At 50.4% G+C, this 142,968-nt stretch overlaps 6 protein-coding genes across 8 annotated transcripts in view; 1 reads left to right on the top strand and 5 right to left on the bottom strand.

Moving 5' to 3' along the window:
- LOC119093573 (zinc metalloproteinase nas-13) overlaps positions 1-13,625 on the bottom strand; it is a 14,729-nt gene extending 1,104 nt beyond the window's left edge. Inside the window, exons 1-6 of the mRNA XM_037216542.1 lie at positions 13,523-13,625; positions 11,742-11,983; positions 6,490-6,652; positions 5,175-5,316; positions 1,029-1,112; positions 599-741 (exon numbers count right to left, since the gene is read on the bottom strand). Of these exons, the coding sequence (XP_037072437.1) occupies positions 599-741; positions 1,029-1,112; positions 5,175-5,316; positions 6,490-6,652; positions 11,742-11,946 (737 nt within the window). The 5' untranslated portion in view covers positions 11,947-11,983; positions 13,523-13,625. The remainder of the gene's footprint in view (positions 1-598; positions 742-1,028; positions 1,113-5,174; positions 5,317-6,489; positions 6,653-11,741; positions 11,984-13,522) is intronic.
- A 21,258-nt stretch (positions 13,626-34,883) lies between these two features.
- Positions 34,884-59,970, top strand: Fen1 (Flap structure-specific endonuclease 1). 3 transcript variants are annotated; one of them, XM_037216027.1, is made up of 9 exons: positions 34,884-34,983; positions 36,237-36,329; positions 51,383-51,485; positions 52,226-52,392; positions 53,280-53,389; positions 55,878-56,081; positions 56,616-56,834; positions 58,545-58,727; positions 59,422-59,970. In XM_037216027.1, the coding sequence occupies exons 2-9, from the start codon at positions 36,248-36,250 to the stop codon at positions 59,497-59,499; spliced, it is 1,146 nt and encodes a 381-aa protein (XP_037071922.1). In that variant the 5' UTR covers positions 34,884-34,983; positions 36,237-36,247; the 3' UTR covers positions 59,500-59,970. The 3 variants fall into 3 exon arrangements, with proteins under 3 accessions (XP_037071922.1, XP_037071921.1, XP_037071923.1); XM_037216026.1 differs by having other exon boundaries at positions 34,884-34,990; XM_037216028.1 differs by lacking the exon at positions 34,884-34,983 and adding an exon at positions 50,792-50,850 and having other exon boundaries at positions 36,272-36,329.
- On the bottom strand, positions 39,223-40,686 carry LOC119093125 (uncharacterized). Its single transcript, XM_037216029.1, has 2 exons — positions 40,584-40,686; positions 39,223-40,233 (listed from the first exon to the last, which is right to left on the bottom strand). The coding sequence occupies exon 2, from the start codon at positions 40,221-40,223 to the stop codon at positions 39,663-39,665; it is 561 nt and encodes a 186-aa protein (XP_037071924.1). The 5' UTR covers positions 40,224-40,233; positions 40,584-40,686; the 3' UTR covers positions 39,223-39,662.
- Positions 59,971-60,123: 153 nt separating the features above from the next.
- Positions 60,124-68,160, bottom strand: LOC119093342 (uncharacterized). The gene is made up of 9 exons (XM_037216290.1): positions 68,137-68,160; positions 67,891-67,953; positions 63,759-64,038; positions 63,567-63,673; positions 63,057-63,228; positions 62,614-62,804; positions 61,349-61,518; positions 60,588-60,931; positions 60,124-60,383 (listed from the first exon to the last, which is right to left on the bottom strand). Exons 1-9 carry the CDS (start codon positions 68,158-68,160, stop codon positions 60,124-60,126), a joined length of 1,611 nt encoding a protein of 536 aa, XP_037072185.1.
- A 16,819-nt stretch (positions 68,161-84,979) lies between these two features.
- Positions 84,980-86,421, bottom strand: LOC119093341 (DNA-directed RNA polymerase II subunit RPB1-like). The gene is made up of 2 exons (XM_037216289.1): positions 86,191-86,421; positions 84,980-85,807 (listed from the first exon to the last, which is right to left on the bottom strand). The coding sequence occupies exons 1-2, from the start codon at positions 86,419-86,421 to the stop codon at positions 84,980-84,982; spliced, it is 1,059 nt and encodes a 352-aa protein (XP_037072184.1).
- Positions 86,422-96,750: 10,329 nt separating this feature from the next.
- On the bottom strand, positions 96,751-104,311 carry LOC119093844 (pro-resilin). The gene is made up of 5 exons (XM_037216857.1): positions 104,244-104,311; positions 102,594-102,809; positions 99,047-99,360; positions 98,094-98,280; positions 96,751-97,382 (listed from the first exon to the last, which is right to left on the bottom strand). The coding sequence occupies exons 1-5, from the start codon at positions 104,256-104,258 to the stop codon at positions 97,305-97,307; spliced, it is 810 nt and encodes a 269-aa protein (XP_037072752.1). The 5' UTR covers positions 104,259-104,311; the 3' UTR covers positions 96,751-97,304.
- Positions 104,312-142,968: the final 38,657 nt, after the last annotated feature.

Here is a 142,968-nt window from a genome sequence, read left to right as displayed (position 1 = left end):
GCTACAATGTATAAAAACCTAAAACGTGGTGCTTGCCGGAAACTTCCTGTTGCATCAGCGGTGTGGCTAAGCTATGCTATCACACTTCCTTCAATAACATATGCATTGGTCCAGCACCTAGCTGGTCCGTACGGCCGGGAGACCAGCCTCCTAACAGCGCACTACAAACCGGCCCTTTCGACAGAGCCTTGTCAACGTCGCCGCTCGATGCATGGTGACTCACGCGGCGAGACCTGACGCCCCAACTTCTTGACGGGCTCTGTCACGCGCCACGCGTTACGGAGGTAGATTGGAAGCCTGCGAGCGAGCGAGCCTGATTCCGGTAGAAGTGTCAAAGGACATTGTTGAATTGTTGAATAGCAATCTCTTGTGCAACCGTGGCGAGAGCAGAACAGGCATTTTTACAAACGCACTGTTCCGTATCCGACCATGAGCAGATCATCGCCGCCAAGAAAAATAACAGGCGTGTTTCGAGATTAAAGAATGAAATTTGATTCAGCACATGCTAACAGTTCGGAACGGGTAGTGATGCTAGATTCGTCATTTATGCGAGGCAAGCGACGGCACCAGCTTACTTGCTCGCAACGCGCTTACTTACGTGAGGTCCATTCGATCGACTATGTGATGTTGGCTATGGTTGAACCTTTTGAAGCTCTGCTCCTGCCCGTGAGCCACGTTGGTGAAGTTGATACTGATCCAGCTGTCTCTGTCAGGTCGGTTGTGCTCATGCCAAAGGCCGAGCTGAAACAACGACACGCTAACGTTAGTCGATGCGGTGAAGGACCGACAGGGACGGGGAGATGGAGGGAGGTAGAGAGGAAGGGAGAGAGGAAGGGAGGGCGGGGGGGGGGAGGAAGGGAGATAGGGAAGGAGGAAGGGAAGGGAGGGAGGGGAGGGAGAGAGAAACACAGAGAGATAGGTGGCGAGATGGCAGTAGGTGAGAGTGAAAAGATAAAGAGGATATGACCGTTAGCGAGAGAGCAGCGGGGGCGAAAAGATAAAGAGGATATGACCGTTAGCTAGCTCACCGTGTGGGCCAACAGATGCAGCAGGATGCCCTTGTTGAAGCAGCCGTCGCCCAGCATGATGATCTGGGAGTCGCCGACGCCCCTCTGTAATGTCAAAGTCCGCATAAGGGCAGAACATCAGCACGGATCTCCTGACTCACATCTGTCCATTAAGGCGATGATCGTCGGTCATTACGTTCAAAACACCAGAAGTGTACGCTCCAAGATGTGACAAAGCAGGGTTTGTGTGCCACAGCTGGCTCCCCCACCCGCGGTCAACGACAACCGACGCCACGGCACTCACTCTTGAGTACATCCCAGTCACCAGTCATTTGCCGCTCGGGCCCGCGACACGCCCTCCTCTCCGGACGGAAGCACTCACCGCCGCTGCTCTCGTGAAACGTCTGCGCGTGAGCCCCAAGGCAGGGCCCATGCCGCGGAAGTTTGTCATGAGCCCTAGTATCGCCGGGTGGGCGCCGCGGCCACGTCCAGTTCGGTGCTCCCTTCTCTGGGGCACGGCACTGCGCGGGAGGGGCGTTCGCAGCGTCGCTCTGTTCGCACTCGGACGGTGCGCAGTACGTGTGCGGCGCACATATTTGGCACGCTGCCCGAGCCGCTTGCCTCTCACAAGGTCGGCTATCGCATTGCTCATCAATTGGCCGTTCTGTGCGCCCGCACCAGCCAGCGCTGACGCGGTGGCCTCGGCTCCAACGCGAGAAGACAGTGGCGAATGTCACGGGCGCGTTGAGGTTATGTTGGTGAGCAAAGGAGTCGGTCGCCAGCAGAGCGACGACCCCGCGCTAGGTCTGCCAAACATCGACCCTGCTCTAGGTCTGCCAGGCACCGACCCTGCTCTAGGTATGCCAGGCATCGACCCTGCTCTAGGTTTGCCAGGCACCGACCCTGTGCTAGGTGTGACGGGCACCGACCCTGTGCCAGGTCTGCCAGGCACCGACCGTGCGCTAGGTCTGCCAGGCATCGATCCTGCTCTAGGTCTGCCAGACATCGACCGTGCGCTAGGTCTGCCGGGCAATGAACCTGCGCCATGTCTGCGGGACATCGCCATATGTTGTTATGTTGATCTATCATTCTGTGGTTTGGACAGCAAAACCAGACGGCTCCTGCCGTGGCCTGGCGCTGAAAGAACTTTTACTGCACGATGTTCTTTACCTCCAGTGCGCAATCGAACACCACTGGTACGCGGTTGCGCTGATTCCACACTGTTGACACATCATTTTTTTTTATTCAGGCGGTGTCATGAGTTGTTCGCAAGACAATCGGACATAGCTATATTGCTCCCGCGTGGGCGCAAAAGAAACACGCTAAAGTAATGAAAATGCACTTTACTTGTGATAAACGAAAAACCCGAGGTTTGTCGCGAAATCTCACACCTTCTAAGAAGACAATAGCTAAGTGAAAGCATGACGCTTGGTGTCGCACAGCTAATGACGTCATATCGTCAATCTGCAGTGAAACAGAACACGAAATCACGTTATCCTACGTCGGCTTGTGCTAGCAGAACTTTAACAATAACTGTTACGGCAACGGCTATGTTTGATACCCGCATCTCAGCCTTATCTAACACTGATCTTACGAACATGGACCTCAGCTTCCCTATTGAAGAATGGAAAAACTGCCGCAGCATTTTTGTACCCACTAAACGAGTAGACATTCCTGCCGTAGGAACAGCTATTGACTGTCCCCATGTGATTGCAATCGTATATCCATTGCTTAGCACTTAGCCGTATCAGAAATCAACTGCGCGGCACGCTGCAATATCACTGTCTTCAACAGACGCCTGTATGACATGAAATAACACTGCCTTAATAGCACCGCCAGCATCGATACAGCATCGATTTGGTGGCCGCTGATGGGCTGAGACAACGCAGACTGTAATCCATTTGGGGGAGTACGACCGCTGGAGGCCATGCCCAACATCATTATGCCACCAGGTCCAGCGAGCAGCATTGCTGCGTTGTCGGCGTAACAATAAACGACTATTTTCAGTAATTTCCAACGTGCTTAGTTACAACTGAATATCAAACTGCAGAACATACCAGGACACGAGGCTGCCGTATGGATCAGATCGCGCCCAGGTTTACGATGTTCCCGAACACCGGGTCAGCCTGACGCGCTCGGTTATGACAAGTTTCGCACATTAATACTTGTGGTACAACCCAAAATTTTACACTCAGGTGTGGACGGAAGCAAGCTAAAGATGATTGAAAACGGCAGTGAATTTTAGTCTCTTTAAATTTGAGTCTCTCTCTCTCTCTCTCTCTCTCTCTCTCTCTCTATCTCTCTCTCTCTCTCTCTCTCCCTCTCCTCTCTCCCTCTCTCTTCTCTCCTCGACCCCCCCTCTCTTCTCTCTATCTCTCTTCCTCTCTCTTTTCTCTCTCTTCTCTCTCTCTCTCTTCTCTCTCTCTCCTCTCTCCTATCTCTCTCTCCTCTCTCTCTCTCTCTCTCTCTTCTCTATATATCTCTCTCTCTCTCTCTCTCTCTCTCTCTCTCTCCTCTTCTCTATCTCTCTCTCTACTCTCTCTCTCTCTCTCTCTCTCTCTCTCTCTCTCTCTCTTCTTCTCTCTCTCTTCTCTCTCTCTCTCTCCTCCCTCCTTGTCCCTCACCTCCCTCCCTCCTCCCTCCCTCCCTCCCTCCCTACCTCCCCCCCTCTATCTCTCTTTCTTGCGCTCTAGCTCTCGCTCTCGCTCTCTCTCTCTCTTGCCATCTCTTGCTCTCTCTTGATTTATCTTGCTCTCTCCTGCTCTCTCTCTTGCTCTCTTTTGCTTTCTCTTGCTCTCTCTCGCTATCTTGCTCTCTCTCATGTGTATATGTTTATATACATATATAACTAGATTTGCTTTCCTCGACCGCCAAAAACACGACCAACGACTTCGATAGCGAGGGGAGCTGAATGCGTGACAAAATTCGAACCAGTGGCGGGCAGTACTAGGGGGGGGGGAGGGGGGCATCCAATACGCAGCTATCCTCGAAGCCTTGTTCCCTTACGAAAATCACGTGTGCGTTTCGAGCCCTACCTCAACCATCATCAAACTTGTTGTCATTCCTATGGCATGGTTTAAGCCTTGCGCGCCAAGTGCTGCCTGGTGGGCGCCTTTCGCCGCTTTTAAGTGAATTGCAATGTAATTCGTAAGTAGCCTCACATCACACTCACACCCACACTAAGTTTTTCTGGATAGCATACCCACCCCTACAGGAGGGAGAGCGGTGGGGGATGATGAGACGCCACCCTCCATATTTTCTAAGATACCAGTCCGGCATATTGTGCAGTCGTGCTCCAATTTTTGGTAGCTTCTGGGGCATCCATTGTGCGTGTGCTGATACCAAATACATGTCCCTAACATTCCTGCTTTTGTGGTAGCGATGTCTTTTACAAGTACTGCAAGACGATCCACGGCTGGAGGGGACGGCGGGCGGCAAACGATTTCATGTGCCGTCCGCGAAGGTCTGGCACTGTGGGTTTTGCATTGTAAGCCCTACATTATAAGTAAAGGCTCGAAACGGATAAAGCTACCATATCTTTGCACTCAGACTTTGTACTTGTATTTCAGAAAACATTTGGGGGGGGGGGGGTCGCGTCAGCCTTTGTAATTAAACATGAAACACCCCTCTTTATGTTCTCGATGTTTTCTACGCTGCATGGTTTCGTACACATGTGCATAAAGTGCTGAAATAATTTGATTTTCAGGAACATATTACCTTAGATTTTGTCTAGTGGGTTCAGTTCACAACATGAGGCCTTTTACCAATTACCGGATCTCGTTGAAGACAATTCACTGTTCTTTTTTGCGAGACTCTTCCTTAGTTAGTTTGCAAACGGCACGAGGTTCCCCCTCCTCCTATCAATCCGCGTAATGAAAACCGGTGAATCAGGATTAGGGAGAAAACTGTTGAAAAAGCTGGATTGGAAAAAAACTGAAAGCTGTTCAACCATTCTTTGTATTTATTTTGCGCACGCTGGTGTAAAAAGCTCCAATTCAGATCATGAAAAAATCAGCTGATACAAAAGAATCGCGTATTTTGTTATCAACATCCGTTCGTTTGTAGAAATTCGATCAGCAAACCCAAATGCGTGCGAAACAATCGGTACGAGAATCCAACCTTTGTGCCGGCGCGGGCTCGTAGAGCAGTCATTCCTCGTTACCGTACCCGGTAGCCGACGTGTGAGAAGCAGCCGGCGTGCGGTCTGAAGAGCAGCTGCACGGCCCAGGCGGTGTGCGCGGGCGCTGGCTCCCACCGCACGCACGTCCTCTGGTTAAACTCGCTCATCGCCGATTGGAGCACCTCGCACCTGCCGCAAACCGACGACACTGTTCTGTTATCAACTGGAGTCGGAATCCGAGCCCGAGTCGGACTGGTGTTTCGACTCGAACGCCATGCTGTTGGAATGATTCGAGATGTGATTGGACGGGTTGTCATGCGACGTGATCGCCCAAGGACAGGCGTTCGAGCTGTTAGCACTAGGATAGGTCATTGCCACTGTTGACTTTCGGCCGCTGTAGGCAGTGCATTTTTGGAATTCCACTCTTTTATGACAAGTCAATATGAATCAGAAAATGACGCTGAATCTCAGTCGATCGACACCCGAGGCGAGCCATGCTGTCACAAACAAATGTTCCCTCACACAAACACGTTTCTGGTGCTGTTTCTTCGGTGAACAAATGGACAAATACTGTATCTGTGGAAGGGTCAGAATTAGTCGGAGAGGGTAATATGCCTCCGACCTGGGTTAGCCAGTTTGAAATGTACTTTGCAGAGCTGTTGGCAGCTATTTCTTACCTAAGCAACGACCCTATCTGACCGTGGAGCGTCTTCTCTGCCCTGTTGAACTTTCTCTCTAGCGGCTGTATTCTGTCAGCCCCAGTAAATGTCTTCCCCCGGACCCCGGACTTTCCCTCTCTGACCTGCCGACAATCTACTTCCGTTCAGTTGACCTGAAGTAACCAGCACCTCTTTTTCCGGGTGGCCATTCTATTGATGACCTGCGAACTGCATCGGCGCTGGGTGCGCGGCGATCCGCCACCGCGCCTCTCTGAACCGATGGACTGAGAGGCAGCCTGGCTCTGAATCAGTGGCTGTCCTCTCCTCGACTCCTTCCTCTCTTAGATGATGACAGACGTCGCCGAAAAAGCGGCCATCCTCCTATTATTTCGTGATTGCTGAGACCCTCTGATCTAACAGTCAATAACCATCATTTAGGCACGGCCCGATGACCTTCTCCTGACAGATCGGATGACCGTTTTCTGTCAGGTCGGATAATGGCCCCGCGCGGTCTGATCGCCGCGTCATCTCTGACCCAGTTACCGTTCCTCCCCCTGAACTCATGATCCTCTCCACCCTCACGGTCATCCTCTGCCTGGCCTGATAATCGTCCCTCACCTATCTGATTCCCGTCCTTCGCTGGCCTGACGACATCTCCCCTCGACCTGAAGATCCTCACTGACCATTATCACCTTTCGCTGACCTGGCAGACGAGGGACAGCCGATGGCTTCGTCAGGCCGGTAGGGGACGCGACCCTGGGGCCAGAGCAGGCGCCGGTCCCTGGTCGCGCTCAGCTGGCCGAGGTCACCGGTGTCCAGCTCCAGCATGTCGCCCTCGGTGATGTTCTCGCCACCGCGGAACAGCTCTGCAGCACACACGCCCCGCTGCAGAGCCCTGGCACGAACCGGTGTTGCAGGCGGGCTGAGTGAGGGCGATGTGTTCGGAACCCCGTCAGGTGAAAGGGTCAAATATTCCCCTCGAGGCATTTCTAGGGGCGCAGAAAACCTATGCATGAGGTGCCGCGAAATTTGTCCTAGTTGATGTTATATTCTGCTCACGTCTCTCATTAGAAAAAAAAGCGGACCCTACCACTGCCAAGTCCCGCAAGATCAGTGAACTAAGAAGTCATCTGCTGGCCGACAGAATAATTTGACGGTAAACCATTTGTTGCTATTCAATGAAAATAACTGGTGCTTTTGGGCATAAAATCAGTACCGTGTGGCAGCATACCAGGATGCAGTTCACTTCTCATAGGTTGTTGACTTTCCAAGTTCAAATGATGTCACTGAACTACGGTTACCTCGTTCGAACCGGGAGGCTATGCCACCGACTTTTAATAGCGGGGACGAGGTCGTAAAACAACCATGACACGTGATTTAAAAAAGAAATGAGCACTTAAACATGTAATAGGCAATTGGCCTTCTTCTAAAAGACCATTGCTATGCGAATTCCTTTTGTGCCTTACGTCGCATCACCTAATGGCATTGGGGCGCCGGAACCGGGAAGCTGGTTTCTGGACTGCATCATGGACTTCCTTTGTTTCTTATGGACTTCAAAACAAAACGCATATTAAGTTGCATGCCTCCACGCGTAGTACAGGTTTTTAACCCGTACCGGACTGGTGCGGGTGTGAGTCATACGTGAACCCTTGAAGATCTTCCAGCTCTCCGTGAATCTGATATGAGACAATGCCCGTGAAATCTTCAGTGCGATTTGCCCAGACATGAAGCCAACACTTTCATCACAGGGCCAAATGTCAACTTTTCTCTGGAATCCTGTGAGATTGGGCCACATCCTCCGAAATCGCCCCGTACCAAGTGCACACATCTTGGCTCAGGGGACCAGTTCGCCATTAGCCCCATACTTGGCTACGTCCCTGTATCTTGTTTATTTGTTGTTGTTTTTTTGTATATGGTAGGTGATGTGAAATTATCTTATTTCAGAACACAATTACTTTTTGTTTATTCATGTACCTAAAAACATCATTTCGCATTAGGGTCATTATATTCAACTGCGAAAATCTCATTTGTAATATGTTTCGGGAATGGAAATATGCAACCATTTTGCGAATTTGTGTCATTGGCGATGATGTTTCAACGACTCAGTCACTCAGCGGCAATACTCCAAAGTTGATTCTTGCCAGTAACGCCAGCGACTGGCGGTATGCTCGCTGAAAGCTATTCCGCTAGAAGTATTAAGGCCATGAAACATTTCAATTTAAAAAAGTAAATGCAGGTATCTAGCAAGACGGGATACGTATACGATATTCAGCAATTCTGTCCACACCTTAACAAGGTGTGGGGGTAATGAAAGTTAGACTATGACTTCAGATTAACCTCCTCAGTGCATTGAAATGCTTGGAAATCGAACTTTTCCTCCATGTGGAAATCGAACGCGCAAAAGTTGCACGAGTTTCGCGCCACTCCCCTTCAATGTATTTTGGGACAAATCACAGAACCACGAAAGGGAACGGATTCCCCCCTCCCCTCCCCCGGACCGATCCGGGACCAGACACTATTTTGATTTCGAGTGGAAAATGAATCACACCAAAACTGTTGGAAATGCAATTGTTCAAAGATACAATAATGCTGTATTTGAGTATCGACAGGATAACAAAATTCCCAAAAATGGTCCTTTAAATTCTTCGAGTGCGGTAATGTGTAAAAAGGATTATATAATGACGCTGTCACGGGACACCTACGTACAAAATGCTTCGATGCGAGCAATACACGTAGCCATATTAACGTAGCCATAAACGTAGCCATATAAAGTACGTCATCTGCAGGGCTGAGCCACTTTGAGTTCCAAACTTACTACAAAAACATGGCGGTGGACGTGGTGATGGCACGTGATGGTCATTGAAGTGGAGTGTACGAAGAGAGCAGTCATGCCTGAGGTATTAAGGATTTGGCATTGTTGCACGCATAGCACGGTTAAATTTTATGTCCCTTCTTCCCATAAATTAGTGGAACATCCATTAGTAATAATTAAGAACGCACAATCATGGAATCATATGCATAAGTGTAACAACCAAAAGTTGTCAGACACTCGGTGATGCTTCTAATCTGACGTAAAAATTTTGCACGGATGCGGGGAAAACATGGAATGTGTTCGGCCAACATAAGGAAACACCACCGGGCAACCTTTTGGATGTTGTAGTAGCACTGTGCTAATATTTGTAGCCGTGCAATCCCGCCGATAAGAGCGGAGCTATATCGTGCTAAAAGTTGGGGAGGGGAGCCCTTTAGCAAAAACCAGTGTAAGGAAAAAAGGCTGATAAAGAAATAAGAAGGTATCCTGCAAGAGCGCTACCGGGATAGAGGGAACCATCCCCTACTATTCGTTAATGAAGGGCCGCCTCTCGTCCCCTCTCCACACGCCCCCATCGGCGCCGCCCCTGCTTGAACCTGAGTCAGTGCTAGACTCAGTTTTGTGCGTGCCTTATTTAGAACACTGTCCTGCGGCGTGGATAAAAGCGCAGTCTCTATCACGAAAACTCAAACCTTTTAACTGCGTTTTTCTAAACGTCGTGGTTCAACTGAGTTCAGAGGGTGCCGGACGGCCTCAAGGGATTAAACTGAACATCATTGGATTCATCAGTCACCAAGCTATCCGCTGTGTTTTGTTCCGGGTCTGTAGCCCAATTGAGGACCGAATAGTCAGGTTGAATACTAACTCAACAAGAACAGTGAATGTGGCTGCAATCTCACGAAATTACTCACCAAAAACAAAGTAGCATAATTTGTGTAACAAAATGGGGAAATATTTATTCCAAAGACGACGTTCGTTTCAAACAGGTGGGAAAAGAAAGCCATGCCGTTCTTCTCGCACAAGCAGAATTCGATAAGGATCTAATTTGGTACCAAATCTGACGCATGATAAATAGAATAAGCGGGCGCGAGGCCATGGTTTGTTGTCAGGGCTGTCCAAATATCCGTTTATGTCTACTCCAGGGAAGTTTTTATTTAATCAGTATGACACTCTTTGCTGTTGTCGTTTGCGAAATTTACTCGCTTGGTCCCACGCGACCATTTACGCAAACGTTAAATGACACATTGCCACATGATTGCTCAACAAAAGGCTGCCAGAGTAACATTTACCGGCTACATGGATATACTTAATGAAAAACGATGGATTGTGTCTCTTGTCAGTCCTATTGCCCTGCATTTTAGAAAAGGGTGACTGCGGAATACGGCGGAACCAAATCTGGTGCCAGTGGAATAAATGCCAGCAAGACAGGGGCTACCGCCACTTTTTCAGATTTCTGTTCCCTGACCTTGGTGGATGAACGTTTTATTGGATAGGTGGATGAACGCGTCGGTTACATTCTAGGCCTTCCGGTCCATCTATTGGGAAAAAGTATTGCGTAAGCAGTAAACGTCTGGAAAACAAGGATCACGTCAACAAGGAGAAGCCGCATCCTCTTACGTAGTAAGCTAGGCAATGATTTCGCGATGGTTTCAGTCCGCTTCAATGATGAGAGCCTTGTTGGAACTTAGGTCAGATTGACGAAGGCATGCCCTGGATGAACAGTGCCCTACCACTCATGTCCACGGAGCTTGGTTTGACGCGAACAGCTACATTGTGTGGTCCTTTTCACCCTTTTGGCAGGGAAATGGTGATATGTGGGCTCTCTCGACTTCTTGAACACCAGTCCACCACGTGAGCGCCCGGCCTCCCACCCGCTGGACCGTCATCCCAGAACCTAGACGGAACACTCTTCAAAGCGCGCGGAAGGATTGCTGCTTTTTGGAATATTCTGAACCCCAGTATGATTGTTACCGATGAATTGGTATTGACTATATCTGTGGCGGGGATGCCGAAAGACCAGCTATGTGTATCGAACAAACGACCTTTGAGATGGGGTCTCACATCATTAAGCACCATTGCTTCAAGTTATACCCTGCTGGTAAAGCAGAGTGCTCCACGATGGTCATAGCAGAAGCCCAATCCTCGAATATTCTGCGACAGTCATAAAAAATGCAGTAGGAGGCCACGCGGCACGCTGCGCGTACAAAACTGTCATAGCTGGTCGACGATAATGAATTCCATACCTTGATCTGATTAACAGGGACTGCAGGTCACAGTACAAGAATACAACGAAGCTGCCGTTTCACAAAGCCAAACTCAAGTAAGAACTCAACGTTATTCGTCGACACGACACAAATTAAAAGATAGGAAAACTTGTTCCATCTGTTCGTTAGCCTGGTCTAACACATCGCCCTTCATGCCCTTGTACAGCCTACGGTAGCCCAGCTGTTCGTTAGCCTGGTCCAAGACCCTTGTCCTCCTCCAATGCCCCTTGTGCAGTCCACGGTCTCCCAGCTGTTTGTTAGTCTGGTCCAAGACGCCGCCCTCCAATGCCCCTATACAGCCCACGGTGGCCCGCAAATCATAACGCACACGAGCGCTATCAGGAGACCATGTCAGGAGATCCTGGTTCGGAAGAGGGCTGAGAACCCAGTTCTGGGGAAGCGATACATTGTCTTCGTTGTTAGCGACTTGGACTTCCAAAAGGTGGTCAGGTTTTATTCCTTGCTGGAGCTATCGCTGCTGGACGCAAGTGGGACCATTGTAGTCGCTGGCACTTTTAAAATCGACGCGCTACGACAATTTCCGTGTAACTTTAATGGTTTCATTAAAGCCCCGGCAGAGCTCAATCTGTTTGGGTATTCCGGTCAGTCATACGAGTCTACGAAGCAGCGCCATGAATGAACTGTAATGCCGTCATGCTGTGCTGATATCCACGCTCCACCAAACGTCTTGGGCGATGAGCTGTCGCTCAAACCAGCTGCCCGGTCGCCAGAGAGAGTCCGTGTGCGGTCGAGAGGCAGGAACCTAAGACTTCAGCACTGTGATGCTAGACACATGGCGTAGACCACAAGCTTCGCGTCCGAAAACATTCCGTGATACATCCCTGAGAGTCCTTTATCGCAGCCGACAAACGATCTTACTAGACCCGTCGGGGTTGAAGAGGATGTTCCTTCTCAGGGCGCGGTGCAGAAAGATGGCGCCGACGCAGGCAGCCGCCAGCGCCAATACCAGCGCTAGCACCAACAGCAGCAGGCAGAGGCGGCAGGAGCGTGTGCGGGGGGCGGCCGAGCGGGCCGGGCCCGTGCCCTCCTCGGCAGCAGCCACCTCATACCGGCCACGGGTCATCAGGGCTCACCACAGTCGTTGCGTTCGGGAGCAGCACCTGCGCATGGAGACGCACCCGGTCATAGGGGAAAACCTAGGCACGGAAACACACCTGGACATGGGGAAAACCTGGACGCCGAGACACGCCTGGATATGGGAAAACCTGGACATGGAGTAGGATCTGTCCAAGGGGATGTTTTGAAATCAGGGAAAACCTGCACACGGGGACGCGCGTGAACATGGGAAACCTAGACATAAAAACGCACATGAACCTAAATGAAACCCATCCACAGGAACGGGTGTCGACATCCTGTGACAGACAGGCATGAGAAGGCACACAAATTTATGGGGCACGGTCACGAGGGCATGGCACGGGCACGGGCAAGAGGGCATGGCGCGACATATAGATATGGAGTGGGGCACGGACGGAGTAACACACAGAGGCAAGGGCCAGGGTAGCGCAGCACGACATCTACCGGCTGCATGGGGCAAATAACCGAAGCTTTCCGGGTCGAGAAATCCCCAAGCATGCGGTTAGGGAGGGATCTCACACGACTCGCATTCATGAGCATGTAAAAAGCCTTCGGATCACTCGGCTGGTAGCCAACATGTGCCAACTGGCATCGTGTTGCCAAGATGAACGAAATGCAGATAATGTAGCAAGCAACAGAACTACCGAGGCGTCCAAGATTGGGAGAGTAAAAAGCGTCCAATCCGTACGTAATGCCATCTCTGTTGCTATTTTGAGTGGGTTGGTCATGTTTAAGCTTGGATGCTTTTCCCGCATCGTAAGCAGTTTGTCGCGTTGCACCCTAAAGCTGACGCGAAACAAATTTCGTTCTCAGGTAAAGTATCGGCGTCCAACGGCCACGTCAGCTTTTCGTTCCAGCGAGCCGACGCTAGATGCGAGCTGCCAGCCTGCTCGCCTCCCCAGGGACCCCTGACACACCAGATTCGACGGTGCCAGCGTCGCCCGGCCGCTGCAAACCGCGTGGGACAGCACCAGCTGGCTAATACAAACACGCCTGTCATTGGCCGTTCTTTGCACGGCGGTGTGACGGTGATCCGGGGCGGCAGCTGCGAGGGGGCTAGGTGTGCCAATGGGAGGGGGGCTCCACGCTGTGAGGCTTTTACGAGGGCCTGCAGCGTACCTGTGTGATTTGGTTCGTGCTTAATAAATGTTTGCTGATGCGATGTTGGTGACCGTAATGTACACTAGGTTTATGCAACGTTGGACGACAACTTTGGGGATGCAAACGAATTTTGGCCCCTTTTCCATTCAACGCATTAGGCCCGCGGCTAGTATTTTGCGATGCTTATATATATAAATTAATCTGGTCACACAGACTGCGCGAGCGGTTGTAATGGCAGAAAATCACTAATATGAACTTTCCAAGGTCCCGCGTCGTTTGGAATTCGTTGAAGCTCTTGCAAATTTATCAGAAGAACCAAATCATCTAGCCTTTTGCCGGGAACAGATAGCGCAATACGGATTTTGAACGGACAAAGCAATGGTAACGGGGTCAAGCGACCCACTTAAATTTTCCGTTACGTCAAATGCTCGGCCAGAACTCCCGTTGTCTCTCCCGGTCCTCACCTTTCAGCGCGGCCGTTCGACCGGCGAGCCTTCCACCTGATCGTGTCACGCAGTCGTCCCCGACAAACAGCGCCCACCGGGGCGCACTGCCTCGCGCCTGGAGTTGGAGTGCTGCACGTGACGTGACCCCGCCCCCCCCCCCCCCCAGCCGAGCGTCGCTACGCCAGTACCGTTGGAGTCACGCCAACGACCAGTGGCGTATTTACAGTCGGTGCATCGAGGTCGCTCAGCCAAGGTCAGGCTCCTGAGCCGAGCTCACTAAGCCAAGTTCATAACTTTCGGCGCACGTTCCAGCGTTGCGACCCAACGACACATACGGCGTGCCCGCTGGCCGATTCCTGAACTCGCCCCTGCCAATAGAGCTCGCCGTGCTGCCAGGCCGCGGGCGCCAGGTCGGCGCTGCAGCACCACGGGCACGACAATGCATTATAGTGCCTTCCTCGAGTGTCTCGTTGCTGCAGAAGCGGGCGGAGCGCGTGCAGTGGACCGATGCTCGGGCCAGGAGCCTAAAACAGTGCTGCAAATCATTGAAAGTTTGAATGGATTCCTGTAAGCACGCGTGTCGTAAGGGAGTCAGTTTCGGAAACGTGGTCTTCGTGACCGCTTTGTGAATCGGCCTGGAATGAAAGGAGATTTATTTCCGGTGTATTGCCTACACGCGCGATTCCAAAGGGTGCGAGTAAGCAGTTCCACTTTTTGATACTAACCACTGAACCACACACCAGAACAGAAATATTCATGCAAACAAACAAACAAACAAACAAACAAACAAACAAACATGAACCATACAACCAGAACTACTACAGAAAGTCGGAACAAAGCCTCCGTGCCTTTCTGAAATGGGCGCAAATTTGCTTTTCTTGTGTAATGCCCAGAGAAGGTAATACATCAGAGAAGGAGTTCTTTGTAATCTTTCCAGAAATCTCGCTAAGTAACCCAACCAGCACTTAGCTGGCGCTGAGGGTGGCAAAGTGGGTTTACCAGGCAAAGCCTAACCTAGCCAAACTTATGACATCGTTCAGGTAGCTCTGCGGTGATGCACGATCCCAACAAAACCCAATCAGATCAAGATACAACACAGCCGCTACTTTAAAGACTACGTGTATGGGAATACAGCCCTCTGTGGGCTCCAGCTGGACTGGTCTGACCAAGGCAAGCGTGCATGCGTGAGTAGTTATGGCGTGTAGTGTGGTATCCGGTGGAAAATGTGTCGCGATTTTGAATGCACTTGACGGTGTCTAATGACAAGCAACCATGTCAGTTTTCATTTTGCTTGATAGCACGTGCCCTGGAGTTATATCTTATTTGTTCCAGATTAACTTAGAACAATGGCACTGCTCAGTACGGAGCAAAAGGTAAAGGAGCGAATTTGTCAAGTTGTATTCGTCAGCGATATCCAATGTCACAACACAAAAGCGATTAAGCTTTCACCTCAAAAGCAAACACACAGCTTAAGAGGTGCAGGGTTGACAGGGCGGCCATGATGGTAGAAGTCCCCCCCCCCCAAAAAAAAAACTGGATATGGCCCACTGGATTTCAAGGGGGGCATTTTCTCTTCCTTTTGTTTTATCTTTACCTTTTTAACTGAAACTTAAGTCAAAAGCTAGCGTCCTCGCGCCTCCGACCCCGTCACCCTGTGCCATCTGCACCAGTCGACGCCGTTTAGTAGTACGGAAACTGGAATCTCGGCCATAGCTGTCCCTGATCCTAAGGCTGCAAACGTGCAGACTCAATAACTTTTATGCAAGTTGCTCAACTATCCAAGCCTGCAAAATGATGAACTTTCTCAGGCAAACTTGGCTTAGTTTTTCATCTCTGGTTTCATCCTTTGATTCACTCTCTTGAACGCTAATGAGATCCCTCACCTTTTTCCGACCAATAGGCTAATGTGTAGAGTACTATGGGCATATTATCATCCCAGTGCGGGGTGCCACTCTGGTGACACGGGGGCTCTCATAAGGATGCATCATGAACAGGTCCCCTCCCCAACGCTTTACCGTGCTTCACCGTGCCGCATGGTCGAGTAGCGCAACTGTTGCGCGATCTGTGTACGCATAAGACCTGTGGTCCTGATGGACTAAGCGCATAAATCTTGCAAATGTACGCCGATGAACTGTCTGCACCGATTCAGGTGATATGCCAACTATCCTTTAGATCTGGAATCTTTTCCGCAGTATGGAAACAGGCTTATGTGATTCCGGTGCGCACAAAAAATGTTTCAAAAAGTTCCCTGATAATTATCGACCTGTCTCTCTGCTGCCAATTTGCTCAAATATCTTAGAAAAGGTCGCTTGTGCTTGCCTGTTACCTGTGCGCCTGCCAGCTCTACAATCATCTGAACACGGTTTCCTTTCAAAACGATCCTGCATCACCAACCTCCCTTGCATTCTTGGGCACTGCTGGACCTCAGTCGCCCGAGGTAAACACACTGACGCCATTTACACATATTTTTTCTCAGCGCTCACCAACGCCAACCATGTGCTTCTGTTGCACAAGCTTCGGCACTCTTCCGGAGTTACTGGTGTCGCGTACGACTGGCCTGAGTCGTACCTGATCAATCGCAGGCGGCGAGCCGTCGGCAGTATCTTATGACCACTGCTGTTCGCATGTTTCCCGGCGGGCCTACCCAGTCGCATGGCAAGCGAGTGCATTATGTATGCCGGTGGTGTAAAACTCTACGCTGCATTGAAGGCAGTGTACACTGCGTCACCCTCCAGTTGGACTTGGATCGCCTCTGCGACTGGTCTCTAACATGAGGACTGAGCCTCAACCTAGTTAAGTGCAAATTTGTTCCCTTCGCACTCCGTGCCTCTCCTGTTATTCATCAGTACACAATATACGGGCACTACCTGTAAAGGTTTGATGAGATCCGTGACCTCGGCGTTCTATTGGACGCAAAGCTCACTTTTGCATCACATGTTGACGCTTCTCTCGCCAAAGCTAAAAGATTGCTTGGAATGATCGCACGCAGCATGCAAATGTGGAGGCGCCCGCGCCGAGTGCGTTTCAACCAAACAGCCTTGCTGTGCGCGTTCACCGCTCATGTGAGATCGGCCATGGAGTATGACAGTGTTATCTAGGGCGGGGCTGCCATCACACACCTTGCTCGATTCGGGTGACTCCAGCACAGGTTCCTAATGTGGCTGCCTGCAAACACCCGGGATAAGTGCCCTTTTCTGTAATATGAGAGTCTTCTCTCACATGTCCTCATGCCGTCAATCGAAGCACGTTTCGCCCAGTCCGATCTACTATTCATGCACAGCATATTTCACCATCGGGTGAACTGTGCACAACTGACCACACTATTTCGACTGGCAGCACCAGTAAGACGTTCGCGCCATGCTGGTCCCATTTACGTGCCGTTTGAAAGAGTAGAAACAAGACTCCCTGTGCGCATGCCCGTCACCTGCAATCGCCTTATTCAGGATATTCCAACAGCTATCTTTTTTCATCCGCTGTTATTCCGTTCCCATGCACGCAAGTTTGAGAGTAGCGTGGGCACGTTCACCTAGTCTATCTGCTCGCCAAAGGACTTAGTAACTATGCAAGCAAAATACACGTGTGTATTTATTGTTTTTAGCTTACTGACTGCATCCGTAACTGATCACCTATTGAGCCTGTGCATGGCTTATGGGAAATAAGAAACAAACAAAAAACATGGAGTCCCTCTAATCCAGACAGCTGGCTCCTGATCCAGCAGAGCGATTACTGACGAAAAAGATCCTCTGTTGTCGCAGCGGCTCAATAATTGTCACGGAAACTCTTCTTCAGCTTAACGGACCCTCGGCTAAAATGGAGTGGAGGCCACCGTTGGGTACTAGGACCCCTGACTGGTCGTTAGCTCTCATAACTTCTTTTATTGTTGGGAGGATTTAACCAGCGCGAGAGGCCCTCCGACACTCGGGGTTCCTTTCCTTTCCGTGTTCAGCAAACGTTCCCCTGGTCGCATCGTGATCCTTCCTGACACAGATTCCCTGGTGTTCACTGTCGGCCCCTGACCGACACAGGGGCCCTCATTGTTTTAGGGGCCCCGAGCAATGAAAATGAGTTGTCCCGGGTCGGCAAATGGGTCCCAAGGCTCAAACCAACACGGAACCGACTGCTCGGTGTAGTGGTTTCTGGCCGGAATAGAGGTCGACATGGTCCCAGCAGGTTCCCAATCGGTGCTACAGGTCTGTATTGCCCAGGGAGTCTCCAGTTGGTGCAAGAGGCCCTCTGACTGACGTTTAAGGTTCCGACCGTAAGGGCCGGGGTCATTTATGTGATCTAAAGGGAGCCTTTCGAGCTCTTCGATGTTCTAATCAGGCCTCCGATCGGCGTTCCTGAGGATCCTTTAAGCCCACCCATACACTGTCCTGGCCGATTCGGGGCCCTTTGCCGACACTGGGCCACATTTAAGACACTGTAGACCTCTGACGGACACAGGAGCTGCTGGCCGACACAGGGGGCCTCTCATTGATTCAGGGGCCCCAATCACCGCACAGTGCGACCCCAGATTTTCCTGCTTGGGAAATGGAGCCACACACGTAGACTTACACTGAACCAACCGGTCGGTGTCGGTGGTGCCTGGCCGGCGTAGAGGCCCTTGTCGACTCAGGGGGGGGGGGGGGGACAGTGGACGCAAAAGGTCCTCTGACTGGATTTGAGAGTTCAGCCCAGCGCGCCAGGTACCTTGCCGCGACCTCCGGTCAGCCTTTCAGGCCATTAAACCGGGTCCCTTATTGCCGGTGCCGAGGGGCTTCCTAGCCCCCTCGAACACGGCTCCGGGCCATGTCGCCCCCTTTGCCAACGCGTGACCCCAACAAGATAATGAGGACCTTTAATAGACACCGAGTACCCCTGGCCGTCTCGGGGGTCTTTCACTGACTCAGGGGCCCCGACCAACGTAAATCGGGGGCCGCGGCCCTGCCCTTACTTGGGGAATAGGCTCTCAGGGCCAGACCAGCATGGAGCCGATCATTCGACCGTCGGTAGATCGTGCCTGGCCCCATCGACTCAGGGGCCCCTAATGGGAGCAAAGGACACTCTGGCGGGCACTTGAGGGGCCTGTCCTGCGGCCGGGGCCCATTAATACGCTCTCCGGCCAACCCTTTGGGACCTTCGGGCCTCAAATTAGGCCGTTATTAGTAGGTCCTGAGGTGCCTGACCCGGGCACCTCAGGGCATCTTCAGGCCCGTCGGGACCTAAGGGGAGAGTAGGGGTCACGTACTCCCTGTGCCCTCTACCAGCTCCACTGGTTGTGCGAAAATGATGGTGCACTTGCAGGAGATGTTTCTGAGAGATAAGTCTGCGCTTAACCGAAATTCAGGACGAGATGAGAGGATACGGTAAAAGAGAACAGCAAAGAACATCAAGAAAGTGGGGTCTGTTATCTCTAAGGACCCATCAAAATCCATCCAAAAGATGACCAAGGAAGTTGGCACCCGTTGCACAAGCGTACAGTAGGTTCTAAAAAATAACATCAGGGCATCCCAATATAAAGAAATCAGCTACCAAAAGCTGACAGAACCCGATGAATAGCTGTGGATGATATTTACCACAGTAAATTTAATAAATTTTAAATAAATTTTAGTAAATTTGTATGTGTAGTTGTAAAAATGTGTTTCATGAAGCAGAAACCTACAAACAACAACTACAAATTACAAACCTACAAAACCACACACAAAAATTGATAAATCTCTCGAGAATTTCTACAACCGTACCTTGGTATGTTTCATAAAGGCCAGCTGATTTTCCAGCCGTGGTGCATTTGTAAGATTAAAAGTACAAATTACAACTACAAATCAACGATGGCCTACCCCGTTGTAGAATAGGTGATCGTTAGCTTAAGGCAATGCCACTAGCGAAAATGGATTGTGAACGCAAAGCTCGTAGAAGAAGGAGGCTGGCAAGAATCCCCAGGGGCAAAATAAACAACTACTCCGAGGAAGTGGAAGGACAAACAAGCTCGCAGAACGCAATGCTCAGATGAAGTAACCCAGTGATGGTGTGGATGGATTTGATAATCTCTAACTCCGCGTATGGCCCGTGCAACCAAGCGTGCAGCAAATTTATTCCTTTGCACTATTACCCATCACTATACATGACCTTGGCAGGCGCACCGACCCGATCGAAATCCTGCGTTGCCTTGTGCTCGCGCGTTTCAGGGGTGGGAGGGCACTGGTACGAAGGTGGTTATTTTCGGTGAGTAGGCCTACTGGCATGCAAGTCACTGCCGGGATGAAATGGATGTACAAATAGGTTATGAAATGTCTTAATTTTAAGTGTAGTTTCTACTCATGCAAGTGAAAACAGGCATGCCATCCTATCGAACTGCGGGCATGCGGCGCCATTCACGTTGACGCCAACCAGGGACAGCTATCGCCGGGTGTGAACGATGCATGAATCCCATGTCTGTAAGTGGAATATAGGTGTCTATCATGGTAACAGAACACTAGTATTATGCTGGCGCAATGAATCACCGTTTCGCTGTTGGCCATGACGGTGCCAATATGCTGTTTGTTTACTTCTGCTTAAAACTTTAAGACGCACGGTGAATACAGTGACAAATGTACTTGATTGCTGGTATTAGGGAACCTAATGTTCTGCTCCTTGACAAAATACATTTATTTTGTTTTTGTTTGCAAACCGCAGTATTTACGATTGTCCATAGCATAATCTGTTTTCGTGCGCTCGTCGGACATTGGCAACATCAGCTGGCGGATGAAACACTGGACGGGGGGGGGGGGGGGGGCATCGTTGGATTTCCCATTGGTGGAATCCCGCGCGACTCAGCACAGGGCATTGACGTCACTGGTGCCCTGTGTCATAGGCCCCGTCGCTGCTGTCTCGATCGTGGTGGCGTGGCGGAAACGTAGGGTAGATGCAGCATTCAAAGCGATTGGAGGCAAGGAAATTACTAAAGCTTTGATTGGAAGTAGCAAGCAAAGTCGTACTGGTTCGGTTAGTGTTTCTTTTATCCTGCAAGCAGGGGCGTCAGCTTTTCTAAATCATTGCGGATGACCTAGGACCTAGGTGAAATGCATATTTTGTGATAGGGTGAGCCATTTCCCGTCCTCCGCCCCCCCCCCTCCCCCTCCCCCAACAAATTATTCATCGGCATTACGCCCTTGTGAGGAACTATGAAAAAACCGCGGTATTTATGAATAAACCTCGCTCTAAATACATTTCTCGCCGGCTCTTAGGCCGCTCGATTTTGATGTACGGCAGTTTTTCAAGTTGATGGCACGGAGTAGTCCTTTATCTTAGTAGAACGGTCACCAACCGCAGGTCATGTATGAAGAAGATCCCTGTGATATTTATATTTTCCTGAGATTTTGTAACATTGGGGTCAAAAAATTTGCGAAGGGGGGCAACCAAATAAGGTAGACGGGTGTCAAACGAGGGCCCTCACAAACTCACAACGGGGACAAACCGACTCCTGCCTACAAGATCATAGTCTTCAAACCCTGCTGTCGCTGCAGTTTGATTGTTTTGGGGAAGCACAGTCAAGGGACGCTCCATTCTGCCCACAGGTCTTCCTATTTACCACAGCGCTCTTAAAAGGAAATTTAAAATTGTGATGCGTTATAGCTGCGGCCTGCCCCCACCCTCTTAAGAAAATATTGATTGTGCCCCTGCTGTTGGTATGAACTAATGGCAAGTACGCGCGGAAGCTAGGTAAGCACAGATGAAAAAGAGCCACTGTGTTTTATCATGGGGCCACAGTGCCAGACAAGGGATCCTGTGTCAGAAAGGGAATCCGAGTCGGCAGCGAGCCCGTTTGCCAGAAAGGGACAATGACGGGACCTGGAATGTCAGCGGGCCTCTTGCATTGTTGGGTCCCCCGACAATAAAGGGGGATAGGAAATAGGGTAATAACAGGGCCCGCATTGATTGACGCAATTTAATGGTTATGTGTCGGATAGTGGGCTCATTAATCAACAAACGACCTTGCTCCGTTTTGTCCAGGGGCCTGATTTTATCAGAAGTGATCCCGGTGTCATTTAGTAGATCCCCTGTACCTGCAATAAATTATTGTGCGTCACTGAAATCCTCTACTCCGAGTCGCACTAACTGCTCCCGTCGGAGGACGGCCGGAGTCATAAAGTGGACCAGTGTTTCCTCAGAGGGCTTCTGAATCGATCATGAGGCCCGGCGCCCCTGCCACCAGAATGTCGCACCATAAGTATTCTGTGGCCCCCAGTGTTTCACTGACGACGCCGCCTAAACGAAACAAGTATGTGGTGTCAGTGCCCATTCCATGGCCCCTTCATGAACACGCCCGTCGGAAGAAGTGGATAAAAACAGAAGCGAAAGAAACGGAAAATTTGAGGTGCGCTCAAAACTTAAGGAATTTAACTAGGGGCCTTCCATAGAGCCCCGTGTCACTCGTGCTCCACCAGGATTCTGAGTGCGACCCTGAGCACGTGCACATGGGTGACACAGAAACCGACACCGGAAGGAGCGGGGACAGCGAGAACGGCGAGCCCGACTGCGTGAGCCTGACTGTGTATTGACGCCAACGTCCCGCTCAGTATGGGCGATGTAATTCAGGTTAGGTTTACCGAATTTACGCTGAACTAATCGTTTGATAACGCAACCTATTTTTAGGGGCGGAAGAAAGAAAGGGTGGCTTTCCCAGCAAATTTGGCATGCAATGCAGCTGTAACCAACGGAAACGCAAATATCCAGATCGTAATATGCATCGTGCGGGGTTGCGCGCTGCTCTCGCTGTGGCAAGATTCCAGTGACGTCACGTCAGCGTTGGGCGTATGGGGTGCTAAAAAACGGTCAGGCGTACTTTTTTACGTCCTTGGCAAGGCGGGTGATTGGCGTTGAGAAATTACACACGGCGCAGAATTTTACAACTAGAATTCTACAACCTTCGCTACCTTTATGAAACAGTTGGAAATTGTTGTTTGTACATTCTAAATTACAACTTACAAATACAAACTATTTGTATCAACTCTTTGTGAGAAAGGCCACTGGTTGAGAATAAAGACTGGAGCCGATCATGTTTTTGGGAGCGTGTATATCGACTCATGAGTCGATATACTTAAAACGGCCTTCCTGTGTAGATCACGTCAGATCCGAGTTGATTTACACACAACTGCGGTACTGTGTAAATCGAGTCAGATCTATGACGTCACTTTTGCGCGTGAGCACTCGCCTGCGTTTGCGGCCGTGCCCGCGCCGGCGCGCGGCTTTGAATGCCGGGCGTGTTGAGGGGTGGGTGTGGGTAGGTGCGATGCACCAGCCACGAGGTTTGAAGGTATGTTCTTATTGTGCGTGCAGGAAGGTATGTGCATACCGAATTGAGTCACAGATCAAATTTAGTAATTTCTTTAAATAGGTAGCCAGAGACGAGGTGTAGGTCAAAATCAGGGTGCTTTCAACCAGGGACGACGCAGCAGTGGCGTAGGGGCTGTCCCCGCCCCCCCCCCCCCCCTTCTTGCCGGCAGGCAGGTAGATGGCAGCAGTTCCAAATAAGGATTCTCTTAAACTTTGAAGACCCCTTTTTTGGATTGAAAGTATGCTGTTCTTGGTGACAAAGCCCTTTCATGTGCCAGGAGGCCATGTTGTATGGTACCAATGCCCCTTGTTGCAAAATTAGAAAGCCCAGTGTTTTTAACTGTCAACATCTATTTACCTGGATATTATGCTCATAACAGTTTGGTAAAGGAGCATATGCCTGCAATTTCCCTTCCCCTCAACTTCCAAGACAACATTGTTCAGGAGGCCCCCTGTGAGACAGCACCATTTTGCTTAAGAGGCCCCTTGAAAATCCTTCCCCAAACTCAAAATCCATGGTGCCAACTCCTCTGTCAGCATCAGCTGGCTGGGCTGATTTTCCATCACATGTTTCTACTCTGTATTTAGGCAATTCATTAGAATTAACATATATGTTGTACTCACATGTTTTGTTATAAATGGGAGCAGCTTCAATCAGCTGATTGAATGTTGCAGTGCCTAAGTATAGGATAAATGGTAATCTTCAGCTGATTCTGTCAATGCCTGTCTTCTGGCTTGAAAAGGAAAAAAGGCAAGACTGGGTAGGTGTTCAAATCAAAATCTGTGGATTTTGTTTAAATGCTAGAAATAATTTTACATCAGGTAGTATTAATTCAAGACAAGATTTGACAAATATGTATACACTCCTAGCACAATTGCCTGAAAGCTATAACATAACAGCTGGAAACGATTAAGTGTTTTTCCAACTCTAGCATTGACAAGCAGGTATCTTGTGAGCAAGGTATGCAATTGTGACAAACTGCAAGTGACCAAAAACAGCTATTTATCAATTTTCCAAACTTCAAGCAAACAGAAGCTGTGTTTGAAAAGCAAATTTGGATCTGGTGAGGCAAGAAAAGATGTTACTGGAGAGCTTAGCTTCATCAAGATGTATTCAATAAACATGATTGGTTGCTCCTGAACTGTTCACATACTCTTTGCATGTATGTTAACTTATTTAAAAGCAGAGTTGGGATCACATATATATATATATATATATATATATATATATATATATATATATATATATATATATGGTACCCTGATGATCTGACCGTCGAGCGTGCTCCTTTTGCAGGTTAATTTACCAGTGGTGCTCCTCCGTTGACCCGGCGAGATGTAGGCGCTCCTCTGCACCATCTTATAATGCCTTCGCGGGTAACGAAAAACCGCGGTTGTCCTAAAGGCAGTGTCACCACATCCGTGGGATCAGCAAAGAAATCAGGTAAGTTTGCTTGATGTGAATTGATACGACCTTTCGTCGACAACTGTTAGTAAAACCACATCTCGAACAGTAGTGAGTCGGCAAATATGACAGGCTCACGTGCGGTGCGTTTCCGGTCATGACTAACGCGTATCGATCAATAACACACGGAACGGCGTAAAACTAGTTCATAATGTGTCCGCTCAGTTCGTACTCAGTATGTTGCTCAGCTCAGTTGATGTATGTTTTTATTAACTTGCTCTTTTTTCAGAGTACTGAACAGCAGTGGTGGATGGTGGGAGCGCCGGATTACACCATTCACGTGCTCGGCTTTAAACCCGTCATCAGCATGCACGGCGTGATCACGGCGTTCCACGAATTGGACATAACTTCGCTCATCAGAAATGCCTTGACTTTTCCCGAGTACGTGTAGAGCTCTTAGGCTTGTTCTATTGTAGAGAACATGCTCGATATCTAGATTCGTTTGCACGTTATGATGCGAATAGCTAGTTCGCCAAGACACACCTTCATGTACATATATGAGTATTTCAAGCCCATCCAGAGACTCTGGAAGACTGTAAGCGTTTCCAACTAACCGTGTTGATTGGTTCCAAACTGGATAAGCGTTGTGAAATAGCTGCGCTCACCAAGCAGTGGTTGCCTACGTCCAACCTGTTGCGTCCCTGGACGTGCCCGCATTATCTCACTAGTCGAGAAGAACGTTGTGCGAGCTTAGATCCGTCGTGTGCCTGAACTAAGTAGATGAAGTGAACTAAGTAGCCTCGTCAAATGTCTTTGATGCGTTCATTGTCGACAGTTCTACATATGCGAGAACTGACTGGGTAATTATATATTTGTCCCATGCGAAGAAGACGCATACAAATGTATGTACACTTTTGTTTTGTGTCAGTTTAACCAGTGACCCCTAAGGAGAATGTGCTTTTAAAAGTACCGACTTGAGAGGATTGTTTTGGCTACTTATTCAGTATGTCGTGTCGCTGTTATATAATTACTTAGTGCATTCAACACTTCAGCCATGGTTGTTACTAATGATGTTTTTTTGACACTGGTTGTGCTCGCACGCTTTGAATCTAGTCAAGAAGAACGTTGATGATTGTGCCTAGTGGTATATTTCCATGCATCTCAGCACTCAGGGTGCGCCTTTGTTAGTGTACGGGATTTATTGGCATGTGAGGAAGTCTTCCTGACATAGTGAGGCATGTCTGGCCGCTCCAGTGCGGTAAAAGACCTGCGCTATTGGGACATGGTTGCTTCTTCTCATGGCATGCATCTGTCATAAGCTCGTACGGCTGCCTGCCCAGAACTGTATGTCGTGTACCTTCCAAGGCTGTGGTTATCCCGGAGAGGTCATTGACCTCAATACTTCAATACATTTAAAGTTGACCAACTCTGCGGAAGTGACTATTGCGCGTTGTGAAAATCCCACGTATCCACAAGTACGTCTGATGAAGCCCAACAAGTGCCTTGTGAGTTTCATCGGTATGCGTAAGACCACTGGCAGCTCCAGTGACACCTCTCATTGCGAATGCGTGGCTGGGTCATGTTCACGCTCATTTTAATCACAATTTTTTCCGACAGCTGGGTTGATTGACTCGATACAATTACAACAGTATTGTGGGTGCAATATTAAAACAACGGCGTGGCTAGATTCGCACGTAATCAATCGTCCCTTCGTTCTCACAACTTGGCAAACAATAAATTATGTATCCAAATTTAAGCCGTCAGAATGCCACGAGGCGGCAACAAGCGATGATTGCACAACAGGGCAGTCTATCGCCCAGACTGGCGCCAAGCACATTGTAGGCGTAAGAGGTTGTGGTCGGCGGCAGAGGGATGAGGCCACGTAAATACGAAAAGACCCGCGTGCTGTCAGCAGGTGAGGGCTGGCAGACCCAGGGCGCCCACCGCTGCCGCGCGGGTGACACGCTGGCGTAAAACTGTACGCGTGGTGAACAGGGACCGAATCTCCAAAATAACCCATGAGTCATTAAGGGCCCTGAACACAGCGGGGCTGCCACGGCGGGGGGGGGGGGGGGTGACTAGGTCACTGCGCCAGTCCAGCGCTTGAACAATCGCCGCCATTGGATCTTGCTGAAGAGCATCGGTGGCGATCTTGGCCCCACGGTTAATCACCCCTTGCACTCTATTTAGGTGACGCGCTGCAACCACACCCCAGACCGAGAGGCAGTACAGAAGATGAGAGGATGAGACTGGATGATAGATTTACGAACCTCGGGCGACGAATTTATTGATTGTGGATTGATTGTGGTGGAATTTGTTCATTGTGATTCGTCGCAAACAGCCAATATTGTTGGTTGTGGCGGATTTTATGCAAGCGGAAAAAGATGGGGCTGCGCATTTTAACATAGGATTTGAGCATCTCCCAAGAAAATGTACCTGCAATAGGACCCCCCCCCCCCCCCCCCAGCACTGGGCGACGAAGGGCTTAAATGGCGTCCCGCACTGTCCAGGTGAAAAGATAAGGTTTCATTTCAGCATTGTGGAGTGGCGGGAAGAAGAGCTCTTTTGGTTGGTTTCATTTTAAGGGAGTTAGATGTGAGGCAGGAATTAATCACTTGAATGGTTTCCTCCTGTCGTGATTTCAAAACGGATGGTTGGTCTGGATGAGTAGAGTCTAGCAGTTGGGTGTGGTCGGCACAGGATACTAGATATTCGTGAAGGAGGTAAGATATAGATTGATTGGTAAAAGTACTGAAGAGGATAGAGTCAACCAAGGATCACTGAGTGGCATCGTGCATCGACAGAAGAGAAAGATTCCGCTTCTCACCATCTACCTTCGACCAGCAAGGTAGCTCCCAAACCAATTCGGATCAATACAATATCACTGCAGCTTTATCAGAACGACGCCACGGTCGATACAATTAAAGGCACGGCTGATGTTTACGAAAGTGACGGCCACGATGTGCTTAACCCTTATCTGAGTACAGCTCACTCAACGGCATCGTCCAGGGCGTTTTCAGTTGAGTGACAAGATCTGCACGCGTACTGTAACGCAGCTAAAAGATCATGGGTACCGAGGTTGGACGACAGCCGCGTGCACACAACTTGTTCATGTGTCTTTGACAAAACAGGCAAAGTTGATGTGCGTACGAAAATGCTAGCGATTTCACGAAAGACATATTTGTGAAGAGCAGGAGGTAAAAAATAGAAGAACGAAGGGAATATTTGCCGCATTTCATTATTGGCGGTACTCTCATTAAGTACCGCCAATGTCTGTCTTTCACCGTGAGGTTCTTTCGGCACAGACGTCTGCAAGTGTCCTACACCTAAAAAACGTTTCCCATAACGTAACAAAAAGGTGAAGTTTTTGGTTTTAAGTTAGCCCCAAGTTGAGCGACTTCAAATTTACCAACGAGAGACTGGTCTGGATGTCAAACACACCCATATTGGTACCACGTGTGAATCAGTTCGGTAGCCTCAGTTGGGTTACTTCACAGTACTAGGTTCAGTTAAGGTACCAAATTGTACTTAGAATGTAGGTTGCATAGGCATGAACGTAGGTACAACCCAAGTTTGGGTTTGCCGATTTCGGTTCCTTTCTATTGAGTGAGGACTTAACGAAGTCTTCCATGCGTTTCTCTATTTTACCTACCGCATTATTTGAAGGTCAATCATTGCGATTTTCCAGCGCAGGGGAACGCCAATTGAATTAAGTCTGTTTTTCCAAAGATGACTTCAAACAGTCTCATAAAAATGTAAGGGCTAGGTTTATGCATTTCTTAGCACTGCGTTTTGAACGTTCGGTGCTATTGCAGGTGCTAAGTACAAGACCCTACGTTCACCGGAAATTACCTAACTTGACCTCTGAAATCGAGGATACACTTTCCGCATAGAAACTCTGGGCGAGAATGCATTACTGCATGAGCAGATGTAATCACAGCATTGAATTAGGCTTCTAAGATTTGAAGTACGTATTCTAAATACTGTTACATAAATTGTGTCACTAATAAATTCTGACAGAACGTTTAACATCCCCAGACGAATAAGGGTTAGCCGAGGTGGAAAAATTGCTGACCCCATTTCCATCTACACTCAACGTGCATGGGCTCATGAATATATCTGCAGGCTCAGAACAAAAATTTGGCAAAGCTCTGAGGTCTACTATCCCTTTGGATAGAACCAGCTTAACAATGTAAGAGGAATAACACCGGTGCGTTATTTTGTATGTCATCTAGCATCACCTCCCTTCTGTTAATTATTGCCTACAATAAAATACAGACAGCAAATTCCTTTCCAGTACCTTTCATGGCTTCTTGCCCTATTGAAGAAAGTTAGAAATGCATAAAGCACGCACAAAATCATGCCGGTGGAAATCCATCGGCCAAAGCTGACGAATTTGTGTGTATGAGAGGGGGGGGGGGAGGTTTCACCACCAAGGAACCCCTTTGGGAGCCCTCCGCACCCCTCACCCGTTACCAGAACTGGATAAAAGCCGCACACCGCAAACCACCGTGTGACAAGCATGCGATGCAGCATGGCGCGCCTTGTTAGCAATATGGCATGTTCGGCATCTACCTTTCCTGATACATACGTACATGCCCAAACGCACGTATACCATATATACGTATATATATGTATATATATATACATATATATATATATATGTATATATATATATATATATATATATATATATATATATTCGTATCTCTGGACAGTAGATTCTCGATAAAATACGCAGATGTGTAGGTTCAGTGACGCAAAAACGAAATATGCATGGGAAACTGCATATTTTCAGCCTTCTTGCGTTTTTTTTATTGCTGAAATCACACCTTTCCCTTATTCGGCAAGTCATAGATCAGTTCGCCAGTTCGCTACGTTGAATACGCTCTGTCTCCTGTGCAAATCACATCACGATGTAATTCACAAGTGTGTATATCCATCATGAGTGCATCTACACGGAACACCTTCTCTGCTTAAATCCACTCGCGAGTGGAATTACATAGAATGGCGCTTCTGTGTATATCACGTCTTGAGTGCATCTACACAGAAAACCTTCTCTGCTTAAATCCACTCGCGAGTGGAATTACACAGAATGGCGTTCATGTGTATATCACGTCATGAGTGAATCCACACAGAACACCTCATCTGCTTAAATCCACTCCGGAGGGTATGTACACAGAACGGCGCTCCCGTGTAAACCCACTCAGATCTGAGTCGATGTAGCCCTGAAGCCACACTTGTGTAGATCTACTCACAAGTGGATGTACACAACAGTGCGTTTATGTGTAGATCAACTCAGATCTGAGTCGATGTTCACAGGAGTGGCATTGTGTGTAAATCCACTTCGTAATGGATTTAAGCGGAGGAACCGTTCTGTGTAGATGTACTCATGAGTCGATTTACAAGCGTCTTATGTTTTTTTCTGTACCGCATCTGGTCCAGCGATGAGTACCTCGGAGTTGCCAGACACCGTGATGGGTGGTCATGATTAATGAGGAGCGGTACGTCAACGTACTGGAGCGCCACCCAGAGCAACATCACGAGGGTGGCCATTTGGTTCAGCATGACGGGCGCCCATGTATACGTCAGAATGGGCCTGACCTGACTGGAGAACTCCTTCAGAGAGCGCATCAGTCCAAATTCAGGCAATTCGTGGCTTGCTCACTACGCGGATCTGAATTCCATATGTTTGTCTGTGCGAGTGGCCAGTTCGTGCGAGATCACATCTGAAAAGTCCGAAGCTTGTCTGGTCGGGCCGCCGAAAGCACACAATTTCCTGTTGCTGACGTGCAGAATCGCCTGGCTTGCGGCATCTTCCGTAGAAGCTCGTAGCTGGCAACCACCCTTCTTGATTATTAAGCAAAAATTAAAGATATTTGGCTTAAAAAACATATCGGTGATGTTTTATTCCACACATCGAGGGACACCTCGCCTTTTCAGATGCAAGCTGCTCGCATGCTGGGTGAACACCGGAACGCGGCGTCACATCAGGAAACGAACGCGGGAACGCAGTATAACTGTCAAAGTAGGAAGAAGTGTCAATAACTGATTTCCTGGGTAAACATGCAATCTCCCCCAAATGACAGCGTGATTCGCCAACGCGGAGGCGTCGAGGGCTGATCGATGCGGCTGATATAGCAGGTGAGAGATCTTTGGTTTGCCTGACTTCGGCAACTGTCAAGCAACCGGCTGCTACTTAGAAGATGGCAGCAAGGATGCATAAAAAATGCCCGAAAGTCCCAGAGAACACTTTTTGATGATCTCTTTCCAAAATCAAGTTCGCCATCTGCTAGAAAGGATAGGTAATCGACCATGGTGCCACCATGATCTGGAAAGGATAGGTTATCGACCATGCCGTATCGATAAGTGACAATTTTTCGGCGAATTGGGCCATAGGCTCGGAGCATGCGGCTGTCTACAAACTTTTTTTGTCGGTTTTGGTCGTATTTGGTGACCTTTGACCTGATTCGAGGTCACCAATGTCTGGTTAGGATAGGCATCGACCAAACAGCATCGAATGATGATGGTCTGGTGTCGATCGGTCCAATGGATGTGGGGCATGTGGCTTAAACTGGTTTTGTCGGTTCCTTAGTTCCTCTCGAGGGGAAATTTCGAAGAAGCTTTTATGAAGATTTCCATTGAAAAAACTTTAATGCTGGAACTATTACTCTTGACATGAAAATATGCTAATTTACAGATTTTACGGGAATTTGTGGTCAATATGGGCCATCAATCTGATTCTGAAATTCTGGGTTGCCTGGGCCGGGGCCATATTTTAGTATGTTCACTGCAGAAACAGATGCCTAGCTAATGACTCCGATCATGCTCCCATCTCGTAGAATTTTGCCTCCCCAGTGGAAATCACGCCAAGCCGCATGCAACATTGTAGGAAACTGGGTAGAGTATTTGCGCAATGGTATCGATAAGACGAGTAGACTGAGTTGTGCCTCAGTGGAACACAGAAGTAGATTGAGTTGTGTGTCAGTGGAAAACAACAGAAGTTATGCAATATAGCATATAAAATAACAACCAGGACATGTGCTCATCTCAAAATCATTTCGTGGATTCTGGGCGAACAAAGCGATTCATCTTCACTTCTAATGAGCATGTCCCTTGATGTGTGTGTCCAAATGTCCCTTGAGTCTGGTCCACAACTTTCTGAGACGTTCCCAATGAATACAATCAACCTGATGTCTCACAGCGTGCCCACCACGCAGCCCCCCCCCCCCCCCCCCCCACATCACGTCCGCCTGGGCGCGCAGCCGGAGCCCTGACAAAGGGCCGCAGGTGGTGTACTGGTACACAGCGGGCCGCTGATAATGAAAGGGCCTCCCCAAAGATCGTCGGATTAAGCCCACTTGTTGACCAAGGTATTCTTTCTTTGACGTATTTTGTTCATTTTTACCTTCAGTAACTGAAAATGTCAAAATCTACTTCGAAATCGATGTTATCTGACTTTTATAGCCAATAAGCTAAATAAATCATGCCATAGGCGAATGCATGTAATTAATCGTCGGCGCTCTTCATTTTGCAATGTTTCTGTTGTCTCTCTCTAAACCGATTGAGCTCAGAAGCTTTGTCATAGATCTGGGTTTTACAAAGATATCGAGGACCCCGCGATTGTAGATTGTAGATCGAAATGGCTCAACAATTTGTATTACCATTGCGAAGCCATGTTTGTCTGGAGATATTGGACATTTAGTCAGATTCGATGCGTGATGCAACTTATACAACGTAGTTTTGAACATGCACGTTCGCAAATCTTAGGAGCAGTGTTTATGCTTGCAAAATCTTAGCAACAAAACACTCGACGCCAAGCTCTGCAGTCTCAATGGGCCGCGCAGTGTTGCTTCCGCGGCTAAGACTATGCCGTGGCCGATGGTCGGACGAAAATGATGACGTATCTGAAAGAAATGCATCCAATCGTTGTATAACATCAAACCGTACATTTATAAAGCAGTCCGGGCGTACCATTCACCGGTGTCATTTTTAGATTCGTGGTAAGGTCCGATTGGACTTTGCAGAACAGCGAAGTGGTGTTAAAATCTGGTGGTGGAACTGGAAAAGTAACCGGAAAATCTCTATTTTTCGTGTTGCTGTAACTGTTTATCTGTTCGTGAGAAAACCACAAAGACATAAAAATGATATGTTCAGTCTTATCTTTGCACGGTAGCAATTAAGTATGGAAGACATCCAGAATGCTTTTTCACAACAGTCGTTCTCTGCCCACGGCGCCTGCCGTCTAGTATTACTTGCAGTAGCCAAGCTGTTCGGTTTTACGGAAAGCAACCCAGGCCAACCCTGTTCTCGCTGTGAAGATTGTGAGCAAGCAGGCATAAACACTGTTATGTAACTTGTTTAGCTAGCCGATTCTGCAAAAACGTGAACGTTGCCAGGCAAACGAGGAATGGTCATGCTCATTTTTTAACTCCTTTGGACTGACCGTATTCAACACAAAAAAGACTCTTACTTTTTCCAGGAGAGAGGCCACTTTTAGTAGAACACTAGGGGGCACATCATCGTTCCCGATCAAGGGTTGACTGGTCATTCCGTCCCACTGCGGGGTACCTTCCGGTTGTCATTCTGGCGATACGGGGGCGGGATCCCCTGGTCGATCCGGAGGCCCTGAGCCGGTTACGCCATAAAACATTGGTTTCCTCCCTGACGCAGGAGGCCTTTTGATCCCCGCAGTTGGCCCCGGATGGACGCAGAAACCCCCATCGCCGCAGCAAGATCTCTGATCGCCGCAGATAATCCAATAATCGGCACATAGACTCCAGTTCTGATTGACTGGCTGATACTGGAATTGGGTTGGAGAGCCAGCCGTTCGGTACTGAGGGCCCTGACTGGCACAGTGCCTTTTTGTTGCCTGAATGTGAACACTCATCGTAAGTTCTCGCTTCCTTTCATTGTCAGAAGGCCCCGACCAGCCCAAGAGGTCCTTTGTCATTCGGGTTCCCGTTCCCGTCCCCGGCGAGCGAATGTTCCCCTGACCGACTCGCGGCCCCTGGCTGGCACCGAGCACTCTGTTAGACACTGTAGGCTCCTGACTGATGCAGGAGCCTCGCATTCTTTCAGGGGCCCAGAACTGTCAAGCTTACGGTCCGGGCCTTGTCCCTGCTTGAGATATGACAAACAAATGCTCAAACCGGCACGGGACCGACTGTTCGGTGTTGGTGATCTCTGGCAGAAACAAAGGAACACTCTGTCTCAGGGGTCCCCGAACGGTGCCCGCTATTTAACATTGAGACCACGACCCCACGGGTAGGGTAATGTGACCTACAGCCAGCCGTTCGGGCTCTTCGGCCTTCCAGTCGGGTCTCTCATCAATGATCTTGAGGGACCTTGCGATTCCTCTTCGGGCCCCTCAACCCCTCCCCTAGCTGACTAGGGGCCACTTGCCGCCACAGGATACTGGTATGCACTGTGGCCCCTGGGAAATGGATCCCAACGGCTCAGACAGACATGGGACCCGACTGTTTAGATCCGTATCGAGTAGTGCAAGAGTAGTGCAAGTGCACCTCTGTAAGGGTAAGTGTAAGTGCAACAGAGGATACAGGGGCCCCGACCAGTGTAAATCACTGGCCCGGCTTTGCAGTTGATTGGGATGTAGGCCCTCAGGCCCCTACCGACAAGGAGCCAACTGTGCGATCCTGGAGTGTTTGACCGACTTATAGGCCTACATCGACTCAGGGATCTTCGATCGGCGCAAAGGGTCTTCTGACCATCATTTGAGGGTCCGTCCCGCAGGCAGAGGCCCCTGAATAAGACAACGATCAGCCCTTCGTACCTTCGACCCTCCAATCGGGCCCTTGATCGTCGGACCCAGTGGTCCTCCAGGCTCTTCGAGCCTCCTCGAACACAGCCTTTGGCCTACTCGGGGCCCCTTGCCCTCTCAGTGCACCCATTAGGCGCTGTGGGGCCCTGGTAGACACTGGGCCCCCAATTGATATAAGTCGCTGACTCCGGTTTTGTCCCTGGTAGGGAAATGAGCCCTCAAGCCCATGCAGCCACGTAGGCGACTGTGCGCTACTGGTGGTGTCAGACCGACATATAGGCCCTTATCGACTCAGGGGCCCCTGATCAGCACGCAGGGACCTCTGGCTGGCAGTGGATTGCCTGACTCTGCGGGCTGGAACCGCTGGATACAACCTCCGGCCGGTCTTTCGGGCCCTTCAAGCCCTTAAATGGGGCCTTTTATCGTAAGTCCCAGGGGCCCCTTGGGCCTCTCGGAATAGAATAGGGAGGGGGACGTGGTCCCTGTGCCCGCTGCCTGTGTTACTGCGTCCGCCACTCGGCCGCCTCCAAGCCCGCCCCGGTCAGCTTGCCGCTCCATCAAGTGCAGATTACCGCTCACTGTGCCATCTATATGCTATGCATACAACTGGAACTTGCAACAGTCCGTCTCAGTATTTCCAACAAACTTTGGTGCACGCGGTGTTTGATTGCCCTGGTTGTTAGCGCCCCGCCTGTACCCACGCTGGGCACCGTGGGGCACCGTTGCCATGCATAAAAACAAGGATAAAAAGCTTCCACACACTCGTAAAACTTTTAAAATATTTCTGCATGATTTTAAAATTACTTCAGGAATTGGCATTAATCTCATAATTTGTTACCAAATTGGCGCCAAATTCTAGGGCGTTCTTTGCGCAACTAGTGCGATCTTGGCGACACCACACTGTCACGCAAGACTTCTGACCAGCTGGGATCATCGCTGCACTGTTTCCGACTTGTTTGCTAGTTATTCGGAGAAATATTATAAGAAGCTCACACTCACCAGGTCCGAGGTAGTTTCTGCCTGCAGTTCCCCTACTGGGGGGGGGGGGGGGGGGGGACCAGTGCCCCGTTTGTTGTCCCAATTCTTGGAAGCTCCCCGTCTTTTGCATTGCCGCCCCCCCCCTCCAATTTCAACTGATGGAGGTGCCGTCCGAGCACGACAATGCATGGCAGTATTCATTAACTTGGTATTTCTGGGGGGTTTATGGGCTGCGCACCTGAAGGATATGCAGTGCCTGCTCAGCATAAGTCAAGACAGTCAAACTGCCATAAGGTGCATTGGTGCATGCTTGGCTTCACTGGTAAGCCTGCCAATGAAGCCTACAATTGAAAGGAAAAATAAATTGGTGAAACAAAAAATGTTTTGGATGCACAAAATGAAAATGAGCTATAGCTGCATGGTGTAGTAAGGGCTTAGTTTTACAAATTAGTTGCAGTGCTGATTCAGTGTCTGGGGCTTTACAGAGCTCTGAAGCGCATAGCTTAACTACCACAACAGCAGTTCCCTGTGCAGTGCTGCACAGTGAACCATGGTGCAACTTGCTCCTGAAATATGCTAACATTCTTGGTCTGTCCCAGATTTTGCCTGCTATATCTAATCAGAAAAAGTGAGCCAGTCTGCTGGCAGCCAGCTAGTCCTTCAAAATGTCTGGTCCACTCAGATGGAGATTTATGCCACCGTTTGTTTGCCCAACTTTCAACTTAATTCTATATACTCTTATAACTCACATGGCTCAGAGGTCTATGGTTGCATGCATCTTCAAATGTTAGCTTGATGAGGTAGGTTATCAAAGCTTTAGAAAATTTGACCAAGCATTGTACAAATCACTATTCTGTTCCTTGCATTGACTTGCTCCTAATTTTCCCAGCAAGGCTGTTAGGCAGAAGATGAAAAATTGTAGACTGGTGGTTAAATATTTTATATTTATGCTAATGGCCCTGGATTTAAGCATCCCCAGATGTGGTGGTATCTCTTGGAGGCATGTTGTGCCTATTTCCCTCCCCCTCCCCTTTCATGGTGGTGCCTGCACTAGCAATGATTATAGGGAATTCCAGACATGTCACATGTAGCTGGAATGCTGATTCTGCTGATTTGTTTGTAAGATACAAAAGCTTGGTCAACAAAGTGAAAAAGTAAAAGATAGTAAGCATTGTGGAATATGCTTGTAATGATGCAGTTTTTTGTGTTGACAGTGTTCTTCTCATCTCAGAGTGGTTATGGTTAAACATATACTTCATTTTACCCTTTGTTCTCAGACTTTTCCACAATGGGGATTCTTGGACTTTCAAAGCTTATTGCTGACATTGCACCATCAGCCATCAAAGAAAATGAAATGAAGAACTTCTTTGGTAAGTACATTCAAACTCCACCCATATCACATAAAACATTTCACACATTCTCACCTTGGGTACATGGTTGGCCATATGGTTGCTACTTTGAACAAATCCTTAGGAGTATATGTGTGCACTATGCATGCTCAACTGTGTGTCAGGACCAATAATCTCATCCTGGCAAATCATGCAGTGCAGCCTACATGACAGCAGGTTCTGCTGTATCATCATGACCTCATCAGAGAGCCTCCTGCTCAGCTGCTATCACAGCAGTGCACAGGATGGTGGGATTCCTGCACACTCACATTAATGGGTCTCCTATTCAAGAAGACCACAGGTATGGTTTGCATAATACCTTTGGAACATGGTGTGCCAAGTGTTCTGTGCATTGATTATATTGATTGTTCGGTGCAATGATACTGGCCATTTGAGACATTCAAGGGCAGGTTTCAATGGGTACTTGCCACCAGGTGGTGTAATCGTCCTGTCCAGTCTAGGTTTATTCCAGTGTCTAGTCCAGTCCAGTCTGCAGTTCATTCCAGTCTCCCATTCAGTCCAATCTCAAGTCTAGTCTGGTCTTCAGTCTAGTCTAAGGGCATCAGCCTTCCAACATCAGTCATTGACCACCAGTATGGAACTCTGAATTTCTCCTAGTGGTGGCGCTGCTGCGCGCGAATTACAAACGAAGGTGACGCCACCATCTGCGTTTTGACTACGGCTGCGGTCCAAGTGGCCGATCGATTGTCTCGTACCGCGTGTTTGGTCCGACGGTTTTACCCTTTAAAGGCTGCTCATGGTGACCGTTCGTGACATGAGACATTCTGACGTTTGTGTTTGTGCGTTTCTCAGTGGGATTCAGGGAAACCTTTGAGTGATGGTTTCACATCGAACATCAGTGTTAATGCGGGCCCAGCCAACGTGCATCGGGTGGCATCGCGTCACTCTTGCCCAGCCTTCTTGGTGGGCGTGGTATGGAGATGGCCTGTCAAACGGTCTGCGCCCCGAGCGTCGAGCCGAACTGTGGTGAATGTTCCGCCAGTGTAGCGTGGGTGTCACCGGTGGGTGACATGGTGAGATTTTCGGGGTGCGTCCCTGCATTCCGCCGTTTTGTTGGCGTTCTGTATATTATCAGTGTTATGATAACGGATCTTTCATGATAGGAACTTACCCGCATATTTGGCTGGGCTTTCAATATTCATGTTGGAAGCTGGGTACATTATCGGACGTGGATTCGGCCGGTAAACCAGCATTCGTCGGTTTCTGTGGACTCGACGGAATGGACTCGTGATGCCTGATGTCTACATATGGCCCTTTCCAATTAATGTGTCAGTTTGTGTGGTATTTTATTTAATTTTTTATTTTATTTTATGTAATTCGTATAATTTATATAACATTGTTATTTCTATACATATTATTCAAGATTTTAAGTTATTACTTTATTTTACTTTATTGTTATCTAGTCAATTTTCAGTCGAATACATGCTAACATTTTTTTCATTGGCTTGCAGACGGTATGTCCAAAAACGAGAAATACGAGCACTAAATACGTGTCTAGACGTTTATAAATACGTTTGCATTCTAGCTTCACCTCGCGCGGGTGCAATACGGGCAGCTATGCTCTACGTGGTTAGCGGCATTGCTGTAACATTGTTCCTACGCTTCCACGAATGCTCTGCGGTTCCAATTCTCGTCACAGAATGTGTGATGTGGACAGGGGTGTTACTTTTTCAAATGGATGGGGGGGGGGGGAGTTAGCCTGTGAGGCCAACCCAGCCTTCCCCCTCCCCCCGAAAACTGATTTCTTCCCCGGTTTCGGCGACTTTCATCTGCGTCATCGATGTAGAGGATGCTTTTAATAGACCAGCGGCACGGTTAACTAGGTTTTCTTTCGCACGATTCCCCCTGCCGATTATAAAATCCTGCGCGCGCCCTTGTTTAACATCACGTACATCAAGTTCACAAAATTGATAAAGCGCTGAAATGATTTGTTGCGTACTTTGTACTTTTTGTGTAACTCCCGTTTATAGTTGACATACTGTGCAAAAAAGGGAATGCGGCCAACCAGATCGAACTTAAACTTTCTAGCTAAATAAACTATTGATAAACTTCTAATAAATGTACTAATTAATAAGTAAACTAACTGATAAACTATAATTAAATAGTATAAAATAAAAAGTACTAAAAGTAAGTAGTACTAATATAAACTAAACAATGAACTATTGCAGTGCACATTTTTATCACATTCCGTCTTCGTTTTGTGAAAAGCTGCAGTAATTGGGGGCTGGCCTAATATATAAGTGAGTTGGAATAGCAATAACATATAAGGATACGGGATACTATGCAGTACAAAATTAGCATGAAGCTAACAGTGATGCATTCAGGTAGGTACCTGGTACCTGGCATTTCAGGGAAATTTTTTGTATTTCATTGGCTCAATAGTCCCTTTTTGCCGATATTCGTTGGGGCTCAGAGGAGCTTTGGGGTGTTCAAGGCAACATCGGCGGGGGGGGGGGGGGAGTGCTCGAACCCCTTTTGGCGCCCCTGGATAGGGATGAACCGAAATTCGCTATCTGTTAATTTTTCAACAAGAGGTTGTTTTCATAGGTAAGACAGTAGTAATAGCCTTACTTCTCGGAGAAAAAACCAGGAGAGTGGAGATACGGTTCACTTCTGCTATTTTTTCGACAAAGGCATGTTGCCGAAATATTAACCCAGCTATGTCTCCATTCTCCCGGTTTTTCGCCGAGGAATGAGGCTATTACTACTGCATTATGTCTGTGAATAATGTTCCTTGCTAATGCGCGAATAACTTACGTAAGCTGCTGTTCTCTTAGGGGTGTGACTAATTGCTTTCAAGTCCGCTTCTCTGCATCGTGTGACTGTGCGCCGCAGACTCGGAATGAACGCTGTATTGTCGGATCATGCTCGATGCCATGAACAGATGTGCACCCAACGTGATGTTGTATTCCTCGAGTATATCACAGCATAGTTCATGCATGACCGCTTGAACAGGCGAGTAATTGAACAGGTCGTGAGAACGTCTACCTCCCAGCTGAACACATTTGAACATGAGCCCCAGTCGCGGCTGCAGTCCCCGACTGATCATTCAACTTGCTGAGTCCTGAGGTCTGGCAAGTCCATCACTGGTCAGCCACAGCGGATGGGCCGCTTCAGTGGTCGGCGGTCCCATTCGGCGCTCCGCTGAGTCCGATGCACCGAGATTCGATGGTCCACCCTAGCCTCTAGCGCGCCACCGGCTCTATTCGTCGCGCCGCGCCCCAGCACGCCGGTGGAGGCGCGTGCCTGGCTAGCACGGCCGTCTGGTCCGCGTCTCGTGCGCCGCCCGGGCTCTCATGCCTCGCGGATGACATTGTAAGAGCCCACCTTCCGGGGGTGGTCGGCGGCGCGGAGGCGGCGGTAGTGCACCACCACCGCCGCGTACGCATACCAGACGAACACGAGCACGATGATGCCGACAGGCAGCGCCGGCTTCAGCACGCGCCAGCTGAACGCCACTGTGTCGGGCGGATGCACGGCCGGCGCCACCACATTGACGAGGTGCGCCATGCCGCCCAGCCAGGCGGCGCTCAGCAGTGTTTGGAAGACGCCGTACCAGGCCAGCCAAGCCAGCACCAGCTCCCAGCGGGCGCGCCGCGCGCCCACCACCAGCAGTGCGCAGGCCAGCACGTTCAGCATGCACACAAGGCACGCGCCCAGCACGGCCGGCAGTAGGATGGCGTCCAGCTCGGGCCCCATCTGGCCCGTGCCTTGCGTCACACCCAAGAAGATGAAGCCGGCGACGATGGCGGCCGCGTTGACGGCCAGGTAGAGCGCGCCCACGCCGAGCGCGGCAGTGCGCTCCGGCAGGCACAGGCACCACCGGCTGACGGGCGGCGGCGGACGGCGGTCCATGGCGGGCGGCCTGCAGCAGCGGACGCACAGGTCAGCCGAGCGGTCGGCGCCGGCTCCATGTGGGCCAGGCATCGGCGGGGGCTGTTTTGGTCACTGGTTTGTTTACGACCCTCATCTGAGCACTTAACTTGTATCGGACAGCCGGACGTTACGCCACGCTGTGACGCGTCGCGCAGTTTCCAGAAAGTATCGCCGCGAATGATCGATTGCCGGCATGCGAAAACGGATACAATGCGGAACTCCTGTCTGGCACATCGGGCATACGTCCGACCTATCGCCTCGCTCATGCCAATAACGCTTAATACCCTAATCATGGCCTAAATATTCCGTCACTGTGCTCCGGCCGTCTGCTGCACCCACCTTCAGTCAGTCCTCTGAGTCGGATCCCGTCTCGGGAGCGGCAACGATGTAGCCTCGGCGGTCGACGGTAGCGATGTGAGCGCTCGGCGTCGACGGAAGCGGCGGTCTCGCGCGATTACGGGCCGGATGCGGGCGGCGCGCGTTATATAGGGGCGGGCGGCGCGGCGCTGACGACACCCGGCCGCGCCGGCCGGCCGGCTGACTCACCGGCCGCCCTCCTGTCTGCGGTGCGGGGGGGGGGGGGGCCGTGAAGCTGGCCGGCCTTTGCCCGCGCCGTTGTCGGACGTCGCTGTCGGCACGGAGCGACGCCCGGAGCGGCACGCGCCGTCTGGCGTCGCTCCTTGGCGCCTGCAGAGCATGACAGCAGTCTGGTGGCGCTCACCCTCCGCGACGGCGTTGGGAAGTGGCCCGGATGAGAAGAGTGGGATCGGGAATGCCGTCAGGGAACCCGTACGGGATTGGCCTCGGAGGAAATAGCAGTGATGCACATGTTAGGCGCCGACGGATGATCCTTGCGCCGGACGCGCTTCACGGAAAATGATGGAGGAGGTGGATGTACTCTAAGTTTATCCTAGGACGCGCTCCACCTCCATAATTCCGATACGCCATAGGCGTTTCTATTTCTATTCTACCGTGATAGGTGTTTCTATTCTACCATGATTGGCGTTGTCGAAGTTCAAGGAGCTTGTTCAGGCGTCTTCTCTGCACCAGTGCAGTGGTGGCGTGCCTCTTGTCGCGAAGAATGATTTCATCTATGCAAATTCGCGTCAAAGATCACTGGCAAGAAGCTTTCGAACCTTCGCCAGAAAAGTTATTGCGTGGTGTGTAATATAATATATTTTCCAATTTTCTGAGCTGTACTTGCGTATCTTCATTTTTCAGTTGTTGATATATATTCATGTGCACATTGAGACATGCACGGATTTAACAAAGCAAAGGGCCACATGCTCCTGGTGTCTGCCTCGCCTTAATACGCCTTGTGCGGAACAAAAACAGTGTGGCTAATTGTATTTCATAAATGTTTCATTGTTCCCATGAGTCACGGCACCACAGTCGTGAGGACATGAAGGGGGGGGGGGGGGGGGCTGATGGGCCACAACCAACTCACTTCTCAATGAAGGTTGACATTAACATCATGGTGATGTATAGAAAGAATGGACGTTAGAGAAGATATGGCCCTCCCAGTTTTGAGACACTCCCACGCCCCTGATGGTGACGCTTCACTATGGTGCAATACTTTAAAATACAACAACGTCCTTGAAAACAGTGTGTCAATCTTTGATCGTCACGAGCTGAGCCGTAGCGCCACTGTTTGTTGTGGTAGGTCATTGTTTTGGCGTGGACACAGTCTGCAGGACCGTCATTGGGAAAGGAGCTGCAGTATAGGGCGCGGCTCTTCAAACCTAAAATCGTATCCGATCGCTGAAGCGGCAGGGTCGGCCAGGTTATGTAATTTCGAGGTATGAACCAATGCGCTGCGCTGACGTGGAATATGGAAATAGGGAGCTAACTGGGTGGGCCGTTTTAGAGTCGTGAGTTGTCACTCTGTCATAGTCTTCAGCAGCGTGTGATTGACGCCGTTGACATCTGCTCTCCGGAAGTTTGGCTCCCGCTCCCGCTCCTGGGAGCGGGATGCTTGTCGGAGTTTCTGGGCGCCAATCACACCGAGAGGAAGCACAAATGCTTGATGCTCTTTTTGCTTGTGAACTCGGGGAAATATTGCCTTCGTTCCGGACCGTTGCAGTTAGGCACAGCGTGAGGTTTTCGTTTGCGGTTCCTGCTTGTCTTACGAAACCTGTGGTCAGGTATGAGATCGAGACCTATTGTGTGCACGTGTGAGGTCGAGGCCTGTGTATAGGTGTGAGATCGAAGCCTACTGTACATAGTTACCTTGAGCTTCAACACGTTCACACTTGTCAGTCTTGAATGGCAAGAGCAGTGGTTCGCGGAATTTCAATATGAAACAATCCGGCAGCAACTGGCAGCATTTCGCAGGGCTCGTGGATTGCGTGGCGGAAGACGTTGCGGAGCGTGTTTCACGGGTGTCGCTTGCCGGCCACGGACATTTATGCCGTCGGCGTCGCCACTATGATCCGGTAGATTACACAGCATCGTGCCTATCGGCCGGCCATCTTCTATCGGCCCAGAGCCAATGGCTGCAACAGATATGTTACGTGTCAAATATTAAAGTAATGTTTACTTTGTATCATGCTTCATTTACCAACAATAGTGCGGTAGCGATACCAGCAATAGTAATGCACGAATCCAGGTTCATTACTATTAATTTAAACAGGCGTTTGTTGAAGGCGGACATTTATGCCATCGGTGTCGACACCTCGATCCATTGGGTTATTCAGCACCATTCTGATAGACCGATAGATCCGCCGTCTTCTATCGGTCCTGAGCGAAGAGCTGCAACGTGACGAATACACGCTACATGTTTCGTGGCATGTTTTGTGGCAAATATTTGAAGAAATGCGTACGTAAGCTATGTCCGGGTACCTCACCAGCATGCCGTATCCTAAATGTATAAATGCCATGTGAGCCCGATACACGGTCAGGTACGCTCCATTTCAGATATTTCTGCCCGTCGCTCTGGCTCTTACATTACGCGATCAACAATTATGTTTCCATTTTCAACTGGTGGGTCATGGTATAGTGTTGGTGACCGTAAGACAGCAGGGCCTCCAGACATTTCATCTCCCTCCCCGGCCCGGAATCCACCTGTCACCTCAGCTTGTCGGCGCCGCCGCCGAGTGTACGCCGCTTGTTGGTAGGTGCCGGGTGGCGCGATCGTGCGGCCACATTTGTGGCGCACCTCCCCGTGCGGTGGGTGTGCGGCGTCCGACGAATGGAGCACAGCTGACCCGCCCACGCTACCGGTATTGTGCGGCCCGGCGCGCCACGGGCGCCAGCTGTAAAACCAATCGGGGTCTCCGGGCCGGGCTGCCCCGTTGCATCAGCGAAACCTTCCAAGGGGGGGGGGGGGCGACGGTGCATTACCCTGATGTCATTGCGAGCCGTCGCGGCTGCTGCAACGGCCGCACTGGACTGAAGTACGATATTGGCGGGGGGGGGGGGGGGGGGGGAGGCGACCAGCAACGAACGATCTAGAAACGTGGCGGACGTCGCTCGTCGGCTGCGGAGCTGGGAAAGGCCTCCCAGGCTCGCAGGCCTTTGAACAGGCCTAGGAGCGACGGAGAAAGAACACGGGTGCGCGGACAGAGCTGAGCCAGCAGAGAGCTAAAGCGGCAGGGAGCCGGGGTTGACTCTGATCAGGCCTCGGAGGGATGGGGAAAGAACGCGGATGCGCGGACAGAGCTAAAGCGGCAGAGAGCCGGGGTTGACTCTGATCAGGCCTCGGAGGGATGGGGAAAGAACGCGGGTGCGCGGACAGAGCTAAAGCGACAGAGAGCCGGGGTTGACTCCAATCAGGCCTCGGAGGGATGGGTAAAGAACGCGGGTGCGCGAACGGAACTGAAACGCTAGGGAATTGTGGGACTGGAGCCGTGGCTGATGTGCCGTCCTGCGCCCGCAGCACGGTTGCCGAGCGACTTGAGACATGTGTTGTGTTGATGCTTGTGTCACGACACCTGACCGCGCGCCTGAAGAGCGCGAGCCGGGCCCCTCGTTGCGGTTGCGGCGTCTAGTCGTCTCAGTGGCAAGGTCGTGTCGACAGGCTCGGGCTGCGGGTGCCGTGCCCGCGGTCCACCTTGATAGCAATGCTGCCTGGGGATGGGCGTCATCCGGCGCGCCCCTGAATGCTGTGACCCGGCGGAGGTTCGTGTGGTTTGGCTGCGCGTCGCTTCGCCACTTCGTGCCGCTTCGTGCTTCGAGCCGCGTCGTGGTTCACAGTCAGAGCAGTTTGGCCAGGAGACATCTTTTGAATCGCATGTCTATCGTGATCAAGTTGTTTCATTTTACTATTTGTTGCGTAAGCCTATAACTTCGTTAGTCGAACCACCACAAGCAAGCTGCTGTTGGTTCATGGAAGTGATCTGTTTCTTACGCCGATGATGTAAAAAAGTATAACTGCGTGTCCTTCACGCCGTGGTGTGTTGTGCTCGTTTTGCGTCCGGAAATGGCTTGAGCCAAGGTATTGACTTGAATGCCATGATTTAAACGACCCATTTATCAGCATGGTGCACCAGCTCGTAGCTGTCCCGGTTGGATGAGCAAAACTGTTGGAGAGGACCCGTTGGATTAATTTTTTCTGACTGATTTCATAATGCTGACTTGGTTCACAAAAGCATATTGAGTGTGATGGAATAAAAGCTGATATTTTTAGGCGCCTAATTTTTTAATGACGTTTAGTTGACTTCCGTTGCATTGATTTATCAGCAACAACACTGACGGCATTACCAACTTGTACAGATCACTTATAAATTGCCTATAAAATCATAATGTAACTATTAGTGCGCGCGTCACGTACGTGCTTCACCACAACGGGTCACACCATGCGATGAGCGCAGAAGCACAACACCAGGGCTCTTAGGCATCGCCGTCGGCTGCAGAGGGCTGCGCACCGCTTGTCTGGTACACATGGCGTCGCGTCCACGCTATCGCCGGCGACCAAACAATGACCTGTCGCCGGTGACGAGCTGCCATCGGACCGGCGCGCCGTCGTTGTTGCGTCTGGGCCGTGACGGCGACGACGGACAGCGTGCTGTCTACCGAAGTGGTGGCGCGCGGGTCGTACGTGCAACGCGCCGTCGTCCGGGAACAGATGTCGCTGGGAAGATCCACACGCGGGGGTTGGTTGCCCGCTCGCTGGTATCAAGTTTAGGCGCTGCGGGTGCTGTCGGTGAACCCCACGGCTCGCCCCCAGAACAGTGCAGCCCGTGCCCGCTGGGCCGGGGGAGGGGGGGGGGGGGGGTCGCGCCTTGGACACAGCCGGCAACGGGCTCACGCAACTGCTGGGTTGGCGAACTGACGCAACGGGCGCAGGGCGGGCGTCCACCTGCCGCGCCCCGCCACGCCTGGCCTCGGGCGCTGTCTCCCCGCCGCCGCCGTCTCGCTGACGCAAGCCTCCGGTACCGTCCAGGCGGCCGGGCGGCTGGAGTGGGTGGCTTGCGTGCTGGGCCGGCTTCCGGTGCCATGTGGAACTGGCGCCGGGGTCTGAGACGCGCTCGTGACCCCGGCTAGAGGCGGCGGCTTGTCTCGGGTTTGGGCAGTGGACAGCGACGCCAGCGGTTGGGAGAGGGCCACATGAAGGCCATTGTGGGCAAGTAATGGCTTTTGAACGAATTAATTCAAGGCTGAACTTTTCCTGACGGCGTAATGAATAGGAAGGGCTCGAAATATGGTGAAGCGGGTTTCGTCTTGTACAATGTTAAGCCGTGAAAGTGACGTGTGTTGGAACGTTTTTACCGTTTGGTTCGTCACACCTTGAACGAAGTGCACCTGTACTTCATAGATCATCTTGCAAACCACAAAAAATGACACCTTTGGCAGTCGTCAGGATTTTGGTACCAGCCTGTGTACGGTAAGTGCATGTCAGACGGGTGAGCCTAAGTTGTCATCGTGCATCTGGAAAGGCGTTATACCCCTCATCCTCCACTAGATTTGCATGCGCGTTTAGAGAGCCGTGATGTAATCGTTTAGGGGAATGTATACGCTGCATCATGCCGATGCGTAATGGTCACCAATGACAGATCTAAAGGTTCCACGTTTCCTCGGTACGACGAGCCTCCGCCGGCCCCGTGACGTCACCCTGCCAGGTGATGACGTCATTCTGATGTAACGTGATGACGTGTTCATAGCCGCGGGGACCGCATTCCAGCCTTCCCGGGACCGTTCATCTGGTGGCTGCGGCTATCATCAGCGCAGCCGGTATGTTCTTTGTTAGGGGGCGGGTTATAACGGCTGAATTGACGGTTTCAAAGTTTGCTGTGCAAGTACCACTCATCCGACTTGCGTCAGTCTCTGGGACCACCTGTCCTGGCGGTTCCTGTAATGAAATCCTGTTTGCTCTACTTAGCAGTCCCCCCGTAACTGCGATACGGCACGTTGGAACTGCGCCGGTCCATGATCGCGACGTTGTGGTCATGGGCTCCTCGTTCTCCGCAATCGCACCGTTGTAGGAGTTGCTGAATCAGCAGCGCTGAGAACGTCCGTCGTGGGGTCTTTCAGGCTTGTTGCTACGTGGGTGGAAGCGGGCAGCTGCGGTTGAAAGTTGCACTTCATCGGCGCTAAGGTTGTGGTGGTCGCCCTGGTGGAGCCGCTATTTTGCGGTCGTGAAGGCGAGAGGTCCGGTTTGAAGCTGATCTCGAATGTTTCTGTGGGTGGTAATGACTGCCTGTGACAGACGGGTGGCAGGTGATCTTGTTGGGCTCGTGGAATAAGGCTAGGAGCTCCACATGACAAGCTTACATAAGCTTCGTGGAGTTCGAGCATATTTAGTCTTGATTAGAGTGATGGGGCAGGTGCACCCCAAAGACGTGACCGACCGCGATCCGATTTTTCCTCAGGCTTAGGTGTTCTTGTGTTCAGAGGGAAAGTCGACAATAAAGATGTAGCAAGCCGGCTGTAATATTTGATATCCCGGCTGTGGGTGGTTGGGAGTATGGGGAATATCTGGTCAGTCGAGGAGCAGAATTTGACCTAGTGCGGGGTGTTCTCACCCGTCCTTAACTTGTTATGGAGTGCTGGTCTTGGCTCTATGGTGGCTCATTGCCTCAGCATACCCACTTCGATGGTGAGGTTTGGGCTCGTCATTAAAATGGGTGTCATCAAAATGGGTATGGATTTCGCCCTGGGTGTGGCGATTTCGGCAGCATGAGCAACCCCAAGTAGTTTTGTTCCGTACTCGCTCTCTTGCCCCTTATAGGAATGGATTGGTTAAGTGATTCTTTGATAATGCCTAAGATTGGGTGTTGGTCTGCGCGTATGACTGGCAGCCTGTGGCTTCTAGCACTGGAACTGAGGACGTGTCGCTGGCAGACTCTTCCTATATCCTCCTGTCAACGTGTTGACTTGGAATGCCAAGGGTGGAGATAAAACCATTGTTTGCTGACACTGGGCTCTCGAACGCGACGAACACGAGAGAGCAGCCACCTGTTTGGTGCAGACGGATGGTGAGGACGGCGACACTGACCTCTCGGCAAGCGGGCAGGGTTGTCAGGGGTCCTGCTGAACACATCCGGGAGCCACAAATTCCAACCAATGTCAAAATCATTCCCAGATTTCCCCCCTTGTTCTCAAAGAGACCTTCTGGTCACGTGTGTACAATGAAGGAAAATATTTTGGTGTGGTGGGTCCTCCGGCCTTTTTAGTCGAGACATTTTCTTGGGCAGGCGGTGCTTCTTGTGTTTTCATTGGTCCTCCTGTGCATCTAATGAGGGACCTCCTTTGGATCATTTGAGGCCTGCTGTCGACCAGTAGGACCTGGTAGTCATCCGGGGCCTCCTATAGGACAGACGTTGTCTCCTGCATGCTTTGAGTACGGTGATTTGCGATGTAGTTTTCTGACGCTGTTCTCTGTGGCCTCCTGTTGGCATGGTTATGTCCTGAAATCCTCAGGGAGGTATCCTTGCCACCTCCCTTTCGCGCCCCATTCCCAGGTGTACATTCACAAGGCTTTGCGAATCCTCAGGTTTTATTTATATTTCTTTCCCTTGCCATCCCTTGTTATCTGTTTTGCCTTCGTCGATGCTTCCTCTGCCATCCCATTGGCTGTTTGCTTCTGATTCCGCGTGGCTGCCTGCAGCCCGGCGGCCTGCAGCCGTCGTTCCTGGAAATGTCCCTTTGTTGCCCTGCCGTTTCCGATTTCCGAGCGCGGCCAGTGACTCACGGCTTCTAACGGCGGCGCGTGACTGCCGCCCGGCCTCCGCCCGGCCGCCGCCCGCCTGATAGGAACGGACGCCACGTACGAGGTCCGCCGTCCTCCACGTGGGAAGCCCGCCGTCCTTCACGTGGGAGGCCCGTCGTCCTTCACGTGGGAGACCAGCCGTCCTCCTGTGTCCTCCAGGCCTGCCGCCCTGCATGTGCGAGGCCCGCGGTCCTCAACGTGCGAGGCCCGCCGGACCCCACGTGTGCGCCGAGCTGAGCCTCTTGACCGACCGTAGGCTATCTGTGATGTGTGACAGCGTTCAAAATGCGCCTTTGTAAGGCATCAACAGCAGTCAAGTTTGTCATTGCTGCCGCATGGGCAGGCCCCAAGTGAAGTGAAGGCGGCATACCTTGATTGGGAGTTCCCAACTTTTGGCGAGGTGTTGTCATAGCCATGTCAATGGACCACGTCTGTGTTGGGCGCTGTAAGGTTGTGCAATTGATTCCACCACGACCTTCTCGCCGGGTTAGCCAACATTAACTGTTATAAGTATGTCACATTGTGTGAAAAGCGAGGTTTTTATCACGCACCATTGACACGCGCTCGGGTTTGGGTTCAAACTGCCCCGAAGGTTTTTCCAGAATAGCTTCCGAACGGTGCTGCGTAGCCGCGCCAAATTTTGCATGGCTGTCGACAATTGAATAGCGGATCGTTTGGTGTCAAAAACTTAGATATACCTTGTAAATGTGCTGACCTACGACAGGTAAAATTCAGGCCATGGTTTCAGTGAAGGCGATTTCTAGAGAATCGCCCAGCCTGATGCAACAACGGAGTGTCAGACGAAGCCATGCATCTGTGAGATGCTTTCTTAAGCAACACAGCAGTTGAATGAGTAAATTACATCGACCTAACTTCAGGTATGAAGGTCAGACCAAGGTCAGAACCAACCCGGTTTATTGCCTAAGGGCTTGCTGTACGAGATAGTTTCTTCTGCTCATGTCGAATTTGTTGATAGGAGGAACCGCATTCTACATCTTTCATGGACTTCGTATAGGTCAGAATAGGTCATTGTCCTAAAATGACCCAGGTCAACGTTTTGTTTTTAGGAACATACTGCCTGGCGTAGTATTTGTCGCTTACTCAAATGCAAAACTCAGAGAAGGCTTGTATGATTTTGGTCATCATGACCTTCGAAAGGTCAAACAAGGCCACTGACCTTAAGTGAACATGTTACTTTTTGCTTAGAAACAGTTACGTAGGCTCTGCGGGTACTTTGGAGACCAACCTGGAATTTGACCTTGTTTGACGTTATTTAACACAAACGTCATTACCTGGGAACCTCAACCTTTGACCTTCGTAAGGTCACGTGCATGTCAACACACCCTGTGAATCTGGTGTCTCTAGCTTTCTTAGTTCCCGAGATTGCATGGGGGTCAAATTGACCCCCACCGAGCGAATAGTATCTAGCCCGCCACCTGGTTAAATTTCGCGTTCTTCTAGAATATCACAGCATATGTAGTGGTTCTACTGCGTGATCAGTATACCGTAAAACAAGAGGCGCGTTGGAAATTGGTTGTGATGGAAGATCCGAAATACCTTATGTGCACGACGGTGTCTCAGAAACATACTATCGTGTTGTATGCCTGGCCACATCAGCGACCCGTCCGATATACTCATGTGTGCCCGGTCCGCACCTCAGCGACCCATCCGGTATGTTCATATATGCCTGGTCTGCACGTCAGCGACCCGTGCGGTACACTCACCTGTGATGGAGACCATGCGGTGCTCCCAAACAGGGCGCATGGGGCGCGTCCGTTGTGTCGGCCCGCGACATCGGCTTCCAGCGCGACAGACGGTCGAGGGCCGGTACTGGATCGCATCGGGGCAGCTGTCGGAGGCGGGCCACCGTCGGAGCGGACGTCGAAAGCAGGGCGTGCCGGGCGGCGTCGGCGTCGGTGCAACAAACACGCGTCGTCATGGCGCCCGTTTGCATCAGCTGGCCCTGACTGGTACTCGTGACTTGAAACAGGGCTTTGTGGCCCCGCCAGCGGCGAGGCGGCAGCGCATGTTTGCAGGGCATTCGTTCTTTTGAGGGGCATGTGTTCGCACTGTCGACGGACTCGGGGCGGATTTTTACAACAACCGTGAAGGCAAAGCCCCTCGTATTCGGCCGTCGCGTGTGAGGCTTGGTAATACATCCGGCATGTGGGGTTGGCGCCGGGCGCGGGCCTCGGGAAAGGTGACACAGATGGACGCTTCGTGCATTGACTTGCGATGGCCGAACTGATGCAATAGGCCGATGACATGCAGGTGTGGAGCTGTGGGTTTGGTAAACATACGGTGCGCTTACGGCGCGCGCACGTTAGGCGTGCTGGCCGCAGCTTAGCTCGATCAACAAGTAGTGTGTTTAACGCGCGGATCAGACTTCCCCTTTCAGATGGGTACGTCATGTGAACGATCGCGATCTTTCACTGTTGCATTGGTATTACTCGCCTGGTGAGTTCTCCTCTTTTGGTCATTATTTCGGCATATTTTAGTTTGCTTGATCTCACCAGTGGTGAGTTTTGTGAACCGTTTGCTATTCGCGTATTGAGTATTGGATGTCTTGTAATGCTGTCCTTGCAGTCTTCTCTCCATTTGGTGGATGATGTTTCGACCGAGACATGCAGTTTATGTAGCTTATATATCAGTGCTGAATCATTACTGCTGGCGCTGTTTTGTGCAGACATCCCGTTGTTTTTTTTCTGTCTTTGTCTGTTGCAATATCCATTTTCATCGTGCAGTCTGGGTTACACCGCAGCGCGCCAACTGACCGGCCAGCGTCCGCCTTTACATACTCCCCGTGGATCCCGACTGTGTGTACTCCGTACATAGTCGTGTATCCGCTATGTGGTGCTGGCCCTGTGTTTTGTTATAAGTTCGCCTATGGGAGGTTTCCCCAGGACATTTCGGCCGCTGTTCCTACGCCGTCATCCCGCATGTGACGCCGGTCCGTCTCCCGCGTGTGACGCCCACCCGTCTCGCGCAGGCAGGAAGGTGGCCGTTGACGCCAGCATGTGCATGTACCAGTTCCTGGTGGCCGTTCGACAAGAAGGCGCTAACCTGACCTCGGCCGACGGCGAGACCACCAGGTGAGCCGCCCCTCTCACCCACCCCGTCTTCGCCTTTCTTTCGCGGACGGATTTCGCTCGTTGCTTTCGCTTTCAGCGTGACTGAGGTGTAATCGGGGGAGTGAACCGTTTCTACAAAACGTGTTGCTGGATTGGGGCGTAGTAAGCCAGGTTAAAGACGTGCGAAAGGCTGAATTACTTGCGAAATTATCTGTATAAATGGATAGTTGAATTGAACTCTGCAGATATTATTATCATGGATGCTGATCCTGCATAATGCGCATGCCTTTCAGTCATACGTTTTTCTCGGTTCCTCGCATGGTCTTTGGCGATGAACGGGGCGGCGGAGTGCGCGCTCCGAGAAGGGCCGTTGCGTTTTTGCCGGTGGCCGGCAGTGGTGTGACCCGTCTACGCCGGGTTCTGGGTGCCATGACACGGCAGTTTGGGCCCGGGGCCACCTGTGGCGGCGCCGCGCCGCTCCCCTGTACACCACACACACACACTTGTCGCCCACACGTTGTTCAACTCGGCCCACGTGGGTGCTTTTTACGTGCCCGCCCAAGGTCACCACCTTTCGGCACTTTATTCTAATTTTGGATCCGGTTCTGTGTCGTATTTCTGGTATCGTCTTGCATTGGAGTTCACAAGTGATACGTTACGGGTCGGTGTTCAGGTGTTGGATCCCAGTCTACTCCCGGTCGCACACGGTGCCGCCGTGCGGCCGGCCCTCCCACCGATTCGTCGTGCGTCCGGTGTTTCAGCCACCTGATGGGCATGTTCTACCGCACCATCCGCATGGTGGACAACGGCATCAAGCCGGTGTACGTGTTCGACGGCAAGCCGCCCGAGATGAAGGGTGGAGAGCTGGCCAAGCGGGCAGAGCGGCGCGAGACGGCGCAGAAGGCGCTCTCCCAGGCCGAGGAGCAGGGTGAGCATCCACTGGGCATGGCAATGGAGGCGTGCGAGGCCGAGACGGTCGAGAACGCTCTCTCGCAAACTGAGGAAGTGGTTGGATGCGTATGAAGCGCGGGAGAGTTGTGGCAGGGCGCAACTGGAAGGTCGGAGGAGGTAAGTGGCAGGGCGCAACTGGAACGGTATCGGTGAGGGGGCTAGCCATAGGTGCCACCGGACATAAAGCGGGGAGGTTTGGGTGAGTGTTGTTTTTGGGGCGCAAAGTGGCCATGCGGTCGGTGCACCATACAACACCAATAAACATAAAAACAACCGAGAGAGAATGATGAAGATGACGTTTTTCGGGTTGTAGGTGACGACGTGAGGGCATATATGTAGGGTGGATGCCTGTAGGAAGGGTGGGAGTGCGGATAGCGGACGGGGAGTGTATCAATCAGTGGCGCTCCGTTGGGATCGTAAGCAGTGAGGACTTTCGCTGGCTGGGCCGGTGTGCGGTGTGCTGCAATGGATAGCGAGATAACGAATGTTTAAATCGGAGACAAATGTGCAGGGTGAGGTAATCGAAAAGCTGCGTCTGCGTTCACCGCGGTACGTCACAGCCGACAGAAGAGACTACGTGCGCATCCCACTTTGTTTTGAACAACTCGAGAATATGGTGCGGTTTCTTGTTGTTTTTTTTTTGGGGGGGGGGGGGGTTCTACTCTTAAGAGTTTGACAGCCTGCGAAGCAAACCGAGACGCGCGCCCAATATGTGAATAGATAGTTTGGCGCGCGATGTTCCCCCCCCCCCCTGACACACACATTTGCCGTCGCTCTGGCGCCGCGTCTTCAGCTGCCGTGCGGAGGATTCACCACCGTTTGCCTATCGCCGGATCACTTTATTCCCCGGCTCTCTGCCCGCAGGGAACCAGCAGGACATCGACAAATTCAGCAGGAGGCTCGTCAAGGTCACCAAAATGCACGTAGACGAGTGCAAACAGCTGCTGAAGCTGATGGGTATTCCATACGTGGAGGTAAATGTACATCAGTTTTTAGATGCGCGTATGAGGGATGTAGATTTCAACTTCAGTCAGGAAGTAAATGGACATTGGTTTTTAGATCGACCTATGATCAACGTGGCTTACGAGGTCAGTCTAGCTGTTGCGCCATATTGCCGGCCTAAACTGGCGATTAGCCCAGCAATGCATGTCTGTCTGATTGGAAATGTTCCATGCCCCAATATCAAGTGTTCACAAGTACAGTGGGGTAGTGGTGGTCGAAAATCGTGACCGACATTTTTTTAATCCGAGGGGGACGCAGTCCTTTTCCCTGTTGTCGGTTTGACTTGCGCTTCTCGTCAAGCCAAGGGTGTTGAACTGCAGCGTGAATGCTGTGACGTTAAGTGGAGCCAGCGTGATCCTGCGCCCACCAACCCGCGTGGTTAGCAGTGAACCTACATGGTCAACGCTTCGCACACGTGATGTACGGCTCCACTACTCACGGCTCCACACTCAGGCTGGTGCATTGGCCTGCTCGTAGTCCACAGCACAGCAGTGACTGTTCGGTTCGTTCGGTAGATACGCCAGCACATTTGCAAATGAGTCGCACCTAGGATCGTCATTACTCTTATATGACTCGAGTATGTACAGACGGGCCTCCCCACGAGTCCTTTAGCATATAAATGTCATAACTGAGCGCGGGAGCTTTTGAATCACATCATGGCCAAAAGGTAGCTGACGGCTTGATAGGCGTAGGGTCATTAGACGTCATTTCAACAAGCCTCAGCGCCCGTTAGCGCTCATCCACGGCGCGCTAGAGCCCGTTCGGCTCGTGTTCATGTTCGCTCCAGTGAGCTGAGCGCGATAGTTTGCCCCCGCCGTCGGTCGTCACTTCCAGACGGGTAAGACTCCGTCAGTGAGCTGGCGGAGTCTCGGCTCGGTCGGAGCCGAAGCCGAGCTCGGCCCAGCGTCGCGTGAGCCGCGGCCGGCGGAGCACCGCATGCGGCACCTAGGGTGGCGTCGCCGGCACCTCAGTCCGGCGGCATTGCCGTCCGTGGCCGACGGCGGCCGCCTCCGGGCCGGTCCGGGGCGGAGTGACGGCGCGGTCGGTCTCCTCTGCTGCGGCGCGTCTGGCAGCAGCAGCGCCGCATGGCGTCAGTCGGCGGGAACGGCCTAGCCTCGGGCGGGCCGTCCGCTCTGCAGTGATGCGCGGTCGGTGGCCCCTGTGACCTCGCGACGGCTGTGGTTAAAATCGATCCCCAGGCGCAGGCTAATCGCCGATAGGGATTTCTGCATCGGTTGTCTGTGAGAGATAGACGAGGTTTTCGAGTGCAGTTCCACAGCAATAGGGGTGTCGCAATAGGTAGAAAGTATCTGATATATCCGAAGTGGAAGTGGCACATCGGGGTCAGACATTGTGGAATTTCACTGCTGTACAAATATGGTGACCCTCAACTCAGTCCACTTCCGCAATACTTGTAAGCAATTACGCTGCTAGACGCTCTGTCGTTGGCGATCACGTATTCCGTGGCGTGCAGACGAACGCAGAGTCACGACTCTAAACGGGAATACGGCGCAGCAAATGTGTTATCGTTCTTGGAGAACGACCAATGGTATTATTTTCAAACGAGCTAGAGCACAAGTCCAGGGCATTATGCATGGTGCGAAGCGCATCACCTGGCAGGTTCACGTGTCAGGTTGTGGTCGTTTGACAGCTCTGAGTCGAGTGCGGGACCATCGAAGGCGAATTTGCGGGCGCCACCACACCTCGCTGGCTTCTGCTCGGAGGGGCGGGGCTACGAGTGCTGGCGCGGGCTGTGGGGATGGCGGTCGGGCGAGTGTGTTCTGAAGCCAGCGGCATTGCTCTTTTGACCCGGGCTTTGTTCTCCAGAATGCCAGTCGGCCCGGGCTTTGTGCTACAGAAGGCCAGTTGGCCCGGGCTTTGTGCTACAGGCCAGTTGGCCCGGGCTTTGTGTTCTAGAAGGCCAGTTGACACGGGCTTTGTGCTACAGAAGGCCAGTTGGCCCGGGCTTTGTTCTCCAGAATGCCAGTTGGCCCGGGCTTTGCGCTACAGAAGGCCAGTTGGCCCGGGCTTTGCGCTACAGAAGGCCAGTTGGCCCGGGCTTTGTTCTCCAGAATGCCAGTTGGCCCGGGCTTTGCGCTACAGAAGGCCAGTTGGCCCGGGCTTTGTGCTACAGAAGGCCAGTTGGCCCGGGCCTTGTGCTACAGGCCAGTTGGCCCGGGCTTTGTGTTCTAGAAGGTCAGTTGACACGGGCTTTGTGCTACAGAAGGCCGGTTGACCCGGGCTTTGTGCTGTAAAAGGCCAGTTGCGAGTCCCGGCCATCTTCTTCCATTCCGGGCTGAAGGGGTCGCATAAGCTGTGTTCTTCGACGAGCTGGTCGTTGTCGCGTGTGTTACTGTTGTGTCGATCACGTGACATCGCCGTGCGGACGGAGAGCTGTGGACGTGACGCCTTGCAGGCGCCCCTCCGACGTCTCACTGCGGTGTCACTGTGCTCGCGCAGGCGCCATGCGAGGCGGAGGCACAGTGCGCGGCGCTGGTGAAGGCAGGTCGCGTGTACGCCACGGCCACCGAGGACATGGACGCGCTCACGTTCGGCTCCAGCGTGCTGCTGCGTCACATGACCTTCAGTGAGGCGCGCAAGATGCCCATCAAGGAGTTCCACCTGGCCGGCGTGCTGGAAGAGTCGGGCCTCAGCCAGGACGAGGTCGGACATGGGGACTCGTGACGAGTTGACGGACGAGTGACGCCGGCCTGTTGCGAGAATAATCCCGTGTGAACGTGCCATTGCCGACATTGAAGTATATCGTAGTATGTTACTGTTTATCATATCTTAAGTATGTTAAAGTATAATGAAGTCTTAAAGTCATTGAAGTTATTGTGTTCGTTTCTATACCATCGGGCATTGTGTTTTCTTGATGTGATGTAAAAGTGGGTTAAACCACGTTGACGCTTGCGTGACATGAATTGTCGCAAAAGCTGCAAAAATCTGCAGCAGAACTCATCATCGCAGTCATCGAATGACACCATTGCAATGGCTAATGTCTTTGATCTCGGAACGCTCCACGATGCTGCCATAGTACCTGCGGCAGCTGTTTCCGCGTGGGAACTTATCAGCGACACAATAGCGTAATCTTCCGCACGTGCGGCCTGATCTCCTTTTGTGCGAGCGTCGCTCGGGCATCATCGTCACTGTGACGTCACCCGTCGCGCATGACGTCACCCTCCGTTTGGGATCCAGTTCATCGACCTGTGCATCCTGATGGGCTGCGACTACTGCGACTCGATCCGCGGCGTCGGTCCGAAGCGGGCGATCGAGCTGATGCAGAAGCACCGCTCCATCGAGGCGATCCTGCAGCACCTGGACCGGGCCAAGTATGGCGTGCCCGAGGACTGGCCGTTCGCCGAGGCGCGCCGGCTCTTCCTGCAGCCAGACGTGGCCGACTGCGCCCAACTGGAGGTGAGCGGCGGCGCAGCTGCAGGCGTGGCAGGCGCCGCTGGTGGGAGGATGGGCGAGAGTAGGCGCAGGACGGGGCCGGAGCGAGCGGGCACCATGTCACCATGAGGTACGGGAGGCGCCGCCGGTGGGAGAATGGTGCGAGGGTAGGCGCAGGACGGGGCCGGGGCGCAGACGCCATGTCACCATGAGATACGAGAGGCGCCGCCTGTGGGAGGATGGTGCGAGGGTAGGCGCGGGACGGGGCCGGGGCTCAGGCGCCATGTCACCATGAGATACGGGAGGCGCCGCCGGTGGGAGGATGGTGCGAGGGTAGGCGCGGGACGGGGCCGGGGCGCAGGCGCCATGTCACCATCAGGTGACATGACGCCTGTGTGCCTCCGTGCGATGTAGCGAAAGGGGCGGAACAAATTAAAGCATTAAAGGAGAAAAACATGCACCTTGTCACGTCGAGCCAGCTAGGTGCATCGGCTGTGTGAAAATGGCGCAGCCTGTGCTATAGTGAAAAGTCGTTTGGGTATATTTTGGAAAGAATATTTGTAAAGTATAGTACGGAGATGTGAGTGGAGAATGTCGAACCTGAATCGGCTCTCGGTATTCACTTTCATCTCCACTTCTTCACACATTGTGACTTGACACGAGGTGTTATGTCTCATACTTTGAGGACAAAATTAGCGACTCCTGTTGGCGCGGGACCTTGGGATGACCTGACTTCAGCTGTTGGGGGGATGGCATGTGGGGCAAGGTCAGCGGTGGATGGATGAGTTGCAAAGTGCGTTCGTTGAATACGAGACAATCAAGCGCGGTTCGTGGACTGTAAGTTTACGTGTAGGAAGTCGCCCAGCGTCGGGTCATCCTGTCTATCCGCTGTACTGCGCCGCGCCGAGGCGTCTATCGTGACGCTGCGGCACGTGATCGGTTGCCGTTCAAACGCTGATTGTCGAGCAGAATCATGTTCTGTTTGGGTGGTTGGATTATGTTCTGGTGTGAGATGTCGTCAGAGAATGCAACATACACATGCTGACTGCTGCAATCTCGATGCCACGGTTGACTGAAACAGATACTGTGTGATCAGTGAGGCCAGCATGGCTTGTTTATGTGCAATGCTACAGCCGGTATGTTTGCAAGCAGATCAGCGCGGCTGTCGCCCAGCAGGTTTTTGTTTCATTCTCGGTCATGGTCAGAGTCCAGTGATGTTCGCAGCCTATTGGTGTGGGACCTCAGGATGTTCCTATAGGCAGCTCTGAACTTGCATTGGTCTCGAGACGGCTTGGATGTGCTCGTTTACTCGCCGAGTGCTTACCATCCGTAGCATTCCTGTGTATGGTGCTCACCGGCATTCCGCCGTAACATGTTTGTATTTAGCCGCTGGTTAGCTCCCTGCCCGCCGACTGTCGCCTTAGAAACACTGGTGCGCGTCTCTTGCTTTATCGCACTTGCAACGCTGCCGTGAAATATTTATGTTTTTCGTTCCTGACCTTCGTCTTTTCTGAGATCACGCCGTGTTGTTGCTTACTGAGGTGCCCTCCCCCTGCCCCCCCCCCCCCCGTGTCCATAATCGGTCCGTACTCAGACCACGGGGAAAGGTTCTCGGCCGGCCGGTCCTCTCGCTTGCTCGGGCGTCCCGTGGCCTTGGTCTGAGCTCTGGCCCGGTGTGTCGCTCTCTGCCGCTGTCCGGCGGTGCGGCCTCTGACTGTCTGGCGTTGTCGGCAGCTGAGATGGGTGGAGCCGGATGAGGACGCCCTGGTGGCCTTCATGTGCTCTGACAAGGGCTTCAGCGAGGAGCGCATCCGTAACGGCGCCAAGAAGTTGGCCAAGGCGCGCAACACCACCACACAGGGCCGACTGGACTCGTTCTTCAAGGTGCTGCCCAGCCCCGGCGCCGGCAAACGCAAGGTGAGCGCACGGCGGCGGCACGTGCTGCGGGCCACGTGGAAGGGAGGAGCCGGCGTGGGAGACGGTTATGTGGAAGGGAGGGGCTGGCGTGGGAGACGGTTACGTGGAAGGGAGGGGCCGGCGTGGGAGACGGTTATGTGGAAGGAGGGGCCGGCGCGGGAGACGGTTATGTGGAGGGGATGGGCTGGCGTGGGAGACGGTTACGTGGAAGGGAGGGGCCTGCGTGGGGGACGGTCATGTAGAAAGGAGGGGTCGGCGTGGGAGACGGTCGCGTGGAACAGAGGGGTCGGCGCGGGAGACGGTTATGTGGAAGGAGGGGCCGGCGTGGGAGACGGTTATGTGGAAGGAGGGGCCGGCGTGGGAGACGGTTATGTGGAGGAGGGGCCGGCGTCTACAGCCGTCTGTGCGGCCTGTGTAGGAGCCACACTGGGACAGCTGACAGTTCTGTGCTGTTTGATGCAATGGTCTTGGTGTGTGTGCTCAGGTCGTCCTGAGTTTTTTTCACATAGGAGCCTGCGTGATGAGAGGTATGAATGGATGAGAGCGCTTACATGCAAGATGTTTCTGTTAGCTGACGCGGAGCATGTCGCTAACGTCCGAGCATTGTCGCGCCGGTGTCGTTAGTTCTCCTCTTGCACGTGCATTGTGTCCTCTCGCGTCTGTCCTTAACGGCACCTGCTTGGTGCGTCCCCAGGCCGACGACAAGAAGTCTGCATCGAACAAAAAGGCGAAGGCCAGTGGTGGTGGTGGAAAATTCAGGAGAGGGAAGTAACTATGCGTACCATCTTTTGACGGCTGAGGGGTATCATTTTGTATGCTTGGTCACGTTTTCATCGGCGGGACGCCAGCTTCCCTCTCATTTTGTAACATCGGCATTGCTAATATCGTATCGGGTATGTGTCTCGGTGGTGGTGGCCTGCGTGCCCGCCCAATGGCATCTCGGTCAGAAGACGCCATCTCACGAACACCAATCAGGCGGGCATCGATTAGGCCGCCCGGCCAGGGCTGGCCTTGTTCGTGTGTTTGCTCTCGAAGGGGGTCTGTTGCTGTTAGCATAGATGGGCTCCCCGTTACGGTCAACAAACTCTGCCGTGCCAGCCGTACGACCCTGCTTTATGACAGTGCTGACCTCGGCTGTTTTAGTGTAACCCATTGGCCTCTTCGGTCCCCGAACCTTACGATTGCGATTGTCCATTGTATTTTTCAGTGTATTGATGCAATATACTCGCCGTGGACACAGTAACATGGGCGTGTGTGTGCGATTCGGCCGAAATATGAAGGTGATCTCGGACTCAGCTTCTGCTACCTCACAAGCAAGCGGTACCGACCGCTGCACACCCGGCACTGACGGAGGTGCTCTATCAACCGGAGCCACTTACAAACACGGGCCACGCGCTCAGCTGGCACGCGGGACCGGGAGCGCCCTGGGCCGCCTCTCGGCGTTCTGGAACAGCGGGAGGAAGCGCTGGATCCAGTGCACGCTCTGGATGTAGCCGGCGTTGGCCGGGCCGGGCCAGCGCAGTGACGGTGGCGCCGACGTCGTGCTGGTCGTCGTCTTCATCAGCTCCAGCGGGGGCACCGCAGATGAAGGCACCGGCTCCTCTACGGCTAGAGTGCGCCGCCCGAGAACGGTCCGCGCCTGCGGGTGGCGCCGCCCTGGCGGCGGTGGCCGGAGTCTGGTGCTAGGGTGCGCTGCGATCGGCGCTGCCCACGCTCCCGCCAGCGACCTGCCGTGATGCGCTCTGTGGGCGCCGCCCCTGTTGAGCGCCTCTGCCCGTGTCGCCTTCCTCCTGCTGGGGCGGAATGGGAGGACCCCTTTGTGTGACCTTCCCTGACCGGTCCCTCGGAGCTCGTCCCCACCTGGTTGCGGTTCGGCGTGCAGGCGTGTCGGTCGTCGCCGCTCCTCCCATGGTGTGACGCCTCGCCGCGCGGGTCCGCCCTCGCCAGTCTCGGCCAGGAGGTGATCCTTTGAGGGAGGGGGTTCCTGGACCGCCTTCCCCTCGCGGCGGTCGCTGAGGATCCGGCCGCGACGCCGGAGGATCTGGCGCCTCTCCGTAACGCTGAAGCCGCCGCCGGCTGGCCGGTTGACCGGGCGGAGGGTCGGGGCGTAGGCGCGGGTCTGGCGAGGCCCGATCCGCCGCCCGAACATCAGGTCCAGGTGAGCGACCTCCGCGGGGCGGAGCGTGTTCACAAAGGGCCGGCCCCTGGCGGCGGAGACGCGCGGTCGACGCGGCGCAGCCTGCGACACTGCCGACAGGTCTGGCTTCGACGTCGCCAGCGCTGGCGCCGGCGTCACCGGCACTGGCGGTGGCCTGGCTGTGGGGGGTCTGCGTCGGCGCGCAGGTGACGCTGGCCGCGCTGCCGGCACCAACAGTCTTCGACTGGAGAAGCGGCTGGGTCGTGGCGTCAGCGGGGATGACGGAGCGCGCGTAGGCGCTGTTGGTGACGTCACGCGTGGGGCGGTGACGTCACCGTGTGATTTAACCCCGGTTCGCGCCTTATTTCTCGCCCTCCCGCGAGCGTGAGGGGCTTGCGTCGCCGGGGTGGAGGTGGGCGCAGAGCTGCGGGACGGGACCAGCGGCAGGCCTGGTCCAGTGGCTCCTCCAGCTCCACGTGCGGACTGCGCGGCCCGCTCCGGCGAGGAAGCGCTCTCCGAGCCCGCGCCGTCCACCGCGCTCACACCGGCAGACCCGCCCGTGGCGAACAGGCTCATATACTCGGCGAATTCTGGCCGGTACGTGGTGACCTCATCCTCTGGGGGGCGCGTGGTGAAGTCGGGCCGGGTCGTGGTCTGGCGAGAGGCGGCGGGCGGCCCGCCCCGGCTGGTGGGGCGCCGCGGCCGGGCCGTGCCGGCCGTGCTGAAGACGCGGCCCGGTGCTCTAGAAGAGACGCGCAGGGCGTGCCGTCGGGTGCCGGCCCTGAAGCGTGCGCCGAGACCGCGGGGTACCGAGAGGCGACTGCGAGATGGCGCCTGTGCTGTGGTGGAAGGGGCATCTGTGAGCGCTGTGCCCGGTTGAGATGGGTCGGCTGTCGTCCCTGACGTCCTCGTGGTGTGGAGGAGCAGGAGAGCCCTCTTACCTTTCACACCCCGGGCTGCGAACGGGTCGTGGTCAGCACGCTTGGTTTCGGTTAGATTTTGAACAGCTTCAGGTGGCTTATGCTCAGTGGAATGTTTTGTAACCTTTCGCGCAGGTGGAATGTTTGTCCCTTTAGCAGCTTTGAACCTTTTTCCGCCTCGTGTCTGTTCCGCGCCATTCACTGGTGTGCTTTCGTGGGTTGTCCCAGAGTGCTCCAATGGAACTCGTGTCTGGTAATCCTTGCATCCATCCAATCGGTCAGTACTAACGGTGGCGTTTTCCCCGATCTTTGTTGCATTACTTCCATGGTGATCACAATATCGGCTTCTGCTTTCATTCAGCAGTTTCTGATGACTTTCCTGACGTTTCTGAAGATGGTTATGCCCATTTCCAGTGATCGTTTCAACTTCCCTAAACCTTTTTCGCTCATTTGACTCGTTGCCCTTCTCGTCCAAAGTTGAACGCTCCGCGGGAGGTTCAGTCTGTCTTTCTGCGAATCTCGTTGAGAACATGGAAGATGATAGGGTATAGGGCGTTGTTGTAAACGCACCGACAATCCTAACACCGTTGTCCACATTATTGTCTGAACTTCGTGTAGCCGAGGTGGTTCCATCTCCTGGAATAATCACAAATTGCCTCGCCTCAGCCTCATCCCCCGCCTTCTGCGACAGCCTGCCCAGCGCATCTTCCCCTTGATCCCCTCGTCGAAGTCCTACCGCTTCACCCGCCAACGTCCCCGTCAGCACGCCGTCGACATCGAGCCCCTCGACCCCCCAGCGTTGGATGTCGTTCGGTCGGGGTCGACCCACCACGACCCTGTCCCCGATTTGGTTCTGCCCCGCGGGCGTCACGTGACGAAACACGGCCGCCGGCAGCGTCGGTAGGTAAGTAAACGGTCTGACAGTGGTGGCCGAGTCGAGGCCAGAGTTCAGGTGAGGTGGTCTTGCCCCGCTGATAGCGGATCCGTCACGCAGCGGGCCGACGGAGACCATGGATGTTCCTGGCGACGGGGGAGAGGTCGGAGGAGACGGCGATGAGGAAGCGCGGTTCGGGTCCCTCTCGGACAGACGACGTGAGTCCCATACTACATCCGTGTGGCCGTTCTCAACATTGCCAGCATCGATGTCTGTTTCGACGTCCTCCAAGTCGAGCATCGTATGCGGCGTAGCTGCGGCAGGTGGTGGTGATGTTGCAGCAAGATCTGGCGTGTCCCTGACGTGCTGCGCACCGAGGGGAGCGCCAGGTGCGGTACCTGGGTACTCTTCGCTCGACAGGACGGTCGCGGCTCGCTCCCCCGCAGGACGCTCAAGCTGTGACGTCATATCTTCCCAGCGTCCGGGCACACGCCGACCGTCACCTGGTCCGTACACATAGTCCGGCGTAGGTGTCGCCACCCGCGCCCCGCCGGTCCACGGCGTCTGGTCCTGCGGTCCGGTCCGGGCCAGGTGGTCCAGCCGCCAGCGGTCCGGTACCTTCCAGCCCCAGCCTCCGGGCGCGCCTTCCGCGGCTCCGTCTGGGATCGGGCGGGCAGGCCCCGCGCCTCCAGCGTAGTCGTAAGGGGCGCCCGCGAGGCCAGTGTACCGAGGCGGCGGACCCCGCGGAGGGCCCGGAGGAACCCTGAGCTGTGGCGATTGCTCTCTCCCAGACTCGCTGGCAGATGCCGGCTCGAGGAGTGCTGGCCAGGGCGGCGACGGATGACGCTCCGACACCGGCCGCTCCCCCAGCCAGCGGCCTGGACCCACTCGGAAGGACCACAACGCGCCCTGCGGACCTCGCTGGTCGGGAGGAAGAGGCAGAGCTCCGTCTCTCGGCGGCACGCCTGGTTGCTCGGGGACGAGCCCAGGGGTGTACCCGGGTGGGCGGTGTGGCCTGGGGGTGACGCGCGTGGACGGCTCACCGCCAGTGTAGCGCGTTCGGAGGCCGAAATCGGGCCGCTCTGCTGGGCCGCCCAGACCTGGGCCCTGACGTGTGAAACCGGGCCCCTGGCTGGAGCCGTCAGCGGAGCCAGGACCCTGGTACCCGCGCGGCCGCTCCGCCGGCCTGGCCGGCTGGGGGCGTACAGACCGTTGGCGGGACTCCCCCGCCGGCCGGTCCGGCCGCGGACGCCGGGGCACGGCCGGTGTGTCAGGGGGAAGGGTAAGGAAGGCCGGTCCGAGCACGGCAGGGCCCGCTGAGGTCACGTAGTGCACGTCCGCCACGTACCCAGACACCGGGTCCGCGTAGTAGTCGACTACCTGGAAGGGGCACGGCGAAGATGAGCGAGTCATCAACCTTCACTGCAGGCACAAAGAGGGGCTGTTGTGATCGCAAAAAAAATGTGTTTAGTGCAGGGGCGGTGGCTTAGGGGAGCAGTTGCCCCCCCCCCCCCATTCTGGGTAACATGTAAAATTAATCCTATAGTGGTAGATGGAAAGAGCGAGATAAAATTAGTGGTTGCCCGTCCCCTCCCCTATTTCCATCGATGTTGCGCCACCATTGGATACCTGAGCTTTGTTTGCTCAAAACGCCGTACGCAGCACACAAATCGAGATAGTATTCATGGCAGTGGTTTGCTGGTGAATTAGAGTGGTAGCAACAGTGTATGCAATGAAAAATGTCCATCTAAAACCACACGCGATGCGTTGCAACATCCTTCCCACTTCTGAAAAATGCGGTGTATCTACATGGGACCAGTAACTTCGATACTTGGATACTTGGATACTTACTTGAACTTTTCCATTGGGTAGGGCGACCTGATAAGATCCCCGCGTTATATCTCCGTCCTTTTCTTCCCGATGGCCGTATTCGTTTCCGGCGCCATCTAGTGATCCCCATGAGAAGGCGTAGTTGTAAGGTCCGTTGCCTGACTGCAATGAATTAAACACGACCAAACGCGAGTTGTATGAGTGGACGATGCTCACTTCCCAGGATAAAATGGGTGGCTGTGGCGGTTTCTTCGTGCATATAGATTGCACATATCGGCTGACTGTATTTACATTCAAAATGTTACCCATAAAACACTGGAAGCATGACAGCAGCACAGGCATGGAGGGGGGAGAGACGGGACCACGTGCCCCTGCTCCCTTTAATCCCGAGGGGCTCGAGGGGCCTCTCAGTATCGACAGTTAAGGATCTGAAGAGCTGGCTGGAGGTCGTATTATGGGTCCCAGCCCTGCCTACCTGGCCTTTAAATGCCAGTTATAGGGCCGTTTGCGGCGGTTGAGGGTTCCCTCAGTCAATGAGGGCCTCTATGTCGGTCAGACAACGTTAGAACCGAACATTCGGCTTCGTGTCGGTCCGGGCCTGAGGGCACATTTCCCAAGCGGGGGCCCGCGGTTTACATTGGTAGGAGTCCCCTGACTTGATGAGGGCCTCTGTGTCGGCCAGGGGTCAACATTGCCTAGCAAGGGGTCATGTGTAAGCAATGGGCCCCGAGTCGGTCAGAGTCAGTGTTCGGGTGGGATGAATAGGGACAGGTGAGCCCTTCGAGACCAATGAGAAGAGCTCGATTGGAAGGTAGAAGGGCCCGAAGGAATGGCTGTAGGTCGCATTATGGATCACGGCCCTACGGGCCATGACCTCAAATGTCAGTCAGCAGTCCTCTCGCACCGACTGAGAACCCCTGGGACAATGCGGGCCCCTATTTCGGCCAGAGACCACCAAATGGTCGGCTCCATGTTGGCCTGAGCCCTTAGGGCCAATTTCCCAAGCAGGGACGAGGCTAATGCACGCGATTTGCATTGAGTGGGGCTCCCGCAACAATGAGTGTCCCTGTGTCAGTCAGAGGTGCATAGTGTCTAACAGGGGGTTCTGTATCGGCAAGGGTCCCGACTCGGCCAGGTGAACTTTTGCTGCACATTGACACGGGCTGGACCCCAAATTCCAGAAGGCCTCTTGCACTGATCGAGGTCCTCGCACAATGAAAGAAGATGTGAGTGCTTGTGAGGAGTCCACAATGAGGCAATAGAAAGGTCCTGTGTCAGGGCTTCCAGTACGGAACGGGGCCCTTCGCCCTATTTCAGCTAAGGGTCCATCGCACCGACATGGAATATATGTGCCAATTATTGGGCTCCATGCGGCTATAAGGAATCTGTTTGCATCAATGAGAGCTCCTGCATCAATCTGAGGCCCACTGACCAGGTCAGCGAGCCTCCAGAGTCACCCCTTGTCGCCAGAATGATAGCCGTGAAGCATCCCGTGTTGGGACAGAAAAGCCCCTGAGCCCATGGCCGGGATCGGTAATGTGCCCCTAGTATTCTATCCACGTGGATCCTTGGCTGGGTGGATCGCTATGTTGGATCGAAATGAGATGAAAAATGAAGAAAAGGCAAGCCCATGTTTGCCTGAGAACTTCAATCCCTCTCCTGAATCGACTTGTGAAACAAATTACATGAAGAACCATTTAGCATTTGCCCTCGCAATCATAGGAGCAGAAACAACTATGGTTGACATTACAGTTTTCGTAAGAACCGACTGGCGTTGGCTGTTGCAGATGGCACCAGGTGGCGGCTGCCGGTAGCGCGAGAACGACCGTCGCTAAATGATGCTTCCGAAAATCTGTCGAGCTGAATTCGTACCGTTCAAAGATTAAATGGAGCAAATATTTCACCTGTATAATTCTGAGGGTCCCCTCGGAACAGATTATCAGTTACAGCAACGCGGAAAATAGAGATTCAATCTATAGGTACTCTTTTAGTTCCACCACCAGATTCCAGCACCAGTCTGTGGTGCGGTGAATGCTACTCCGATCCCATTGTCAATCCAAAAATCGCACGGGCAAAGCATACACGAGAGCTGCCTTCGTAACGTGAAAACTGACGACATAAAGCGTTCAAAAGTACTCGTGCCGTGTCGTAATTTTCATCCACGCGTTGGCCACCACCCAGTGTTAGCCTTAAAGGTAGCAAAGCGCGGCCTACGGAGACTGCAACGTCTATTTTTAAAGTTTTTGTTTCTAAGACTTGCGAGCGCGCATGCCGAAAACTATGTTAAATAAGTGTTCAATTATTGATTCTGGCTGAAGGTTGAACATTCCAAGACGAATATGGGCTACCTTTGTTAATCGAAATGTGTGACCCAATGTCGATCACCATTTTACGTTTACGAGGCCCCAATATCTCTGCGAGACTTAAAAGTGTTATCTCGGTGTAGGACGACTCCACTGAACCATTGTAAAATGAAAAGAGCCGGAGGTTTATTCCATGCAGTCATTTCATGCCCTATTTCCTCAGTTTGTTGACTTCAAAATGCAACCAGAATTGCATGTCTAACCAGATGTATATCTGACAAATATGCAAACTTTTGATCCGTCACATCATTATTGCCTTACATGGCTGTGAAGTGCACCTGTCGTGATCAGAGCTACATTCGGAGGCAGAAAGCTTACTTGCTTTTTGATCGTGATTCGTTTCTCTCAGAAAGATAAGAGACAGGTAAGATAGTCCAATGTCGTATTATTAACTACTTTCATGAGCAGTATCAGAAGGGCACATAAATTACTAATCGCGCAGTTATCTGCGGTAAAAAAAAAAATACTGGTACGTATGCAACTCAGTTACAGCGAAATCCAAATGTGAAGGGTGCTGTAAAAGATGACTAGGTGAGGTCAGTATGATGAACTGGATATCGCCTTCCTGCTGCAGTAAGGCCCACTCCTCCCGTCATCTTGTTCGTAAACACGCATGAGACACCTAACGTACTGGCAGGCTTGTTGGCCGCACCCCCTGCTAAGTGAAAACGCAGTAGTGCTTAAGCGGTATCCACATATTCGATTTTGCTTTGATCAATAATTCCTTTCCAAAAGGTATTTAATTCGGCTGAATGGCTTCGAAGAGTTCAATTTCATTTTAATTTGGTTCCACTGTGGATCATTTTGACGATCGTATTATGTGATATATCCTTATGCCCTCCGAGGGGTGTCGCTGGATCGTACTGTTTCTGGCCTCCACTGAATATGGCATCAGAGCCTACCATCTTAACTAGAACCTCGACTGATAGCAGTTAGATTACGGTTAGCGAGTGACACGAACACAGCTACGCCTTCCATCACCCAACCTGACCGGCAACGCTGCCCGCGCGGCGCCTCCGCCTACACCGCTGTCACTCACCTGGTGTCCGAGACCTGGTTCCCGGGCGTGAAGCAGCCCCCACACAGCCGCGAGCAGCACCGCCTGAAACATAGCGCACACAGCTCTGAGGCGGCGCCCGGCCCGCTCCTCAGGGACGCCTCATTCACCTGACAGCGGCGCGTCAGGCGGTCGGCCAGGCGGCGCGTGGCGTGCCGCGCCGCACTGCGCCGCACCAGCGGAGCCAGCGGACTCCAGCCCGACGCCTCGGCGCCCAGCACCACTCACGTGCGCCCAGCGTCCACCTGCCATGCCGGCGCTGCCTCTCCACGGCGACCCGGCGTCGCATTGACGGGCGCTCGGCCGACGCCGCCTCGTCGCCCGACTGGCGAGAAATCGGCGCGGGCCGCCGGCGCCTTGACCCGGCGTCCGCTGAGAACCGGCGTTTCCCGCACCGCGGAGAAACGGCGCGGCCCGCGAGCGCGCGCGCGCCGCTGCAGCGGCGAATTGGGCGGCGCGCGCCCCGCGGCGATTCGGCTAGCGGCGGTGCGGCCCGCCGGGCGCTGTTTCTCAACGCTGTTTAATCGATGTCGCCGGCCTCTGCAATGACTGGCGGGAGCCGTGAGCGCGGTGTTAGTCAGGGGGTCGGGCTCCGCGCGGTCCGGCCGGGCAATCCCAGGCATTTGCGGTCTGTATCCCGTGGGATATTTGCTACAGGAATGCTCGCGGGGTGGGTATTGACGCTTTTGAGTGTGGTTCTCGCCTCGGTGTCCCCGCAGTTGGAAGCACTCAGGGACAGCAGCACGAATTTCGAGTTGGGGGACGGGATTTCAGTCGTTGATTGTTGCCCGCAGATCCTGTTGGGGACAGGACCAGGACAGGACTCCTGGACAGAATGAGATCTCCTCGCAGCGGCCTCCGGGGCAGCCCTATATTCAAAGGACCCCGAAGGCACGTGTTCCCCGATCACGCCGTTAAAACACCAATATCCATATAAAGAAATATCGGCAATTCAAGATTCAGAATGAGAGTTTTCACACAAATATAGGTGTCTTCTTGATCCAGCGAAGGGCCTCCCAATCCGAAAACAAGGCGTTCTTTGCTAAAAAAAGGTATTTCTGACACAGAGAGGGGTTTCCTAATTCAGAACAAGATCCTTCCAATTCAAAAACGGGGCCACCAAATCCAGCAAAGGGCCTGGTTTTCCTGAGACAGGGAATTATGATCCTGAAATATGGCTATCTGATATGCAGGCCCGTAGCTAGGCGGTTGTACGAGGTGCCCGCGCATCGCCTAGGATGTGGGATCCTACTTGGTCAGGATTCATGCAAACCCTGTACTTATAGGGGACTTGACAACTTTTTTGGTACATTTCACGTATTATTGGATCACACGCGCCCGAATTGATCGGCGATACCAGTTTTCTCGAACTCCTTTTGATTAGCTCAGCATTTCGATTTCAAGTAGTCACTCATTCGGGAGAAATCTCATAAAACTCCCTCCTCACCACTATGAATGTAATGCATTGAATTTGCCCTGCTTTTTCCCACGTGTGTGTTCTGTAATGTTTGCATCACACTTAGTTCTCAATTTTTGGGTGTAAGAAATGCCACGAAAGCTTGAAACACTCTTTCGACACAAATATATGCAAGCATAAGGCTAATTCCCGCGAGCTCCACGTAACATTTGACTTTGTTTGGTTTTTTTATTTCTCCCTATGACGTCTGCCACAGTAGCTTTTTTCGAAGCGCGCGCTGGCTTTGGAAAGCGGAGTATCACATGGCCTACAGTGATGCACTGGGTTCAAACTTCCACCGATTTGCTTTTCGGCAACTAGTCCTGGCGCTCAATGTGGCAATCACAGACGTCCACTTGTACTGGCATCATTCACACCAGTCGAGGTAGCACTTTTCTGTTCGCAGGTCCGCAATGTGCGGGTTTAAACAGCTAAAAGGTGGTATCTTTAACCCATAACAACTGGCAACGGTTCTCAGCAATTTCTGCCGTCGTCGTGACGACGCCGGTCGCGACAACCGCAGTTGTCGCGAACTCGGGATACACTCCGGGGCCACCAAGAAAGGGAAAGGGTAGGGCTGCTACAAAGCGTTGACAGAATTTGGACTAGAGAATAACTGAAACATATGCCCTTGTTATGTTTTGGCAGTGCTGCAGTCGCATTGCCCGGTACTATTATCATACGTAAATGGTCGTGGGTTCCGCAAGGGTCCGTTCTTTTAATATGCCTTCAAGGTGGGACAGTCCATGTAAGGTGTAGGATTTCATAACGATTGAATGGACCCCTCCCTTCTGTTGAGATCTTTGACAATCGTAACGGAAACATGTTTGAGTCAGCACTTGGCTGATATCAAGTTTGCTACCGTCTGCAAACTCTGTACCATTTGTCACGCTTGCGTTTTGAGGGATTATCTATTTTTTGTGCTAACAGGGGCTCCTTTTCATCTTAAGATGCTTTCAATTTTCCCTGAGGACCAGGGGATTTTGAGGCGGCTACATGTAAAGCGACAACAATAGAATGTTTTGCACACGCGCGTTAGTTACGATCGACATTTTCTTGCCATTTACAGTGTTAGTTGGTGTTCGGTTATGCTGTAAAGGGGAAGTCATAGGAATGAAACGTCGTTCGGCGTGGTGTCATTTTCAACGCCTGGCTGCGACTTCGACTTCGCGCAATGTTTGAATTATGGGCCTGGCTTAAAATCCGACCTCTCCCGCCTGCGCCTCTTTAAGCTTTGGCCTCATAAATTTTGCACTGCTGCCTTCGGCTTCGCTGTGTCATAAGTGTTGTCCACCCCATCATAACCATTCCGTAAAACCCTGATGATTTTGTGTCTCTTAAAAGTTCAGCAGATGCAAAAATGTTTTGTTTCACCAAGCTGCAGCTGAAAATGCCGAACACCAGATTCGGTTTCGTCACCGGCCTCATTAAACTGATGGGTCGGCATGGGCTTTACACTTCTCACGTTCAAAGCTGCTGACACTTTCGTTCCGCTCAAGTTTGAAGCCATTAGCTTCGGTTTAGAATTCACGTGTTACAGCAGGAGAGCATTGGCTGAGATGGTTGTTCATTAGGGTTTTACATTTCGAATGAAGTAGAAACATTAAGCGATGCGGTGACTTCTAATGTTATTCTCTTTTGGTGACCCCATCGGTGCCAAAATGGACAAATTAAAAGAATGGTAGGGTGAACATCGAGTTAAAGATTTCATCCTTATTCGCGAAAAATTTCGCTTCAGTTGTACAAGATCGCTTCCGAATACGCGACCATTGCTGGAATGAGTGTAAATGCCTGTACAGACGTTATTCAGCTTTCATTCTAATACATCTTACTCCTTATATTTCCTAGCTGGTTGAGCTAAGCTAGATGAAATACTGATTTCTACAAATTTTCCAAAACTATTAGATGGAAGTACACATGAAAAGCGAAGATGCCGGCACTAGGTTTCTTTATCGCCAATTTATTTCTAAACTATGTAACGTTTGTCGTCCATGCGTAGCAAGGAATTCCCTTTTTACAAGCTCAGGTCAAACCAGATCACAGTAGGTCACGTGATGTTTTTGCGTATAACCACTCACTTTTCAGCTTATCACAGACAATAATTGATCGCAACGGAGGCATGCGACTTTGTATCTTACTTCAAATTGGACCTGGTTTCATTTGCAGGTATTTCTCCGGGGCAGTTTGTTGCCGAACATGGAACAAAATGGATGAAATATTTGTAGTGTTATGACAGCATCTGACCACGATACATAAGTGTGCGCGTAAACAGGCCAGATAATGTTTCCTCTGTTGACGGAACAGATTACGAAGTTTCCACGGCATGTCAAGGTGAAAGCTAACAAATCATACAGAAGGGAAGGAATCGGTCAAGTAAAATGCATTCTTATGCGTTCCTTGCTGTTATTTTCTACATGGCAAAATGCATTAAAAACCGATCACTTTCTGGCAGACAGTTCTGAAAACGGGACTGCAACAATAGGAAACGTCATGGGTTTGATAAACCCGTGAGCACCGATACGGGGTGGGTGACCGTTACGGCTTGTTCAAGTCTTAAAAAGCCACGAGTATGGACACAAGTATGGGCAAAAAATTTACGAAATGCTATTTAGATGCCTCAAGTAAATATTACACGATCTTACTGCTTGCGTTTCTCTTCATCATAATTAACCCCAGGCACGTTATGTTTGCAATTGTTGACGGAAAACGCGGAGTTTATTTGCAGATTAAATGAAGCATTCATTGATCTTTATGATTTGGTCGAATCTTTTGATATCAAGTACGCCTGAGATCGGTATCAGCGCTAAGCAGTGCTCGTTGCGTGAGCGCCGCCTCACCGTTCGATCATAGAAATCCGGACCATCGGCAGAATTCTGCGGAAGAAAAACTTTACGTGCCACAAAACTCGGCACGTTCAGTTCTACCCTCTGACGTCATCCGAGCTTAACCATGGCTGCTGCCACATGCCATGGGACATCCCAGTCAGAGGTAAACGGCAAGTTAATGAAACGACTCAAATGCAGCTCGCAACTGATGAATGAATCAGAAGGTGGACACTCAAACAAACTGAGTTATCGGGACAGGCGGAAACTTACCTGAGCCTTTCCCATGCGTAGAGGCTACGTACGGCAAAAACAAATATAACGGGTGGGTAAGCTGTTGGTAGAACTGAAAAGAAATGGATAACCAGATGGTGTGGAGAAGATGACTTCACGGCGTGGATAAAAACCCATAGGTGCCCGTGTGAGAGGAATCACAGGGTGAAGTGTTATGGATTTGGTGGAAATGGGTGTACTGATGTCGGGACAATTTTACGAAATGTCGAGAAGATTATCCATGGGGTACTACACAACGCTTCTGCTTGCGATTAATTTAGAGATAGTTAGCTCCAATTATGCCAATTTTGTTATTACCCACACGATAGAAGAAGTTTGGATGTAAATTTTCTTGAAATTTTTCTTTACTGCATCATCACCTGGAAAAATGCAAAAGAGTGGAAACGGGTAGGCGAAACTTGTCAGAGCTGGTTGCGGGCCGAGCGTGTCCACAGCTCCATGAGTAAAAGATATACTGCGTTAGCAAAGTAATACACGCGACGCAATTTAGTGTGGGCACTTGCCTGTGAAATCATCCACTCCACGATTGCCCGATCATTGCCACCGTCCTGTTTTCTCAAAATTCCCCTTGAATTTTGGTCTCTAATCCAAGACATTTTTAGAAATCACAACGCATTTCCCGGTTGTTGCAATGCCAAATTTTAAGCTGCCAAATGATTGCATTCGCCATGAGCGCATCAAAAGAAACCTCTTCGCTTAGTCTAGTGAAGCACACAATTAAATTTTGTTGTCTGATGAGCGTTGGAACACGACAAATATTGTAGCCAGCTGATACAGAATTCGCAAAAAACGGTCGCGGAAATAACCATGCAAGCTACACACAGCCCGATTCGGAAAAGAACGCAAAACTGCTGACCCGACAGGGCCCCGCTGCCAGCAATGCTCACCAATGAAAATTTCGAAAGCGAAGGGCTTATCGCAAACGTCCCTTGACCATTCGTCACCTGATCTGACCTGATCTTGTAAAAATGTAGTTCTAGCTAGGGATGGGCACCAACAATCGCTTAGTGTTCAATGGAGTACGGATAAGGAAACCCTGTGTTTCTGTAATCGCTTTTCATCTACACGCACATAAGGGCGTCATTTCGGAATATATGTAAAATCCGATTCTTCAATTGACCTAAAACGCCAGTCAGCGAGCATATATCAATTAAAATGATGTAAAATGAAGGCCGAATAACGATAACGAATAACTAAGGTACTGATGACACTATCTACACGATGCAGACACCTCCATATCCATACGGCGAGCGTCCATATACTTAGAAGAAAGCCGTCCGAATCTAGCAATATTCTTCGAACACAAATTCAAATTTGTAATTTGATGCGCGACCCCTAAAACCCCTTTAACCTCACCGATTTTGTTACAAGAGTTTCAGGAGGAAGAGGTAACAGAGATTACGAACAGTAGTTCACGCATCAGCTAAAAGCCAACGTAGAATGCTTTCCGTCAAAAGAGAACATGCCATCTTTTTTGATGGCATAATTTGGCCCGTGTGTTGTTTTGGCCTGTCGTTTCCATGACATGTCCGCCTGCATCATGCACAACACAAAACTCGTAAGACAATGCTTTTCTTGCCAGCATTGTACATGCCTTGTCTTAAGAATGCTCCATTTTAGCCTCAACATTGTGACCCACCCCCGTTTCCAGGTAGCCCAGCTTTCTTGAGATGCAAAAATTTCTTCAAAGCAGCATTGTTAAAGCGGGAATAACAACGTACCAGTCATGAAGAAATGGATCGTGCTCCCACACGGTATCCGCATTTTTGGGGTTCTCTAATGCACCTCCTGATAGTTCGGTCTGGCTATAGGCCTCCTGGTGCGTGGCACGGACTCTTGTTCCCGAAAAGGAGCTTCTTCACACACACACCCACACCCACACACCCACCCACCCACCCACCCACCCACCCACCCACCCACCCACACACACACACACACACACACGCACATATATACATATATATATATATATATATATATATATATATATATATATATATATATATATATATATATAATATATATATATATATATATATATATATGTATTCATATATAATATATGTGTGTGTGTGTGTGTGTGTGTGTGTGTGTGTGTGTGTGTGTGTGTGTGTGTGTGTGTGTGTGTGTGTGTGTGTGTGTGTGTGTGTGTGTGTGTGTGTGTGTGTGTGTGTGTGTGTGTGTGTGTGTGTGTGTGTGTGTGTGTGTGTGTGTGTGTGTGTGTGTGTGTGTGTGTGTGTGTGTGTGTGTGTGTGTGTGTGTGTGTGTGTGTGTGTGTGTGTGTGTGTGTGTGTGTGTGTGTGTGTGTGTGTGTGTGTGTGTGTGTGTGTGTGTGTGTGTGTGTGTGTGTGTGTGTGTGTGTGTGCAAGGCGTTTCCCAATCTAGAACAGCTCTAGTAGGAGGCTCTTAGTTCAAAGCGGGGCTTCCTAGCTCATAACAGAGGCCTCCTAATCCATAATGAGGCCTCCTTGTCTAAATGGTGGTCTCCTAGTCTATAACGGATGCCTCGTTGTTGATAATGGGGTCCCCTCTAGTTCGTAATAGGACCCCTTGTTCAAATTGTGGTCCCCTAGCACAAAGCAAACGCCTCCTGGTTCATAGCGGGATCTCCAAGTTCATAACGGGAACCCCCCAGTTCGAAATAGGAATTCCTAGTTCATAATGTGTGTATCATGTTGTATAACGGGGCCTCCTAGTTAAGAACAAGGGCCTCCTGCTTCACGACGAGGGTCCCCTACCGCACAATTAGGACCTTTGACTTCCAAAACGGGACCTCGCAGTTCAAAATGGGCCCATTGCTGAAAATGGAGGCTTCCTGTATGAAACGGGCGTTTGGATGCAGAAAAAATCTTTTGAACCCAATCTAACACCCCTTGTTTTGCTGTCAGGGCCTCCTTGATCGAAACTCCGGTAATCCTCATGAGTCTTTGCTTGGGGAAAGGGGACCTGCAAAACATCATTGGGCAAAAGCATACACTTGTGCTCTCGTCCGCTGAAATGGGAGACAACGACTGTTCCCCTCCCCCGGCTTCGCCGCCCCTGGGGGCATCTGGAGCTATGAGTGCATCGACAGTCGACATGGCCTAGTGAGACGCAGGGCCGCGAGTTCACAACCCCTGGGGCATCTGGAGCTATGAGTGCATCGACAGTCGGCATGGCCTAGTGAGACGCAGGGCCACAGGTTCACAACCCATGGGGGCATCTGGAGCTTTGAGTGCATCGACAGTCGGCATGGCCTAGTGAGACGCAGGGCCACGGGTTCACAACTCTTGCCCATGGCAGTTGGGGTATATCGAAATATCTCATGAGTATATAATGACCATGCTAGCCTTAAACATAGATACCTTTCATCCACATCTCCTATGGCAAGGTCTCTACGACCCGCGGCCGCTATACCACGCCATAAGGCACCTCGCATTCCACAGTCGTCACAACCCCGCACGCCCACTTATTGCACTGCCAGCAGGCGCGCCGTGGAAACGGGGGCATCGGTCCCCCGAGGATCGGCGCGCTCTGGGGTGTCGCTTGTGTGTCACGTTCGCGCCCAGTGCTCGCGCGGCGGAGTTACACCCCTCGTTGGCGTGTTGCCGCGTGCAGCGAGTGACCCTGGCCCAGAGAACACACACGCCGCGGGCACCGCTGGCGGCCATGTCACGGTGACGGGCCGTGTCGCAACCGTGAACCAGCAGCAGGTGTACAACTGGAAAACGAAAACGACCGAAGGTTGCAATATGGTCCACGTGCTTGTGCACACCCCCGCATTATCATGGCCGGTCACGTGTGAGCACTACAACACAATGTGCCGCGGACCAAGCGCCCCGCCTGGATCTGAGGCGGGGGGAGGGGGAGGGGGGGGGGGGGCGGAGCTCAGTGAAAACGCATCGCACTGATTTTCAACTTTCTGTCAAGCGCATATGCAAGTTCTTAAGTGCATTTACGAGGAACATTATTCACACAGATAAGACAGCCGTAACAGCCTTATTCTTCTGAGAAAAACCAGGAATAAGAAAAACACATCTATATCTCCACTCTCTTGGTTTTTCTCCGAGCAATAAGGCTATTACGACTGTCTTTTCTGTCAAAATCCATTTATGGTGGAAACTAAGAATGCGGGTCTAAGGGGAGGGGGCGACCTCCCCTCCCCGTGGGTGCTAGATCGGTATTTGTAAATGTGACGCCAACGCATGCTTTATATGATGTGGCGTGTCCGTAAACCAATCGCATTGCATATGCCTGGATATCATGCTTATTACTTAAAATGCCCCTGGAATGTTACAGATTTTAACGCAACTGAAAGAGGATGTGGTAGCTACCACACCAAGCAGTACACGCTCGTTGGCGAGATTTCATTTACCATCTCGTGGTTCTTGTGTCAACGACTTTTATATTTCACGGCGTCTGGTGCCTGAAATTTGTCGTGGGGCGAGAAAGCAGCCATAGTTGTAAAAAGTCTTCAACGAATCGCTGCGCAGTGGTCATTTACGTGCCATCCAATCAGAGAGCTGGAGCCCAAAACGCTTAAAGCGCGCGTGAAGACACTTGTCTGAAATTGGGGAGAAAGTTAATAGAAAGAGAACAAAGGGGAAGAGATAGAGAAAGAAAGGCGTTATTGGTTGACATGTTGTATGTTTAGTTAACGACCTTTGATATACCGGGGGGGGGGGGGGGGGCACTGGTTATACGATGCTGTAATGCTCAATAACGTTAATATTGACAGTATTCTACATTAAAAAACATAATGAAGGTCGTTCAGTTAACAACAGAGCTTTCAACTCATGATGCCAGAAACCACGAGCTGAATACTTTTCTTTCTTAATTGATAAAAAAGGGAAAGAAAAAAAAACAAACGAAAGTGACACAGCGTGATACAATGATACCTTTTCAAACCAGCTTCCGAGCGCACCGCGTGTTTTGTTCGTCTCAACACTGCTCCTTTCAACCTGGGTGTCACAGAATAAATGAAGGTTAACTCTACGCCATATGCTTAACCTTGTATACGTTAACGCCAACATAACGACTGTGTGAACATTACCGTACCCGTTCCGTAAGGTTATGGCACCTTGTAATTGGCGAACGAGGCGTGCTGACGTCAAGTGACGGACCACTTCCTGACCCGCCTGGGCGGCCCGTGACCACGCAGCATCAAGCCTCTTCAGTGAGCTGTTACAAGGCGAGAGGACGTGGCCGTGGCAGCTCGCGTGTTTTTCAGGTTTGTTGGCTGGTCAGTGCCATACATATTTTTGGAGCGCGACGCTTTTGATCGGGTCTACGCCTGTGTGCGCGAAATTGTACGACGCACACAAGCTGCACCAGGCCCGTGGAAGTAATGACATGTGTGCCCGTTATAAACGTGCACCCAGACGCATGCACCATCAACGACACCCGGCAGCGCCTTCTGCACAGTCAAGTGCCCTCCAACAGAAAGCAGATGGACTACATGTCTGGCGGTCCGGCGAGTCCGCGCAAGGGCGACGAAGCGAACGAAGACATGTTTACGACAGATATATCACCATGGATAACGACTCTGCCGGCTTTCGACCATTGCGATATCGCGGCGCACACCTGCCCGCGTGATGAGTGTGCCAGGCGTCCTGGCGGCTGTCGCGTGTCCTTCGCCACTGCTACGCCCGGCTTCAGCTACGTGTTTTCAGTCAATGACTTGTGACACTTTTTGCCGTTATTATAAGCACGGGGCTGCCAACGCGTTTCTCAATTTACATGGCAATACCCAGTTATCCATTTCGCTACATCCGTCAACGACCTTTTGATGCTCAAAAAGGCTAATGCCCCTGACGGCATTACTGAACCTTGGATTATTATGAAGTTACTCTTTTGCCCTGAATGTAGTTCATAACGCGATCCTGTGGTCGTTTGGGCGATAAAAGACGCTCTATCGCCCTGTGAATTATATTCTTCTTTTTCACATTCCCAACACTTGGGATTCTCCTGACATTGGGGGCTTATGGCGGATCCTGAGGGTGCAATCTGGGGATCTTTGGATTCATTGAGCGAAATGCAGTCTGCTGTCTTTTTTTTGTCAGATATCCTAGCTCTACTTGGGCCAATTTGGCGAGATTATCTGCCACCATCCCGTTTTCATGACACCATTAAAAAGCTTTCACCCACCCAACCACTAATCATTTTACATGTCTACAGACTGTCATAATATATTAAGCAGCATTGTGGCGTCACTGGAAATGTATGACTAAGGTAGAACTGCTGATACCAACACGTCGTCGTTTAATGTCTCAACATCCAGCAGCAGCGTCGAAAGCACCTAACACGACCACGAATTGCACTTTGTTGTGATGTGTTCCACAATGGCGTAACAGGTTTGTGAGGAGACGGCACAAGCCATCCAGTGAAGCTGTGTCTGCGCGCGAATGAATCCAACGAAAGCTGATCCCGGTGGAGGCAACGCACCATGTAATTTTCCCGACGTTAAACGGCTCGATGCAACGGTGGGAACTGAGTCAATGAAGGTGAAACAGAAAGTGGGTAAGCCGTCGTGTCCAGGTGGTCAAGTAGCTCTGGTGGGAACGCTGCTGATGCGGATCCTCTTTAGAAGATGGACACCGTTTTGTAGTAGATACTCAGAAAGCATTTTCACTTAGGCCATGCAGGTGCCCTTATTTCAAAATGAATTCATCTTACCTCTCGCACTGACAGATCCGTGCCAACTGAGGACTGGCGGGGCGGCGCTGGAGCCTGCCCCTGCTATCTCAAGACCATTGCTGCACTTACACAGGACTGCGCCGAGCAAGAGCCAAATGGGGACATAGGGAGACTTTCTAGTCAGATGGGCCGTTCATCGCTCAGGGGTCTGTTTTGGCGATGTAGGGTAGCGTTTTAGGCTCGGCGGTCCTTATAGCCTCACAGGGTTCTTGAACCACCAAGAAGTACAAGGTCTTGCCGCGTCTACGGGAGGGGGGAAGGGCATGCCTCCAAAGGCCTCTCTTGTTTACCTCATTGATGAGGACAGACAGGAATTGATAAATGCAACGTTGTTAGATAGCTTTTGCAGTTGTATGAAGTTTTTGCGAAGGTTATTACGTATGTTGAGGTGATGGCTTGTTTGTTTCCTTATAATGCGCTCTAATTTCTATTTCTAAAAACTGTCTACCGCTTTCATGTGCCAGGAACTAAACGGTCCGGCAAGCCATGTTAAAGTGTTCAATCCATGACTAGATAATGACTTTCCGACTAAGGGCAGCTGTTAACGAAGCAGTTATGCTTCACTCAGCCTGCTTCAGTGGCTTTTGACGACATTGTAGGACAAAATGCCACGCACGGACGAGGCGGACACTGTCACCTCTCAAGATCAAGGAAAACGGACAAATTGCTCTGTCGGGGCGCACGATATCAAAGCCCGAGTAAGAAATGATCCTGAGGTGACCTGTGATGACCTTTCCAGGTCGATGTTACCAAACAGTATACCACCAAAGACGGGAAAATGTTCACTTCAGGACACTGTCCGCTACGGATTGTCACTTGGAGATCAGGTAATGTCTCTCATGACAAAGTTGGCGGACATGATCGCAGTCGCATTAGGACCTGTCGCTTCCACCTGTTCCTTTCCAACACGTTTTTGCCAGACATGGATTGACTAAAATACAGCTATTTCATTGGTCTGACGTAACCTGGATGCATAACTAATGCCTCTTTATTACGCGCCCGGGTGGTCGGCTGGATGCCGTTGGCTCGGGTGGAGGCTCAATTTGTCCCCCCCCCCCCCACTGAGATCTCGGGAACTAAGAGAGCTAGTGATACTAAATTTACAGGGTGAGTTGACCTGTACGTGAACTCATTTAGGTCAAACTTTGAGGTTTTTAAATTATGACCTTCGGGTCAAATAAGGTCAAACCAGGTCAAATTCCAGGCTGGTCTCCAAAGTGCCCCCAGAACCTAGGCAAGTGTTTCTAAGCAAAATGTCTCATGTTCATTTAAGGTCAGTGACCTTGTTTGACCTTTTAAAGGTCATGGTGACCAAAACCACACAAGACTGCTCTGAGTTTTGCAATTGAGTAAGCGACAAAGATAACGCTAGACAACATGTTTCTAAAAATAACATGCTGACGTGGGTCATGCTATGTCAATAGCCTATTCTGACTAAGAATTTTGATCCAAGAAGTCCATGGAAGATGTATAATGCAGTTCCTGCTATCAATAAATTCGAAATGAGCACCAGCAACTATCCCATACAGCAAGCCCGAGAGCAATAGAACAGATTAGTTCTGACCTTGGTCTGATTTTTACACCTGACCTAAGGTCAACGTAATTTGCCTACTCAGTATTTTTGTTGTCTAAGAAAGCATATCAGAGATGTGTGCCTCTGGCTAACACTCCGTTGTTGCATCAGAATGAACGAATCCCTAGAAATATACTTCGAATTCCCTAGAAATCGACGAAACTACCCCATACGACAAGCCCTAAAGTAATAAAACAGGTTGTTTTGATCTTGGCCTGACCTTCATACCTGACCTCGGGTCAACATAATGTGCTCACTAAACTGTTGTGTTGCCTAAGAAAGCACCTCAGAGGTGTATGGCTTTGTTTAACACTCCGTTGTTGCATCAGATTGAACGATTCCCTAAAAAATTGACTTCGCTAAAACCATGTTCTGAATTTGCCCTGCCATAGGTCACCGACCTCACAAGATACATCAAAATTGTTGGTGCAAAACGATCTGCTATTCAATTGCCTACAACTAGGAAAAATTTGGCGTGGCTACGCCGCACCGTTCGGAAACCATTCTGGAAAAACCTTCGGGGGGTCAATTTGACCCCCACCCGAACGCGTATTAAAACCAATTTGGTGCTTGGAAATGAACATATCAGAGGCATATCACGACCAGTTCTGTAGCTATTCCGACAAACGCAACGGGGAGGCAAATAACTGTCCCTTCTCTTACCGTCGGGAGTATGAAGAATTAACGCGAGTAAAATCAACTGACTGCCTAAATAGATTCGAAAAGTGAAATGTTACAAGAGCGCCTGGTCTGTTAACCTATTATATTGGCCCTCGCCCAGGTGCATCACCCTCTAAGGTTTTCTGAGGATATCTCTCCGGCATTTCGCAGCCAATTGCGCCGGCCCTTCCAGTAGTCTAAAGGACATCCATTGCGTAGGGTTTCCTGTCCAAAACGTGTTCCTAGCTGGTTTCGCGGAAGAGATGGCATTTCGAGAGCACTGCACGGCGATATTCGGCCGGCGCGGGCGGTGGACGACGACCGACGACCCCGCAGATTGCGCGCTGCCGACCAGCACCGCTACATTACCGGAGCATAACAAACATCATAGATATATGCTCCTAACACATACAACTGGTTTTGTAGGTTTTGTTTCGCTATGAGGCATGGCCTGGCACACATGAACATGTAAAGTTGCGAAGTGCAATTGGAAGGAAAATTTGACTTTGACCTGGCATAAAACGGTCGATTATTGACCTAGCAACAACAAACTCATGGCTAGTGGCGAGATCTCGTTGAAACCAGTTCGCTGGTGTCGTTTGTTAGCCCTTATATTTCTTAGTTTGGAAACAGTATGGGTTGGTTGCATCTACCGCCTATCAGTCCGTGTTAAGAAAAATGGCAAATAAGGGGATGGTTAAGCTTGTGTCGATTACATAGCGAGCAGTTTTCAACAGCTGCAATTGTTAAGCGTCATTAAACGTCATCCCGTTAAGCATGCCTCAATCGTTTGCAGCAGCGGCCACTTCAGCTGATAAAGCTGATGCATCGAAGGGCCTGACTTTACTGGTAGGTGCCGGTGACGCTGCAGTTTTCGCTAGCATTACGGCTCCTGTCATGCCGTAAGCCCTGCCGTCAGTCATACGTCACCGACATGCTGGTGCTGAACATGTCACAGATCATTCATTTCAACAAACATGAAGTGCGCTATTCATCTGAGTTAGTTGTAAATGGCCGCAGTCGACAGGTCTTCAGCACGGTGCAATTCAAAGCTTTTACGTCTATGCTATTTGCGTAGCTTGCGTTGCCAATTGAGCGAGCTGTTTAGAAAGCTGGTGTGTAGCTATTGTTATTGTAAAATCGGAATAAACCATTTAGCTATTCATCACCTTCCCTATTCCTTGTAAGTAGGAAAAATGCATCCGCCGTGAAATGGTCATTTCTTTGACTCTCGTTCTATTAGTGCCTACCAGCAGAGCGAGCTCGCGATGCATGATGATTTATGCTTCATGATCAGGTGTTATTAGTATGTTCTACAGGTGACAGTAGCAAACAGGGGCGTGATCTGATGCTTGCTGATCAGGTGTTTTTATTATGCTCTACAGGTGATAGTAACAAACAGAGGTGTGACTCTCCTAAAATCGAAATGTCTTACCATTAATTATTTGTTGCGCAGCTTGTGCTCGTTAGTCCGTTTTTAAGCTTGTGATCATGGACTGATAATTATGTCACACGAAACCTTACAGCTTAAGGACGTCCTTGGTCCAAACTGATTCTGTCCCTGGGCAAAATTATGTAAGTTGTAGGTGCATTTGCGAGCAGCATTATGTACTTAGATAATACAGAAGTAAAAGCTTTATTCCTCGTAGAACAACCAGGAGAATAGAAATAAAGATGCCTTGATATTTTGGCAACATGTCTTTGTCGAAACGAATAGCAGTAGTAAACTTAATATTGTTACCAGGCAGGATTGCCAGGCAATTTTGACTTTAATACTTTTATTCTTTTCCATAAGGGCATGTTGCCGCAATATCAACACATATAAGCCTCCATTCTCATGGTTTTCAACGAAGAATAAAGCTTCTACTACTATCTGGTCCTAGGGCAAATAATAAAAAAATCAGACATATCCACTGACTCCAATGTAAGCAGTCTTACCACCCGTGCCTAGAGAGCACTGATGAGCCACTGGCACGAGCCGGCCGAATGAAACAGCGAGGTCACTAGGCCCAAATGGGCCAGTCGGTTCGATCCCATGCATTTCCGAAGGATTGCGTACGTCGCTCAGGCGCGGGCTGCGCTCACGGTTCCCAACGTTCCCGAGTCATCAACAGAACGTGACGAGGCTGTTGCGTTCCGGTCGGCGGGTCCGCTCGGTTCCAGAGCCGCTTTTACCAGGCGGCTGGTCTCGCCAATTGATGACCCGGATCTAACACTCACTGGACTGGGTCTGGCACCAGTCAGCCTCTGTCTGGCAATGCAGTCCTCTGTCTTTCATCATTGTACTTCTGTCTGATGCGGGCGCTCCTGTGTCTGGCACCATCGGGCTGCTTCTATCACCAGCGGACCTGCGTCCGACAACAACTGACGCGTCTCCAACACCAGCGGACCTGCGTCCGACACCAGCTGACCTGTGCCCATCTCCAGCGGGCCTGCGTCTAACACCAGCGTACCGGGTGTCAGTGTAACGTGCTCCGTGTGAAGCTGTGGTTGGAGTGCGGCGACAGAGTCAATGGAGTTTGCCCTTGCCCAGCATTATGACAAGAAGCGTGCGCCCCGACGGCGTTAAGTCCTAGTTGTATGCCCTGCGTTGCGTTCGTGGTGGCGAAGCATGGTGCAGGTCTGAATGTCCCAGGCATTAACGCCTGAATGGAAACTGTATTTGATATGTATTATAATTCATACCTCCTGATAGATGTTTTGCTCGTTTCGCTCAGATGTTTCTGTCTTATCTATTCAAACGTCTTCCAGCTCGGACAGCACTGTTTGAACTTGAATGTGCACCCTTATCAACAGTTGTGTGTTACTTTTATTCAGGCCAAAAACACGAAGAATGGAAAGCCTTGGTAAAGCCCTTGACCGGCTGCCCCATCGCTACTAAACATTCCATTTGAACGTCCAGCTCGGAACACGCCAGCTCCCAGGTCATCCACCGGAGGCGTCAGGCTGTGAATCGCCGCGGCCGGCTGCTGCGAGCCGCCGCACATCACACCGCCGCACATCTATTGTGACTAGAGACAGAACATTTCAACACATACATCGTCCTATCGCAGCATGAGCGATCCCTGCTCCCCTGCGGCTGACGGGGGCAGCCACTAGGACAGAGTGGTTGAGTGCGGACCTCTGCTGGGACCTCAACTGGGACCTCAGTTGAGACCTCCGCTGGGACCTCTGGTGGACCTCAGCTGCGACCTCAGGTGGGGTATCACGTGGGACCCCACTGGAACTTCACCAGGACCTCAGCTGAGACCTCGGGTGGGACCTCCGCTGGAACTGCAACTGATCCTCAGCTGGGACATCCACTGGGATGACGACCTGATCCTCTGGTGTTGTCTCACTGGGATCTTACCTGGGAGTTCAGCGCGACCGGCTGCGGCCCGTGTCATATCACGGTACGTCGGACACACTACAATAAATACTGTACGAGCAGACATTCGCTAGACACATCACATGAACATTCGTCGCCGCAGAGGCCTGGGGCTATCTGACCACGGAAGGAGGTTAGATGGCTTGGTATGCTACGGAAAAGCTATAAGACTTTGGAGGGACTCCTTGACCTCGGATTCCCGATGTCCAGTATGTCCTAGAATTCTAGTAGCTGGCGGGGGCGCCATACTCCTCACTAGGCGAGCTGCTGGTCTTGTAGGAGGGGTAGGCGGCGGGCGCTGCGGTGCTGGCCGGCGCTCCGTACTCCTCACTGGGCGCGCTGCTGGTCTTGTAGGAGGGGTAGGCGGCGGGCGCCGCGGTGCTGGCCGGCGCCCCGTACTCCGCAGAGGGCGCCGTCGTCGACTTCGCGTAGCTCCCGCTAGAGGCGCTGTACGTACGCGGGGCGTACGTGGGCCGGGCCTGGGGGCGCGAGTACCCCTGCTGGGACCGGGAGTAGCTCTGCTGGGGCTGCGAGTAGCTCTGCTTGGGCCGGGAGGAGCTTTGCTGGGGCCGGGAGTAGCTCTGCTGGGGCCGAGAATAGCTCTGCTGGGGCCGGGAGGAGCCCTGCTGGGGCTGAGAATAGCTCTGCTGGGGCCGGGAGGGGCTCTGCTGAGACTTGGCAGCTCGCCTGGTAGCGTAGCCCTGCTGGAGCCCGGCAGCGGGCCTGGTGGCGTAGCCTTGCTGGGGCCTGGCAGCGGGCCTGGGGGCGTAGCCCTGCTGGGACTTGGTGGGCGCCGGCGCGGCCTGGTAGCCACCCTGCGCTTGGTAGCCGCGCTGCTTGGCCTCGGGGTACTGGGCCTCGCCCTGATAGCTGACCTCGGCCACGTAGCCGGCGTCGCCCAGCACGGTGTAGGTCACAGTCTGGACGCGGCCGTCGGGCAGCGCCACCGAGTAAGAGCCCTCAGTGTCGTAGCCGTCCCTACTCTCCTTGTGGTTGTACTGGTTGTAGTCCTCGTCCACGCTCCACTCGAATGAGTACTGCGCAGGGCCGCTCTGTGAACGAGTCTCGTTAGAGCCGTGCATGCCGGCTGCAGCACACATTCCCATGATCCGAATGTGCGCTAAATGAGTGAGTGAATGAATTATATGAATATGGGTATTTGTAACCAGAAGTATAATTGATATACGGATGAACAGTTGGGTGATCACAAAACAAATGCATGAATGCATGGATTATTTTGTAAACATGAGAATGAGTGACTGCACCTTTGAGTACGAATGCAACAGAAGGCATAGTTTTGACTCATTTAAAACTGTTAACGACTAGTTAATACATTGCAACGTGGAATCAGTAAGGAAACGAGCTAAGTGTGACGACATTTTTCTTCTAAGAAATAGTCAACCCCTTTATGCATGAAACCAAAAAACCATCTTACCTTTTCCTGATAGCCGGATCCCTTTTGAGCAGGAGCGAGCTGGTAGCTGGGGGCGGGAGCGGGCTGGTAACTGGGGGCGGGAGCGGGGCGGTAGCTGGGGGCGGAAGCGGGCTGGTAGCTGGGGGTGGGAGCTGGGCGGTGGCTGGGGGCAGGGGCAGGAGAGGAGCTGTAGTATTGGGCGGACGCAGCCGTTGCCACGGCAAGCACGATCAGCACCTGCAGGGACGGCATTGATCAGATTGATGGCTCTGTCTGTCATGCCAAGGGCAGCGTTGTTGCAGGTATTACCACCGCCATGCAGCGTTGTCTAATGCTATTCTGGATGTTCCCAAGAACCTGCATTGATTACAAGGCACCATAGCCGGGTAAGGCACGAAGCCCAGCTGCAAGTGATGGGGACTTCAGTCGCGTTTGCATGATCTGCACGGCATGCAAACGGTTTGCGGTGTGTTGGTAACTGGCCTAAAAGCATCAGCCTGCCCGTAAACGCATTTGTTACGGAAGTATTTTGCCCCAACACAAAGGAAGCTAACTTATGAAGCATTCTCGGACTAAGCGAGTCAGCACGGAAGACCCAACATGTCTGAAAACCCGCGGTACTTTGCTACGACAAAATGCACCATGTAGCTAGTGTATCTCTTTCACTACGTAATGTTTTGCGTAAAGTTTCGCAAACTAATCCAGCACAAACAGACTAATGATGCAGAAACACCTTGCATTCAAGGAAGTGTTGATGACGTGGCCATGACGCACAAAGCTAACTGGACCGAGCGAGCCACCGGGACGATTCGCCCAGCGCACCGCAGATCCCAGCCGAGCGAGCCACCGTGACGGTTCGCCCAGCGCACCGCTGATCCCACACGCTTCCCCCGCTGATGCGGCACGTCAGCCACGCAGCTGAACCAGCGGGGCGGCTCCTTACCTTCATGGCAGTTCGGCTTCTCCTGGGGTGTCTGCTGTTGAATTACCGCAGTCACTGGTGTCCACTCCCAAGCGCCGGAGCGTTTTATACCAGCGGCGACCGACCGCCACCCGGGTGTCAGTTTTCCAGAAGTGTAGCAACGTTGCAGAGACGTTTAGTGTGCGCAGGTTAGCGTTGCGGCAACCTTGCGAAAATTGGGGCGTATCCATGGGAACGGATCGCGCCGAACGGCCTGGAGCGAACCCTCGACGGTCAAACATGTGAATTTCCCGGTAGATATTCGCAGCGGTGACGACAGACGCGTCCCGGCCGACCGAAGGTGGCCGGGTGTGGGCGGCGACGCCTGTCAGCGGTCTTCTGCGTCGTGGCGCGACCCAGCAGCGCCCCGACAGTCGTTCAGTCCGGTGCATGGTGTGAACACTGGGTCTGCCAAGAACCGCACCAAGCAGATGTCACTGGTAGACGTGTGATGCTTACTTGTAGTCACGTGTTAGCTATGAGAGCCGATAACTAAGGAAGTCAAACTGAGAGTTGTGGAGATATCCAGAGATTTGGATGCACAGGATTGAATGTTTTACCAACGATATAATTTGGGGAAACATTCGATCTTAGCATTGAACACGCTTGTTCGGATTCGATCGGATTTTAACCTCGATTGTCATCCATCAAGACGTGAATATGTTACTTGTAATGTAAAGCTGTTTGGGAGAAGGTTGAACTAGTATGCATCATTGTGGAGAGAAAAATTGCGTAGCCGCGCTAAACTAAGGTGCTATGATAGTTGAAAACACATAAGGTGGCGGCAGATCGAATCTACGTTTGGTTAAATAAGCAAGTGGAGTATAAAGCACGATGCATGAGCTCTATCAGCTTTGCATCATCGAAGATATATAAACGTCTATTCGTGACAACGTGATAAGCGTTTGATACTGCGGGTTGTAAAGCTCACTGTCGTATCCTCCGCTAATTTGTGTGTTGCGCGGATAATTGTAAGATAACCAGGTGTGACATTGTTGCATTCCGAACGCGTGACGAACGTCAGCATTATGGATAAATCGGCCGTCTGACTGCCGGGAATCGTCTCCCAGTTGATCTTCCAGCTTATCGTGAAGACAGAACCTGTTCGGAGCTGGGCAGAGATGATGGAGCTCGTGAACAACATGTTGCGTACTTGTAGGTGAATTTGTGACGACAGCAAATATTGCAAGTCACGTGGTGCGTTGCAACTTCTTGAGCATCATGAGTAAATTACGAGCCAATATGGTACACTGCATGCATCACGGGTGTTGATGTTAATAGCAACGCACCAAAATTGGCCCACGCTTAATGCCTTCAGGTTTATTGAGTACAACAATGCACCAGTGTTTTCCGCTAAAAGAATTCCTCCTTGATGCTACCGAAACACCGATTTGACACGAATCGTGACATCATCAAAACTGAGCCAAGACAGCAGTTTTCACAGGTCGTGGTTTGCTGTGGGGGGCCTAAACGCAGACCAGGTAATGCATGAGTGTTAATTTACCCAGGGGATTCGGTGTTCAACAAGCTGTTGCGCCGCGTGCTTGTGTACAGTGGCACGGCTTTGCTGGACAGTTGCGCAGCTTTGGTTCGGCTTCAGCGCCGCGTCATAATCGTGTGTCGAACATTCCACTGAGTCTGCCAATGATTCCAGCGGCAGCACTTCAGCATACCTTACAGGCCATTTGAAACCTAGATGCAGTATAGCATGCCCTGCAATATATCACGATTGCCGCTGGTATTTTCCCAACTGTCATCCTGAGCCAATGGAGCCTGATTCCTGTTTGTACTTGGTGCATGTATGTTACGCATATTATAATGTTGTTACACACCAAAGGCAAGCATGCAGATCTGCGTAAAAGCAAACTTTTACGGATAGCTCCTTTCCTAGGGAAAAGAACCTCCTTGCCAAAAAGTGAATTATGGCAGCACTAGTTGCCAATGCTGAGGCTTGGCTTAGCCTCGCTGGCGCTCTACCGAGCGTGAATTTGACCCGTCGCGGTGCAGACGTCGCACGGCGCCGCTGGGCACCGAGTACGACAGATTTTAGCTCACCAGGGAGTTATACTGAAACGGCAGAAAAATCTAAATTGAAGGAACTGAAAAAATGGTGCGCAGTATTCTATGCAGCCAAGGTAATTAAATATAATAAAATGACTACGAATTAGCTGCCTATGTTTGTGGTGAGAGTGAATCTTAACATTTCTTTTTAAATGCTCTCAGGGGGTTACCACTAAATGTAGCGCTCTGGAGAAAACGAAAGCGCAGTGACTTAGTTCCACTCTTCACTCTCACAGAGTTCCCCAACGGGCCTTCGGTATTCTGAGCTTATCCAAAGAACAAGTGGGACGCATTCAGCTTCCAAATCATGCAACACCTAATTAACACGCATAGGCGGCCGAAAATCTAAAAACATTTTCTGAAAGTTTGTCGTAAATATTGGCGTTCTATTTCGCGCAGGTAAAAAGTTGGAATTCTTTAGAAATTAGAAAATAATACCGTCCCTGCGGTCTGCTAGAAAGATGCTGGACTCGTAATCCAGTGGCAATGGGAATGAGTCCCAGAGTGGGTGCATTGTCTGGCTCGCCTGAAATGGAAAGGTCCGCTGGCAACTGGCCAACGAGGGGCAACCCCGGCCAGGGGCGGCCGTGGCGCAACATTGTGTGGCACGTAAAACAACCCTCCGCATTCCTGTCTGGCGCAATGGCGGAGGTAAAATTATCCGTTGAACTGGACGGTACGACTTGGACGGTGGGTTCAGGGCACACGCAACAAGTTATGCTTAGCAGGTGCCCTGAACCCAAAGTCCCCCATGCAAACCATTCGGAATATATTTTATAAAGTAAGTTAAAAATTTGCAAAAATGTTATGAGAGAACCAGGCACGTTACGGCGCTACCGTTTAAACAAAACCTCTTTTCTAATTTGGTCCATCTACTAAAACAGCTGTCCCGTTTCCATCTCCCCTCGTCCCCTCCTTCCAGTGCGCTTCGTCGACTTCCCAGCACTGTATTTCATCATCGAGTGGATCACACTTAAGCAGTTGATCCCTTTTCTGTAGGAGGTACATGCAGATACTCCGGCAGAATTTTTGCGTCTGATTTGTGCCCTCTCATGGCTCAGATACTACCAATGAGCATGTACTTTTACTCGTAATAATTCCCAGCGGCATCTTTGACCAACACCTATGTGCTACATAAACCGACAGAGACTCGCAAATCAAAGGAAAGTGGGCAACCACGTTTGGTGGCACAGTTCTTTTCATGTTGACTTTCAGACACGCTGGAAAAGAGCTGTCTTCATGAACGCATTGAGCTTGTTAACACCTACCATTTGAAAGTCTGTAGTTTTCGCCTCATCCTTATGTATCTAATTCAGTATCTCATGACGGACTGTTTTGCTTTGGTGCAGAATCATTGATGGAAGTGTTCCTCATTTGTATGGAGTTTTAGACTAAAATAATCATTTTGAACACCATTCGGTGCGGTTTACAGACCGCCATTTTCAAGACCTAAGCCCCTCGAGCCACACGCCCGCGAAGATGTGCAGACTTTTTCGTGCAGGCTTTTTGAAGGTCACCCAGGCATCCATGACTCCATAACTACGTCACTCAAATTCTGTTATTCCATTAGTCATGCATGATCAAGGTCTAGAAAAAAATTATTATTTAGCCATTCATGTCTGGCGTTCTAGAGCACTACTTCCAAACATAACAGCCTTCCATTAGCTGTTAAGCCTCGCATTCAATTCGTCAAATTGGTTACAGTTATCGCCAGATACAGTTTAGGCAGCAGCCATGCCACCATTTTTGTTACCTTCGTGCCCTTAAATTGATTCCCCTAATATATGTGCCTCTTCATAACCACAACACCCAGGCACTTCCCTACGAAATACCTAAGGAATATTTCAGGGATCTGCAGCTCCTAGCCTATGTGTTATAACGGAGCCCAACCACTATGCTTTTATCACAACCAACAAGCTCATAGCAGCGCGTTAAAATTGTTAATGATACAGGTCGGGCTGGCAAGCCTGTTACGTTCCTGTAACTGGCTTTGTCTGCCAGAACTTGACTTTAACCCCTAATGAAATTAAATGTGACAATCTATTTCAACATTGAATGTAACAACGTCGTCGTCGTCGTCAGACAGACGTCCTAGCAGGGTGCTTGTTAAATTATGCTTGGCATGGGTCACACATAGTGAGTGATTTCATTGGTGAATTCCCTAACTTCCTGCCCACTGTTTCTCATCACTTCTTTTCTCGGCTCTGTACACATCACGCAATTTTCAGGAAAAAGCTGAACAGAATCATTGCTTGGCTATGCAATTAATTCTACAACAATCTACAACAATTATGTTCATGATTCGACAACTGCACAGTCGGTAGACTGTCAGAACTCACAAAACTGTTGTATTCGTCCGTTGGATATTCACTAAATTCATTCGTCACCTATCTGTTTAGCTTAGAATTGGGGTAGTTAACATAATAAAGCAGTTTTGTGAGATATCACGTGGATAGACTAAGCACTGTACAGTCCCACAACACGATAAAATGATTGCATTCAGTTGTTCGCCTCGCGCGCTCACTCGCTTCGCCTGAATCGCTATGAAACGGGGTTGTCATCTCCTAACTTCAAACATTTAGTTAAACGGCGAAACTGCTTCCCACAGCTGTCGGTTTGCTGTTAGCACGTGTCAACAGCAGTTTCGCTGTTTACTTTCAACCATTCTGGACTGGGGAGATAGAGCCCATTACATGCCGCAAACAGTTCAAATGGTCAACATCAGCCGTCAGCCGATTTGTACATGCAACGCAGCACCAATATACCATGTCCAATAGCTTACGCTAACCACCATTGCATCGTTGGTAGATGTTGACAACTGCCAGATGCAGGAAGAATTGTCATCCGCATATATTGCGGAAACAATACGCGCCCTCCTGCAGGAGACACTGGCCTTTCATGCTGACGAATCCTGTTCTGAAAAATTTATTCTGCAAGAGTTGACGTCAAAAACATAAAACCAGCCGATGGTCAATCATTTCCGCAATTCCTGATCATCATGTAAGGTCAAGGTCAAAATTACGCAAACGTTTCTAAGTCGGTGTGCACTAGTACTTCACTTCACTTCACTTTCATGAGACCGACCTTCTGTCCATGATCTGTAGGCAGTGCACCGGCGAGGTGCAGTAGCTGCTCGCTCCGAGTTGTTCGGTCCGAAAAAAATGCACTTTCTTTTGGCCCAGTGCTATAAACCAGATATCCGGCACACATTCGCTGGAGACGGACGTGCACCATAGCAGTGCGGTGCTTTCTGCCATCACAGATACAGCAATAGCTCTGAGCTAACACGCACGCTTCCCCTCCCCATTCCGTCAGTGCACGACAGACGGGTGCACAGTGCACATCGACGCCTCCCAATGGAACTCTCGCGCTACGCGATGTCTTGGTCCGCAAACGCATAGCTCCCGCTAAATCGCCCTGTGCTATTGCCCCTCCCGCGTTGCAGTCTCATTTCGTTGCGAACGATGCGCGGGCTACGCCCGGACCCTGTGATGGTGATCGGACGTGAGCCTGGTTACCAACGTTGGAGCCTGGTTGTCACTTCCCACTCATGAAAACGACTCACAAATCTTGGTTCTGACTGATTTGTTTATAGACATCAGTATCGGGGTCCTACATCGCATCGGCTGTTTAGAAAACACTGCACGTTGGTTTCTGGTTCTTATTGGTTATTTCTAGAACCTGCACGGCTTCCCATTGATTCCTTCACAGACATTAGACCATGATTCCTGGTATCCACTGGTTCGTTCACAAACATCTGACCCTGGTTCCTGGCTCCTACTGACTCCTTCACAGCGTCTAGGGCATGTATTATGGCTGCTGCGCTCTTTACCAGGAACCTTTTGGTTCCTGGAAAACAGCAAATCACGCTTTCTAGTCTCCATTGGTTGATTCGCGAAATATCACATCATGGCTCCTGCTTCTCATTGGCTCATTCGTAATCACTAGCGCAATTGACCATTTAGCAGCTTAACACCATTAAATATATGTCGTCTGAGATCAAAGCTATTCTTTATGTTCTGTACTATCTAATAATGGAAGGTAGATAGTTAAGTGGGCCGTGTGGATGCACATTTCCTCTTGATCAGCACTCCAGATCAAATTTCGCTTCCCGCTGATTCCTTTGTTGTATGAGGCCCTTAGTTCTTGCTGGATGTTCTGCATCACCCAAGTCTGGACGAGCACCTGGTTCCCAATGTTGGTACCTGGTTCCCACCTCCCCGTCATGGAAACGAGACTCGGATCATTGCCTGTTGGATCTCTGATCATATCCCAGAATGGATCTTTGTTCTTGCTGGACCCCTCTCAGCAACACCAGGCAGGGTCTTAGTTCTTGCTGCATCTCTGTGCTATGCCAAGCCGGGTGGTGTCAAGCTGGATTCTTGCTACCCCGTAGCAAAATTATGTGCCGGGTTCCAATTCTTGCTGGACCTCCCGCTCAGGTTCCAAGGGATTTCTACGTTCTTTCCGGCTTTGGAATCAGTAGCTAGCAACCGCTTCGCGGCAAAAAATCTGAGCAGTCAGACACACGACCGGTGGTGCTTCCGGGACTGCTAGTGGGCGACTCGATGACCTGAGACAGTTGTCTCGGCTGCCTACACTGCCTGACAGCGTTGCCATCTGTCTGTGTTAGCCCATTCTGTTCATCGAATCTCATCGTCGCTATCATCCGTTATTATCGTCCTACCGACGTGGCGGCGTATCGTGCGTGTGCTTTCTGTGAGTGTGAGTGTGAGTGTGAGTGTGAGTGTGAGTGTGAGTGGTACAGTGGTGTCGTGTGAGCGTGAGATATTCACCACCTCGCACGGGACACGTGCGTGTGATGGCATCAGCATCACAGCAAAGCGCGCTACGTGGCAGGATAGTTTGAAGTGGTCATTCTCCGGCAAAATCCTGACCACCGAGCGGCGTACAAGTTTCTGTCGGAAAAAATCCCCTGCGTTACATCAAGGTCATTCATGTTACACGGGAGGAGGCCACGGAGGCTCCCCTGCGTTACATTAAGGTCATTCATGTTACACGGGAGGAGGCCACGGAGGCAGCAAGCGGGCGAGGGGATAGAGAAGCGAGTGCTGGATTCGCGAGAACCTTCACAGAAAAGGATTTAGAGCAGTTCCATAGATCATTCCGTGTTAACCCAACAACCGTACTCATCCATGAACTGTACATATACCAGGGACGGGAGTCTCATCAAGGTAAACGAGGTCAAGTTTGCATCAAAGCGAAGCTAAAGAGTACCACAACAGTGATCAAAGTGACCGAGTTTGGTCATCGAGTTCGTTGAAACCAGACAGAGGAAAAAGCAGAAATCTTACAATTAAAAATGTGGATCCAGGTGTGTGGTTTTTTCACGCGCGATTGTACACTAACCATGGATTGCGTCACTTGCCGGACGTATTTAACGATTGATTTCAGATATCGAGAACTAAAGCAATGAGAGACTTTAAACTATAGCTATACGATGAAGGTGAACGTGCTGTCAACAAATCGCCGAGGGATCGTAATGCTGTCCGTTCCTAAGTCGCGGCAAAAAGAGGCCAGTAGGCCACTAATGTAATTTTGTAACTTGTCTTTCATCCTCTGTTTTAATCCGGATAGTTTTTGCAATTTTAAAGACATTTTTATCCGCAAAGAGCCTCAAACAGGCTGTGACATCAGGCCAAGCGGGCTGGACTATGAAAACTGCACAGGCCCGTAGCCCATTTTATTTTCTCCAATGTACAAGCGAAATGTAGCTTGCTTATTATCCTAAGCTCAGTCAGCAACATTTCAGCTTTTCCGAATTCATCCAAAACATATGCATAAAACTTAAGCTTGCTACTTTCTTATGGGACTACGTTGTAAGATATCTGACATTGCCATTCTATGTTGACTTTTTTAGGCAATTATGCATGCTGAAATATGCAAGTATGCTTCATGGTCCATCCTCGTTGGCATGTATGGATGCTTTTGGCCTGGGAAAGTTGGCAGTCTGACCAACAGGCACCGAACAATGCACCATTGTCCTAACGCTACATTACAGCATTTGCTGGTTGCATATTAGTCTTGATTCGCACGTAACGTTTGCGCGCTGCGTACGGCACTTAAATGAACACGACAATAATGGTTTTGTTGACACTCTTCCTTGTATGTATGTGCAGTGTTTCATTTTGCTCAGGCAAATTGCCTCACGCATATTGTTAAAACTACTAATTTATCACGGACGACGGTGTTTATGATAAGGCAATTCAAAATTACGTAACTTGTTCAGTGCATTAGCGAGGAACATTACTCACATAGATGAGACCGTAGTATTAGCCTTATTCCTCGGAGAAAAACCAGGAGAATGGAGATGCAGTTGGGTTGATATTTCAGTAGGATGCCTTCATCGAAACAATAGCTGAAGTACATAAATATACACACACACACATATATATATATATATATATATATATATATATATATATATACATATGCAATAGACTTCAGCTATTGTTTCGATAAAGGCATGTTGCCGCAATACCAATCCAACTATTTCTCCATTCTCCTGGTTTTTCTCCGAGGAATAAGGCTAATGCTATTGTTTTATCTAGAAGGCAATTCAAATAAAACTGGCCAAAATCGGGCAGAGCAAATCTAGGTAATTCTAACTGGCGGTGGCGAGTGCAATCATACCGCCTATTACAATTGCGCAACCTGCAGTTCTGGACGTATTCAGCGGTCGGATGGCCGTCACAGCCGAGTGGTTTCAGGTCGGTACTGTCGAAGGCCTTGACTTATACGTACTGATGGCCCCACCCCCTTCCCTCCATTCGATTACCACGCCTGTATATTCAGTGACCGCGGTTTTACCTTTGTGCAGAACTCATGATTACGATGATTCTGCAAAACAAGAATGACATTCGATGTGAATGGTTGTAATGCACTTACTTTCATAAACCTGTTGTGGCATGTTTCAAAAATGTTGTTCAATAAGCTTGACATTACTGGGCAGCACCCGGCAAAGCACGCGGAGACCGCATAGGGCTCTTGGCATTACAGTCTGCAGGACTCGTTCCTGTGCGCTGCGCGCATCCCCCAGGGCCTCCCGTTTGTCGACAGCTGTCTCTGAGACCAGGAGTTGCACCTTCCGCGAGCGGCACCGGACGCCGGCTGGATATTGCTACAGTGTGTGTTAAGTGCATATGCAGTTCGTATGAATAGTAAGTGCATGAATCAAGTGTATATTGATGACACTACATTATTTTGTTGCATTGTCATTGTAAGGCTGTAAGAGACGAGAAACAGGCGCAGACAAATTTCGATAGTTGAAACAGGGCTTTCCGAAGCAGAGCCTTTGCTGCTTTTAAGTTAGTGGAGCAGCAAATGCAATATATATATATATATATATATATATATATATATATATCAGAGCTCAAAACCCGTCATCCGAAATCCGTGCACTTGAGAACAATAAAATCATCGTTTACTGGCGCTGAAGTTAATTACTCGTCGGTTAAATATATCTGACATCCATGGCTCATCCGCATATCATCCAAAGCACTGTGCATTTGTAGACAAAAAGGACAAATCACTGCTGTATTATGCTCACGTACCATAACAGAAAACATGGATTGGCAATCACCGCTCGGCAGCCATTGACCGCTATTGTCAGCCGCTATCCGTCAGCGGCGCGCCCACGCCGCTTTCGTAATGATCGGCGCCCTCCGGCTGAGGCCGCGCGACGGTGTGCTGCTCGACGGGCCGGCGTCGGGGAGGATTCTGGAGGTCAGCTGACAGCAGGCTGTCTCCGTAAATCCCATGACGGATGGACACCTTGGCTGCCGCGGATCTGACGCCCGGGCTCGTCCCTGACACACCAGTCTAATAAATTAGATACAAAAACTTACGGCATATGAATGAGTTTGAGCGGCGAGCGACGATGCTCTTGGCAGCGACATCTTGACGCGGCCTTGTTTAGCCATGACGCGGCATTGTTCAGCCATGCACACATGCCCAGACAAGGTGCCGCTTGTTCTCTTTCACACTGCAAAGCAGACCAACTGGCACTCCCGTTCGCGATCGCAGCGCCACAGTGCGGTGGACGCGGGACCTCTGTTTCGTGCTTCTCTCGGTAGACAACACTGCAGCCGTCTCACTGCGATCCGTCCGCCTGGATGTAGCTGATCTTGGTGCGGTAGATGCCCCTCGAGTCGATGACGTATTGCACGATCTGCAAAAGGGTTTGCTAGAGTCCTACGCAGCATGCGATGTTTGGTATTGCAGTGATATTCTAGGTTAAAAGTGTAAAAAGGAAGCGAGACTCAGCAAGCCTGTAGCTTTTATATTACGATCACACGGATCGTGAGCGAATAAAATCCATGCTCACCCTCCTTTTTCCTTTCTTCGCCGAGCTTCACTTCATCTGCATCCGCGCGCCTCCCCTTTGTTTGGGTCAAGCCGCATGCGACAGCCATGAGGGGCACATATGCCTGTGGCGGGGGCCCTGACCGAGCGCCGAGCGCATACAGAATATAGGGGTCTCTGCGTGGGGTCCGTCCCAACGGAGGAGCCCCACATGTGCGTAGTTCAGTCCCTCTATTGCTCATGTTCCTCCACCCCACAGCCCTGAAATGGTCACCACTGGCCGAAAGGAATCTAGTTCAAACCAAATCAAACCAATACAAAGGCTGACTGTATGTCTAAAACGGAGACCCTTGCACCTTTTTACGCTTTTTTTCGCTCTGGAAGAGTGCTCAAAGATCTGAAAAAGTGCCGTTCATAGGATCGCAAACCTCTGATTTGAACAGCTGCGGCACCAGAAGACGACTCAAATTTCTAAGAGCGAGCGCTCAGCACCTGCCCCTCACCTGTGCCCCACACATTGACCTGGTACCGACCGTGCGCTCAGCACCTGTGCCGCACCTGTGCCCCACACACTGACCTGGTACCGACCGTCGGGCAACTTGACCCGGTATGCGCCTCCCTTGTTGCTCTCGTTTACGGCGTAGTCGTTGCCGGAGGCGTCGTCTTTGACGGCGTACGCGAACTCGAAGTCCTCGATCGGTGGGAACGTGACGTGCTCCTCAGGCCGGTAGCTGCCATCATCCCCGACTGGCCGGTACTGTCCACTGGTGGTGGAGGGACCAGGTCACTTCGGCACGATCCGCCGGTACGTGGCAATCACTTGGCTCCATATAATTATATCGTATAACTCTACCGAGTTTTAATGACTGGGTATTGACGGGACGTTCAACAACGAATTCTTCAGCGTCGACACCTCTTGTGCCGATTGCCCACGGTGATGACGTCACTTTTGGCCGGAAATCAGTGTCGAACCCCACAAATGTTCACCACGGTCCCAAGGCGAATACTGTGGCAGCTAAGAGACGCCATTCTCTCGGTGTCTACGAAAAGTGGTGGATTAATTCGAGGATTACTGGCCTATGAACAGACGATCTACCCAAAGAGGGGCGGTGGCAGTGTTACTGCTAAATGGGATTCTTAAACGCTGCACTGAGACCTTAAATGAAATCCTGCGCATTGTATGCATTCCTAATTCAAAATCAGTGTTTGAGACCCAAGCATGACAGCCGATGTAAGGAGTTGTGACGCGAGCGAACATTCTCTTTCTGACCATAGCGCAAGTGAGAAGAAGTCTTTCAGTGTTGTTTACTCATTTCCCTGCTTGGTGCTTACGTCACGAGCTATATTATTTTAAAAACCGCATGACATGCGCAGAGCCTGGTGCTTTCACTCGTCCAGAAAAACGTTTGAACCTAAGCTCTCAAAAGCTGTGATAGCCCGTGCAATAAGCAGGCCATCAGTGAACCGCCAATGGTCACGCAGGACTCCGGCTTTCAGTCGAGCGCGCCCACGTCTCCTCAGCGACCTTACCTGTTGCCGGCGCCCTGGTCTGTCGCACTGTACTGGCCAGTGTTGTACGCTCCCGGCCGGTACTGCCCGTCGTCGTACTGTCCGGCCGGCTGGTACTGGCCGTCGTCGAACTGTCCGGTTTGGTCGGTCTGGCTGCCGCTGGACATGTCGGACTGCCCGCTGTCCGGGGAGCCTTCGGTGAAGAGGCCCTGCACTCCGTCCTGACCGCCTACAGACAGGCCGAACAGGCCGCCCTGCTCACTGTCTAGCCCTTCAGGCAGACCGGGCAGGCCACCCTGCCCACTGTCCAGCCCCTGTCCAGCGTTACTGACCACCTGAGAAAGAGGGCGCCGATGATGCCGATGTTACGCCTACGGGCGGCTCAGGTGTAGTGGCAATGTTGTACCCGAGGAAGGCCTCATCGCATAAACACAGAGAGTACACAGCCATTTGAGTCTCGTAGAAAATGACGACAGCAGAATGTAGCCGGCTCCTGCGAAACTCAAGGTGTACCCTGAACTCACGTAGTTGCTGCCTGATTACGATAGAGAAATATACGACTAGAATGAGACACGTACGCGTGGTAGGTGTTTGCTGATACCACTGACGTGAAGCTTTACGTGTTGTCTCATGATATCGTGTTGGAATCTATGTACCATGTGCCACTTTGTGCCTGGCATGTGACACATTATGCAGCACTATGTATTGATTGTTCGTCCACACATCGTCTTGGCTGATGAATTTTCGCTGGTAAGTGAAACTTAGGAATACCACCTAAACTTGACTTACCCTGTTATGTTTCGTAACAGCGGTGCTGACATGCGTGACCATTTAGGTACCTACTTACCCTCCGTTACTTGTACGCAATATCGTCATTTAGACGGACGTGACGCTGCAAATTATCATTTAGCTCATATTTTGAATGTGACTAAAAATCGCGCGACAATTGGAAGGTCGAGTGCTGAGGGTAGGAGCGCCAGACGGCATGCTATGTACCAAAAGGTGGAAGGCTAGAAGGGAGGAGTGCTGATGTTGCATGACTGGTGTCACTAACTCTGAATTAATCCTTTCACTGTGATTCAAATCAGACACAATCGTGAGGGGCGCAAGCCATTCAGCGTGTGTGGCGTGTCGTGATTAAACCAAGCACCTGCGAGGTGGCACAACGTAGCAAGTAGCAGCAGCATCGGTTCCGGCGGGTGGTATGAATATTGTACTTGTCGTCCGCGAAATAGCCTCACCATCAGGGATATTCTAATGCACACCGACATTGCCATGCCGATTGAATTGTGAGCAATTGCAGATGATCTCACTGGCCGTGCTGATCACAAGGTCCATGGATGGACGCAAAAAACCTCGGTGGTCGGCGCGCTCTTACACTGGATTATCGTCCACCATCGCCGTCTCGCCCGTCAACTCTGCATCAGGCCCATGCATGATCAGCCTCTCAAAGTTTGTGCATATGGGGCATGCTAAGCTGTCCTTCAGATCCGGATAAAACTGTTCGAGAACCACGCGGACCAGCTGACGTCCCTGATCTGATCGCCAGGCACATACATTACCGACAGATTCGGTGATCGCCGCACTCGCTGCAGACGGTCCTGAATGCATGAGGTCCTGCTGCTGCATGACATGTGGCGTTACTCCTGCTATTGGCGACCACGCGACTTTCCAGATCGTGACACGAAGCCGACCTTGGACGGCTGGGCCTCTGCGACCATTGCACACATTCATCACGTTCCGCGGACGTAATCTGACATCAAGCGACCTGTCCGTCTGTTCGGTGCGCAATCTGCCACGCGACCGGCGGATTGCGTGTTGCGATGGCAACGATGCTGCAACCGTTGTCATGGTGATCACGCTGCTCGGAGGTCGGACGGGCTGCAGCACGCTCGCCAGTACGGGGGTCTTTGGAGGGCAGTGTGCACATGGCATCAGTAGTCTGAAGTCTTCATATGTGCCTATTGATTTGCCACTTTCCATCGGTGGTGTAAAATCCTGAGGGACTCGCTGTGACTTCAAAGTGACCTCAACCCCGTTCTTCAGTGTTGAGCTGTCTGTGAATGAAGCGAAGTGTCCTGCCAGTACTGAACTGTCACTAAACTCACGGCATCAAATGTAACCCAATCGGCACCCATTCTCTGCGTGCAGGAAAGGCAGCATATCATGTTAGCTACTTTCCAATCTAGTTATCAGACCCATTAGTATAGGCTGCAAAAGGTGACTCGCTTCTATAGCTTAAGCTTTGACACCATCTTTATGAAAGCAGTTCACAAATCTCACTAACGTTATTGCCTCCCACGCAACACAATATACATTGTCGACCATTTTAGAAGCAGAACGCGGGTGCCTTGACGATACCAGCTACAATACTTTCAGACAACCCCATAGATATCTTGCGCGGGGTAAAGTGCTTGTCAATCGACCGTGATGAAAACCGGGAGGTAAGCCATCTCGTCGTGCTCACCGGAAAGACCGGCTCCCGCCTAGCGTGCAGTTCAGCTGCTATATTCCGGTCCCTGCTCCGGCGGCGATTTGTTGTTCGGCGGACTGCGGCACCTCAGAGTTGCCCGACTGAACGCGGCCGTGCGAAACCCTCCGCCCCGCCACGCTTAGCGGTGGTCACTGCGATGTAAGCCTCACGGCTCATCCCCGCCTGTCGGCTGTGACGTCTTCCTCCTCTGTGTAGGTCCTAATTGTGGTGCAGCGCAAGAGCTGCTGTTGCACATGCGTTGTAATCCTTTTTGACATGCAACCTATCCGAGCTCAGAGACGCCGTATGCCCATTTCCCGCTTGGAACCGGAACACCAAATTAATGATGCTTTTGCTGGCGCGTTCAAGCAACAACGGGGATGCGCACAGTTTGTGCGTGAATTAAATGCGGCCACCTTTAAACACTTGATCAGGTCTTGTGAAAGATGGTGGCGAAGAAAATTGTTCAGCTTTTTTGCGAGGTACGGTCAAAACATAGACACCACGCTTCGATTTGAGTAGCATTGAACGTCTAATACGCTTCAAACTTTAGGCTATTCCTTACGTTGATCTGCTTATGTATCGTATATCTGCTTCCCTTGTAGATTAAGGCTCAGATATGTTTTGTTTTGACATGATGGGGGTCCCAGTTATTAACCTCATGACGCTGCGAAGTCGGGTCATCGAAATCTGAATCCAACTAGCTGTCCTTCAGCTTCTTCGCGATTCTAAAATTTTACGTTGCCATGTGTATCAAATGGAGAAGGTGAAATAATGGTGATATTACAGGGTTGCAGGAAAGCATTGTCTTATGAAACATTTAGCCTGGAAGCACCCAATAATTTGCAGGGCGTAGATTATGAAGCATTGCGCTTCTTATTGTTTCGTCGTGTTCGCTTGCCGGGCCGGGCCGGGCCACCCGTGCTCGAGATAATCTTAGTCCAGGCAAGACTCACTGGACCTGAGGCTCAGCTCATAATAAGTGACTGCCGCCACAACAATCACGCAAATATAACAATAGGCCTGCTCGAAGCAAGCCGTTCACGGCTTTTGATGTGTAATTCACGACCATGGCATTTCCATGTAAACACTCACAAATTCAGCGATGTCTTCGATGTCTTCCCCTGAGCCGGTACCGCCTGGAGACTCGATCTCAGCGCTGGGTGGCAAGTACTCGGAGCTGGGCGGTGTTGGGGGAGGAAGGTAAGTCTCGGGAGGGGGGAGGTACACCTCGGGAGGGGGGAGGTACTTTTGAGACAGACCCTGCGGCGCTGCTGCTGCCACAGAAGCCAGAACGGCTGACACCATAATCTGAAGGAAGAGGACACTAGCTGAACGCACAGGTGGGCGGTGAAAAGCAAAACTTTACTTATACGTTAAAACGGCTGCATGAGCATAAGCGGCAACGAACTAGCATGAGGAACTTAAGCTAGCAAACAATGTGGTTGTAAAAAGCACTTTATGTACCTAAGATATCACGCACACAATGTTGATAAACAAAACCAAAAGAAGATACAAAAAATGCAAATGAGGGTAAACGGGAAACGACGCACTTTTTATGTACGCACTTGTATAAGACACCAAATGCATATGAGGCTTTATTTTAGTAGCAAGCAAGTACATTTATCTGTGCAATACCGCACTCCGATATGCAATGCATGCAACCACAATTTGCACGGCCATTACCCATTTCAAAGAAAATGTTCCTCACTGAGACATTCAACTCAGTTTCATCGCAACTTCGCGTTTTCAACATACCACCATGTAAATGTGGCAACATAGTTTAACGACAAAATACAACAGGTAGCAGGTACCTCATCAAACGTCTTAGGCACATCTCATTGCTGTTCTTTGCGGAATTACAGGACGATTGACGTAACACAGCTGTTAGGACAACCAAGATTCTAAGAACCACAAACTTGTACCAAACGCCATCCAACTGGCTGAAATTGTTAATGGCTTGAATAAACCACTCCATGCATGACTGTATTCAGCACAAAAAATACAAGGCGCAATGTCACATGCATGCATCGTTTTTTTTTTGGCAATTTGTTAACACTTTTGCAGTAATAAGACTGAGTATGCTTCGAACAAATGTCGGATGCAATTCCAACTGAACTTAACTTTAAAAAAGCACTCTGCCGAAATCAAGTATACAAAAAATTGAGATGGGAGCAACAGTCAACCCGGATGTGAACTGTTCCTATAAAATGTATGTCTAGTAATTTTCACAGAGGCTTGGCGCGTCAAAGGTTCCCAAACGCAAACAAAATTTGAAAAAACACATGACAACAGTTATCGCTGTGAGACAACATTAATAATGCTTTCTAGCTACGAATGCCGCCATAATTTAGGGATTTCTTCCTGGAAAGACCTCCCAGTGTAGGCTTGCTAGGCATGATAATTATACTAGTCAGGATTCGCATGCGTTATTTTTCCCATTCAGTGCCGAACTGCGTCACACCACACTTACTAATGGTGGTCAATGTGTTCGACGTACCATTTTAAGACATGCATACACGGTTCAAAAGGGCTGCCAAAGATGTTTGCAAAAACTTGCGCTTCGTCACGGACAAATTCACAATACTCACGTCAAATTCAAGCATTTTTTAAGTCACAAAATATTTAATTCTTCCATCTCCATGGCAGCAATGATAAAACTTTACGGCAATGTGTAAAACCGCTGCTTATTTCACGTATAGCGTCACAAATGATCGCACGCGCGGTCGTGCAGCGCTCCCCTACCTGGAGTGCAGCCATCTGCAATGGTACCGGTCCGGGCGTGAAATGCAAACAGCCCCTTCCATGGCGGACGTTTTATAGGTGAGGTGCGCCATGGGTCGTGTAGTCTGCCGAAGAACAGGTTCCCCCTCCCCGAGAGCATGCCGCGGCCGCTCAGCCCCGCAGTTTGACCTCCACGCGCGGCGCCTATGGATCCCGTCCGAGTCCGGCCAGATCGCCGGTAAATAAGGCGCCATTATGCCGGCCGTCATTTTTATGGAATGTGTCCTGAATATAGACCGTCAGCCTACTGTTTGGTATAATGGTTTCACATCATTTGTTTGCAGGCAGCCATGAATGTTAGGAATGTCTGGCTTTAAGCCTGTTTTTAAGCGTTTGGGCCAGATCAACTCACAACTGGTACGCTCTTGTTGGATTTAAGTGGAATATGATGTATCGTGAGTCGGCCCTTACTGTAGCCGGATAACCGTGGTTTGCCTCTGTCCAGCCATTTATATATATATATATATATATATATATATATATATATATATATATATATATATGGGTATGCATTGTTAATATCCATGAATCTTGTCGACAATAGATCATCTACGAATGCGGCAAATGCTGTGCTGAAACATTCGTATTAATTTTATATCCGACATAGCCGGTAATAAAACCGCAGCGCACAAACGGTTGTGCAATGAGCAATGAAACGAGCGCGAATAGCCATGCAAACCAAGTGGAATTGCGGCTTGGCCTGAAATGCGCCGATTGTTCTCTGTATGTGCCACATAAAAACGCTAAATTATTAAATAGCAGAGCTATTCGAATTTGACAACTTTCATCGAGATGTTATAAAATCCGCTTTTGAGCTCATTCAAACTTTTCGAGTCAAGTCAGATTTCTTCAGAGGAAGTGATCTGACTCAAAAAGCAGTGGCGGCAGACAAGCTGTATGGCTGTTTGCCTTAATACTTCGCGTTGTATTTCCGATAATGTTCTCTCCGGGGATTTGCTTCTTCATGTTTGTGCATGCATGGAGGCTAAAATAAATGTCCCAGAATTAAAACCTGCCAATTTATTTCTACTAAAATTAACCGTTACATCCTGGTAACGTTGTACTTCGGAACTGTTTGGCTTATCATAATTATTCTCCCACAAAAAAGGAAAACGCTTCAATGACGATGTGTGAAGCATTCAATTTGCGCGCACTTCTCCACACACACATCCATCCACAACATTGTGTTCTGTGTTGCCAAGCTGGTACCGAAATGATGTACAAAGCTATTCATAAAACACTGCCGTTCCCACTCTGTGTCACTCGGTTTGACAGTACAAGTGCCCTGTCATGACACGAATGTTAAGGTTCAAAGACAGCAAGCGGACGCCTCTGGCACCTACATTTGGGCTCTGGCGAGCACCGGCAGCAGCCGCTGAGGCGTCTCCAGGCCTCGCATGGCAGCTGGGCTCTGGCGAGCACTGGCAGCAGCCGCTGAAGCGTCTCCAGGCCTCGCATGGCAACACATCGTCCCCTGAAGACATTGCTCCTCGGCGACCAATGGCGAGCCGCCAGTCAGTAACATTACATTGCTCCTCGGCAACCAATGGCGAGCCGCCAGTCAGTAACATTAAATTCGTGACTCAACGCATGAGGTGACTTCCGGGCATGGAAAGCACAGGCCAGCCGGGCGGTCGTCAACCCGAGACGATCTGGGGCAGGTCCAAGCCGGCTTCACCTTCCTATCTGGGACGTCAGTTACTGAAAGGCGACAACTGATTGCATGCAGAGTCGTGTGGTAGCTATGCGACCGCATGATTTTACGACAATTGAGTGGGAATTACACGATGACGAAACAAGCGACGCCCCCCGCAAAAATACCTGCTGTCAAACTGTACACGATGTCCATTGGTGTGATCCAGAGCCAACGATTCCGGTAATTATGTCGTCTTTGGCGCATTTGGCCTCACTTGACACTAGATGCCCTGAACTGATGACACTTTGGATCAAGAAGCAGTGGGGTTGGATATATCAAACATGTATGGGAAAGTCTCCGATATACAGGAAAGCCAGGAAAGCATCAATCCTGCGACGAACGTACATCTTGGACGGCTTGAATGCGAAGTGCGATCGACATGACCCTCACTTGACTTTCACTTGCAAGCTGTAGCAGAGGGCCAGCAAAGTTATGCAGGCGTGAATGATAGCCACGTCAATGTCAGACTCCCCAGCCGGCGAGCTGTTTTACCGCGCCTTTCGAGTAGCCAAAAAATGAACAAGGTAACAGCTTGATTTGAGCACATGCTCGCAAGACCTGCGATGGGAACAGTTGGAAGGCGCCCTGTGTTAAATTGGAAGGCATTATTTCGGGCTCCTGCTGTCTACGCAACAGGACGACAAAGTTAGTATATTGATAACTTCTGCCATGCATGCGTGTTTCGCACTTTGTGAATAGTGATCGATGCCGCTGTATTATTACTGGCTTTATTCAAACAATGACTTTATGAGTTATTATCAGCACGTGAGCGCGTCGCTCTCGGGCTTCATATAGTGACAAACATGTTAGATAAGGTTTCATACACTTGTAAAAGTTAAATACACAAAACTATATTTTAGCTGTTTACCCCATTTCGCCTGCTCCCACACTTGCAGTTTCCAACAAATTAGATTACCATGCCATATCATGCGATTTGTTGGGGCAAATCCACGCAGCAGTGGATCGCATGCGACTCATTGGGGCAAATCAGCCAACAGTGTCTTTCTGTGGCTTATCGTCACATGATAACAGACACACGCATACGAGACAAACACATATAACCAACGCAGCTAATTAAAAACGCAATTATCACCGGCAAAATAGGAGTGGATTTTCAATGCATCTCAGGCACTTGGGACATGGAACAGTCGTTTCAGAGAGCGATGAAGACATACGCCATGCATCGTGTGCTGCTCGTCTGGCAGTGTACCTTAAGAGCGCCAACCTTAAGCGGGATATCGTTGTGCATTCCAGAATCTGTACTAAACGTGGCCATCAAGACAATTGTGCTTCCATACGCGCCAGCGGCGCTCGGCAGGCGTTGTTTGCTACCAAGGCGCCGCGGGCTCGGGTGCGTGTCAGGCCGAGCGGAGCTGTTGCCGCTGTCCTCTCGACAGCCCGATCAAGCAACTCGAGACACGGGGGATTCACTCATGACCCCAAATCAAAGCCAAGAGCGAAACAGAAACGTCTCCGTTTCGGCGAACATGTCTCTGCGCGGTCTTTGCCGAATTAGCATTTGCAATGTTCGCTGGATTGCTGAGGAAAATGGACGGCTGACGTCTGGACAATGGAGTTTCGGACCGCAAAGCTGTTTGGTCGGCTGACGAGCAATATATCTATCAAATCAAAGTGAAATGCCTTTGCTGACCGCTTTTATTCCGGTGGTATTCAAATATTAGCCTTGGAAAACCGAAAGCTCCCGAGAGCCAGGTGGGGGCGTGCGCGCCAATGCCGATGCCATGTGTCTGGCTGCTTTTTGGGCAATATAGGTAGGGATTCACCCAATAATGCCAGACGAGATAAGACATTTTGCATGCTTCATCGGAGGACTGTTTGGCATTCGACTCAGGTGCATTTTGTGCGCACTTGAATCCAGTTGTATTATGTTTTTTGGCAAACGAAGACGACTTTGTATTTAACGTAGACAGGTTCCGTGGTGAACAAATAAAAGCCGGGTTAATGACAAAAGTGAAACATGTTGCTGAGTTGGCATGTAATCATGCCAACTCGTTCAAAATCAATAGAATTTCGTACAACTTGTACAGAATAAAGCAGGATGTATAGATATGTCTCCATCAAGGATGTCTACCGAGTGGTGAACCAAGAACTTGGCTCATTGGTGAGAACTCCTCGTCCGCCTCGGCAGTAACAGTCGGCAGACCTCAACATCACCTCAGCAGTCGCTCGGTGAGGCGGGCGGGCCACTCTCGTCTATATTGCTATTTGAACATAGCGCAGCTGTCTGTCTGCCGTCTGTTATCTTTTGAGTCGCGTGCCGGTCACGCGACTAGTGGTTCAAATGTGAAATTTTGATATGGCTCAAGGACCACGTGCCATGCACACGTGAGCAGTCTTTGTAGATTCGTCCCTTTTCGAAAATTCTTCGCGCTTTATACGTCATCTCGACAGCCAGGTCTGTTGGAGGCGTGAATTCAACTTCAAAACGTCGACACGCGTACCGTCTACAACGAATGTAGTCAGCACTGGTTTATGCCGCCCACGGTCATGCCAGCAATGGTCGGGAAGCCGGCTATGTCGGCTTTTCGAAAGACGAAGCCAAATGCAATGCGCTGTCAGCAGCGAAATTTTCACCACCGCACGCACAGACTCATCAGCGTGTTTACCAGCAATGCACGAATATCCCTAAGCACTATCTCGTTCAAATATCAACTTTGGCTTTTGTCCTACAATATCGCTCTTCGCAACGCCGAAGTGCCTCTAATCCAAGGTCCTATAACAACTATGTTTAACCCAAGAACTAGGCCTATAACAAGGCCCTAAAACTTAAAGCGGTCTTGGATGATTTCGGTCATCATGACCTTCAAAAAGCCAGACGAGGTCAATGAACTAAGATGAACACGTGGCCTTTCGCTTGGAACAGGTACCCAGGTTCCACTTGCCCTTTGGAGATTAATCTTAAGTTTGATGTTGTTTGACCCTATTTAATCCAAGGTCATAACCTAGAAACCTCGAACTTTGACTTAAATGAGATCGCGTACCAGTCAATACACTGAATTTGATGTCTTTAGCTCTCTTAGTTCCTGAGATCTCAGGAGGATCAAATTGACCCCCGAGAGAAGAGTATCCAACCAGCCACCCAGGCACGTGTTAACATTGAATGTAACTGTTGCCGCCTTCTCAGTGGTCGCGCACTGAAACATTTCCCTTCCACTGAGCTGACCGCTCGTTTATACGAATCGCCGGTTTGAAGTAACGCGCATCTGGATAAGAATCAATACCAGTTAGAAACGTTCTGTGACAGTAGGGGTGATAATCATCTCTTACGTTCGTAAAAGCCGCCCTTATTGGATGTAAAGCATGGTATGGGAATACGGACTGGTGTTGGAATATCTGATCAGCCACGGCTTTTTTACCTCTAGGTATGACTAGGAGACATACTGGAAAATGTCTTGATACTCATTTTATCGGAGAGAACGCCTGAGAAGCATTCGAAAGCGATTATTTAAAAACACGCATTGCGATGCCCTTAAACAACTAAATGCCCTGGGGCAATCCCATGATGACGTCACCATGGGATTGCCAGGTCTAGTCCCAACTAGGTTCCGACCCCCCTGCTCTAATCGATCACCCAGTCGATGACACCGAGTATTTCAAGCAAAACGACGGAAACCGCTCGCGCTGTACTTCATACAGCTTTCGTTCTTCGAATCGTTTCGGGGAAAAAGAGGTGAGCAACGGTAACAACATAATTTATCATTCCGTTGCAGCCAGACCCCAGTAGCTGGGGAGATGTGCGTTTTCACCATACAAAAGAGCAACAGGGCTGATTAGACACCACTGGCATTTAATGCGTGCCTGTGCCTCCTGCCACAGCGATGCCAGAACGCGTCAGTCTAAACCACGGAGTGGAGAAATGCAAAAGAGCAGCACTGATCAAGCGAAGATCGAGTTTCAAGCCATGCGGAGAGAGGGTTCGTAAAAATGCGTCATTTTCAGGCCAAGCACGCTTCTCCTGGAAAGCAACACGCTATGTGTTTTTACAAGGTACGGTATCAAACCGCTCAAGAGTGTGACTGCCTGACTTTGTGTGGTACGTTCGTGCCCAGGTAAAAGAGGTGAACGGTGGCGACAACAAAATGCATCATTTCAATGCATCCGTACCCAAGTAATTGAGAAGAACGAGCTATGTGTGTGTTTTGAGCATATCTGCAGCATTAAGCCTAAGAACAACAAAGCTTATCGGACCTCACAAGCAATTCAGCTGTTTTTGCGCCTTTTTGCACAGTGACAGTAGGACACATCATTCTTGGTCTTTGTGTGGAAGAAATTAACAGAAACTAAATGTTTTGGAATCGTTGCCGATTCCGAACGTTAAATGTATGTAATTCGTACATGGGCACAAAGTAACGTGCCCCGCCATTGGCCTTCCCCCGCTCCCGAAAAGAACAGCGTTAAGTGCCGGGTGAGTGTGGTCGGGGCAGTCAGCTACATCCCAGATTCATACTGCAATACCAGCATTATGGCGTTGCATGGTAACAGTCGAGGTACACGTTGCATTTTGCCAACCTTCTCAGAGAGTTCGCCGTTACCGGAAGCAATGCGCCGACACTTGAACCTTACAAAGCAGGGCAACGTGGCATGTTCAACAGTCGTCTCTAGACCATCTGTGCTTTGCTTGCGCCCGTATTTTGCTGTCATCACCAGTTATGCCTTTTCCGTTTTGTTCCTAAGGATAGCACAAGTATCATGTGACCGAAAACCTTCATCGTAGAACAGCCTAACTCATGCTTTCACCGAAGACACTTGCGAGTTTAGCTACACAGGTCACGTGATGAGATAAGTATAAATGGCTTACTTTACAAAGAAAGGACAAAGAAGCTTGGTCTTCCTGGTGCATGTTAAGATTGTACGTCAGGCATGGTGAGGCGTCATGGCAACAATGGCCCAGCCTAGCCGCCGTTTCTTCCTGGTGCACGTTAAGATTGTACGTCAGGCATGGTGAGGCGTCATGGCAACAATGGCCCAGCCTAGCCGCCGTTTCTTCCTGGTGCACGTTAAGATTGTACGTCAGGCATGGTGAGGCGTCATGGCAACAATGGCCCAACCTAGCCGCCGTTTCTTCCTGGTGCATGTTAAGGTTGTACGTCAGGCATGGTGAGGCGTCATGGCAACAATTGCCCAGCCTAGCCGCCGTTTCTATTTGCAATCTGACCATTTTGTTAAGCTTCTTTATGTTGGTAGTTCACTACTTTAGCGTCGGAAGGTAGCCAGTCCACAACATTTTCCGAAGAAAATGAGCGTTTAAACAAGACCAGTATTCATTATCATTGGTCAATCTGCATTGCACTTATATATTACAGTATGAACGAACTGATGTAATCAGCAATTTGCACGAACATTAAACATTTTACGTGTCCAACGGTCCAATGTTGCGGCAGCATATCATGGTAGTGATGTTACAAAAAGTCTAATTCTTGCGCGTCCTATAAAACAAACGATCAATCTGCGTAGGTTTCGTCGACATAGACAGTACCGCTTCAGCTGTTGGTACAGAAAGTAATTGGTGGCAGGCCTACGCGCAATGCGCATCACTGCGCATTTTGGGACGTTATTTCGAACGGACAAATCCATTTCCAGGAAGACACTGCCACCAATGAACTCATGTCACCTTGACCTATCTGTTTCTGGATCTAGCTCCATTTTATGAAAGGCAGCAGAATCCCTTGAAGCCCCTACGTACTCTCCAGCATGAAGCTGCGCGCACGCTGCCATCCCTCAGTAGTTCCATATGCGTGCTAAGGAGTACTCAATCGTCCTGCAGCAAACGTGGAAGATAAACCAGCCATCCATTCCAAGTCGTGCAGATACAATCAAACCCAGAACTGCAGCTGCGCAGGTCAGTGACCCCCGCGTGCGCAGTCGCCATTTGTCACCAGGGCGTGCCAGCACCCACGAGGCGGGCCGTTACCGTACGTGTGCTGAAAGGCGGGCTTCGATGGTCTGAGGATTACGTAGAATCTCTCCGCAAAAGCTGATGTCAAACACTCAGAGGTACATTTTTACGGTCTAATCTTGTGTTAGCAGAGCCTGTTAGCTTTGCTGCGATAATCGATGTCGTAATGCCTGTCCCCACGAAAATATGATGCAAAGTAGTTGCAGAAGGTGCTAAGTGCTTAAAACTCTTACGGACAGCCGGATATCTTTGACAATAAACCAATCGTCCAGCAAGTGGATCAACGTTTTCCGGTTAACTAGCAGGATGTCCCTGTAGTATAATCGGGTTTCCAGTTATCTAGCCCAGATAACATCAGTGACTTGCAGTATGATCTACAGCAATAGGCCACTTACCTGAAAACGTGTGCGTTTTAAATGTCGAATGAAACATACTTCTGAATAAAACTTCCGTCACTGCCCTGGTCACATCATTGAAATATGACCAAAATGTAAGCAGCCAAAATCGCTCATCTCACCTACGTTTGCACTGTGTGTTCGGATTATATGATCAAGATACCCTCTTAAAAAATCATCTTGGAAAACATATTTGAAAACACTATGTAAAACCATTTTGAAGATGCTGCTCTTTAAGTATGTAGGACGTACATTATTGTAAGGCCACTTATATTCCATGTAAATTCTTATGCGCTTTACATTGCACAAACACTACACCATCTTGAAGCTACGGCCTATTCATGAGCTTTCACTGCTGAATATGTAGATGACTTGGCACTGTTTGGACAGATACGAATGCACAACAAGAGAGCATGTATCGGTTATATGTAATCCTGCAAGAAGCATATCCGGGCGTGAAGTTTTAAATTTGTTTGACCTAATGATGCCACTGGATTTTTTGAAAAAAATAACATTACCATATTTGTACATCTGTTGTTTTCTTCTTTTTCCTTGTGCGTTTCGGGTTGATTGTATCGGTGCTACTTGGAAATTATGATGGGTTTATCCTTCACGATGTCCTGCTGCACTATTAAGCAGCACTTTCGTCTGACACAAGTCGCTTTTTGCAGGTGGCAGCAAACGCACAACTTTATGACAGAGAAAAGACTGCGAGCTTATGTGATTTGACACCTGAAAATACCCGTGACACTTGCTCATACCATAAATGACTACACCTGTGTGCCCGTGCATGAGACAGACGAGCGCTAGTATTTGGTACGCGAAATACACTTTCACTATGACCTCATGCTAATGTCACATTTCAGTCCACACCATGCGTACATGTAGGTAAAAAACACACATTCCATCAAATAAAGCTAAGAATGCCACGGGACACTGGGACACACATCACAAACTTCCCTGTTACACGCACAGGGGAGGTGAAAGCGAGTGCAAGTAGGGCACTGAGGGGGGGGGGGGAACCGTCCGCCTCTCTTAATGATTAATTCCCACTTTTACCATCAATCCTCTAACCTAGGGAATTGCAAGGCCTTGGACGGACTGAGACGAGACGGAAGTCGGGCAGTTGCCTGTCCCATGACCTCGTGAGATCCACCTGAATAAAACGCACTGATATCAACACTGATAGGCTCTTTTTGAAAAAAAAATGTAGAGGTAAATGCGAGCCATGCGAGCAGAAACAACCGCCAAGAATTTCAGGACGTTTTGGGCTTGGCTAAGATACTGCTACGAAAAAATAAAGGGTAGATCATTAGAGAAAACATAACCGTAGACTTGTAGGTACAAATAGACGTACTACTCGCAGATGGTGCATAAATTAACCCATGAACCTAACCTCACAGCGAACATGGCCTTCATGTTCGAAATGGCCATGAGGGTTGCACGCGTGCAGAACACCTGGTTTGAAACTTAAACGCTTCAAGGCATATATTTAGATTTGAGACAGAGTGCGTTATGACCGAGTACTTAGAGCCTTGGACCCCAACTTAGAGCGGCTCGGGTTAAAATCCCGGTTGCGATCCTCTGAACGCTGTTATGACGAATGCAGCCGACGACGCCCCATAAAAGGAGCATTGCGATGTGCAGCGCATTTCCTATCGTTTTTAAGGACCTTGGCTGAAATGCCTTCAGTACAAGGACGCCCAGTATATCAAAAGCACAGACGCAACCGGTAGTTCGGCAACAGAACACTTGCACATCCCTGATGGCTGATAGCAATGCATTGCGCAAATGTGTCGTTTCGGAGGACTACGTGAGCGTGACTGCGCCCGCCTCCTCGCCTCACTTAGAGCAACCACGTAAGCAACTGGCCAGTCCCCAGGGACATACACGGTTTCCCTGAATACGGTCATCGGCGGAAGCAAGCGGGAAGAAGCTTGCTCAATCCCCGCGTGGTTGGATCGTCTTTTCAATCACGAGTGAACGAAGAAGCGCGTGGTGAGAGGGCGGTGTACAATAGGAGAAAATGAGTTGAATGATGCGAAAGTAGATATCAAGACATGGAAGTAAAGGAAATGCCTATGAGCCGCAAGATATGCAAGCATGAGCGTAAGGAGTATGCTTAAAGTAAAAGAAAAGAACAAAGACGTGGAGAGTGCGGACAAACTTCTAGACACATTCGTATAAACGAGGAGTTGCAAGACGTGTCCCTTGCGTCTGCTGATAGCCGCCAAAAAGGCCGGAACGACGCCGTCACGGCCCGCGCTAAGAGGCGCCTGAGCGGGCAGCTACACACGACGAGATTACGTGGAGTGTCATCTTGGCTCCCAAAGTAGGAGCAAGCACCACATCAACAGGGTAGATAACACTACGGGAATTGATTTGTATGGAATCTTTGGATACGCAGGCCGTAACATCTAGATGGTTAGCCTGATTTGATCATAATAAGATCAAACAAAGTCATACACAAGCTCAGTGCTCTAAGAGCTCTCAGACCTCCTCGCACAACCAATTTTGGACTAAAGTACTCCCTTCGAGGTCGTTCCATACCAACTGAAGTAACTTCTAGCCGCCGATCTCATCTAGCATCTAAAGGGTCCAATGCCACAAATACCGAGATGACTTGATGTTTTGATTTAAAATCGGTCGGAACCAAACCTTTAAATTTAAAATCGGCATTAATTTGAAAATGATTTAACTTCGTTTAGTGAACTTGAAAATGTTTGGAGGTAAAATCGCAATCAGTAAGTGCTTTTGGTAGCAAGTTAGTTACGACAATACGTTGATCTAGGCGCTGTTAGGTCAGTTACCTTCCCCGACCGTTACAGTGTATACGAAAGAAGTACATTAACATCTGTTTGATCTTGGAATGCCAACGGAACATCAAAAGCTACCCCAATCAAGGAGGTTTCAAACGTTTCATATCAGCATCTTCATCTGACGATTAGTAGACCAAATAACAAAACACCTTTCGAGATCGTTTTGATATTTTAAACAAAAATCAGCGCCATTTCAAAACCAGAAATATCAGCATAAGCTTGATAACAAATCAGCAAATTATCAGCAACACCAGCATCATTGTAGATGCAGTACCTGCCTATAAGTTGGCCTTCATAATGGCAACAAATTAGATATGTTAAAGTCTTCTACAGTCATGCAATTCGAACGAAGCAGCAAGAATACATTGCTAAATAGGTTTCCGTGTGAAAAATCTGCTTTACTGAATTAATTCTGACAGAAACCTGACCGTATTTCTATTTTATTGCATATGATATTATTATTGACCTGACCTGCTCGAAACCGTGATCTAAACGTAGATATTAACCCCAAGTGCAATGGATTTGTCGTCATTCTCATTTCAGCTGTCAAATAGGACTAGCATCTAAAAAAGACTGCTAGTGATTTTGTAAAAAAAAAGTTCAATATTGGGCGGGTGACAAGAAACAAACGAATAAGCAACGTAAAAAATTCATCAAACTTTCAGACCGCATTGCCCGGTATCCACCAAAACTCTCTCCAGGCCAGGATTGGTAGATGCAAAGCAGAGCCCAGCAAAGATTCGATTAGAAATTGTATGTTGTAACTTGTAACGCAGTTCGTTGCATTGTTTACATCACAAAACCCTAACCCCTGTATTCCACTAGTGTTTTTGCATTGTTGTCTGATCATTGAAACAACTTGTTGTGTTTTCTTTTGTTTGGCCCTAATCCAATTGTCCTGAAGACCAGCATATATGCTAGCCTTTCGTACACCGGTCAATTTCCCATACCAACGTGCTATTTCTCGCGGGGTACCTGATGCCTCAAGTACATGAATAGCTGGTGGCGCTGGCAAGCTTAGCATTTGGCATAATGAAAGCATGATACAATTGCATAATCTTATAGCATTAAGGCATCCGCATCAATACACAGCATGCAAATGTCGACCGACGGGCTTCAGATGGCGGATTTACATTGTCCCTTGTTCTAGTTCTGACCGTTGACCGATTACAGTTGGAAGGCGCCTGAATGCATAACAGCAACCGGTCATAGCAGCATGACAACGCAATCAAGCATTCACGTGGTCAATTATCAATTCAGTAGCGTCGCATTCCATTGCCAAAGGGGCCACGTTAGCCGGAGGCTACTGCATGCCTTAACACGCGCTCGGGTGGGGTTCAAAATGACCCCCGAAGGTTTTTCCAGAATGGTTTCCGAACGGCGCGGCGTAGCCGCGCCAAAGTTTGCCTAGCTGTAGAAAATTGAATAGCGGATCGTTTCGCATCAAAAATCTAATTGCATCTTGCAAGATCGCTGACCTATGGCAGGTCAAATTCAGGCAATGATTTCAGCGAAGGCAATTTCTAAGGAATCCGTCAATCTGATCCAACAGCGGAGTGTTAGACGAAGCCATACATCTCTGAGATGCTTTCTTAGGCAACACAACAGTTTAATGAGCAAATTACAATGACCTAAGGTCAGGTATGAAGGTCACACCATGGTCAAAACCAACCTGTTCTGTTACTCCAGGGCTTGCTGTATGGGATAGTTTCTGGTGCTCCTTTCGGGTTTATTGATAGCAGGAGCCGCATAATACATCTTCCATGAACTTCTTTGAGGTCAGAATAGGTCGCTGACCTAAAATGACCGAGGTCAACATTTTGCTTTAGGAACATACTGCCTAGCGTAATCTTTGTCGCTTCGTCAAATACAAAACTCAAAGCAATCTTACATAATTTTGGTCACCTTGACCTTCAAAAGGCCAAACAAGGCCACTGACCTTGAATGATCATGTGAACTTTTGCTTAGAAACGGTTATCTAGGTTTTGGGGGCACTTTGGAGACCAACCTGGAACTTGACCTTGTTTGACCTTTTCGACCCGAAGACCATGACCTAGCAACTTGAAAGTTTGACCTAAGTGAGTTCGCCTACAGGTCAACAACACAGGCTGTAAATTTAGTGTCTCTAACTTTCTTAGTTCCCGAGATCTTAGGCGGTTAAATTGACCCCCCACCCGAGCGAATGGTATCTAGCTGGCCACCCGGGCGCGTGTTAGCATATGCACAACCCGCCCATTCAGGCATTAGTAGTATCTGAGGCGGGCTGGCTGGTGTTCGCACGTATGCTTGAACCTTGTTTGCGCTTCTTAGACTAGTATGACTAAGACCTGAATTAGGAAGACTTTGCCAGCGCCCCCCCCCCCCCCCCCCTGCTAGGAATGGTAGGGCTCGCCTATTTTTTGTTTGGATGAGTCTTTTGCATTACTTTATTGAACAACGTTGCTACTTTACATTCTCCTACCATCTTTGACGATGGAGCAAAGAGCTATGCTACCCCAAGCAATGATTGCCATCAGAAACTTTGCACTTCCTGAGCTCCTTGTTGTCATAGGCCTGAAGAAAAGTCTTACATGGTCTGGAGAGGTGAGGTTCAATTCAAAAGGATATAAAAAGCCTCTCTGGACGGAACCTTTGCAAGGTATATATCTCCAAATACAGTTACGTATTTTTGTTGTAAAACTGCATGTTAATGCTCAATTTCGGCGGAGTCAGGGACCAGTCACCTATTTCTTCCCTCATCCACCTTGTTTGGCTTCGGAATTCTCAGCAGGGAGTGTTGTCGCCTGTCCTTATATTTGGTGTAACCGTATATGATGTTGCGCGCCATCGGGGTAGACGAATGGGTGGGCAAACATACACATAGATCGAGTAAGCGAATTTCGGTCACTTAGGCCTACTTTCTATTGAAACAGTGTTAATGGAGCCACTTCACCAGCAAACGTCAGGCGCACCTGTTCGTAAGCAAATGTAAGCTGTGTGACAGTCATGAAAACAAAGTCGTACAACGAGCAAGTCCTTGGAATGTCATGCAGATGAATGGAACACTGCAGAGCCGCCAGCAGCCAGCAGCCTTTCACTACCATTATGGAAACTTACGTCTGGCACCGAGTACCGGTCAGCCCCGTGGACCGACCCTTGCCGGTATGCCTCGGGAGAGCCCCTGCCGGTATGCCACGGGAGAGCCCCTGCCGTTGTACCACGACAGAGCTACTGCCGGTATACTGCGGGGGAACCGGCACGCCGTGGGAGAGACCTTGTTGGCATGCCGAGGAAGAGGCCCTATCGGCACGCCGTGGGAGAGGCCTTACCGGTATTCCACGGGAGGGGCCCTGACGGTAGGCCGCGGGAGAGGCTGGCGGTACGTGCTGGCAGACGTGTCGCAACTGTTGACTCGGCTCTGTAGATGTTCAGCACTCGGAGGGCTTCGTGACAGAAGCGGACGACTAATGTCCGGATACCGGGCGGTGGCGCATGCATGATGTACGAGACGTCTAAGTCGTAAATCCCCAATATTTGTGTCCGGGATCAAGGCCCGGTAGCAGGCTGACTGGTGGAATGTCAGTAAGGAAGGAATAGGAGCGTTATCATTGCTAGAAAATGTGATACGCGGGATAACGTAGACAGAAACGTGCCATTCATGCCAGAGCGTAATGGTATAATCTGTACGCATATCCGAGACTCAGGAACTTTTGATAGAACACGAAATGAATGCAGAACTGAGCTCCTTGGAGATCTTGGTATCTTGCCGCCCATTCTTGAACGGGATATATTTTGTCCCGCTCGCTTTACTTCATTTTGAGATTTCCGCACTAATCTGCCTGGAGCCGTCTAGAGCCCTGAAATTTCGTTCCGTTTCGCTGGGGTCTGTACCCATCATTTTTACTTTAAAAGCATAAGTTGAGTCACCTTGTGCCCTTGGTCCTAATTAAGACGTCTCATCAAATCAGAACCCCAATTGTGTGTTCTGATTTGATGACAAATAGGGTAATGCAACAGGCAAATTACTGCACTCGTTTTTTGTCAATATAACAAATCACTCGGTAGTAAAGCATTTCCAGACGGTCTACTGTTCTTGAGACGGGGGACACGTGCCGTTTTCAGTTCAAAGCGCGTGTGCGGGAGACTAGCGGAGTCTGGGGAGATTAATTCCCCGCGGTGCCCACCTGTCCTGCCAGGATAAGAGACGGGCAACGTCGTGTAGCCTCAGCTGTAGCGTCTGCGTGCATCGTAAACCCCTGATCATGCATAGGCCTCCTGGTCGCTCCGTCCCCGCCATCGCCTGGGAGTCCTGCCAGCCCCCTCCCCCCCCCCCCCCCTCCCGCCCACCGTTGACTACAGAGCGGACCGGGCCGGACGCAGGTGCGGCCTGATTCATGCAGCCCGGGGGGTGACGGACGGCCGACTGAACGGCCGGGCGCCAGCCGGACCCGGCCACTCCCGGCGGGGTGCACTGTCGGCAGCAGGCCCGACTCGTGTGTCAGACGCCGGACGGGCGCCACCCGGACCCGGCCACTCCGGCGGGTGCACTGTCGGCAGCAGCCCCAGCTCGCCGGCGGGGTGCACCGGGCCCGGCTCGTGTGTCAGACACCGGCCGCCGTCGCCGCTCGGGAGCGCCGGCGGTCTGCAGTCCGGGCGCCGGGAGGGCGAATTGGTGTGCATTTGGGAATTGTGTTAGATTGGGACGACATCGGGTTTACATTGGGATTATGGTGATGTAGAGAATAATTATTTTAAGCACCTTGTAAAGCGATACCGCCGCGAGGCATCACTCGTTTTTGGGCCTGGGGCTGACATTTGGTTTTGTGGTCTTTTACTGCTGTTGTGGTTTTGAACTCTTTTACTGCTGTTGCAGAGGCGTGTTGATGAAGTACATTGGTCGCCAGAATTGAGCTGATATTTACGTACACAATGCAGCGAACAAGCGTAACTCGCACTGCTCAGCCATTCGATTTCATTACTGGCGTGACGCACGGCCGTCATGTCCAGCTAGAAGACCGCGACTTGAAGCCGTCATGTCTGGCCAGAAGACCGTGACGCGCAGCCGTCATGTTTGGCCAGAAGATCGAGACGCGCGACAGTCATGTCCGGCGAGAAGATTGTGATGCGCGGCCGTCTTGTCCGGCCAGAAGGTCGTGATGCGCAGCCGTCTTGTCCGGCCAGAAAACCGTGACGCGCATGCCGTCATGTCCGGCCAGAAAACCGTGACGCGCGTGCCGTCTTGTCGGAGCAGAAGGTCGAGCCATCTGCCGGGCAGTGCTGCTACAGGTAGAGAAGGCAGCGCTTTCTTAAAGCACGGCTCTCTGTAGAATTACTCGTCCATATCGGTTCCGAGAAGTTTCCACGAGACCTCGATTGGGGTCAGAGCCGCACGTCGCTGGGAACGCCTCCGTCTAGACCGACGTAGAAGCCCCGATAGCATACATTGTTTGAGGCGATCGGTTGGGTTTCATTCCTTCGCTCGCATGTCTGAAATGTGAATTGAAACGCTTGGGCGTCTGCCCCAGTTGAGAATAGAAGGTACGGATGCATCGTTTTTAATTCGCCGCCAATAGTCCCGTCTGTTAATGACCACGCCGCCAAGAACAGCCTCAAGATACCTTTTATTTTACTTAAACCATTTTTGGTGTCTGCCTATTTGTCATTTTCGTTGTCGCTTTTTATCATTACCTTCTAATGATAGGTGTAATACCGACAACAAAACACCGGGTAACTGCATTTGTATAAAAATGGCGCTAGGACCACAGGCACGAAGATCATCACCACCATGCTAATGCCAGATTTGCAGCACCATCACTGCAATCTGACCTCGATGCACAGTCGGGGACGCCATCATTTGCATGCAATGAGCACGCGCCGTCTTTGGCCGCGGCGGAGCCGCAGGTGTCTCCGAACTCCGCCGGCGGCGGCCGGGGCCGCTCCGTCAGGCGCTGCTTAGACCGGAGGCTGTCGGCCGCGTGCTGCCAGACAGCCGAATACAGAGCCGGCGAGAACGGCCGGAGTCGAGCCGCTCGACCGGCGCACTTAATTCGGACGCCGTCGGCGGCCGCCCGACGGTCCGGCCACGTGGCCAGAGACCAGGCGCCGCTGTCCGCATCCGATCGAACGGGCTGATGCAATGGCGGTCTGGTGTTCGGCACTGGAATGACCCTGTACGTCCTATGTTGTCGCCATCCATTCACGAACGGACTTGCAAATAATGTAACGGGTCCGGCCGGGGTGGTACGGACTACGAACGGATAAAAGGCGTGACGGGATCCGGAATCTGCGCGATCATTCTTCCCTTTCAGTAACTTCAGAGCAGGTCAAAGAAGGAAAGGAGCACAGTGTTCCCATTATAGTAAAATACGCTGTTAAAGGAAATGTTCCACATTTGAAGATCTTGAGGTAGGGATCAGATATGATAGGAAAAGCTTACTTGTAACTATTGGTAAGCTTTCACGGTTCAAAAACGACGCTATGTTGCAAAATTTCGAAGTTTGTAAAAATGCACCCCATTGCGTCATTGTTTCATGGCGTCATGGAATGGTTCTGTGACGACAGCAATACCTGGCAGCATCTGGCAGCCAGACCTAAAGAGTACCTCGAAACGCACGAAAGCTAACGCCAAGTGGCCATTCTCGTCGCGGGGTTGCTGTCGAGTGGCGAATTAGTAGTGGGTGGTTTGTTTGCAAACTTTTTGTCTTGGCGCTGCCCGTAAGAAAAGTTTTGGTGGACTGTTTGACATACGCAACATAGCGATCGCCAGCTTTTATGACAGATTATTCATATCTAAGCACGATACGCTGTGCTGTTGCTGTTGCTGCTGTGCTCTTCATGATTTTATCAATACTTAATTGTCGATTCACCACTGCCTGCAGTGCTGTAGTCATGACGCTGATGCCGTGTGATGTGCACAGTAGTTATTTTCTTTATTGTTTGCATTTGGAAATGCGGTGTCATGCGAAAATTATTAAATTTGTAACGTTGCTATGAATTGATTGCCAAAACATTGCTATTGCTATGGTAAAAATGGTAAGGTTGGGTTACCAACAATTTTTTTCTTGCTTAGAATAATTTATGCAACTAAAAGTGAGCCCTCATATAACCATTGTGGTGCAATGACATTATTGCTGTTGATTTGCATTGCAATGACATTCTTGCATTGTTAAATCAGTTGTTACCAGTCATTCATAAATCATAAATTACTGTCGCATAGGCTTGACAGAATAGTCAACCAATGTGGTGCATTGTGTAATGGCACCGGTCAAGAGCTGTGGCATTACCTTAGTGCTGTATTGTGGCATAACATAACGAAAAATGATATGGTTTTTGTACTGCCATCCATGCTGCTTTCATAATGAACTCCATCATACAAAATGGGTCAAGTTTCCTCTCTTGCATTGACTCCCCATCTGACATACGACTGACCAAAATCACATAATACAATATACAAATCACCTTCAGCAAGGCAGACAACCAATAAGTGGCATCACTTGCTCAGCCTGTTCTGGGAATCCACAAAACGTAGGTGAGAAAGATGCAAACACATATTTTGCTTCCGCAGTCATGCAACATGCTGCAGCCATCAGGCTGCTTTACTAAAAAATAATAAGAAAATTTTGAAAATTGTTGTAAAATGATGCTGCATACATGTTGACCATGCACAAGACTAGAAACATGACAAGTGCATGTAGCTATGGTTGGATAGACAAAATGCAAGGGAGTGATGAAACTGTCAGTGCACACAAGGCGCATGATAAGAATATTATAAAGTGCTATCCAAGACACCAACAGCAATACTTTTCCACCTTTCTCAGCACCCAGCATCTCACGCAAGTTGCAGTGGCTATGACATTGATGACTCGCGAGGAATGCTGGCCTGTATACAAAATTGGTGAAGACAGTACAATGTGCATCAGCAAAAATACAGCTCTGTATTTTCAGAATCCCTTAGGGAAAGACAGTTTTGTAAAGGCATATAATGTGAGCCTATGCTGAGCATGTGCATAAATGAGCTGGACCTACCAGCGGCTACTGCCAAACTGAATTGCTGATTTAATGACACGCAATGGATTAATTACATGTTTTAATGCCTCAATAGGTTCAAAATGTTGGCAAGGTCATAAAGAAGTACCAGCTTGCCTTTGTACACCCTTGCAACATGAGTGCTAGTGTTTCTCTTAGTTTGCCAGCATTCCTTCGTCACGTTTAAGCACAAACATAAAGGTAGAGGCAGGTATCAATATATCACATTTTAGTGGGAATCAGTTGACTTAAAGAATACCAGAGCAATGCTCATCAGAGGAACAAGCCTCGCACGCCCACTCCCCATCACATCAAGATCAATACAAGCCACTGGCACACACCACCAGTGATCACACACATTCGAAGCCTCCGATTCATACTCTTCTGTCAAATAAGTGAGCTTTCACACTTGCACATCTCGCGGAACTATCAAATTGCAGGTTTTGTCGCAATTTCCGCACAGATTGTCAGTCGTAATACCGCATTTTACCGTAACCTCCCTTCAAAACAAAATTCCAACGGGGGCTCATGGTAATGCAGCTCAAAAGGTTTCTTCAAGAAGAAAAAACGCCGGCAGGGGAAAACAGATTTGCCGTCGCGTCTTCTTTTTTATAACTTTCGGTAGAGTGCCCGCTTTTTGGGTGCCGTACTTTTTCCAGACAGTGGCGTCCTTTCTTTAGAACATTGATATGTGGCCTAGAAATAAGGAAAAATGATCCGTTCACGACGAGTGCCGCACAACCAGAAAGTGCTCACGTTTACGTTCGCGTTACGCATTCAGCAGCAAAATCTTGCTAACAGCCAATTATCTTCCGCGCATTGTATCATACGCAGGGGGCTAGAATCGCTTTTGAACTAGGGTGGGAGTGAAAAATTTCATCGCAAAAAACCGTGCGGGAGTGAAAAAATCAATTCACAAAAGATGGAGCCTATGAGCTCGTGACGGATGCATCTATGCATCAGATGCAGATGCATCTGGCAAAGGCACGTATTTCAAGTTGGCATGGACGTAGTATCAGGAACCTGACAAAACTTTTTGGTTTTTTTAACATTTTAGGCTATTAAAGTGAAACAGATTACATTAAAACGCGCTCGGGTGGGGGTGGGGGTGCAAATTGACCTTCCCCCCGAGGACTTTTCCCGAATGGTTTCTGAACGGCGCAGCGTAGTTGCGCCAAGTTTTGCATAGTTGTAGAAAATTGCATAGCGGATCGTTTGACATACAAATTTTAGATGTACCTTGTAAGGTCGCTGGCCTATGACAGGTCAAAGTCGGCATCATGGTTTCAGCGAAGGCAATTTCTAGGGAATCGTTCAATCTGATACAACAACGGAGTGTTTGACAAAGACATACTTCTCTGAGATGCTTTCTTAGGCACCACAAATATTGAATGAGCAAATTATGTTGACTTAAGGTCAGGTATGATGGTCAGACCAAGGTCAAAACCAACCTGATTTATTACTCTAGGGCTTGCTGTATGGAATAGTTTCTGGTGCTCATTTCGAGTTCATTAACAGCAGGAACAGCATTATGCATCTTCAATTGACTTTTTAGAGGTCAGCACAGGCCAATGACCCAAGATGACCCGGGTCGAACGTTTTGTCTTAAGAACATACTGCCTAGCGCAATCTTTGTCGCTTCTTCAAATGCAAAACGCAGAACAGTCTTGTATCATTTTGGTCACCATGACCTTCAAAGGGTCAAACAACGTCAATGACCTCAAATGGGCTTGTGACCTTTCGCTTAGAGACAGTCGCCTAGGTTCTGGAGGTGCTTTGGGGACTAACCTGGAATTTGACCTTGTTTGACCTTATTCGACCTGAAGGTCATGACCTAGGAAGCTGAAACCTTAACCTAAGTGAGTTCACGTACAGGTCAAGACGCCCCGTAAATTCAGTGTATCTAGCTATCTTAGTTCCCGAGATCTCAGAGGGGGGGGGGGGGAAATTGACCCCATCCACCCGAGCGAAAGGTATCTAGCCAGTCAACCAGGCGCGTGTTAAAACATAGTAATTTCATGACAGTATTATGAGCATAACAAATTATTAACCAATAAGGTGATGCTGCACTTTTCAATTCCCTTCCAGACCACTTTAAAAACAAAACAAAGCAAAGGAATTAAATAACAAAATAACAACAGAAAATGCAACAAGCATAAAACACTCAAACAAAAAACCTTGGACTCCAGCACATCAGCCCATCACCAAGCCAAACACAATAGACGTACTTCTGGCTTCTGTTAAGATGGGGTCAGGGAAAACAAACATTTTGTCACTGTTTCTTACAAAATACCAATGCTTATCTTCATGAAAGTAGCATATGCCTAACCTAAAGAGGCCTTACATGATCTCATCCTGTATAACCTGTTTGTATCACAGCAGCAGTTCTGAGTTACTGATTCTTGCACAATTCCCATTGCCACTTGTCATGCACTTGACCAGCTTAACCTAACTTAGAGTAGCCCGTATAATGAACATCATCTCAACTCACCTATCTGTTGACAGCAGCACTTGTGATAAAAACATGATATTTAAAGCTAGTTTTTGGCTGGTTTCAACTTGAATTTTTATTCAGTTCATTTCTGTATGCTTGTTGACATCAGACAAAGCTGACAACACACAAATCAAAACACTTTAAATCACTTTGAACAACTTATTTTGATTGTCATGATTAACGTATGTCAAGGGCAATAATGAGTATGCTCCACAAAACAATTTCTCTCCTCCAAAAAAAACATAACTTTTAGATGACCATGCCAGCATTGCTGCTTGCCTTTTCAGCTGCGGCCAATGCATCCATTTGGGCTTGTTGATTCATATTTAATGAAGAAAAAGTTTTGAGATGTTGGCTTTACAGTGTGTATATATACGGTATATATAGTGCATATATACGGTACAGTCATTTGCCGGTCAGCAAACCATGACAACTACAGAAAACATTTGGTTAAAGCAGCCATGAGGGACCACTTTAAGAAATTTGGGGCAAATAACCAAGAATATGGAACAAAATAAGCTTGTGGCATCATTATTTGTCTTATGGCAAAACTCTATGCATTAAAACAGAAAATGGCTAATTCTGGTTACCTTGTTCATGTCTATTGCCCTCGCTACCTACCTTACCTTGCTTGCATCGTGTGTTGAAAGCAGGTAAGGTAAGCAATTACTTGGTCCACAGGAGACTTACTGGCTTCTTCCTGTTCCCCCAAAACAACAATTCAGTACCTTTTGTATGGTCTGCTGGCGGACCATACAAAAGGTCTGAGTCATCTGACTCACCCCCAAATATAAATTTCAATCATGCCCACCAAACGTCGATATTAAAATGCGAAGCAAGTAAGAGATGTGCACAATAATCATCTCCAGAGGGCAGAATTTCGCCATCAAACACTTATGTATTAGCTGCGTCAGGTCTGTCTGCATGGCAGCCTTACCTTGCCAGGTGGCCTGGTGAGTCAGACACCCGAAAGGCTTGGATTTATCATTATTGAGCACCGCCATGAACCAAGAAAACGTTTAACCGAAGATGTAAGAGGGCAAAAATGGCGGTAAGAATAAGTTCTGTGCTTCAAATTGTCTCCTTCATTCCCTGTGACTTGTTCACGCTTGGATGCATATCAAACATGTTTGGGCGGCTGGCGACTTAATCCAATTTATGTATGAAATACGTACAAGGTTGCAGTTGGACCATCTCGCAGAGAAATTGGTTAAAATTTTAAGCGGCAGATGGTACCTCGAAAGACAATGGAAAAGGAAGGAAGAATAAAGTGGTATCACACCGGTATGATACCAAGAAAAACAAAAGTAGCTGAATAAATATAAAGACTTATACTTTTCTCGCAAAACTTTGTAATCAGCTGATTTGACTTAAAATATGTTAATGTAAGTGCTCAAATGGTGATATTAATCTTGTAAGTTTAAATTGGAAGACATTTCTTGAACTTTTCACTCATGCATTGAGGGAGTGATGCAATTTAGTGGTCAAGTTTCCTCGGGAAAAAAGAAATACGTGGAGTAAAATTCTCTATCAGGCCATGCTGGTGTTTGCACCAGGCTCTGCTTTCGTGGCGTGGTGGTAAGACCGAAAAAAATAGGGGATGCGTGGAAACCTTGCATTTGGCGCACAGCCGCAGATTGTGTTGCATTTTGTAAACAAAGAAAACTTAATGCGTGCAAACGGCTGGGGTCGCTGGGGTTCTTGGGCTTGGAGGTACCTGGCGCCCTTGCTCTGTGCATACATAGACGTGATTCAGATGTAGGTGAGGCAGGACATAGCCATAGGTGTCCAGGTTCTGCGGAGCCTCGTTTATGCTTGGTGGTTTCAAGTGAGCTCGGTTTTGGATGACATCTGAAAACCTCAGAAAGGGAAATAGGGGTTTGGCATGTGCGATTAGACAATGTCAGGCAGGAGTGAAAAATTCGCATCAAATATGGGGAAAAGGAGTAAAAAAATTCCTCATCATATTGTGTTGCTTTACACCCAAAGTCGGCAATTTTAGGACACTGATCATACGTGCCGTATCATCGTAAAATTGTAACAAATAGATCATGTTACAGTTTCCTGAAAAATTTCATGCAAGTCTCAATGTACCAGAAGATCTTTTAGCAAATTTAAAGCAAGATCCCATGAGATATTTTTGCTAAAGTTAGGAAAACCTATCGCTAGATCCTAGGATATAATTCGCTAAATTTCCAAAACATTCCAAAATCTCGAATGACCATTAGAAAAAGGCTGGGCAAGATATAGGATATGACACTATCCTTGGATACAATTTTTACAACAACAATAACCAGGAAACTATCGCCATTTTGAATTACTGTGGTCAGCATAGCTGCGCCTATATCAACTGTAGTGAGCGCGTTTTGAAAAGAAAATGGTATTTTACGGTCCTGAAGTCTCAAATAATGGTGAATTCGACAAGACCAATCTGTCGAAGATGAGCTCATTAAAGGCCGAAGCCGCTGCGACCAAAGGAAAAGACGTTTCTTTTTACACCCTCCCTGCAGTGCGAATCAGTGTTAGCTATCTTTGCTTTTTTATGTCCTTTATTTACATGAGCTATTTTTGAAATTAAAGCTCATGATGCCTCGAAGTAAAGGTGTTGGGGCACTTCGCCTAAGTTCCAGGATTTTGTTTGGGGTAGGAGATGCCTCTTGAGACTGAAGGTTTGTGTTTATTTATGGTGCCCCCTGCAATTGGGTGTCTCTTGTAAACAAAGCTTGTGGTGTCAGAAATACTGATTTAGTGCTCCTTTGCCGCACGGGCCGATCCAAGACTTTGCCAAACAGACAACGTACAAATATGGTGGTGCCCCCGGAATTTGGTGACTCCCGAAAGTAGAAATTTGAGATCCCTTGCGGTTTCCCTGGAATTTGGTGCCTCTTTAAAATGTAGGCTGTCTGATTTCGAGATGAAGGTTTGGCGTGGCCCGAGAGGGTTGCTCATAAGTGGGCCAGAGGGCGGGCGGCATGAACCCATGCCTTTTACCATTCACCCTTAGGATACAACCCTGTCTGTATTGTTCGATCACGAGCAGGACGTGGCCATGCAATTTAGGCAATTCTGGAGCATTGTCATCGCGTCATTTATTGAAGTATATTTTTTACCCCCAATGGCTGGTACTTCCGGGAGGAACCCAACAGCCACCTAAAATCACTGCCCCTCCCGCAGCCCGTTGGAGCGGCCTAGAAGCGGCACCATTTGTGGGCACGTGTGGTGTGTACTGTGACAAGCAGGTTCTGTGGCCAAATAATGTCTGGCTCTTCTCCAGCAAACAATCGATCTTTGAGCCAAAACGGAATGCAAAATCGGTGTTTTAATTTTTTAGAAGCTATGAGACGACTATCAAGACATATTTATAAAATGCAAACGTCCACGTGCTGTAAGGTGCTCATCCTCAAGAGATGAGCTCTTGAGGATGAGCACAGCTAGGTATATAGAGTGCCGTCAATATAATCGCCGTATAGCACCACAACCCGTTTAAGCAGCATCTCCATGTGTGCTGAAGGTCATTAACTCACAATGTTTAACTGGTGCGGATAATCCCGAAGAATACGAGCTGCAAGTTTTTCTTCTTTACATCAACTCCAAAATATGACCTTAAAGTAAATTGGACACAATTCGTCAAAAAGCGTCTCGGAAATGGGCTGGGTCGGGTTCATCGGTTCGCTCCCCGCCCCCCCCCCCTCCCCTTCATCCCTATGAAAAACACAAAGTTCCACCCCTGTCCCTGAGCCAACTAGGTCCTGTATTGGCAAGGGTCTCGAGTCGGCCAGGGACAGTGCTCTGGGGGACCCGAAGAGCGGTTTGAAAGACCCCTCGGGACCGGCGAACAAGGGTGTGATTGAGGGCTGGCAGTAAGCACGTTAATGATCCCTATCCGTATCCCAGAGGACCTTTGAGAATTCACTGAGATCCTGCGGGCCTCCATTTCGGGCACGGATCACCAACACCGAACAGTTGACTCTGTGTCAGTCTGAGCCCTGAGGGCCAATTCCCGAGCACGAACAAGGCCTGGACCCACGATTTAAGGTGGTCGGAGTGCCTGAAACAAGACGGATCCCTATGTCGGCCAGGGGTCCACGGTGACTAGCACAGGGCCTGCATGAGCAAATGCCATGAGTTGGCCAGGGGCGTGTTCGGGGGCACCAAAGGGGAGGGCTCAAGGCGGGGCTTCAAGGTTCCTTCACGACTAAAGATCAAAGGGCTCGATTGGAAAACTTAAGTGCTAGAAGTGCCCAAAGGGCTGGCTGTTAGTCATATTAAGGACCCGTGCCCGTAAAGCCGTGGCCTCTAATGTCAGTCAAACGATCTTTTACACCGGTGGGAGGCCCCTGGTACAATGCGGGCCTCATTGCGGCGAGAGACTCCCAACACCGCACAGTCGGCGCCGCGTCGGTCGGACCTTGAGAGCCCATTTCACAAGCAGGGACGAGGCCGGTCCTGCGCATTGCATTAGTTGGGGTCCCACAACAATGAGGGTCCTCTGTGTCAGTCATGGGCCCCCAGCGACTAGAGGGGGGGGGGGACTGTTTCGGCAAGGGGTCCCGACTCGGCCAGGAAAACATTTTCTGAACACGGATACGGATTGTACCCAGAATGCCAGATTGTCTATTGCGTTGGTCGGGGGCCTCTGGCAATGAAAGGAGATATAATTACTTACTTGCGGTTGAGAGTCCACAGTGAGATAATGGACAGGCCCTGTGTCACTTAAAAACCCCAGCGCCAAACGGGGGGAGGGGTCTCTACCCCCTGGAGACTGCAACGTCAGAAGTTGTTTTTTTATCTCTCAGACTTGTGGGTGCACATTATCAAGAATATGTTACATATTTCCTCACTGATCGATTCGTTCCGAAGGTTGCAATTCCCAGACAAACATGGGTTGGCCATATTAATACGAAGTGCCGACCCCATTATTATGTACAGTCTACGTTCACGAGTTTATCAACATATCTGTAGTCCCAGAAAACTGATGATGGCAAAGCCTCTCATTTCTATCGGCTTAACAATAATGCACTCAACCATTGCAAAGGTATAGCTCCGGTGGTTTATCCCATACAATCATTCGACGTCCACTTCCTTCAACCTGCTGTCTTCAAAATACAACCAGAATTGTATCTTTTGGTAGCTTCTGGCACATTTGCTAGCTATTCAAGTTGAAAAGAAAAATAAATCAAAGTAAATCTTGCCTCTAAAAACTAGATGGGCCAAAGCCGGCGATTTGAAGGGGAGGCGGCCTTTTATCTTCAGGGGACCCGTTTTCAACCCTATGGATCTCCCTTACCACAGCTCTGGCTGCGCTCTCGTCTCCCCCCCCCCCCCCTCCGAATCGTGCCAGGAAATGTTAGATGCAACATCGGGCTAATGTGGAGTTATTTCGCTACCTAACGCAAGCCTACGCTCACGTGTCGTGACGGAACCGTCGAGCTTGGATCACCTGTCATCACTCCACAGATCCTTGCTGTGCAGCGGAGTGGTCAGCACCAGTGCAAGTGCTATAGACGCATGCATTGTATTTACTAGCGAAGCTTCATAAAGTGCATTTGGGGGACTGAAGGCTCCCCAATTTTTTTCTTCCCGAAAATATAAGGGTTTTCACTGGTTTTGTGTCGTGTGCGTTCGCGCGTTTTCAGCGATTACGGGTAGAACATTAACGAGACCGATGGAAACGTTGATATCTCGAGCACGGTTTCTCTCAAAAGACACAAAACTCCATCTATGATGGAACTTTTGTGTCCTCCATCTATTTCGGTCAAGTCGTCCCCGAGCATTTCGAAGCGTGCCCGTCTCTTTTGCCCGCGCCCATTTCGGCATGTGCACCGTACACGTCGTGCCTCGCGTGTAAACTGCGCATAAAGCCACGAACTCAGCGAGCGCCGTGACACGGAGCGACCACCACTGACGCAACGTTAGCGACATTCTGATCAGTCGTTAGATTGGAAGGGCGCATCCCAGGCATTTGCTGGGCATGCAGGTGCTCAAATATTCTGCCGGTTTGCTGGTAAGTTTCTCGAACAGCAGACATTCTTCCGCAAGCCCAGTCCCTTGCACGTGCGTATCGGCGAGCTCAGTCTCGTGCACGCGCGTATCGGCGAGCCCAGTCCAGCATACGTGTCTATCGGCGAGCTCAGTCCCGTGCATGCAAGCATCGGCGAGCTCAGACCCATGCATGCGCGTATCGGCGAGCTCAGTCCACGCTCAGAGCACGCTCAGCTCAGTGCACGCGCGTATCGTGCCCTGCCGTCGGGATGAGCTCCCTGCTTGGTTCGCGTGCAGAACCGGAGTGTGTCTCGTGCGATACGCTAGGGAGATGCGAGCTCTGTGTCTGGTGTCACACCACCTAGATGCCATCGATCGCGATGTGATTTTCGTATGGTTTTGGTTATGGCGAAAATCACCTAACAAACCATGTCCGGAGCAAGGAGTCGGGCTTACCACGAAATGGCTCCATTTCTTTTCTGGAACGAGATAAACGTTTTGATTTATAAAACGTTTGAGAAATACCCAGAACATGTTGTATCTTATCGGCGTGACACGTGCAGAGGGACAAAAAGTTTTGTCACCTTTGCGACATTTTATTCAACCGACCTCCACCTAGATCTGTTCGCAAGAGAGCTGCGAAAAAGCGCTTCTTTATCGGTGTTGCTATTTTTAACGTGAGTTTGCGTGAGAAGGGTCTCTATATCTACAAATATGAGACCATTCTCACGCGAACCCAACGAAGCTATGCCCTTGATTTCTCATTCGTGGCGTTAAGCACAGTGACTGTTCGAAGCGTGGTTTGGCCTTGGAACTGGTCGGCACCGGCATTTAAAAACACTTACCTCGCAGCACCAATGCTTTCAAACAGCTAAATTCCATGAAATTATCCGGAAGATGCACACTGATGTTAAGTTTTCAGCTATGGATCTACAGATAGCACTGCATGGAGATTGAGTGGCTCTGTTACTGGCGATGTCTGGCAGTTTTTATGGGCGAATTGATCATCGATAAATGTGAAATGTTTCAGCCCTCTCTTGTTACTGTGATTCAAGAACGGTCGAAATGTAAACATGTTGCATGGATGTTTGCTAACATAAGAAGGCCTTGAAAGCTATGAAGGACGTAGAGTTTGCATCAGCCAGTTCCCCCCCCCCCCCCCCCGGCTTATGACACATGATGCTGCATATAAGGTAGGCATCGGAAAACCTGGTGTTAGCCACTTCCACGTTTGTAACTGCTGCATCCTTGAACGAAGAAGTATTGAGTGTCAGTTGGTGTTACTAACGTCGTCCCGTATGTAACTGCGTTTATTGTTTCTGTTTGTTTGTCGATTGGATCTCAATCAATTTTTGCAGGTCGCGTAAGTTTCAATCACGAATGACGTTTTGTGCTACATGATATAAGAAGTTGGACATGCTTGCTGGTTGTTACGGACATAAGACTTGTCATCGAATAACTTAACAAAAGCGTCATTACCAAGTATTTCAAAACAAGTAAACATCTTAAACTCACGGATAAAACACGAGAACACCATGAGAAAGGGCCGAAACGATATTTGGTTCAGCAAACATCTCCAGCATCACCAGGATTTCCTCCTGGAACATTGAAGCATTTCAAGTGAGTCCCCAATGGCTGGCAATTTTGCACGGCTATTTTTGCACCACCTTAACGTCATACAAACGTTCCGTGGCACAATCAAACAATGACGAATCGAGAAGCGCATTTCCTAATTTTTGAAATTTTGTTCCCTGAAGCAGTCTTTTCCACTTAAAAGCATATTATAAGCTGTAAGTGAGGCTATCTCGTCATATCTGATGCGGCGTCAGTATCTTCAAGTATGGAACATTCCCTTTAAGACGAGCTCAACCCGTGTCCTAAGCCGTAAAAGTGAATTTTCGATGCGCCTAGTCTCAGTTGAACTGCTACACCAGTAACCACATGAGAACCTGCGCCAGAATGAACTACGTCTGACCAGCCTGGCTCAGTTTGTATGTGGTAGATAAGTATATCAGACCAACGCCAACGTGACCGAAATGAGCCATTTTTGTCCTTCCTTTTTTTCTTTTTAAGATTTAATCCGAACCTTTTTGAGCTGCTACACTTCTGGGATCAGAGCTCACGCTAAGCAGTGCTTGTTGTGTGAGCTCAAGCTAAGCAGTGCTTGCCCTGGCCCCTGCCATCCGATCGCACGATTCTAGATCAACGGCAGAATTAAGTGGCGCGAGCTTGACGTGCCGCAATGTTCGGCGCAGTCCGTCCTGCCCTCTGACGTGATCTGACCTTTATCGCGGCCGCTGCCACCGGCCGCAGGCCATACCTGTCAAAGCCAAGTAACGCGCGCCCAAAGCGACTTGAACTCGCCACGCCACGGGTGGGGGAATCGGGAGGCAGGTGTTCTAATCAACTGAGCCAACGGGACGAGCACACAGCAAGGCTATGCAAGAGCCTAGCGGGTAATATTGAAAGCGTCACTAATTTCAAGGCCTGAATCAGCCTGTAAATCTTCACCCTCCTGCTAGGACAGAATATCATATGCGATTTTGTAACAGCGGCCTTGACCTAACGCTGTCGATCTTGATGCTATCGGTTGTCCATGAAGGGGCCCGTGGCGTTGAATAAGGGAGGGGGAGGGGAGGGTTTCATTTGCCGTGTGCTTTGTAACCGATGGCACTGATGGTGCTGAGGTGCTTAGACCATATAGCTCTCCATCCGATGGGGTTCAATATTTGGATTGTGCCGCACACATGGCTGACAACCAAGCGTGATCCGGACTTCCTCAGGACTTCCTGACGATGGTCGGAACCTTAGCTGGCCGAAACGTCGTGCGCATATTAACACACCAGACGAGGACGACAGTCTGAACATCCCTCATGTTGATGCATCATCTCATTCCTTCCGTAAAGATAGGTGTGGTTAATGAGTGAAATAAAGTACCTCGAGTTTCGGTTCTTCGGTTTTGGGGGCCAGCTTGCGCTTGACGCGACGAGACGGCGGGCTGTCCTGGCGGCGCCAGCGCTGCGTAACCTGTCAGAGCTGCGAGCTGTCCTGGAAGCGACAGAGATGCGTAACCTGTCGGAGCCGCGAGCTGTCCTGGAGGCGACAGAGCTGCGTAGCCTGTCGGAGCCGCGAGCTGTCCTGGAGGCGCCAGAGCCGCGTAACCTGTCGGAGCTGCGGGCTGTCCTGGAGGCGCCGGAGCTGCGCAATCTGTCGGAGCTGCGGGTTGTCCTGGAGGCACCAGAGCCGCGTAACCTGTCGGAGCTGCGGACCTGCCTCGGCATGACGCAGTGCCATAGCCGGTGCTGGCTTGACTAGAGCGGCTTGACTAGAGCGGCTGCATGCGATCCGCTGTATGCACTGGATCAGTGAGATGCTGCTTGGATCTGGGCATCCGCTTAGCACGCTCCAGAGAAAATGATGGAGCTGTTGGTAAGAACTCCCGTGCTGGCCCTTTACGACCTGACAAACCGCTCGTTGTTACCTGCCACTGACACCAACCTGACTGGCCTGGTTCCCGTCCCCATTCATATAGACGCCTTCCGTACTATACCTGAAACCCGCTTGCCCAGGTACACTTGAGTGTCTTCCGTGGTGAAAGTAACTACGGCCAACTGGACGGAGAGTAATGCAAGAGCCTGCGCAGCCATGTGTAATGTGACAAAGTTTCCCCAGTCACTTTACAGTCGTGTTGTTTAAACAGACCTTGAGCCGCTTCTGGCTCATTTCGGTCCTGAAAACGTCCTGCCCCTGACCGTCTCGCTCCGGTTTGCTCCACTGGTGCCTGATACCGAGCGGTTATCAGTGTCACCCACAGTACACGAGCGGGGGTTGATCAGCAATGCTGATAAGCTGAGCCGTCTCCCGCTGCAAGAGACTCCAGACTGTTCACCATTACCCGATCACATCATACAGACGTTAGAGGTTGTCTCAAGGTCGTGGATGTGGACCACATCTGTTGCAAAAGGCCCCGGACTGTTCACCAGCCCTGGCGATATGAAATAGATGTTGGAGGACATCTGAAGATCGTTGGGTGTAGACTACATCCGGGTCGCGACCGGTCCAGATCCCGTGCTGTATCTTGTGCAACGCTGTCCGCAAACCCAGTGAGCTGAGTTACCGCCCAAAGATCAGCTTATCCGATGTCAATGCTGAAGGCAAGAGCTCAGATTGCAAGACAGGTGCGTGTAGTGGGGATGTCGGTTCGCCATCCCGATCACGCCCCAAGCTATGGGATCCTGTCATCCCTTCGCTGCACGGCGTTACCCTGGTGTCAGTAAGGTAAAATGGCACCCCAGACGGCGCATGTGATAACCGCACTAGGAGTTAACTACCAACGCATGCATTTTGAACATGACAGAGATAGCAATATCGACGAATCTCACAGTCGGAAGTGCTAGCTTAGCCTGTGCATTTCCGCAACAGCCCTGGCAACGTGTCCACGTTGACCCACCGGCCTATCGGAGGGCGAACAGACCGTCGGCGTTATAAGAGTGTCGTTTCTTGGGGTTCCAAGTGCTGTTGGGTGCATATTTCCCACATCATGTAAACCACGACCATCAATCAAGCGATGAACCTCATTGTTTTTATCAGCTTCAGGTGCAAAAGCTCAGCGCGTAGCTCTGTCCAGCCTCAAACCGCCGAACCGAGGTTGCTTCTGAATTTGTCGAAACTGCGCCCGTTCAGCGTACGGAGGAATCCCTCCAGACGCGGCTCTCCCGCCTGTCGTCCCGTTACAGGAACCCGCCCTGCTCGACTGTAGGTCGCCCGCCAGCTGAGCTTCTCATGGCACAGCAGCTTCAAACGGCGCTGGGCCAGCTGCACCCTGTGTCACTGCCAACGTCCTGCGCCAGCAGCAGGTGTGGCAGGAGCGTACGGACCAGCATATTTTCGACCACCGGCGGCGTCAGCTAACCTGTCTGACCCGGCCGATCCGGGTCGGCGACTGGTTTACATGACGGCCGTCACCAGCGCGGCGGAGAAACGGCTACAGGCCGTCTTCACCGCCGTCAGCGAGGCCAGAGCCGCGAGGCATGAGCCTTACGGCTCTGGGATTCCACCGCGGGAGTCCCCAGGGACTCCCATGGTGGAATCCCTGCGGCTGTTGGTGAGCGGCCCCGGCCGCCGCACCGTGGTGATCGATGCCATCTACCGACCACCGGTAGGACCAACGTCCCAATGTGTGAAGGGCGTTAGAGGCGAACTAGAGGACGCCGTCGCCACAAGAAAACCGGTATCTACACTGGAAGACTTCAACATAAATCTTCTCGACCCGGACGGTCCCAGTGTACGAGGTTTTCAGACCATCCTGAGAGACGTGAGTCTCGAACAACTGGTCTTCAAGCCCACCCACCTCCACCCGACACCAACACTGCCAGACCTGATCGTCACCAACGTGGCCGGTCTCCGGGTCTCAGCTGAGGTTCTCCCCAAGCCTGTGGCGGACTACCAACTGACGACGACTACCAACTACGGTGCTACTCCACGCCCCCGTCCCCAGTGAGCGCCGACGGTCGCTCACCACCACCGTGCGACCGTGGAAACGAATCGACTGGGAGACGTTTAACCTGAGTCTGCTGCTCGCCGATTGGAAGCCGTTTTACGCCGCTAGCACCGCCGATGACAAGGTGGCCGTATTTATGGAAGTGTGGAACTTCGCAGTCGACGCTCACTGCCCGACCAACATCGTGACGTCACGTCGGACCAGCTATCTATCGCTGCGTGGAGATACAGAAATCTCTGCAGGTACAGAGCAGCGCGACTGCGTCCGTGAGACCGGGGGGGGGGGGGGGGCGCTGTCGTACCGCAGAGGCGCGCCGCGTGTACCAGCAGTGCCATAACAGAATGAAGAGACTGATTACTCTTGCGCGACGCTCCTACCTGTGCCGCGGTCTGCTGACAGGTCGGCGAGATTTCTGGAGCCGCCTCAAGCAACTGGGACTGTGACCTGTGAGAGGGTGTGACGCACCCGATTACGGCATGGGCACCCGGGCGGACGCACTCAATGCTGCCGTTGGCCCCCGCATCGCTGCCGAGGCAGCGGCGGTGCATGGTAATGCGGGAGCGCCCTCGGCTGGACCGCACCCGTACCGTGTCGGTCCTCGGCATTCTGTCTGCATCCAGCCACTCTATCGGAGCTTTCTGCAGCCATCAGGAAGATGAGCGCGCCGAGAGTACATCTGATCAACTTTTCTATTATAGCACGCACCTTTCCGTCCATCTGGAAGATCGTGCGCGTCACCCCGGTGTTCAAGTCGGGCGATCGATCAGACCTGAACAGTTTTCGGCCCATTTTTATTTCTCCGTACTGTCGAAAATTGCCGAGAAGGTCGTCTGCCCGCAGCCCACTTTTTATCTTCTTGCCAATCATGTACTGACGCCATCGCAATATGCCTGTTGTCCACGGCGCTCAACGGAGGACGCTCTGATCGACGCTGGGTGACTGGCAAGGGCTGTCAACAACAGCCATGTCGCGTCGATAACGACAATTGACCTTGGCGAAGCATTCAACAGTGTTGATCACGGCGTCCTCGTCAGCAAACTGGGATGGTGCAGGGTGTCCTCGGAATGGTTCCGGGATTACCTGAGCGGTCGGAGGCAGGTGGTTAGTGGAAGTTCGCTTGCTTTATCTCTATCCACAGGATGGCCCAATGATCCCTTGTCGACCAAATCCTATTCCTCATCTTCATCAACGACCTTTCCAGCTTTCTACCCCACGGCCGCCTACTATCTTCGTCTACTATCGCCGATGACACCCAGCTCCTCGACTCCGCTACCCCCGATATCGTCAGCCTGTCCAACCGGAAAACCCGTGTCGACGAGTCTAGTCAGTGCCTTCAAAACTGGTTTCAGTTGAAAACAGCCTTAAAATGAACCCCAAAAAGGCAGGCTTTATGCTGATCAGCACCAAACCCTCTATCACAAAGACCGGCAACGTCCTCATTGCCATATCCGGCACAAACTTTCATCAATCATCTTCAGTGAGGGTACTAGATGTACTTTTCGACCACCACCTCAACTAACTGGGAACTTTGCATCTCCTCCTTCGTTCGGCGCTATAATGCAGTCTTCGTGTCCCTGTTCAAAATCCGACACCACCTTACTTCTGAGGCTTTGAAGCTTGTTGTCCAAATGCACGTCTTCCCCACATCCTCTTCTGTCTGTCCATCTAGGGTGGAGCGGCCGAGCGTCACCTAGACATGGTGCAAAGGGTGATGCAGTTCACAGCCAGTCTAGTGAGCGGTGTCCGCCGGAGCAGTTACACTTCGCTCGTTCTGGAGACGCTCGGCTGGCGTAGCGTCGCGGATCCTGTGCGCCACCAGGACTGCCTAAATGTGTACGGGGCACTGCACGCCCCCGAATCTCCCAGTGCATTGCGTGTTGTATTCGTGAAACGCGCCGAGTATTCCCAACGCCAAACTAGGGCTGTTTCGGGCGGTGTCGGCTCACTACATCTGCCACGCGTCCGACTGACCGCCACCCAGCGGCACTTTCCGTACCGCATCGTCGCCGCGCGGAACCGGCTGCCTGCGACGGCCGTCTGCGCCCCTTCGCGCTAGGCATTCTTGACTGTTTTAAGTCGCTGACTCATTGACTGAAACTGTGTATCTATACGTATCTGTGTATCTGTGTGCTGTGTGGGGCTCTTTTTTCATTCACGACTAGGCGCAGAAAAACCACCACGTGGATGCGTCTTAACTAAATAACTGCGATTGTAACTGGGGCTCGAATGATTGCCGATCGATTGTTCGTGCACCATCGCTGGCACATGCGAGCCGTCACCCCCAGCGACAGTTGTGCCGTGGGCTGTTCTTGAGCCCAGCAGGCTTGCCGTGTGACCTATCCAGCCGCGCTGTGCCCAAGTACCGCCGCGCCCTGCCGGACATCAGCTCCGGAGAGGCAGCGCCCGAGCGTAAGGCTCGCCGGTGCTCACGTCGGTACTTTCCTCGCCGTCCTCTGCGCCGTCCACGAGTCGCGACCCGAACGTCGTCAAGCTGGTCCACTGGATCAGCCTTTGGATCAGGACCAGTCTTTGGTGCCTCAGGCAACCTATTGGACGTCTTTGGCGCCTCAGGCGACCTATTGGACGTCTTTGGCGCCTCAGGCAACCTATTGGATGTCTTTGGCGCCTCAGGCGACCTATCGGACGTCTTCGGTGCCTCAGGCGACCTATTGGACATCTTCGTTGCCTCAGGCGACCTGTTGGACATCTTTGGCGCCTCAGGCGACCTATTGGACGCCTTCGGTGCCTCAGGCGACCTGTTGGACGTCTTGTGTGCCTCAGGCGACCTAGGGCGGCAGCGAGCAAAGCTGAAGACTCCATGAGCAGGCAAACAGAGCCCTGCGCTGATTGCGAGAGTGGTGGATGGGAAGGTTTTAAGGCACTGTCCAGACGCCCTCCGCTGGTACCAGGGCCCTGCATGTCCACTTACCGGGTCAATCCGATCGGTCAGGAGTTTTCCATATTGTCCTTGCTTTCTTTGCCGTATTATCTGGCGCTCGGTCGGCGGCGCAACACTGTTGTCGGGGCCCTACATAATAACCTGCTAGGGTACTCTCAACCTTCAGGGTTCCACCACATTGGCCTTGGGGTTTCCTCGTTTGCTCGGAGGGCCCTTCGCTGTTGGAGGGGACCTGTTGATTGACCTGCCTGGCCGCCGCCGCACCCTCGATTTCAAGATCTTCCAGGTGAGGTACCTACTGGTCTTCGTGTTTTCATGCTATGGGAGGGCTGGCGCTGTTGACGCTGCTGTTGATCGAAACTTCACTTGGTCAGTGCATGCTTCATCGCCCCGGGATCCCCCACACGGTCTTGGCCTACTTCGATTAAGGCCCTTACTGCTGAAAGCCCCACTCGTGCTCGCGAGCGAGTGGGGCCTTTCATCACTGTCGTCACCCGTTCACTCAGCCCATTGCTGTCACTCATGGCGTTTCGCCTGCTCGTGTGTACGGGCCTGGCTAAATGAATTAAGGTACACCTTTCCGTGATCTACACAATGACGGTTCTCCTTGGGGCCTAAGCCGCAGGGGGCAGCAGCCGGAATAGTTTTCCTTATACAAAATTGTTGGAAATGAGACACAAACTCCAGACACACCAAAATGTTGCGTGGGCCCTCTTCACGAAATCCTGAATACGTTACTGTATCATATGGACAGGAGTCACGCTCTCGTTTAACCCCCAACTCATCCGCTTTTTTGTAAATGGCTTACGCCGTCGGCAGGATCAACTACAACCATTCGTTTACACCGTCGGCGTTTTTACCAGCGGAGGTGTCACTTTTAACCCACAGGCCCACCAAGTGCTGTTGAAACAGCTCTAATTAGTACTTCTAGCCCATAACAGCCGAAGACGGTACTCAGCAGATTATACCGCCGTCAGCTGCGGCGGGCTTGCCTGCACTCCGTGCTGCGGTAAACGAAAGATGCGTGGTGCTGCGGGAAAACTTCGGCAGCGTATTTTGACTGAAAATATTACAAATGATCATTATTATGTCGTGATGCCGCTGCTCTATCACTGCCATTGCTAATATGAGACAAGACTGTCCTGAGGTTTCACAAGGGTATATTTTTGATGCATGCTGCAAAGGTGGGACATAAGCGCTCAGGGGAAGAACCATACCGTTCATCAGCGGACCCGTCATCTAGCGGTCAGCCAGAGCACTGCAGCTTTCAAGCTTCCACACAGATGACCTATGTTCTCGCTGGCGTCGGCGCGAGTAACGTCATACCAATGTCCATGCAGGATTGTCAGACATGCCAGGACAAGCTGTATAGAGGACCTCTTAGAAGAATAAGAAAATCGTCGAGCAGTTCTAAATCTATGTAAAACTGTTCGGAAAATCCCACGTCACCTTAGCTTAACATTGACGTAACATGCTCGATGGTACAACATATCAGTGCGAACTAGTAGACAGTGGGGTTTCACAGGGGACGGTGTTGGGCCCTTTGCTTTTTATTGCTTTTTGTAAATGGTATTGAGATAGGATTAGGGAGAAAGGTGCTAGAATTTGCTGACGATATCAAATTGGTAGGGCTTTCAAAAAATCAACTTGCGTTAAATTAACTAGTGAACTAGGCTTTTCTGCAGCAAATGTCATTGTATTATGATAAATGCAAGGTGATGTATGTGGGTAGTTTTAGCAGTGAGGGCATTACCTATGAAATGGGAGGCCGGGAGTTTGGCCAGATTAAGGAAAAAAAGGACCTAGGGGTTGCTATTTCTATGCATTCAAAGGGTGAAAAGTAATGCGGAGATGCTATGAGCAAGGCACTTTGGATGCTGGGATTATAGAGAAGAATGTTTATTATAAGAGTAGGAATGTGATCAAAAGTTTGTACTTAGCTTATGTGAGACCACATCTAGAGTGCTGTGTTCAAGCTTGGTCCCCGTGCTTCCAACAATATGAGGATAGACTGGAAAGAGTGCAGGGAAAAGGAGTTAGAATGATAAATGGGATTGACGACTTAGAAACTTAGAATCTAAGGATAGGCTTAGGGTCTTGGACTTGTATTCATTGAAGTATCGTATGCTTATAGGGGATCTGGTATAGCAGATTATGATATGAAGATAATGAAATGGATAGGCCAGGTAGATCTACATGGAGCACTGGAAATCAGACCGAGACATAGGTGGAATTAATTTTATGTAGCGAGAGGTAGGAGTACAGTTGTGAAGAGGCAGATGTCATTCAGTCAAAGAGGCGTGAGCCATTAGAATGGGCTGACAAACGAAGTTGTACAAAGTCCCTCTGAAGCAACATTTAAAAACCGTTTGGACAAGTTCCATGGGTCAAAAGATCTCATTTATAGCTAAATATATGCTGGTCAGGGGATTTGTTTCGAGGATGTGTACAAAACCTGAGGTAGGCCAACCTGGGTGGGCCCCTGCGGCTCTTTTTTGGCCGGATATACTCATGTCTTGGACATATTCATGTCATGTGTTTGCTGGGGATTTCAACATCTCTTTCGTGAAAGCTTGTCAAAACGCCAGAGATTGCTGCCTCAAATAGCCGCCACGTATGACATGCTTGTGGCCAACGATGCTCATCCCACCTGTCGCCCAGCGATCTCTGCTAGATGTGATCAGCACCAGTCGTCCCGATCTCGGGCGCAGGGCCCTAGTGACGCGGTGCCATTACGGCGGCGCCACGATTTCACGTGCATCAGCATGCGTCTCGATAGCCAGGGGGCATCCACTTATTCTCATACTCTACGTCGCTGCATTGGCCAAGTTCATACGTTCATACGGGCGCCTTTAACCAGCAGCTGCCCGAGACTGATTGGATGCCAGCTTTATATGCTGATGCCTGCTGACCTGAAATGACACGCATTCCAGCGAACATTTCTGTAACAGTAAGGCATGGTAGCCTGGCTCCGACGCAC

Source organism: Pollicipes pollicipes, unplaced genomic scaffold (assembly GCF_011947565.3).
Source record: "Pollicipes pollicipes isolate AB1234 unplaced genomic scaffold, Ppol_2.1 Scaffold_4002;HRSCAF=4701_pilon_pilon_pilon, whole genome shotgun sequence".
NCBI classification, from domain to species: Eukaryota; Metazoa; Arthropoda; class Thecostraca; order Pollicipedomorpha; family Pollicipedidae; genus Pollicipes; species Pollicipes pollicipes.
This window is presented reverse-complemented; position numbering and strand designations above follow the sequence as displayed.

Coding starts and splice junctions, on each gene's coding strand:
- Fen1 (XM_037216027.1), top strand. CDS start 36,248: ATGGGGATTCTTGGACTTTCAAAGCTTATTGCTGACATTGCACCATCA. Junction 36,330..51,382: donor TGAAATGAAGAACTTCTTTG/GTAAGTACATTC, acceptor CGTCTCGCGCAG/GCAGGAAGGTGGCCGTTGAC. Junction 53,390..55,877: donor TGGGTATTCCATACGTGGAG/GTAAATGTACAT, acceptor GTGCTCGCGCAG/GCGCCATGCGAGGCGGAGGC.
- LOC119093342 (XM_037216290.1), bottom strand. CDS start 68,160: ATGGCAGGTGGACGCTGGGCGCAC. Junction 64,039..67,890: donor AACCAGGTCTCGGACACCAG/GTGAGTGACAGC, acceptor TGCCCCTTCCAG/GTAGTCGACTACTACGCGGA. Junction 60,932..61,348: donor TCGCCGGAGCGGGCCGCGCA/GTCCGCACGTGG, acceptor CTCCGCCGCCAG/GGGCCGGCCCTTTGTGAACA.
- LOC119093125 (XM_037216029.1), bottom strand. CDS start 40,223: ATGGACCGCCGTCCGCCGCCGCCCGTCAGCCGGTGGTGCCTGTGCCTG.
- LOC119093844 (XM_037216857.1), bottom strand. Junction 98,281..99,046: donor GACCAGGGCGCCGGCAACAG/GTAAGGTCGCTG, acceptor CTCCACCACCAG/TGGACAGTACCGGCCAGTCG. Junction 97,383..98,093: donor TGCCCGACGGTCGGTACCAG/GTCAGTGTGTGG, acceptor ACCCTTTTGCAG/ATCGTGCAATACGTCATCGA.
- LOC119093341 (XM_037216289.1), bottom strand. CDS start 86,421: ATGCCGTCCCTGCAGGTGCTGATCGTGCTTGCCGTGGCAACGGCTGCG. Junction 85,808..86,190: donor GATCCGGCTATCAGGAAAAG/GTAAGATGGTTT, acceptor ACTCGTTCACAG/AGCGGCCCTGCGCAGTACTC.